The sequence below is a fragment of the Mus caroli genome, unplaced genomic scaffold, assembly GCF_978045245.1.
Source record: "Mus caroli unplaced genomic scaffold, Mus_caroli_1 scaffold_11, whole genome shotgun sequence".
NCBI classification, from domain to species: Eukaryota; Metazoa; Chordata; class Mammalia; order Rodentia; family Muridae; genus Mus; species Mus caroli.
In genome coordinates, this window is record NW_028227266.1 from 59,908,956 (window position 1) to 60,051,440 (window position 142,485).

At 49.9% G+C, this 142,485-nt stretch overlaps 1 protein-coding gene and 1 pseudogene across 14 annotated transcripts; one reads left to right on the forward strand and one right to left on the reverse strand.

The window, feature by feature from the left end:
- Positions 1 to 40,846: 40,846 nt before the first annotated feature.
- LOC147002045 (uncharacterized) lies at positions 40,847 to 42,031 on the reverse strand (annotated as a pseudogene).
- Positions 42,032 to 42,311: 280 nt separating this feature from the next.
- On the forward strand, positions 42,312 to 87,205 carry Tle3 (TLE family member 3, transcriptional corepressor). Of its 14 annotated transcripts, none has more exons than XM_021173332.2 (20): positions 42,312 to 43,334; positions 43,825 to 43,925; positions 44,384 to 44,447; positions 45,380 to 45,424; positions 62,962 to 63,024; positions 64,389 to 64,493; positions 71,688 to 71,892; positions 73,265 to 73,281; positions 77,072 to 77,191; positions 78,015 to 78,065; positions 78,502 to 78,654; positions 79,011 to 79,152; positions 79,686 to 79,885; positions 81,011 to 81,087; positions 81,997 to 82,246; positions 82,601 to 82,848; positions 83,685 to 83,832; positions 84,441 to 84,591; positions 85,478 to 85,554; positions 86,531 to 87,205. In XM_021173332.2, the coding sequence occupies exons 1-20, from the start codon at positions 43,311 to 43,313 to the stop codon at positions 86,636 to 86,638; spliced, it is 2,349 nt and encodes a 782-aa protein (XP_021028991.1). In that variant the 5' UTR covers positions 42,312 to 43,310; the 3' UTR covers positions 86,639 to 87,205. The 14 variants fall into 14 exon arrangements, with proteins under 14 accessions (XP_021028991.1, XP_021028994.1, XP_021028993.1 ...); XM_021173335.3 differs by having other exon boundaries at positions 79,686 to 79,870; XM_021173334.3 differs by having other exon boundaries at positions 79,011 to 79,143.
- Positions 87,206 to 142,485: the final 55,280 nt, after the last annotated feature.

The following is a 142,485-nucleotide window of genomic DNA, read 5'->3' on the forward strand; positions in this document are numbered from 1 at the left end:
GATTCTCCTACCTCCACAGCAGCGACACCATAGTGTCTGACTTCATTTGGAACTACGGAAATAGAAGACATGGGCATTACGCTTTCAACACATGACAGGAATATCATTTCCAACCAAAATTTGTACTTACCCTGATCGTAAGTCAAGCATGAATATGGAATAGGTGCCTTTAAGACCAGCAAGGAACCCCATGGACTTCTTCTTAGAAGTTACCATAGCATGTGCCTCAGACAAACAAGAGCATAAACAAAGAAATGGGAACCCGGTGGACCCAGGAGTGAGACCTCTAGGGCAGTTGGTAGCATTTCAGAAGACTGGGATGGAGCGGGCCCAAAGCACCGGACAATTAGGGATCTGTCTTGAGGCAGGCAAGCACCAGGGGTAGCTTGGCAACCTGTCATTCTGCTTGCACCGGGCTATGGCATCCCCTCCTCTAATACTGTGCCAGCAACTCAGCTCCTTCACCACCACACTACACAGACCACCCATTCCTTTCCAACACTGCTCCCAGCAACCTCAGAAACTCACCTATGTCAGTCTATGACCCTCTCTAACAACTATCAGCCTTGGACAGTTTCTGTTTCTCTGGCAAATCCTGGTCTAAGAGTAGGAGGACCAATCTAGCCTGAACTGGTTTAGGGTACACGTATGGTAAGGTTAAACTGTGTCCTCAAATGAACTTCTAAGAGAGAGTCTTATATTTGCCATCTTATGCTTGTATATAACTGGGTATGCAGAGGAATAAAATCTGATGCATGATGGGGAAACTTATATGATTGAATCAATCAATCAAAACATAACATTGTCCTCATCCCACCCCTAGTAGCCAACACCTTCTCTTCAGCTACAGAAAGGAGAAGCCCACACAAGTAATCCGAGAGCGTAAACACTTCCCTTCCATGTGGCTTGCAAAATATTCTGACCCATTCTATAGTTTTGCTTTGAGTCAAAGGTCCTTGCTATGTGGGCCTTCACTTCAACTCCTTGAGTAAAGGGCCGAGAACCTGAAAACCCCCGGCCCACACCCCATTACCAGTAACAGCCTTAGAAGTACAACCGAGGGATGAGGTGGGGAAGCTTGGAGGCAAAATTTGAATATTATCCAGGGTGTTGCTTTAGACGTTTAGAAAGCAATATTGGTAGACATTCCTTGCAGGTCTTAGAGCAGAGAAAACTGAGCAGATGACAGAGGAGAAGAGATGTCATTTCAAGGAAAACCAAACTGATGATGACTTCCCAGAGGGAACAGAATCTTAGTCGAGGGGTACCGGTGGTGTCACAGCCATGGTAACGTAAACACAGTCCAAGACTGTAACAGACAGCACCAGGTGGGAGCTTCTGAGCAGGTATAGTAGTGAAGTCCTCAGTGACCAAAGCAAGAGGTCAATAGGTCATGGGGGCAGCTTCACAGCAGGGCCTTTAGAAGCATAGAAACATGAATGGGAGACGGGAGCTGGGGTCAGACCCAGTCCTGCACTACACAATGCCTGCAACTGGGCAGCAGTGGCACACACCCTTGGTCCCAGCACTTGGACAGGCAGAGGCAGGCCAATCTGTGAGTTCCAGGCCAGCCTGATCTACAGAGGGAGTTTCAGGATAGCCAAGGCTACACAAATAAACCCTGTCCCAAAAAACAGGGAGGGGGTGGAGAGAAGAGAGGAGAAGAGAAGAGAAGAGAAGAGAAGAGAAGAGAAGAGAAGAGAAGAGAAGAGAAGAGAAGAGAAGAGAAGAGAAGAGAAGAGAAGAGAAGAGAAGAGAAGAGAATCTGGCCTATAGACAGGCTCAATAGGTAAAGGCACTTGCTGGCAAATCTGATGTCTGAGTTCCATCCCTGGGACCTACCCAAATGGTCCTCTAACCTCAACACAGTGTTGCACTGCATGTGCACATGCACGCGCGCGTGTGGGCGTGATCACACACACACACACACACACACACACACACACACTATATAAAAGGAAAGAAACGCAGAACAAAGAATTGGCTCTATGACTGAGGCAGCGGCTAAGGCCTGTGAAACTGCTTTCCTGGGAGAGTAGCGGAGGGGTGTGCACTCGGAAGCAGGGGCTGGCTAGTTTGCATCCCAAGCCATTTAGATTTATTTATATTACTTTGAGAATGGTAAGAATTAATTTCCAATTTTCTCCAGCTCCATTGTAAATGTCAGCTCCCTGTGTGGCTTGTGAAGCCAGGCTGACCTAGCTCCACATTTCAGCCCAGCATAACTGCTAAGGCTCGGTACATTACTGAGTTCGAGAAGAGGGCTGTGGCTTCCTGTTTGCCCCCAACCTGATTCTTTCACTTTCCTGTTCCTTGCTCTGATCCATATTTTTGGTCACTGACTTTCTGTGGTTTTAGAGACACTCTTGCTTTGAGTCAGCGTTTCAGTCTTGGTTTTCTCTCTCTCTTCTCTCCTGGGTTCCTATTGCCCAGGATCAGGGGTTCTCACCCAGCCCCAGGCTCCTTGGCTGCCATCTTTACACTGCCCCTGCCCGTCAGCCTACTGCTGGTTGGAGCGAAGGTGGGTGTCACACCCAAGCACAGCAACTGCAATCTTTGGGAAATGTGTAATTGAGTTTGAGAGTCAGACAGCCAAACAGGCTGTTTTCTCAGACCTGGGGAAATGTAAATGAAGGCACTGTGGGCTGGAAATGTTCCAGGTATATGGGCATGAAGGGCAGACAGTGAAACAGTCATCTGGAAAGACAGCTCAGAGGTGAGACTTAGACAATCAGCAGGGAAGCCGGCTGGAGAGGCAGGGTTAAGTAGACAGGCCAAGGGAGGAGGTGGTTACTAATGGCTCTTCATAGGGCCTTGAGTTCCATGAGTTTGTGTTTCACTGGGCCAAAGCTCCTTTCATGATAAAGTTAACTTGAACTAATTTCTGTTACTTATGACCCTAAGAATCTTAAGTGAGAAGCAACTCAACTCCTCTCCCTACCCTCGGCCTAGGTGAGGCAGTGTTAAGTAGACAGTGACATCTGAGTCTCTAGTCTCCCATTCCATTCCCCCAGTGCCACCAGGTCCTCTGAGCTGCTGTGAAGGCTGTGGCTCACTGGGGTGAGAGGAGAACAGGCTCCCTCCCTTCCACTGCCCTGCTAAGGCCAGGGATGAAGTACAGAACCAACAGACTCTTAAGCAAAGATGGGGAAGATGAGGGTGGACTCCCCCACCACCATAGCTGCTCAGGGGCCAGCACTTCTCCAGCTTCTTCCCTTCTTGTCTGGATTAGCCTAACTTCCTGTTGCATGACACCTACGAGCTCCAGGGTGAAGGAATCAAAGCAGACTGTATGTGTACGCCTTGCACGTAGCTCCAGCAGTTTTCACCGTCATACTTCATTTTTTGAGAACTGTGGGGACAATGACGTTCTCAGTAGTAGTAGTTGGAGAGTCCCACTAGGCTTGGCAGGCAATGGTCACTTTGGAAAGTCTCTAAATGACTGATGGCCACTGGACAGACACAGTACCAGAGAGGTGGAAAGAACTTGAAACACAGGGACCTGCAGATCTGTGGGACCTGAACTAGGGGCTGGCTTCTTGTGTGCTGTAGGAATGTGTTTCAGTGGTTGTCACTAGGCTACCCAGACTGGGAAGCAAGCTGGGACTCGGCTGCAAGAAGACTATGTAGTTTGTTTTTCTCCATTTTTGTCTAAGAATTCCATCTCCTCCTGTTTTCACACTGTCATCTCTGTAACAATGTCTGTGTCCTCTCATGCCCAGATTCCCTTCAGTCCCCTCTCTTAGATAACCACGTATCACAACTTCTTTTCTATTACAGTGATAAATACTCTGACCAAAGGTAACTTGGGAGCGAAAGGGTTTATTTGGCTTCCACTAACAGGTCCCAGTCCATCACTGAGGGGCCCGGGACTCAAGCAGAAACCATGGAGGGATTCTGCTCACTGGCTTGCTTGCGGACCTATCTATATTCAGCTACCTTCCTTAGATAGCCCACGTCACCTTGCCTAAGGATGGTGCCACCCAAAGTGGGCGAGGCTCTCCTACATCAATTGATGCTCGAGACGGCTCCTCACAGGCCAACCTGATCTTGGCAATTCCTCAACCCAGACTTTCATTTCAGATGATTCTAGTCTGTCTGTCTCAAGACAATACATAGTGCTAACTAGGCCACCGAGTTAACTTAGCATATACCCTTCTGTGGGTCCAGTCCTAAATAGACTTTAATAAGAAATGGAAAAACAGATCATAGTGTTATTCAAAATATGGATCATGCTACACACATTCTCCTGCATCTTGCTGTTCTCTGTCCACATTATTTCCCCATCCTCAGTGAACTGGTACTGATTCTTTTCAATGGGTTTATGCACTATCATGTATTCAACAGTCTCCTAACAAAGGTACCACTGTGCTCTGTGTGTGTGAGTGTGCGCGTGCGTGCACACACAGACACACACACACAAACACACACACACAGATACACACACACAGACACACACACACAGACACACACACACACAGACACACACACACAGACACACACACAAGCACCACTTAAATAATGCTGCAATAAACATCCCTGTCCTTATGTTTATACCTGGTGGGGTTTTTATTTCCCTGGGCTAGGTTCCCAGGAGTGACATTGAGAGGCTGAAGGGTGTACGCACTTTATTTTATTATTTTTATTTCGGGAGCTGTTGCCAGGGTGCTTCCGACAAACATTAGATCTCTTTTCATTTCCCCTGCACTGTGAGAGGGTACGCTTTCCCTCCATCCCCTAAGAGTAGCGGGGAATACTTAAAACATTAAGAGCAGTAGCCTTGGGATACGGTGACTGTGGAGGGCTTTCTCTCCTGTGTATCCTCTAATACTGTTTTTCAATGTTTCCCTATTTAATAACAGGAAAGCTGCAACGCGTCTGTTTTAACCATCCTTACCCTCACCCTCCTCTTCCATGCAGCACCCCTACCTGAGTCCCAGCAGCCCTCAGCTCCATCACGGCTTCATTAGCTCATTTTAGCATGTGACCGACCCCCCCCCCCAAAAAAAAAAAAACTTGAGGAGAATGCTGTCTTCCTGACGTTGGTTCACGGAGGTCACCTGTGTGTGTGGAAGGTGCGTGGCACTGCAGCAGGCAAACTTCTGGAGCTACTCTGCAGAGGAAATCCGTGCCTCTCCCAAGTCATGAACCTGGGAAATGAGCTCAGCCAGCACCGAGACTGTGCCCAGCACAAGGCTGTAAGGAGCTAAGTGCTTAATATTCAGAAATGCTTAGGAAATGCCTGGCTCGCGGCCAGATGACCTGATCTGTGACATTCATGTCACTCTCGGCTGTCCCCCTGAGGTGCTCTCCCGGGCATGCTGAGAATATACAACGGCCTGAGGTAGGCCTCCACTGCGCTGCACCGCACCGCACAATGACTCTCCCTGTTCTTTTGGGACCTTGCAGCTAGGGAAGGTGATATGTCTACTTTCTAGTGCTGGCCTGCTTGGCAGGCTGCTCTCAGCAGGTCCTGCATTTGGTGCTTGTGTTAACTCACTAGGTCACCATTTTGAAAGTCTTGAGCATGGACCCCATGTATCACTGGATCTGTCCTGTCCTACGAGGGACCCAAGGTCTCATGTATCCCATGCTGGCCTTGAACTGGCTGTGTAACCAAGGATGACCTCGAAGCCCTGATCCACTTATCTTCAGCTCCCATGTACTGGGAATACAGACATGCACTCTCACACCTGGTTTAGAAGTGCTGGCGGCTGAATAAAGGGCTTCATGCAGGCTAGGCAAGCACCGTCCCACCTGAGCTCTTTCTCCAGTCCTTTAAAGTGTGTGTTTAAACGGAGTCATCCAAACAGCCAGAGATGCTGTTCCACCTGCTAAGTGCTCAGGGCCTTAACAGGAAGAAAACTACAGAGACTGAAGTATATACCAATGACCATCCCTGGACTATGCTGCGGCCACTCTGGCCTTGACTAGAGTCAAACTCTGTGCTCGGTGTGCAGTGCTGAGCAAGTTGCCATAAACCAGAAGACAGCCAACTTCAGCAGTCTAGGAGTCGCTCTGAGATTTCCACTGTAGGCCTGGGGTTGAGATGAGAGTCATGGAGTCATCACCTGGCTTGGAGCTGAGCTTAGGCATGACAGCCTCCGCCTCTGTATTATGTGAAATGCCTGTTTTCCTGAATCCTGTGGACCCTCTAGCCCTGTTTTTAGTGTTCTCCAGTTGGCCTTACTGGGGTTGCACACCTAAGGACTCTCAAGTGGGTCCTCCTGTCTAATGAGGCTTTCCCTTAGCTGAGAGAAGGTATCCTTTCTAGACGCATGAGTCTGACTAGGGCAGGAAGGTCACAGAGCTTTGGAGTGATGACAGGCAGTATTAGCAAATCCAAGCTTCATAGAAGTCCCCTGCTGTGACATTCTGCCCATTTCTCCCTCTCTCCCATTCTGGGCCTACACTCAGCCCTTGCTTCTCAGCCTGGTCTTTTCTCTTTTCTCCACTATCCCCCCTCTGCCCTCTACTGTCTTCTCTCCAATATGGGATTGGGCCTGGGGCCTGGGGCATGGGAGGTGGGGGACTTGGCATTGGACTAGCAGCTGCCACTCTGCCTTGAGTTTGCAGAAAGAGTGGGGCTCCTGAGTGACTACCAACATTTCAAAAGCCCTGCTCAGAATCACACATGGGCCTAAACTTAGACTCTAGGGAAGGCATGCTGAACTCTGAGGGCTGAGATGTAGGTGAGACCCAAGTCACACAGTCAGTTCAATTTCTTTTACCAGGGTGCTCATGCTGGTTAAGAATAATGAAGGGGGCTGGGCTGTGTCTCGGTGGATGGAATATGAGGATGCCCCAGGTTCAATCCCTAGCACTGCATGAGACCAGGGCAAATGGTGCACACCTGTCATCTCAGTCCTTGGGAGGTAGGGCAGGAGTTCAAAGTCATCCTCAGCTACATAGGGAGTTCGAGGCCAGACTGGAATACAGGACACTCTCATTCTCAAAAGAGGGAGTGCCTCCGATAAACAGTTGGGACTAACTTAACCAGAGCAGTCTTGCTCAAAAATTCACATTCAATGGCCTGGAGTCCATCCTGACATCTGTCCTGCCTCTACTACTGCCCCACCCCGCCCTGCCCCACCCTGCCCCGTGCATTCCTCCAGGGTTGGTCTTCTGCCCTGAGTGAATTTAACCTAAAATTTACGTTTTGTAGAATGTTTCCTGTAAGTCCCTCCTAAAAGTTATCTGGGCTTTCCAGCGGCTGTCCCTCCCTACTCCTCCCCCAGGGTCGTCCTGAGGACAGGGGGTTTACCAACTAAGGGGGAGCAGGGATGTCACATCCCCAGTATCAATGAAATTTATGAGTCACAGGTACCGTCAGACCTGGCTTTCATTCGCCTTCACTCCCCACTTCCTTTCTCTGTATTAATTTCTCCCAACAGCCCAGTTATCTTCCCCCTTGGAGCCCTGCCCACCCTCACTCTCCCTCCCGACACAGCCCTATCTCTAACAGGCAAAAGCACTCAGCGCTGTGATTGCAAAGAGCTGGCTTGCTCCAGCACTCACAAGTAACATGCTGTGGCTAATCAAATGTCAAAACAACCTCCCAGGTGATTTAGAGGAGCCTGGTGACAGAAAGACATTGACCACCAACCCACCAAGAACAGACCGCATTTGGTTGGCAGAAAGCAGGGATGCCAGTTTCCATCAAGGTGGGCTCCCTACCCCACCCCACCCCCAGCGAGCGTGGCTGGTTGTTCTTGGAATTAACTGCTCCGCGGTTGGCTTGCGGGCCCTTTTTTTTTTTTTTTTTAATGTCCTCTTTTCCTTTGAAGGCAAGGAGATGCTCTGGGCCAAAGGTCAGTGGGGTAATGGTTGAATATTTTTTTTCCCCTCAGTGACAAAATGTTGCAAGGACTCTGATTCATAGCAGCAACCTCGTGGTGAGGGGGAGAGAAGACACTTCTGCCTTGGACTTGGGCAAGTCAAAGCCACTCTGAACTTGTTTCCTCTCCTGGAATACGAGTGAACTGGGTTAAATGGTGCCGAGGTCCTTGAAGCGGTAGGGGCAGAACACTTCTATGCTTGCTACTTCATTTGATGTTCATGGTAACCCCAGCGTGGAGCCAGGAGAGGGGTAATTATCTCTAGTTTATAGCACCGAAATGAACGGATCTGGGGCGCCTTCATCTCCACCCAGGAGCTCTGTTCCAGCCAGGAATTCATAGCCCTCCCTGTCTACCTCAAGGTCTGCTGAGAGGGAAGTAAAGGAGCCTCCTCCAGCTCATACCACAAAGCAGTCCACCCTCCTGGCTCACATAGAGAGGTTTCTCACTGTTCTGTTGTCATGGGTCCTGCAGGGGCAGGGCACAGAAAAAAGAGATTCTGGCGAGACTTGGGCACACTGGAGTTAGCATGTGCTACCGTCTGCCTTTTGCCTTGAGAAATGGTCACTGTGGTTCTCTGGGCTGCTGTGCACGATGGAGTCCTTCTAGTCCATGGGACTTAGCTCTCACAGCAGCCTAGGCTTTCCCAAAGTCCCTTGAGTTCCCCAGAGGTGCCACTCACTACTCCATCTAGCCTCAGGCCTGCGAGTAAGTGGTTCTCTGTCTGCAGCCTATACCCACCCTGGGGTCACAACAAACAGCTGGCAGGGCCTGCCTGGTACAAGGCTGCCATGTCCACTCCTTGCTTGGCACACGCTGAGTCTTCTAGGCACGGCTCTGCAGAAGCAAGTACTTCCATGCCCTACCCCAGGCCCCGGGATCCAACAGAGCCTTTGTATGCTCCCTCATGGTGACCAATGGGTTACAGAGCCATCTTCCCCTTGGCTCACAGCTCCTTCCTTGGAGGCAGAGGCTGCGTCCTATTTCTCTCTGCAGCTCCCAATGGACTCCAGCTTCCTGACCATAAAGAGAGAGGTGTAGGAAAGGAACAAGCTATAACCAGGAATGCCCGACCTTTCACACTATTAAACTAGGTTGCTATCTACAAAGTTCATGTCCCAGACCATGCACTTGAGCTACAAGCGGGGAAAATATCCTATTTAAGTTCATGAGTTTGTGTTGGACTTCATTCAAAACTATCCCTGCCAAGGTGCTGGTCCCAGGGTGGGCTGTGCTAAAATCCAGTTCTATCCCTTACTAAGCCTTCCTGAGCCTCAGTCTTCCCATCCAGTAAACAGGGACAACAGTATGACCGATTGATATTATTCTGATTAGAGAGAGCAGGCGTACAGCTCATCCCAGGCAGAGGTGGAGCTGAAGACATCACCGGTCTGGGGGGTGGGGGGTTGGGGTGGGGGGAAATTCCCTGGAGATTGCTGTGAGCACCAAGAAAGCCCAGAGGTATCCAGAGTTTGTAGTGGGCCCTGGGGGAGCTGGCAGCTCCTTCTCCCACTCCCTCTTCCAACCCCAGTTGGTCGGAAAACCCCTTTGTCAGGATGGCCAGACGGCTGGGCTGTTTTCTTTTCCCTTGTTGACACAGGGAAGACCTGGCTACCCGCAGAGCCTGGTTGGGCCTCCCTCTCTTTGAAGTGCAAACACTGAGCTGTGTGTTTTGGGCCCCTCTGAAGGGCCGTTCCTGGAGAAAGACCAGGTTTTGAAATACTTCACCCCTTGTTTGCTCTTGAAACCTTGTTGGTGCCCAGGTTTCCCAAGGCCCGTGTTCCAGTGTTCCAGGAGGCTCTGTGTGGGGGACACATTCAGGCCCCAGCTGGGACGTACCACCCTCTCCTCCCTGACTGGACGGACCTGTGAGAGCCATCCAGGGCCCTGTACCCAGAAGTCCAGGCCTAGCATGGAGAAACCATGAGCACAGGTATGAAGCAAACCAGAAGCAAGGTCAGCCAGCAAGCAGGGCCCCATGGGGTGGCAAATCTATTCCTCCACGGGAATTGGGGAGTTTGATCTGCTCCCCTAAGAGGGTGGGGCACAATTTAGATGTCATCTGCACCTGGAACTTTACAACCCCGCATATTCCAAGTCTCCTTAAGTAGGCTGGACCACAGCGAGGAAAGCTTGTTCGAAGCCTGCACCAGTGAGCAGCCTTAGATGAAGAGGCATTGAGGGAGAGCTTGCTGAGAGCTTGAAGGGGCTGAGTTTCCAGGGAGGCTGGGACAAAGGCATCAAAGTAAGACAGGTTCGGGGCCTGGTTCGGCCATATAGGAAGTGGGGAAGGACCTACGAGAGGACTATAGAAGGGACTCCAGCTGGCCTTGTATGTCACGGGAGCTCAGCCAGAAGTCACTTCTGAAAGAATAAATCCTGATGGTGTCCCAGTGCCAGGAACCCTCCCCGCCCCCCCCCCCCCAAAGGAGAGCTGAGAGATCTGCTTCAGACCTGATTCATGAATAGAGAGGCCTCGGGAGTACTGTGTGTTTTAGTTAGCTTTCTGTTGCTGTGATAAAACACCATGACCAAAAGCAACTTGAGGAGGAAAGGGTTTATTTCATCTTAAGGCTCGTAGTCCATCATCCAGGGAAGTCAGGCCAGGTGCTGATGCAGAGGCCATGGAGGAATACTGCTTACTGGCTTGCTTCCTAGGGCTGTGTTCTTACACAACTCAGGAAGGACCTCCTGCCCAGGTGTGGCACCACCCACAATGGGCTGGGCCCTCCCACATCAATCATTAATCAAGAAAATAGCCCACAGATTTGCCCACAGGCCAATCTTATGCAGGCATTTTCTCAGTTAAGAGTCCCTCTTCCAGGATATATCTAGGTTTGTGTCAAGTTGACAAAAACCCAACGAGCACACTGGGCGGAATTACCAACTTTTTAGAGCTTTTGCCCCAAGCTCAAGCACCTTCCTCCCAGAAAGGGTAGGAGGAAAGATGGAGCTGAAAGATGACTTGTTCAATAAAGTATGTGTCGTGTGAGCATTAGGACCTGAGTTCAATTTCCATACCTCACAATAATAATTAAATTAATAATAAACTTTTTAAAATTTGTAATCTGAGAGTTGGAGAAGAGGGGCAGGTGGAGCCCTGGAGTGCATTGGCCAGCTATCTAGCTGAAAACCCTGGACTCCCCAGCTCCAGGCAGACCAGAACCTCTGGTTCAGAACTGTGAGACATGCAGGGGGGGGGGGGAGGGTGGCTTGCTGAGTAAAAGGACCTGTTATCCCTAGCTTCCACCTAAAAAGCCAGTATGACCAACTGCATGGCTGGAACCCTCGCAGTAGGGAGTAGAAGAGACAGGGTGATTGCTGGGCTTGTGGGTTCATAGCCCAGCTCCATGTTCCACTAGAGACCCTGTTTCAGAGGGATAAGACTGGCCGAGGGTATGAGAGGACACCTGACATCTTGCCCTGGTCTGTACACATGCACATCGGCATGTGTATCCAGATTCCCAGACACCAGGATGGTGAGGTGGGGTAGAGGCAGGCACGTAGTCTGCAGGGGGAGATACTGCCAGGAACTGACTGGGAGGAAGGAAGCACAGATATCCAAAGCCAGGAGAGATCGTGACTCAGATGGAGCCGTTTGCTAGGGTTGTCAGACAGCAGAGCTTGCTGATGAAGACAGCTAAACAGCTCAGCTCAGCTGCTACCTAGCTAAGAGAATGGGCCAGCTCCTGCTATGCTGAGGGTCACTTCCCCCATCTAAAAATCAGTTCTAAGATTACCAAAAAATCACAGGGATTAAGGATACAGGACACCTGGGCCAATGAGCACTTGGATGCTGTGTTAGATGGTGTATGTGCCTGCATGTGTATACGTGTGTCTGTTCATGTATGTGCAGGTTCACATGCACATGTATGAATATATAAAAGACAGAGGACATTGCTGAGTTCAATCTACCTTGTTGCTTTCCTTTTTTCAGACAAGATTCCCCGTTGGCCTGGAGACTTCCCTCTAGGCTAGGCTAGGCTGGCCAGCAAGTGCCAGGAATCTGCTTGTCTCCACATCAGAGCTGAGATTGCAGGTGTGTGACACCACTCCTGGCTCTATGGAGGGAGGGCAGCGGAGAGCCAGCAGAGGCCAGATGGCAGAAAGTGCTTCACACCCTACCCCGCCACCAAGCTGGAGTTACAGGTGGTTGTGAGCCACTCACCATGGGAACTGGGAAAAGAACTCAAGTCCTTTGCAGAAACAGCAGGCACTGGGAGATCTCTCTAGCCCCTTATACCTTGGCTTTTTATATGAGTTCTACAGATCAGACTCAGGTCCTCATGCATCTGAGGTAGGTAAGTGCTGTGCAGACGAAGACACCAGCCCAGGCCCCTAGACCTTACTGGAAGAAAACACTACTCCTCAAATATGTCTGCAGGCTGGCATCACCAGGGGAATGGTGGTAAACCCTCGGGCCTTAGTCTGCCACCCAGAGACTTGGGCTTAAATGGCCTGAGGTTAGCATGGGCATCAGGAGCCTTCAGAGCTCTCAAGATGGTTTGAATGATGTGCAGCTTGGGCCGAGAACCATCCTTCTTGAAGCCATTGTAACTCAACCCAACCCAGAAACAGATGTGGAGGGTCCACCCCAAGTTGCTGAGAAGCTGCCAAACCGCTGTCTGGATGCCCAGGGTCTGGAGGCAGAGCTACATGCTTAGGAGAGCCTTCTGTCAACGTGGTTAATGTCTTTTAAGCTTTGGCTCTTGGGGGAATAAAGTTCAATTATCTGGAAAACTCACTAATGTGGAACCCCTCATTCCCTAATGACACCAGCTAAATGAGGCGTTACCTTCCTATAGATTCTCAAATTGGAGTCTTTGTGAGTCTATGCGGGTACACACACACACACACACACACACACGCCCATGCACACATGCTCACACATACATATCCAAAAGCTTGTATTTGAAGTACACCCCGTGGCGCCTCAGGCTGCTGGGGCCTGGTGCAAGCTTGCCTAAGGGCAAAACCCCTTGGTACAGTGGGAAGATTTTTACTTCCAATCAAAGTGACATATCCAGTCAGTGTTGCCTCAGCTCCATGGGGCCCTGTAGCTCATTTGCAATGAAACAGCAAGTACCCTTCTCTTCCACACTTAGTAAGCGTGCCCAGCGTGCCACCCTGGGGTAGTCTGCCTCATCTCTCATCCCGGAAACGTCACAGATCCTTGGAGCATCACATATTTTTAAAATATATAAAGAAGCAGCTCTGAGGTTAAGGTGTCTCTCGGGTGGAAGAGTGTTTGTTGTGTAGCATGTCTGAGTCCTGAGTTGGAATTACAGATGTTCACTGCACGGACTGACTACTGGTGCATGTCTGTAAGTCCACCACTAGGGAGGTGAAGACAGGACGCTCAGAAGTTCATCCTCCGGTATATAGTGAGTTCCAGGTCAACCTGAGCTATGTGAGGTCCTGTTTTGAAAGGAAAGGGAAAAGAGAAAAAGTAGAATAGAAAGATGTTTCATTTGCCATTTTTTTCCCTCGTTCGGTGTGGGGATAGAAGGAACAAGAGGTGCTTTATTTTCAAGTTTCATTTTGTTCTTAGGGACCCCAAATAGGCAAACCCAGAGATGGAACATTTTATCAGTGGATTTTCCTGACTTACATAAAGGAAGCGTGAAAAGAAGGGGTCTTGACCCAGGGTGTTGCCACTACCATTGCCAAACAGGCACTTGTCTGTTTACTTACAGCCTGGCTCCCCACTGGAAAGGAAGTCCCCAGAAGAGACAGTGTCCCATTTGTCTACTTCCCAGGACCACAAGCGAGTGTGCAGCCAGCAAACATGTGGGATGAAATTGATCTGGGAACTCTGGGAACTGTGGTCTGGGGCTGAGTCCTACGATGCACTCAACACCTGCCATTGTACTTTTTTCCTTAACATGGGACTGTCTGCTTCATCACCCACTCTGAAAAGAGTGTGAACTCTCTAGGCATCTGTGTGTGTGTGTGTGTGTGTGTAAAAGATTAACTTGGAGCTGATGCTATAGATGTTGGTATAGTATTGAACCTTGAGTACCAACCCTTGTACCATGTAAACTAGGCACAATAGTACATGCCTATCATTCCAACATCACGGGGTTTGTGGGTAAGGGCGTACGGAGATAGGAGAGTCCGGTGAGCATGTTGTGGGGGAGAGTATGTACATGTGTGTACTGGTGCTTTTGCATATGTTTCTGCACATGTATAGAGGCCAGATGTCAACATCAAGTCTTACTTGATCACTCACTCCCATATTTTTTAAACACGTTTTCAAATGTTTTGTGTATGTGTACACGTACATACGCACATATGTTCGATTTTACTTATTCTTTAAATTAAAAGTGTTTTAACTTAGCATTTAAGGTCTTAGATATCATGACATTTTTGACCAAATCATGTTTGTGTGATTCTTCCTCATTGACCTAACTCCTTCTACCCTTCCCCCATGTGAATCCTGCCTGCCCACTTCTCTGCTCCTCTTTCATGTCCCATATGCCATTTTTCTCCCCCTTGGATGTCTTTTGTCATCACTGGAAAGGATAGCATTAAACAGAGTGACCCAAATTCAGAAAGACAAAACACACACACACACAACACACACACACACACACACACACACACACAGACCACATTCTCTCTCATGTGGAACTTCACCTGTAAAGTCTTTATAAACAGGTACGAAGCCTACAGGAACTTGGGAGGAGCTCAAAGGAGGGTAGAAATGTACACTGGTTGACAGTTTTTGTTTGTTTTGTTTTTTGTTTTCCTTTAAACAGTACTTCTTAAACTTGACAGGCCCTCTGAGTCAGGTGGTATACTTCACAAACACCCAGATGCTGTGACTGGGGACCCTGATGTCACGTGACTGCGGTAAAGCCCGGGATCAACAGTTTCCAGAAGGTGTAGAGAGCAGAGTCAAGACTGAACTTGCTCCTCTGTGAAGCAGGTGCTGGGAAGGATCCAGGCTGCTCAGAGCTGACCTGTGGGTGGTATGACATGAGCCACATTGAGAGTGTCCTGAAAATCTGCAACACTCCTCAGGGTACAAATGTGCCTTCCTCTAGGCCAGCCATCTGTGAACTGAGACCAGCGTGCTGCTCAATTCAGCCTTGGCCTCCAGTTAGGCAGTCTGCAAGGCTGGGACAGGCCATGTGGAGGCCAGCTAGCTTCCCAGAGGGGAAAAAAAAAAAAGAGCCCAGCCTGGGGGCAAGAAATTGCCATCTAAGGTCAGTGTCTTAACATGCAAAGATTCCTTTCTGGGATAGGCTTTGGGGGCTTTGGATTTCTAGGTTGTAAATGTATCCCCCTGACTCTCCACCCCAGGTCTTTGTTCTCTTCCAGAATTGTCAGGTGGATGGACCAGGCACATACCACACATACACACACACACACGCACACACACACACACACACACACACACACACACACACGCACACACATTGACAGCCCTGAGGCTGGGGTGGTCTTTGTAAAGAGGTGGCATGGTATGGACAGGTAGAAAGATGTGACCACTTGCTCAGTAGCTAGTTCATAGTCCTCTCTTACAGAGAACACTGGGCTTTGTGTTAGATTGTTCCCCAGAGGTCTCTCCATGCCGGTTTGTGATACTTCTCCAGGTTTCTGTGTTTCCTGCTGAACCCCCTGAGACTTCGCTATTGCAGAGATTCAATCTCCATGAAGAGCATCTACGATTCCTGCCTAGTCCAGCCCAAGTGTCTACTCCTTCTGTCCTCCACCCCAAACCTCCAACTTTGCTTACCGACTGTTTTCTGTTGCTCTCTGGCGGGGCAGTAGAGGAGGAGTTGGTTGGTTAGTTTCAAGTCCTCCACAATACTTACTACCATGGAGGGGAATGAAAGCTGGCTTTGCTTTTAGGGGAGTGTGTGATACACTGCGGTGAATGGCAGTAATCAAGGCTTACCCCCAAAGCCAGCTGACAGCTAAAGCCTCAGGGACTAGGTCTCACTCAGTCTGCCAATACACTGATTCCCAAAGCTTCTGACTTTGGGCCTTGGCAGGGTCCCCACTTGAGCATGCAATTTGACTTCTGTGTAGCATTAGGGGAAATCTCTGCAGCTCGGAAAAGCAAGGGCCAGACTGTCCAAAGGCTGAACACTGGTCAGGGAAAGTAATCATGAACCCCTCACTCTTCTAGTACTAGGAGCTAATGAGGTTCAAGACCTCATGATGTGATCAGAGGCCGAGCACTTCCGTGGTAATTTGGTCCTCAGGATGGAACCCAGCCCTAAAGGTGGCACTTTATATATATTTACGCCCTTCCCTGATGTTGACATGCAAACATCCTTCCTCCTCCCCACTGGCTCTGAGATGTAAGATGTTTGTTTATAAAGCAACATGAGGTCTCAAAAGGCCACCATGAGACATAAAGGGCCACTCACATGGGACCCCACTCAGAGTCTGAGGCTAAGAGGGCTTATTAATGTGGGCCAACACTGAAAAGTCAAAGGGAGCACTGGGGAGATGGCTTCATGGGTAAGAGGGCTTGCTCTGCAGTCACAAGGACCCGAGTTCAAATCACCAACACACAAAAAAGCTGGGCATGGATGTCTATACCTCTAACCGCAGTATGGGGAATGGGGGAGAGTCAAACAGATCCTAAGAGCTCACTGGCTAGCTGAAATGACAAGCTTTCAGTTAAATGAGAGACCCTGTATCAAAGTAAAATATTAGACAGTGATAAAGACAAACACCTGCACATGCGCATGCCTATATACTCAAACATCTCTCTCTCTCTCTCTCTCTCTCTCTCTCTCTCTCTCTCTCACACACACACACACACACACACACACACACACACACACACTGGAAAGAGAAGCCTCCTAGGTATACTGTCAAAAAGCACCACACTGGAAAATGGTCTGCAGGCCTCAGGGCTAGTCCTGTGCAGGGGGCTGTCTTTGTCTTTAATATTGTGACCAAGTCATGAGGTCTCTCTTACCCAACCTTCCCTGGAGACAAAAATCGCCTGGCCTGGTGTGTGGGCGGGGTCAGCTGGCCTGGTGTGGGGGCAGGTGGGAAAGCAAGTCTTTTTAAAGATGTATGTGATCTCTCTCTCCTTCCTGGAATAGCATTTTACATTATTCATCACTATACCACAGCTGAGCAGACCTGGCAGACAGATAACACAGAGGGTGAACTCAGCCACCACGGAAAGAGCAGGACGGCAGACACTCTGGGCCTGAGGTAGCATCTCCTCCAGTGTTTGTTTTCAAGTCATTAAATACTTAACAGAGAGGGAGAGCCAGTGTTCCAAACCACTGCCGAGGAAGCGTCCATCCGAAGTGAAGAGAGAGCCAGCCTGAAATTGTAGCGTTCCTTTCTGGGGGCAAGCTCATGTCCACCGAAAGATAACTTTGAGGACTCTGCCTGACAGGAAGCTATGCAGACGAGGCATGCACTTAGATTGGAGACGCTTGGCAACCTGGCCCTCAGATAGGTATCACTCTTCTTGTCTTTCATGTAAGGAGCCCAGTGTGGGGTTGGCAAGAGGGCTCAGCAGGTAAAGGTGCTTGCTGCTGCCAAGGCTATTAAACCTAAGTTCAATTCCTGGAACCTACATGGTAAACGGAGAAAACTGACTCCCAGAGGTTGTACTCTGACCTACACACACACACACACACACACACACACACACACACACACACAGAGACAGACACACAGACACACACATACACACATTCTCTCTGAATGATGATGATGATGATGAAGATGATGAAGATGTTACCCAGTGAGTGTTCTCAGACCCCCTGAAGCACTTGCTCCTGAAAGCTAGGATTAGATTCCCAAAGGCAAAGGCATCATGGAAGAAGTGCCCCTGACTGCCCACCACTCCACACCTTGCTGATGGATCACCTTTTCGTTCTCTCCTTTCATAGCGTTCCCTGGCAGAGACCCAGTTCTCACTGGTGTGGTGGCAGTGGGCCCTGGGCCAGACAGTAGATTGCATGCTCACTGACTACTTCCTCTCTTCTGAGCCCTACTTCAGTTACGTCATGATCACCACAGTCCCCAGGTGACACCTGCATCTTCAGGAGCCTCACTGCACTGAAGAACATGAAGGCCGGGAACAGCCTGAGCCACCTGTCCACGTTACCTGAATAACAAGTGCTGGAGCTACCTGTGAGCACAGCCAGCTGGATTCCAGGGCCTTCAGGCTTGGCCTCAGGGTGGACGGCTGGGCCTTATTCCAAGTACAGATGGCACTTCAGCCATCTTGGGCTCCTGGACCCCACTCTAAAGACGAGAGGGGGGAAACCTGGTGTCAGCCTTTTCCAACTGGTTCCTGATTCTGGTGTTCCTGAAGTTAAGGCTTAACTGCCCCTTCAAAATGCAACAGAGGCCAGATTTGGGCCGGGTCTTCTGCAGAGTCACTTTGGCACTTAATTGCTTATTATTTAATTGCTTTATTGGGTAGTAAAAAATAAAGTGATCTACTGCAAACTTATTAGCAAGTTCCCGTTTTAAGGGAATAATTACTGAATTCTCCCTGTCTGGGTTGAGTAATTCCCTCCAAGATGCTCAGGGACACTAAACATCTTCACCAGGGCTGCTCACAGCTCTGTAATATGCAAATAAAGTAACTCTGTAATTACCAATAAAATGCTTACTGAAGTGACAAATTTTACTCAGTAGCGAATTGGGTGTGGGGGGTGGCGTCATTTGTTTTTAAGGCTCCTTTAACCTTGTTAGCTGGCACTTGTCTTCGAGCTGTTTCATGGTCATTTAAAAAGACAAGGAAGCCGGCGGGGGGTGGGGGGGGCAATAGGTATCGAGAAGTCCCTTCTGGGAGCCCCCTTCCCACCAGCCCTGCCCTGCTTTGTCCTGTGGGGCCACTGTGGATGTACAGGGCAGGATTGACAAAAGGTTTCTGCGTGGGCCAAGCACACGTTTCAGGGCTGATCCTTCCAGATGGACCAAAAGAGACCCATGCCTTGCATCTTCGAGGCAACGACACTGAGCCCAGTTGCTTGGGCCCTCTCACCTTTCAGTAAAAGTGTTTTATCAATGCTACCTTATTCCCAGAGCTATCCAGATCTTCCCAAGGCTTGGGTTTGGTTTTGGGGGTTTGGTTGCTATGATAAATACCCTGATGAAGGCAACTTACTGGAGAGAAGACTGACTAAGCTCAATCATGTGGAAGTTGAGGGTCCCAGCAGCCAGAGCTCAAGGTACCTCATGACGTTGTATTCACAGTCAAGAAGCAGTTATGGGATGCTTATGTTCCACTCCATCTCTCTTTTTTTCAGTCCAGGGGCCATCCAGCCCATGATATATGGTGTGGCCTACATTCAGGGTGGAACCTCCCATCTCAGTTTACCCACCTAAGGAAAAACCCTTACAGTCATGCCCAAAGGCCTTTCTGGTCTACACAATCTCTCACTGAGACTCCCTTCCCAGGTAATTCCAAATATTGTCACGGCAACGATCAACACTAACTATGCTTTGGTCATTATGGGCTGGATAAAACAAGTCCAGACCTCCGTGGTATAAGTCATCAAATTGGAATTCTTGTTCACTAGTATTCTATGTGTATCCTAGGTCGGGAGGCACTTGGCGAAAAGAAAGTTGGGGAAACAGCCACCTCTTCAAGCACTGCTGGTCTGTCACCATGCAGGAAGAAACAGGAAGCACTCGTCACCCTAGAATGATGGCCACTTCCTCTCACACATCATTGGCTGGAACTGTTCCCATGGCTCCACCTAAGCACATTGGGTCAAGAAGTGAAATTCCACCCAGTGCCCAGAAGGAGAAGCAGGAGTGTAGTGCAGTTGCTACCACAACATGGGCTTTAAAAGGAGAATGAAAACCCACAAGACAGCTCAGTGGGTGAAAGAGCTTGGCGGGGCCAGCCCGGTGACATCTGTTCAAGCTCTGGCACTCAAAAAAGGCGGTAGGAGAGAACCAACCCCATAAAGTTGTTTTCTGTCCTCCACACACTGTCCCTACACACACACACCTTTAAAGTTGAGTAGGAATGAAATCCTTTGCTGGGGTGTGGTGAGGGGACTGGGCATGTGCACATGCAGCAAGTTCCGCACAGCACCTGGTACTGGATGCTCAGTGCATGCTTAGCGACAAACATCCAGGTAACGCCAAATGCTCTCTCTGCCCCCTTTTTCTCTTTTCCTTCCACACTTACTCTCTGGCTCCCTACTAATTGTGGTGAGGAGAGAAGACCTTCATAGAATGGATGATGATCGGACCCCTATATATGAGAAGAGGTGACTCGAAAGGAGGGAAGGTGTGGACAAAGGCTGGGAAGACCATGTGCATAGTCAGCAATGCAGGGACAAATGTCACAGCAGAAGGTCATTCACAGATACTACCTACCTTCAGTAGAGGGCTATATCCTCAACACAGGAGAGAAGGAGCTTCATTCTGAAGTCAGTGCACCAATCAGGAAGATGCCTTGATATGCCTGCCCATAACCCTGAACTGGGAAAAATTTCCTTGGGAAATGAGTCAAAGTTGGGTGAACAGAAACTTAGTTCTGAGCACTGGGAGATGGCTTGGTGGATAAGAGTGTCTGCTGCTCATGCATGAGATCCTAAGTTCAAATCCCCAGGACCAATGTGGAAGCCAAGTGACCCTCTTGTAACTGCAGCACTGAGGAAAGTGGAAACCAGGGATTCCCAGCTAGCATAGCCCCCCAACAGGGAGCTCCAGCTTCAGTGAGACCCTGTCTCAAGGGGACAAGGCAGACAGTAGCAGGTCAGAGCACCTGATGTCCTCTCCCACTGACTAATTCATGTGAACAGCCATGTGCCACCACTACCCTCAGCCTTAAGACAAAGGTGAGAGAGACAGAAACCTTTATGTGAGACCTAGCTCTCTGCTGAGGCCTACACCTCCTGACTGAAGTCCCGAGTCCCCTCCAAAAGTCCCAGGACATTCTCCCCAAAGCACAGAGCCAAACCTTCTCTTTCTCCTTCTGTTGCCAGAGGCTGCATTTCTGGGTGACCACATTTGCCCCCGGGAAAAGTCTTTTCCCTTCTATTTGCATTAGTAACTGCTCAAAGTCCCACGAGGCCCTGGAGCCCAGCCAGTCACATCCTCTCACACTGGACCAATTGTTTGTGGCAAATGCCTTGCTTTTGAACTCTGGACCTCTGAGAGGAAACAGTTTCAATAGGAATAACTCGGAACTCTCCCAGGCCCTGCCATCTGGGCGTCTGGAATGGAGCTTCCAGGATATATGGCTCTTTTGAAGGAAGCCCATTCAATTGATGATTGTACTCTCATTTAATATGCCTGGGAGTGGTCTTGTATACTGGCCAGTGGAGGGGTTTTTTGTTTTTTGTTTTGTTTTTTTTTTTTCATTCAACAGACACTTTCTGATCTCCTACTGTGACTGAGATACTGAGATGGATATGGGGGGGGAACCTTATTTCCTTACTATTTACTTATTTGCTTGGTCGGTAGGTCATTTCACAAGCACCCAGGCTGGTCATGAACTCACTTGGTAGTCAAGGGTAAACCAGAACTTCTTTCCTCCTGTCTGCACCTCTGGAGTGCTGGGATTACAGATGTGTGCCCCACATTTTATTTAATTCCTGCTTTTGGTGGGTTTGGACAAAGAGCATGAAGAATTAAATTCTATTTCATGGGGTCATGGGGCTGAAGAGATAGCTCAGCAACTAAAGAACACTTATTCCCTTTGCAGAGAACCCAAGTTCAATTCCCAACACCCACATAGTGGTTCACAAACTTCTGTGACTCCAGTGCCAGGGGACCCAAAGCCCTCTTCTAACTTCCTCAGGAGCCAGTCACACACACATGGTGCACACACATCCATGCAGGTGAAATACCCATAAAATAAGATAAATAAATGTAAAAGTATTTTTAAAGTTATGGTTCTATAACTTCCTTGGTGCCCTGTGTAGGGCAAAAGATGAGTTTCTGGTTCTGAAATGTAGAAGGTTCCAGAATGTTAAAGAATGACTGTCAAGGATGGGAGAGATTTCTCAGGTCTCCTCTTTGGGCCCCATAGCAACCTATAACAGAGGCTGATAAAGCCCATTGCCTAAGCCCCTCCCCCATAGTGATCAAGGACCTGAGCACTCATCCCACGTCCCTTGACTCGGGTCACTGGACAGCGCCTGGCCTCTCAGGCCACCATGGATACCACACAAGGAACCTTGCTCAATCCTCCCAGTGCTGAGCTTCCCTCATTTGTCTCCGAGTGAGTGGTGTGTTGGAGATGGGGACCCATTTCTGGGAGACTCAAAAGCCACACCTGCCTGGGACCTCCATCTGCCTTGATTCTCTGGCTCAATAAAAGAGGCTGGGCAGACAGACGTGACCTCCCTTGGCAATGTGCAGAGAGATGATAGTTCATGTTGGCCTTGGGGTTAAGGATTTGGACAGTCGGGGAATCACAGGAGCCAATCTCTACTCTTGAACCCATTCCCACCCAACTGGTCTCTCTCAGTCATCAAGTTTCCTCCACCCCACCCCACCAATATTCACAGCCATCCTCCCTAAACCCCAAGAGGAGTGCCAGTCACCTCCTTGACCTTGGTCCAATCAGATCTTAGACATCATCCCCACTTTATAGAAGAAGCAGTAGGCTAAGCAGCAGGCCTATCCAAGCTGTGTCGAATAACCACACACATCACAGGATAGCTAAGAAGGTGACTCAAAACAAGGTCATGACATTGCTTAAAATATGAGGGTTTTTTTTTAAAGACACATTTTCTTTTATAAGTTGATTGCACTGCCATAAAGCCTGAACTTTGCAGATGCAACACCATTGCCGTGTCAAAGGACGGGGCATCTCGAGATTGGATTCTTCCTCAATCATCTTGGAATCTGACCTCCTGCCCCAAGCTATCTTACCCTCCTACTAGGAAAGAAGGAGCCCAGGGACTCAGGGTCCATAAAGAGAAGGTGCCAGAATCCAAGGCTCCAAGCCTTCCCCCTCTGACTTTTGCTCAGTCTTGTATCCTGAGGGGAAGTCCCTGGCCTCCCTTGGGTGCCCCTCCTAACCCAAGAGCACTTATCTCTATCAAGGAGCAGGCTGGGGGTGGGGTGGGGGTGGAGAGGCTAATGAACAGTCTGCCAAGGGCTTTGAAGATGAAAAGCAGCCTTCAAGTGTAGCCTATTATCCCTCAACATCACTGGAGATAATGAGATCCTGGCTCCTAGAATCAGGTAGAAAGGAGAAGGGTGAGGGCAGGGGAGAAGGTGGAGGGAGGGTGCTCTCTCCTTCACCTTCCCTGGCAGACCCAAGGCTGAAAGCACATGACCTGAGTGTGACCTGGGTCCCTGTTGCACTCACCGACCAGCAGCCTGAGTTTCTACAAGAAGGAGGCCCAGTGTCTACAGGGTCCTGAGGCAAGTGGAGGAGTGGGAAGGGGCAGTTGGGGTCTAGGCCTCTTTGACTCCACAATATCCCTAGCATTGAGCCCAGAGCCTGGCACCAATACAAGTGACCTAGGAGTGTCTGGAGACAGAGACAGAGAAGCTGCCTCTGGTCTGATTTTCTGGGGTTCTAGGACTTTGGCACAAATAGCAAGGATGATCCCTCTGGAACCTCAAGAGTTTCCAAAAACCATATCTCTATCTCTGTTTTACACACACACATACACACATACATATATACACATATATACACGTACATACATGTATACACACATACAAATATATAAACGAATACACACATATACACATTCACACACACACACACACACACACACACACAGAGGCATACATATTACACACATCCAAAGCCCTGCACAAGGTTGGGTAGGGCAGCTGGAGCTCTGACAGAAGTCCACCTCTTCTGTCCCACCCCCACTGGTACCTCCAGGATCAATCTCATTTGCCTCTGGACTTTCAGTGCCAGCCAGCCACTGGGGCAAAGTCATATTAGATGCAAACTCAACAGTCTTGAAATTAACTGGTAATGATATTAGATTTAGGGGACCTTGGCAAAGTCCTGTCAAAGCTTAACACAGAGGCTGGGCATCAAGTTCATTTGGCAGAATTCCTGGCTAGCATGCAGGAAGCTCTGGGTTCTGTCCACAGTACTGTATAAACTGGGTGTGGTATCACAGCACCCAGAAGGCAGAGGCAGGAGGATTAAAAGTTCAAGGTCACCCTCAGCTCCATAGTGAGCTCAGTGCCAGCCTGGGCTCATGAGATCTGGTCCAAAACAACAATCAGGCCTAATACTTGATTCCATCTTTGCTGCTGGGACAAGCTGGTTTCTCTGCCTGGTTTGTGGGTTGCAACTTCCAGGGGCTTTGCTAAGAACACAGAGCTGGGCTTGGAGGGCTGCTGACAGAGAGGAAGGATGTGTAGCGGCTGCAGCCCCTAAGAGACTGGCAAGGATTGGAAGCTGGCTAGGCTGAACATGGAAATCATTTGTCCCTGTGGGGAGGATGCAGGAAGAAGGTAGAGCCCCAAACAGCAGAGAGAAAGGGCTGGGAAAGAGTTTTTCAAGAGAGTGCTTCTCTCACCTTTCCTGCCATAGGCCCCTTCCTGCCTCTCTCTACACCCTTTCTCTCTCTCCCTCTCCCCCACTCCTGTGTGTGTGTGTGTGTGTGTGTGTGTGTGTGTGTGTGTGTGTGTGTGCTTGTACAAGCATGTGCACCCATCCAAGCAGGTGTGAGTGGAGGCCAGAGGTCATGGTTAGTTGTCTTCCTCTGTCATTCTCTGCTTTGTTTTTTGTTTTCTTTTGGCTTTTGTTTCCTTCCCTCCTTCTTCCTTTTTCTTTTTATTTTCTTCCCCTACCCCTGCCACCCCCAGACAGTTTCTCTGTGCAGCCCTGGCTGTCCTGGAACTCACTCTGTAGACCAGGCTGGCCTCCTTGAACTCAGAAATCTGCCTGCCTCTGCCTCCCCAGTGCTGGGATGAAAGGCTTGTGCCACCACTGCCCGACCTCCTCCTCCTCCTCCTCTTCCTCCTCCTCCTTCTTCTTCTTCTTCTCCTTCTCCTTCTTCTTCTCCTTCTTATTCTTCTTCTCCTCCTCCTCCTCCTCTTCCTTTCCTTTCCTTTCCTTTCCTTTCCTTTCCTTTCCTTTCCTTTCCTTTCCTTTCCTTTCCTTTCCTTTCCTTTCCTTTCCTTTCCTTTCCTTTCCTTTCCTTTCCTTTTCTTTTCTTCTTTTTTTTGAGACAGGATTTCTGTCTTGGTTAGGGTTTCTATTGCTGTGATAAACACCTTGACCTGAAGAAGCTTGGCGAGGAAGGAATTTCTTTCAATCACACTTCCAGATCACCCTGCATCCATTGCAAGGAAAATGGGGCAGGAACTCAAGGCAATGGAAATGATGGAAAGGAAATCATGCCTAGGCTACAGAGGAGCTGCTGGCTTCCTCCTCAGACTTGTTCAGCCTGCTTTCTTATACCATCTAGGACCAATAGCCCAATGGTGGCACCATATTCCACAGTGATCTGGGACCCCCCACATCAATCATTAATCAAGAAAATGCACCGCAGACTTGTCCCCAGGGCATAGCCTATTGGGACATTTTCTCAACCGAGAGTCCCTCTTCCCACATCCTGCATCATGTTGGCATAAAATGAGGCTGGAGAGATGATAGCTCAGAGGTTAAGAGCCCTGACTGCTCTTTCAGAGATCCTGAGTGTGATTCTCAGCAACCACATGGTAGCTTACAACCATCTGTAATGAGATCTGATGCCCTCTTCTGGTGTGTGTGAAGACAGCTATAGTGTACTCATATACATAAAAATAAGTAAATAGAGCTAAGAAACAAAAACAAGGAAGCCAACCAGGATAGTCTCTTACCAGAGCTCACCCTCTGAATCCCCAGGAACCTTCTAGCCCTGCCCCCCCCCCCCCCCACTGTTAAGATTAGCTCAAGCTGGGGCGTGGTGGTTCACGCCTTTAATCCCAGCACTTGGGAGGCAGAGGTAGGCAGATTTCTGAGTTCGAGGCCAGCCTGGTCTACAGAGTGAGTTCCAGGACAGCCAGGTCTATACAGAGAAACCCTGTCTCGAAAAAAACCAAACCAAACCAAAACAAAACAAAACAAAAGATTACTGCCTTAACCAGATTTCTAATGTAGATGTTGGGGATCTGAACTTAGGTCCTCATCAGCTCCCAAGTCGCCACCACAGACTCCATACTCCATTCAGCTCAGAAGTGTGGCATGCACTATCCATTCATGTTGGCCTGAAACAGGCAGGTGTGACCAGATCTGGGAGGTAGAGTGTGTCCCTAAGGAAGCCCCACTGGAGCTGAGGTGGAACTAAAGAGAAAACTGTGTTCCCAGCAGAAGACTACCTGCCTGTATGGAGGTCTACTGGAAAGCCACTTCCAGTGGACTCTGGATGGGTGAGTGGGTGGGGGCATCTGCCGGTGACTGTGGTGTGATGCCCTCTCCAGTCTATCACTTGGCTGTAGTAAGCACCACTGGGCAAACAGATGGACGAGTATTGGATTTGAGTCACAACACAGAACATCAGAGCTGCTGGCATGGGTGGGCCCTGTAAGTCTTTGGAGGCCATGAGCTTCTCAGTGAGCAAGTAGCACGTGTAGGTAGTGGCCTCAGGTCTCTGCTTCTTCCATAGCTGTCTTTAGTTTCTTCCCTGTTGCTGTGATAAAACCATGGACAAACACAAGTTAGAGGAGAAGTGATGGTGCTGGCTCACAGTTCTAGGTTACAGTCCACTGTAGAGGGTGTCAAGTCAGCAGGAACTTGAAGAGAACGAAGGCCCACACAATGCCCTTAGCCTGCTCTCTCTACTCTTAAACAGTTCAGAGCCCAGCCTGTGAAAGGCTGCTGCCCACACTCAGGGTGGACCATCCCACCTCATGGAATCATTAAGACAATCCCTCATAGACATGGCCACGGGCCAGCCTAATCTAGACAGCTCTTCATTAAGTCTCTCTTCCCAAGTGATTCTGGGCTGTGTCATGTTGGCAATTAAAGCTGATAGCCTGCTGCACTCAGAGCTTTGCAAAGTCACATCCCTGTCCAGAGTGCCTGGTGTTAAGTAACTGGGAAAGAATGGATGATGAGTTGGAGCCTCAATAGTACCGCTGGTGGCTTTTTTGTTTTGTTTTGTTTTGTTTTGTTTTTTGTTTTTGTTTTTTTGAGTCAGGGTTTCACTGTGTAGCCCTGGCTGTCCTGGAACTCACTCTGTAGACCAGGCTGGCCTCGAACTCAGAAATTAACCTGCCTCTGCCTCCCAAGTGCTGGGATTAAAGGTGTGTGCCACCACGCCCAGCTTTTTTTTTTTTTTTTTTTTGAGACATTATCTCATGTAGCCCAAGCTAGCCTCAAGCTCAGTACACTGCTGTGATACTCAGGGTTTACACCACCTCTCCATAGCTCAGTGCCATTGGAACTATAGAGGACCCAAGTAATACGTTTGCAAGATCCTTAATATCTAACACACTGAGATCCCCAGAAAGGTCTGCCTCAGTAGTGAAGAAGCCTGCAACAAATGTAACTGTAAGGGAATCAAGCTTGGAACAAGTATAGCTGCAAGAGAGACCTCCATAAAGGCCACGGCCACTGAGTGAAACAGGGACAATGAGGCCTTCACGATCTGCCCTCTTCCTGGATGTGCATCTGTGAAGTTTATCTATTCTGGCTTCCCCAGGTTGCTTCTTTCTATTAATTCTGTCTCAGAAACAAAAAGTTTAATAAATTTTAGTTTTTCACAGATCTCTTTAGGTTTGTAGAAAAACTGAGTTCCCTAAGGTGGTTCAGTGGGTATAGGCTCTTGCTGCACAAGCCTGGCAACTTGAGTTCAGGAGAAGAATAACTCCACAGGGCTGTCCTCTGATCTCTGAAATAGTGCTGTGGAATAAAACCCCCCTTTAGTAATACATTTAAAAAACTGTTTATCTTATGTGTGAGTTTTTTGCTTGTATCTCTGTATGTGCACCATATGCATGCTTGGTGCTTATAGAGGTTTGATCCTTTGAAACTGGAGTTAGGGATGGTTATGAGCCACCATGTTGGTGCTAGGTCTCAAAGCCAGGTCCTCTGTGAAAGCAACACATGGTCTACCCCTCTGAGCCAACTCTCCATCCCCTGTGTTTTAATTAAAAGCTAAATTGAGTAGAAGATTTGGAGGATACCCTGAGACTCCCCCACACCCCTTATCGTATTATCAACACTTCCTAGAGATGGCGTCCGTGCTTCAGTCCATCAGTTGACACTGACATGCCATTATCACCCGAGCCCATGATCTACACAGAAGTTATACATTCTCTGACTCCTTTTGGAAATACTTTTATGGGCTTGACAAATGTGTGGCACATCGTATTATTTGACAAGCATATGACATACATTGGTACCTTACTATATGGTAGAGACAGCTGTCACAAACTCACTCAGGGCAGGTTTATTACACTAACATATCCCCTGTGCTCTACCCCCCCTCTACTCTTCCTTTGCACTGGCAATCACCATTCACCATTTTGCCTTTTCCCATCACTGTGTGTGCCCTTTCAGTCTGGCGGCCACTTTCAGTAATTTGCATTTGGGTTTCTTGCCTGTCTTTTCAGGGCTGAGAGGTATATATCCTTTACATGCCTGAATAGTATTCCGTGAGGTGTATGTACCACAACATGGTCATTTGCATCTTGAAGGACATCTATCCTGTTTGTTTCCAAGGTTGGGAAGTTCTAAGTAAATGAAAAAGAAAGTCACTAGGCATATCTGGATATAGATTTCTAGGAGAACACAAGCGTTCAACTCCTTTGGGTGATTGCTGAGTATTATGCTGTTGCTTGGTTTTGTTTCTGTGATGGAGAGAATGGAGCCTGGGCCTCACATACACTAGGCAAGCCCTCGTTACTGAGCTACATCTCAGCCCTATCTGGCTGCTCTTTGTAGGATAACTCTCACCATCTCCCAGTCTCACCGAAGAGTTCTTGGGAGGCAAAGGCTGTGTCTTGCCCTTCTATATCTCCAAGATTTACATGCAATAGGTCCTTAATAAACATCTGCCAACATGGAAGATGCAAATAGATGCCAGAGTTTTCAAGGCACCTCAGATTTCCTGTCATTTTGTTCCTCACAGCAAAGGTGATTTAATACAAACATGGTCAGGTAAAGATTGAAAATGCTGAATAAAGCCTTCTGTGTTAAAACATGTCACTGACAGGCTGATTCAAAAGTGCCAGATGGGAGTCTGGCTATTCGGTTGCTGGGTGCCAAGCCTCTGTGACCTTAGTTGTTTCCATATGGGGCTCTGGTTCCCTCCTATACAATTAAGCACAGGGGTTGGACCAGCACACTTCCAAGTCCCGTAAAGGGGGAGATATCCTAGGATCTTGAGCCAATGAGCCTCCTCCACTGCCCTCTTGGGTAGACAGAGGCAGAGGAAGAAATTGGGTTAGTTGAAGGTTAGGATTCTGTTGGTTGAGGGCTCATTTGATGAATCAGTCCTGTCCCCAGCCCTGAACAGGAAGGAAGACTGTAGGAGCCCTCCCCCACCTTGTGGGGATGCTGTTTTTGTTCATGTTCCTTTCATGTTCCTAGCCCATCCATTTTAGCATATTAATCCTATAATATCCTTTGAACTTACTGAGGGCCAGGCTGGACTCTGTGTCCCTAATGGATTCACACCTACCGGCTCCCCCTCTCTCTTTCTCTGTGCTCCTGTGTGTGTGTGTGTGTGTGTGTTACACGCCCAGATATCTAGAGTATCATTACTTAGGGACCGTTCACCTTGTTTTTTGGACAGAATCTCTCACTAGGACTTGGGGCCTACTGATTAGAGTAGACTGTCTGGCCAATAAACTATAAAGACTCTCCTTTCTCTACTTCTCCAGTGTTAGGATTTCAGGTGTGTGTCACCTACACCTGGTGTTTAACATGTATGCAGCTATCACCAGTTTACATGGCATGCACTTTATTGACTGAGCTAACGCCTCAGTCCTGCGCTGATTTAGTTGCTACCTTGGCTTACATGTTTTACTGAGTACATCCCCCTGCACCCAGGGCTGCTTCAGAGCTCCAGTAGTGAACAAGGTAGAGGCTCTGGTCTTGTGGGGTTGACCCTCCAGGGCACAGGACAGACAGCTAATTGGAGGGAGCTCCAGGGTTCATCAGAAATGAAGTCACAGGGTGTTAGACTGAGTAAGAGTGGGGAGGGTCAGGTAAGGGAGACAGAGTGAGGCAGATTTCTGTCTTCAATGAGTGACCAGGGCAGGCCCTGCTCTGAGCTGAGGTGTCCATGGGAATGAGGTGGAAGTGGGAGGAAGTGAGGGTGTGTATGTTAGCTCAGTGTGGTTGTGGACAGAACCTTACAAATTGGGATGAACCAGTACAAAGTTCTGTAGGGAGACTATGTCCAGTAGGGATGAGCCAGTCACGGGGGCAGAGGACACCAAGACAGGTCCAAAGGGCCTGACGGACCACATAAGGACTTGAACTTTCTCCGATAGATTCGGGAAGCCAGTGCAGGGATTGGAGTAGCTCAGAGGCATGATGCCCACAACCTCTGTGAGTACCAGACTAAGAATGGAAGCTGGGAAGACACGGGGATGTTAGAGTCACCAGTTATCTCGTGGACCTGACACAGCTGCTCCTGGACACTCAACGTAATCTTGACCTGGAAGATACCTAAGCCCTATGGCCAGTGCAGCCCCAGGGGACACCAAGGAAGTGACCAGGAAGCAGACAGAGCTAAATGATGGCACTCAGCTTGCCTTCTCTTCTGTCCTCAGCCCAGGTCCGCAGCCATGGAATAGTGATGCCCTCAGTTAGCATGAGTCTCTTTTCTCAGGGTAACCAAGTCTAGAACGTGCCTCGCAGACATGGCCAGAGGTTTGTCTTCTTGATGATTCTGGATCCCCGTAAGTTGACAATCAGTATAAACGTTTACCCATGGTTACTTCCTAGAGGAGAGACCTACAGATGCCCAGCTGCGTGAGGGGTGAGGGTAGGACACCGCGAGTGAGGTCATCCCATGCCAACAAGGACACGTGGGTAGCACAGAAGAGAAGTGAGGACTGCACAGAAGAAAAGGGTCTTGACACAGAAGGGGAGAATGGTCTTCCCGCCGAGCAGGATCCAGGTGGAAGGCCAGAGATGTGAGAAGACCTGGCTGGTGGCTACAGGGAGCTGTAGAAGGGTTTCCAGCAGAAAAGTGGAAGTGCCTACTTTGCTCAGAGGTCACCCTGGCTGAGAGAGCAGTACCCAGAGGGATGGCTCGGCTGGAGACAGGCTGAGGCTTGAGCCTGCTGAACTCTGCAGATTCCAGTTCTCCCCCCCCCCCATCCACTTCTGCTCAGAGAAAGGCAGCTAGGAGTGGGAAGCTACTGAGGGTGGGAGCTTGGGCCGGGCTGAGCCAGCTGGCTGCCTACTCCCCTCCCCCAAGCTTACAGCCCCTGGGAGACCCCCAGACTTGTTTGTTTTCCCTATAAAGGTGGGAGGGAGTCCTGCCCTTTGTGGGATTTCTGCTTGGGATGGGGAGGAGATGTCTCCGTGGGCTGTGCCTGGATTTCCAGCTATTGACACAGACTCTGACAATGAAAGCAAAGGCCAAGAGAGGCAGAGACAAGGTGGCTGATTAAAATGTTCTTCCAGGGGGTTGCTCAGCCCTGCCTGGTAAGGCTGGCTGGAAAACCCGAGCTGGAGTTTTTTTTCCGGACCTGGGGGCGGGGCACGGAGACACAGGTGGTGCCTCAAACACTCTTGGGTAGTTTTGTATCCCACCCCACCCCCTGAAAGCCCTGCTTTCATTTTGCTCCTCCATAGAAACCAAGGTCACACACACAGAGAGACACAACTCTGAAGTGCAGTTTCGGTTTCTAAAATGGGGGTACCACTTGTTGGGGTTTTAGAGCAGGTCCCCCAGAAAAGACTTAAGGTAGAGCAGGGCTGCCAGGCAAACAAGATCACACAGTCAAATGAGAATGTTATAAATAAATGGGTGTGTTTGTTTCTTGGTTTAGTATGAATTTGTCTCAGGCAATATTTGAGATACTGTTGCGCTAAATAACTGCTAATCATTGTTTAAAGGAATTCTGATCAAACTAGAGGCCCTGTATTTTGATTTGCTAAACCTGGCCAAAGCCATGTATAGAAGGTTTCCTGTGCCATTTTGGAAAGCTGGATTGGTGAAGTCACACACAGGCAGGCCTCCCACTGGGAGCTCTAAAGGCTTTCTGAGTTGCTCTAACCAAGGAGAGGTCTATGTGCACCCTGACCTGGAGTCCCTGGGCGCTGGCTGGCTTTCCTGAGCCGAGGACAAGAGCTTGGATGAGGCAGCTGTCTTCTCTGAAAGCTGTCCCTGGGGTCTCTGGTCTTGAGGTGCTGCAAAGCAACATGCCTACAACCTTGGCCCTTACACCCTACGGTCTCCCATGGGTGGTTGTACAAATATGTCCAAGCCCAATCCTGACACCCTCCCAGTTGTTATTGTTTTTTAACTGTGTGAACAGGTGCCAAGTTGCTTAGCCAAGGTATATGCATCTGAGGGCTCTCAGCTCCTTTGGGGAGCCCTTTCTAATTGTGTATGTTGACATTTCATCTATGAGTTCAGAATTCCCAGTCTCCATGTGTTGATGAGCCCATGGGACAGTCCTCACCAGCCTGTAGCCCTGTGCTTCTGGCAATACTATCACGAGGTCTCTGAGACCTGTGTGTGTGTGTGTACATGTTTGTGCACAGATGTGCCCCTTTCAAGTGAATTAAATGTACTTTTTAGAATAGTTTTAAAAAATAGGGAAAGATGATATATTCTCAATGGCCCAAGCCAGGCTGAAGGCATCTTGGTAAAGAACATGCTAGAAGAAGCAAAACTGTATGAGGCCAGGTCAGGCACTGGGTCCAGAAACCAAGTCCATTCCTCTTGTTTGAAACAGACCATGCTAATAGAAGGCTAGAAGACAGGCGTGGTCTCCAGGAACTGATCTTAAAATGGCAGAGAACCCATCAGTCAAAGCAGGAGAAGGGTACCACTATTATTTTAACTGTAGTAAAAAATACGTAGGACATAAAATCTGCCCCTGTTAAATGTACAAAGAATAGTGTTAAGTACACACAATCACACAGCTAATTTTTAGACTTCTTCATCCTGCCAAGCTGAACCCTCTCCTGTGTCCCTCCACAGCATGGCAGCCAGCATCCCCCTTTTTCTGTCTCTGAGCCTATTCCTTTAGTAGCTCATTAAAGCCGATTCATAAAACATTTGTCTATGACTGCCTTCCCCTCTGTATCAGCCTCTCAAGATTCATCCACACTGTAGCGGGTGCCTGGATTTCCTGCGTTTTAACGGCTGGACGCTCTCTCCTTGTATATACGTGTCCCATCCTCTTCATCAGGTCGCTTTCTGGCTTATACTTAGGTTCTTCTCACCTCTTGCTCATGCTGAGCGATGCTGCAATAGCCCACGCAGTTGTGCAACTCTCTCTTTCACATTCGGTTTTTCAATTCTTTTGGGTATATACAAAAGAAGTGGGACGGCCCTGTCCCATGGCCACTCTATTTTTAACATCCTGAGGAACTGCCACATTGACCTCACGGCACTTACACAACCCCACAGTCCCACCGACAGCACACAAGGGTCTCTGCACAGCTGCAATGACACTTGCTGTTTTCTGTTAGACCTTAAAGTTTGTTTGTTTATTTATTTGTCTGTGTGTGTGTCTGTGTGTGTGTGTGTGTCTGTGTGTGTGTGTGTGTGTGTCTGTGTGTGTATGTCTGTGTGTGTATGTCTGTGTGTGTCTGTGTGTGTGTGTGTCTGTGTGTGTGTGTGTCTGTGTGTGTGTGTGTCTGTGTGTGTGTGTGTGTCTGTGTGTGTGTGTGTGTGTGTGTGTATGACAGAAGCAGCACACATTTGTAAGTCAAAGGGCAATGCTGCAGAATCAATTCCCTCCTGTTCCTGTGGCTTTCAGGAACCTAAGTCAGGTCTCAGGCATGTTACACCAATTACCTTTGCACTCTGAGCTATCTTGCTGGTCCCCTCTTTATTTTTGTTTATTACTTTAAAATATTTTTCCCCCCTGAGATACATACGGTTTAGATATATAGCCCTGGTTAGCCTGGAACTCATTGTTGATCAAATTAGATTCAAATTCACAGAGATCAGCTTGTCTCTGCCTCCCCACTGACGGAATTAAAGACATGTGCCACCAGCCCAGGCTTTCTCTGTTTTAATTGCATCCATTTATTGACTCGCTTGTATGTTGGTGTGGGTGCTCCATTATGGGGTTGGAATGGATAATGAAGCCAGGAGGTCAAGGGCATATGCTAGGGGATGTATCAGAAAGCCTTGCTTAGCAGAGCAGAACACTCTTTCACTAGAATCTTTTGTAAGGAGTAGAAGGCAGGATACTGCTGAGAGGGGTTGTGCAGTGGTAATGGGCACCTGTTCTGTAACTACACAGGCCAATGTGTAAACCCTGATCTCCCACAAAAGTCACTCCTGCCTAGGTCTTCCTTCAGCCTCCTCTGTCAAAGGGGAGAGAAAAGGCTGGCTCCTTTATGGAATCCATGGCTTAACCTCTGTAGGCTGCTGAGCCATTTCATACTGGACCCAAGCTTGGCCTGCCTTAGTGAATTTGGGAGGCAAAGATAGAAGAATTGGAAGTTCAAGGCCAGGCTTGGCTCTAAGAGACCCCATCTCAAAACAAAACAAAATCATGGGGCTGGAGAATGACTCAGTGGTTAAAAGTGTTCACTGTTCTTGCAGAGGACTGGAGTTCAGGTCCCAGCACTCACAGCAGGCAGCTCACAGCTACCTGTAACCCCACGTTCCATGGATCTGATGCCCTCGCCTGATCTTCAACAGACACCTGCACACAAGTGGCATACATACCTCGAATGTGCACACTCACAATGTAAGACTGGTGATAAGAACAAAGAACCCTGAACTTGAGCTATTTATTCTCCATAATAGTTCTGGAGGGAGCGGTACCCCCATTTCTCTGTCAATAGTTCCAGGAGTGAACTCTCAGGGAGCCCCCACCCCCATTGTTGGGCTGTTACACAGGAGTCGGTACTGCTGAATGCAAGCAAGCAGACTCTTTATGTGTGAAGAGAGCACAAGGGCTGGTGATGTGGAGCACCCAGGACACATCTCCACTCGTGGAACTACAGCCCTGCTCTCTGAATTCAGCAATCATACCGAGAACCTCTACACTGATGCTAGGAAGTTCAGAAACCCAAGCCCCAGGAATCCACCTGGCCCCCCAAAAGAACTTTAAGAGAAGTTAACCTACATGACAAGATAAAAATCAGAGCTATTCTGATAGAAGATGTGTGGGGGGGGGGTGGGGTGGGGGTGGAGAGGGTGTCTCTGAGGTTACAATCACTACTTCCCCATCTTCTCCCTGCACTATCATCTTTTGAAGGTCCCAGGATTTCCCCGGAGCTCTGTTTGGAAACCCTGACTGGTTTACGGAAAGAATCAGTTTCAATGCCAGAAGACCTGACTTTCACCACCATGGTCTCCCCACCATGAAGGACTTAGACCCTCGGAATAGCAGCCAAATATAAATCCCTCCCTCCTTATGTTGCTTTTTTCTTTATTTTGTCATGGCAACACAAAGTAGCTACTCTGGAATATGCAAGTTACCTAGCTTTAGCGCTGTTTAGGGGTAGGAGCCATGTGACTCCCTGCTGTGGTGGCTTTTCTTGGCACTGTAGTATACTCAGAAGCCTTCACTCTGACTACCTGAGTTCCATTCCTAGGACCCACAGGGTGGAAGGAGAGAACTGACTCCCAGAAGGTGACCTCTGACCTCCACATACACACTAACAAAGAAATGGTGAGAGAAATTAAACAAATTATTATTATTAATCACAACCAGATAACAGTGCACCCCTATTCTTGAGTTATGACAACAAAAAAAGTCTCTGGATATTGCCTAATGCCCCCTAGAGGGCAAAATGACCCTCAGTTGAGAACCAGTAGGCACCACGCAAACTTGATATGCAATCAAACTGTCACTGTGTATGCATGACAAACATATTTGTAAATCCACTTATAAAAGGACAGAAAGAGGGTAGAACTGGAACGGGACGGGGGGGGGGTAAGCTGTCAGGCAAATATCCTCTCTCCTCCAACTGCAGCTCAGTCCCACCATCACAGAGCATGCACACGGGGCCACAGTTCTGTACCAGCCTTTACCCAGGCTTCATGCTTCCCTGAAGCACCCCGTCCCCAGACTGCCCCACGCCACTGGCATGGGTAATTCTTCTCCACCCTTGCTAAGATGGATGCGTTAATACCAGCAAACTATTTCTTAATCTCCTAAGCCTCAGCTTTGAATCTTTAAAAAGGAAAGAGAAACGGCACAAATCTCTTAATTAGGACGCCCAATCACTTCGATAAATATTTACCCGGTTCCAGCATGAGGCATGGAAACCCGGCGCCATTAGTCAATAGAGGTCAGCAAAGTGCACCTTGGGAACAGCAGGATGCAATTCAGCCTAGCTTGGGAGGAGGTGTCGGGAGAATGTTTCCAGTCTCGGGCTCCTGCTAAAGACAGGTGAACAAACACATTCCATGCCTACTGCTGCACACCTGCCCCCCACCAAGTCCCAGGTGGACATGGCAGCCTATTTGTAAATCATCACCTGGTCGTCTGGTTGCCTTCGCTTTGTGGACAGAGGTAGTGAAGCTACCGAGCAGATCCAGTATTCTGGGACTGTCCAGAGAGTCCTAGCTGTGCTGCTTTGGATTGTCTGGAACACCACTCTCAGTCAAACAAGGTCACAGCACTTCGCAAGCAGCTACCCTCATCGTCAACTCCGACTCTTCTGCCCAGTATTTCCTGCGTCGAGTTCTAACACCGCGCCTCTACGCATAACCTAGCCTTGTCTATCCAAAGGCAAGGTCTTCTCTTCCATTCTGGTAAGCTCTTGGTTGGACTAACACCCAGACACCATTCTTCCCATTTTACAGCTGTAGAAACAGAGACTGAAGAAGTGGACTCTTCACTCCTGATCTAAATAGCCTTTGGGGACAGCCTCCACTGGATGAGAAGTCTAAGATAGGTGTGGGATGAGGACGAGGGTTATTTTGTTTTTAGAGAAGCCAGGTTCTTCCTTCCTCAGGACCAAGTTGCAGCCTGCTAGGCCTAAGAGAACGAACGGCTCTAAAGAAGGAAGACTACCTTGGAAGGCTGCAGGAGAGAGAAGGCTTCTCTTGGTCTCCTCCGCCTACTAGAGAGCTTTTGTCTACACTCCTGGGCTGAGCTCGAACCCAATCTTTCCAAAAGGTCCCCCGAGAATCCCTTCTCACTACTCAAATTTCCCCCTGAATCAGACTACTTTATACTTTTGATGAACTCGCTTGCAGTTTTTCTCAGAAAACAGTGCTGTGGTGGTTCTCAGATTTCTCTCTGCCTCTACCCACCCCTAGCCTCTCAAAGGTTAGCTTTGAATTATCTCCCCCTCCCATTCTTTCCTGCCCGTCCTCACCCAAGCTTTCCCAGTCGGATTCAGCAGGTGGTAGGTTATCCAAGGTCACCAAGGATTATGGAAAAGAATGGAAATTCCAGAGCCAGGAGATAGGTGTGCAAGCTCTGGGGATTTTCCTGGAGGCTCAGAGGGAGCTGGGTGCCCCTGGTGATCTAGGGTCAGAACTATGCTCAACTTTGCCGTCCTCTGGCTGGAGCCCCCCTAACCCCCTCCCCCCCCCCACACACACACGCAGAGGAAATGGGCCAGATGCTGTATTGCTCCAGCTGTTAATACTTCATCAGGGCTACCATAGCTAACTGTTATTGATCACTTAATGTGCCAGGGCTATACCAAGTAGTACTTGAACAATCTCCATTGATCTGGGAAGCAATAGTCCAAGGTGGGCAGGGCCATTATTCTCTTCACTCAACAGAAGAGGAAATAGAGGCTTAGAAAGAGTTCACAAGTGCCCCAAAGTCACAAAGCTTGACCCAGCTAGAGAGTTGGAAGAGGGTTTAAGAGACTGTGGGAAGTTCCTTCACCACCAGAAGCCTCAGCCCTCTTTGCTGAAGTGAGCTAGGCTCCTCTTACTGCCCTGACTGGCAGGGCAAGTGTCGTTAAGTTGTGGACTCTGGAGCTGAGTTGCCTGGACTCAAGTCCATCAACCCCCACAGTGACCTTGAGGAAGTCATTGTACCTTGGAGTAGTATCAATCGCCCATCTGCTCGGTGGGGGAATGACATCAGTGGCTCTACCCCCATTCTTTGGGTGAGGATTAAGCTTGTTAATGTTTGCCCAGCGCTTAGACTGGAATCTGGTGCCGAGTGAGCACTAGGTTTAAGTTTGTTAAACAAATAACAAATTCCCCTTCTGGCCCCATAGTGAGGCGCTAGCCTGTAGCGGAAGATCTGGGATTAGTGATGGATGGGGTTGGAGGTGGGGGGAGGTTGTGTGTGTGTGTGGGATGAACTTTCCTTAGCAATGAACAGGTCAGAAGAAGGGAACCACGGAATCAACCAAAGAGAGGTGGCTGGCCTTGAGGGAGAAGACTCTCTTTTTTTGGCCAGCTCCAACAAGAGGCTTCCCAAATATCTGGGCCAGAGGCTGGTGGGGGTTGGGAATGACAGGAGGGGAGATTTACAACCCCACCCTAGGCCTTGAGATCAGTTCCTCAAAGGACAGGCCACAGTCTGGTGGCTAGCCAGAAGCCGTTTAATTCTGGAAAAAAAAAATATAACACTTGTCTAACGTGTTTTGGATTTATTTTTAAGGAACCGGAGAAGCATCTCTGTCCCCACCTCAAGTTCCCACAATCATCTTACATCCCAAATGAGGAGCTGGGGGCCCTCCGCTGCTGCAGATCCATCCCGGACTTTCCAGCTCACCGCGTGACTTTTTTTTTTTTTTAATGTGCCAGGAATTCCTCTCCCACGTGGGGTGGACTCCGAGGTACTCAATTAAGCAGCCAATGAAAAGTCAGCTCTCCGGTAGCAAATGACCCTGACACTTCTTGTAACATAAACAGTTGAAACGCTTCCAATTAGAACTGGAGACAGAGCTGTTTGAAGTCTTTTTCTTCAGTCCCCTCCTTCTTTAAAATAATTGTCAAGCGCTTCGGACAGTGTGTTGTGTGCATCTTTCTCTAGCATAAAATAAGCTCATTTCCATTTCTTACAAAATTTGTGAGGTGGCATGGGGGTGGGGGTTCTGAGCAGTAGTGAGCTTTGAGCTTAAGGGACCTGAACCTAGTTACCGAGGGCCCTGCTCCCTTTCAGGCTCTGGGTTCTGGTAACAGAAGAAGGCAGAAGAAGGAAAAAAAAAAAAAAAAAAAAAGCCGAGGTGACACGGTGAACTGGGAGCCAGAGGCTCCTCAACCAGACCTTCAGAGAGGGCTAGAATGAATGAATGAGTGAATGAATGACTTTCAGTAAATGTTCATATAGATTCGGCTTGCACAAACAAAGGAGTTTGGCCGTGGATCTGGCTGTCCTGGATTCCAATTCTCTCTGCCTAGCTCGCGGCCTATTACTAAGCTTTGTTTGTGTATCAGCCTCTCTTCTACTCTATAAGACGGGCCGTCAGCCAGGCCTTGGGAGTGAAGTGAGGACGTACTGGGTAACCATGGCCGCTTTGTACCTATTAAACGCTCAAGGGCTGTCCTTCCACACAGTGGGGAGCGCTGCTGCAAGCAGTTCGGCTCTGCCGTGGGGGCGGCGCTCGGCAAAACCGCATCCATCACGCTCATCATCCGTGTGGCAGGCCGGGTGCTGGCGCCTGGGTTCACAGGAGAACTCAATGTGAAGTCTGCCTTGCACTAGCTCATGCTGACTAGTGGGGTCCTTGGGAGCATCACTGCCCTGGCAGGAGACACGGAGACCAGAGACAGAGCTGCGGCGCTTTTCTGTACACAGTCCGCATAGACTCGACCTGAAAGCCCAAGGCGTCGGCGGCCGCCAGGAGGAGGGCGCCGTCCGACCCAGGCCGGAGGGAGACGGAGAGAGAGGCCGAGTAAGGCGCCTTGGCTTGGGCATCTTGAAGGCATTGTGTTTAATAAATCTGGGCGACAAGCACACCCGCTCTCCCCCCCCCCCTTCTCGGCTCCCAAATCAAGACCTGCTGTAGGATCCCCAGTTTAAGGGGTCTTAAAACCCCTGCACTTTGATTAGCAGCTTCAAAGAGATCCCTTTAAAGTTCTCCTTTTTCCCCAACCTCACCTCTCCTCGACACCCATCCCCCCAGCACTCCGAAGACCAGAACAACAACAACAAAACTAAATGCAAGTTTAAAGGGGGGCGGTGGAGATGGAAAATCTCAGACTTCCTCCTGAACGCGGCCCATAGAAATTACCTATTTCAGACGTGCGCAGGAGTAGGAACACCGTGGAGTTTGGGTTTTGATTTTCTTTCTTTTTTCTTTCTTTCTTTCCTTTTTCTTCTTCTTTTTTTTTTTCTTCTTCAGGGTTTGTGTGTGTTTTTACCTTTTATTATTTAAATTGATACGTTTCATTACTAGGGAGAAAAATAAAATATTCCTTTGATACACAAAATCAAATTGATATTTAGCCTCTGCTTACTTTTTTATGCATGGCTCCTTTATACCACATGGTAGTGACAGATTGTTTGAGCTGGAAGGAAAAGCCATTCAAAGCTAATTAAGCAGCCATTCCAAGCACTATTTGCAAGCGGGAGGCTCAGAAGCCTCGGCATTTGTCAGCGCTCCCCCACCCCTCGTGGTTTTGACTGACAGCTCCGGCTAAGGACTGACAGCTCTCGGAATCTCCACCAATTACTAATCGAGAGTCTCTTTACTGGTCTGTGATTGGGTTTTAGACTTGCTCGGGGGCGTGGCCGGCGCGCCCCACGTGGGGGCTGAAGCGAGAAAGGGGCGGGCCGGGTAGGAAGCGGGTGCGCCCACCCGTGACGTAAGGGGGAGGGCAGAGAAGGGGGAGGGGAGAGGGAAGCTCCAAAGAGGAGCCATTTTGAGACTAATGGATGCTTTGGCCAGATGCTCGCATCTGTCGAGCTAGGCTTCTCCCTGCCCCCTCCCCCTTTTCGGTGCGCATCGTACACGATTTATGTTTTTATTTAGGAGAATAAATAAATGAAGAGGGGAGCGCGGTCGAGGCCGGAGCGGGCGCTGAGAGGCTCCATCTCGGGGCGGCCGCTCACGTGGAGGTCCCCGCGCGCTCCCAGCTACTCATTAAGATGCAAACGCGAAACTCAGGCTCCTAATGAGGGGAAAATATAGATTCCGGGGGCGCGCGACCGGCTCGCGCGCGCCCGCAGCGGGCCAGGAGCTTGTGCTTGCGTGCAAGCTTGGTGGGAAAGCGGGGAGGGACCCGAGGACACCTGGGCGGCCCACTTGGCGTTGGTTCTCCGAGGCCCGCGGACCTAGGGTGGGCAATGTGCCCTGACGTGACCCTTGTCTGCGAGCAGATGGGCCCCAGAGTCGAATATCTACGCCCCCTTGGGTGTCGATGCTGGTGACCAAGGACTCTCCAGGCTCGCAGTCGCTCTTCCACGGGTGGCTGCCGATGCATGTGCCGGGGCAGGCTATCAGGCCAAGAAACGGGGTCGGAACTCCGGGTTGTAGCCAGGAGGGCCCCAACTCCGTGCTTTCCCTTCTTCACCATCTCGGGCCCGGAGCACTGCTGAGGAACCCGCCTTGGCAAGGCTGCGGCCAGGACGTAGCTGTCCTCAAAGGGCAAGAGCCCCAAATGGGGCTAGCCGCACTACTGAGCCTGTTGTCCGCAGACTGCCAGGCCCTTCCATCTGCGCGGCCCGCCAAGCCAGAGTTCTCAGACTTCCCCCTCGCCGGCAGCCGCCGTGCATCAGAGGCGCTGTTTATTTGGCTTTCTGAAAAGAAGGGCGAATGAACAAAGGAGAAAAGCGGGGCGCCCAAGGGTGGGAGAGGGGGCAGAAACGGATAAAAGAAAGAGAAACTCAGTTTGGAGAACAGTCTTAGAGGTCGGAGGTAACTTTGGGAGCCAGCATTTTATCGGTCCTAAATCTTTTGAAGTGAAAACATTAAACTGACAAAGTGATTCTGTTTGTTTTATAGTATCTAATTGGGCTGCTTTGCAACCCTAATGAGATTAGAGGGGGGCAATCGTTCGCCGCCTCTGCAGAATCAACTGATCCATTACTACCAGCCACAGGTTTTAAGGATTGTACAGCTTGTCCTTTTTCCCCCCCTTTTGTTATTCTTTTTCTCCTTCTCCCCTCCCGCCAAATAATTATTTGCTAGTAGATCGTGGGAAAAAAAAAGAAGAAAAAACCTAGCAGCCCAGGACTATAATATATATCTATTTATTATATGTCTTTCGGTTAATTCCTGATGTGAGGAGCGCTGTTTTTCACTCCCAAGCGAAAGTCACCAGCGGGTAGGGCCTGATTGCTACTTTTCATGCATAGTTTTAGACACAAGAGGGCATTGTGACGTCGCGCCCGGCGGCGCCCAGTCGCAGTCCGAGTCCCGTGGCCCCACGTGGGAGCCTCGCACTCCCATTGGCCAACGCTAGGCGAAGCCGCCACATTATTTTGTTACTTTTCAGTCCCTATTTGGAACTGCTCTCGCGGCAGTTCAGACCTCGTGCTCGGCCCCCTTCGCCTGTCTGTGTGTGGTATCCGCAGGTCCGAGGCACTTTTTTTTTTTTTTTTGAGTGCGTGTACGTGTGTGTGTTGAGTGCGTGTGTTTGTGTGTTTTGGGGGTTTGTCGGGGCGCGGAGAGGAGAGCCAGGCTGGGAGGAAGGAAAGAAGCCGCAGAGCTCCCGGGCTCGGGCTACGTCTCCCCCTCCGGTGCTCTCCAGCCTGCGCGCTCCTAGGCGGCAGGGACTCAGACCGCTCCTCGCCAGAGACGCGGCCGATCCACTTGAAAGCAGAGGACCCCTTCGCCGAGGCTTCCTATGCCGGCTGGAGTTAGGATGCCAGGGCTCATTATTTGCACCGACTGAGCCCGGAGTTCCTCCTCGGCCCTGGGAAGGGCTGGCGGCGGCGGCAGGAGCAGACGGAACGAGCAGGCTCTTCTCTCCGAGGCGGGGGGCGTCGAAGCGTCCTCGCTGGGCTCTAGCCCTCACTCACGGACCTCAAGCCGTCACCTCGGTGGCCTGCTTCCTTTCTCTTCTCGCCGCGAGCTCCGGGCCCGACCGCCTCTGGGATCTGACCCGCGCGCCCCGGATGCTCCGGGCTGCCCAGACGCGCCCCCCTCCAGCCTCATCGTCCTGATTGACCCGTGAGGGGACAGGAGAACCCCCCTCCCCGCAAACCCCCGGCCTCGGGATCCCGCACTGGAGCCGCCAGGGAGCCGATGATGTCCACGCAGACCCGGCTTCTGACACTGTCCACGCAGCCGGGGGAAGGCGGCCGGCCGCAGCCGGCCGAGCCCTAGGCGCACAAAGCGCGAGCCCGCCGACGACTTTGCCGCTCGCTCCGCCGCTCTTTGTCTGCACTTGGGGCGCACGCCCGACTCTGGGATTTCGCTGCGAGAGCGGGCTGGGGGGGCCGGGGGCGAGCTCTCGGTTCCCCGGCCGCCCCCCGCTCGGGCTCGCCTCCCCCCTCCCCCGCACGTCCCCGGCTCGGGCTCTCAGCGCTTCCAAGCTCTCGGAATCGCGACCCCTCCCTGCCATGTATCCGCAAGGCAGACATCCGGTGAGTAATTGCAACTAGGCTTATTTAAGCATCTATCATGGCAGGGTAAACGAGGCAGTTTATCTAGCACCTCCATTTTGCTTGTTGCTACCTTTATGGTGCGCGCGCGTGTGTGCGCTCACACAAAGGGGCTGGGTGGGTGGGGGCGCCGTAGAGAGCCCAGGGTAATTGCGCTCGAGTGGCCCGGGCGGCCTGCGTTGGAGGGGGACGCTGGCTTCCGCCCCGGCCCCTCTCCTAAGTCTTCCAACTCGCTCTCTCGGCACTTGGCCGCCAGAGCCCTTCTGGCTTTGGGGGTGGTCGGGATGCCCGCTTCCGGGCCCCGTCGGGAGAGCGTTGAAAAACTTGCTGGGAAGGTTCTGGGCTGTGGGGTGGTGGCCTTGCCGGTGGCTCCCGGCGGGGAGGGGCCAGGGACCCAGAGGAGGCACGGGGCCGCGTGGAGCCCTTCTGATGTGCCCACTCCTCTCCCCTATGTTGTCCTTGTGGGCTCCAGGCACCCCATCAACCCGGGCAGCCGGGATTTAAATTCACTGTGGCCGAGTCCTGTGACAGGATCAAAGACGAATTCCAGTTCCTGCAAGCTCAGTATCACAGGTAAGGCGGGTGGGGGGTGGCCCCGGGCTGGCGAGGAGGGCGGCCTTGCGCGCTCCTGCTACCCCCCCGCGGGGCCGAGGGGGACGTCGACCCCCGGCTGCGGGGCGGCTGGGCCTCCGCCTTTTGTTTCCCCTCACCGAGCGCGCAGCCTTAACCCTTTGCGTTCTGCGGTCGCTCAGCTCCCAAAGCCCGCCCTGTCGAGGGTCGGGGTCTTGCGCCTTCGTCCGGGCCCGCCCCCGCGTGGCCGAGACGAGTCCCCTCGCTAGATTAAGGGAAGTTTGGAGTTGGTACTGCCAGGCTCCGGGTGGTGGGCAGCCATCCTCACTGCCCGGAGGATGCTAGAGAATGGGTTACTCAGGGTGCCGGGCAAGTGAAGTGGTCCTCCGAGGCCCTAGGGTCCGGGTCTCGAAGGAGGTCGTGTAAGCGCCAGGCCTGAGAGTCTCCTCCTGCCCTCACAGCCTCAAAGTGGAGTACGACAAGCTGGCTAACGAGAAGACGGAGATGCAGCGCCATTATGTGATGGTGAGAGGCAGCCGGCAGCAGGGCGGAGGGAGGGAGGGAGGGCAGGGCAGGGCAGGGCACCCAGACTTTGGGACCAGAGCTAGGCCCAGCTTCAGGACAGCCCCCTGGAGGGCTCCCTTCTTCAGCTTCCTCTTCCCTGCCACTTGGAGGCCAAAAGAGAAACACATTCCTGGCCACCTTTGTAAGGAGCATTTCAGTTGTGTTTTGAAGGTTTCCCAGAGGGCTGGTTGCCTTAAACTGGTTAGAAACATAAGAGTCAGATGAGCCGGTGTCAGGGTTGTATAAAAATCCCTCTTGGAGCCCTCCTGGGAGTGTTTGGAAACTTTTGTTTGGCAGAGGGGATCTAGGCAGAATGGGATAGAAGTGCCTACCTTTCTTCCCCAGAGTTTTTCCAGATTGGAGGAGCCTTTTAAAGCCCTCTGCCTCCCGTGTCCCCTCCTCAAGATTTCCTCAGTTGAGTCTGGTCCTCCTCCTCCAGCTAGATAGCTTTTAACCCTGAGTTCAAGTTGACAGCTTTCGTTTGGGAGTGGGTATGGGAGCCACTTAAGGGCAGGCCAGCAGCAGGCTTTCCACATAAGAGACCTTCCACCCAGTGCTAACCAACTCCCAGAGGACAAGAGGAGGCGGGTATACAGCGTTCCCTGTAGAGCCTGCACCTTGTATAAACAGCACATAGGGTACATGGGGTGCCTGTGGGAGGGGGGCACATATATTTTTGTGTAATAGTGTTCTGAGTGGAGAGGAACGCTTAGCCACTTCCCCTATCAGCGTTGACACCTTTGTGGGTGGGTGGACTTTAGTGGCTTTGGACCCAATGAATGGTTTGGTTAAAGCCTTGGAGGGGGGGTGGTGGTAAAATGAGAAGTGTCCCGGTGTTGCCTGTTAATGACCCTTTTTCTTTTCTTTTCTTTTTTTTTTTTTAAATTTTGTAGTACTATGAGATGTCCTATGGCTTGAATATTGAAATGCACAAGCAGGTAAGTACTTTCCTTTTTTATATAAATAATATATATTTAAATGGTAAGATGTGTGATTTCTTTGGAGGTCTATCCTCCCATTTGAAAGTGAGCCTGGTTCTTTTTGTATTCCCACTTGGCCTTGAAGGGTAAATGTTCAGTGAGTGGTCTGAATGAAGGCCTGGTGCCTGTCTGGGCTTTGCTGGGTTATGTTGGGCTTTTAGCATTTATGAACTTAGGCCTGGTCTGGGATCTGGGTAGATGAAGAACCAAAGACCTAAGGGAAAGTTGTCCAGTTGTCTCCCGGGAGCTGTGTGACGCCCGCCAGGAGGGAGAGAGTTGGCTATCTGCTTTTATCTGTTTTAATGTAAAATTTTCAAAAAGGAAATATAGGCAGAGTTCCTTGCCTCCCTTCTTTCTTTTCCTTGCAGAGAGAGAGAGAGAGAGAGAGAGAGAGAGAGAGAGAGAGAGACTGCCTTGATAAGATTACACTTCAAGGGCCTTAAAAGCCAGGTTGAGCTGTTGAAATGTAAGGGAATGAAGCCACTAACGGCCTAGAAAACTTAAAGCCAGAGTGAAATGCAATCCTGTGCCTTGCGTTTAGGAGGAGTTTCTCAACACTCTTTATTTGAAGGCAGCTGTGTCCCATTTCACAGGAGGAAGCTGAAGCCCAGAGGTGAAGTAACTGGCCCAGGGGCCAGCCTCACCAGGCCTTTTGAGCCGGCTGGCAGTTGAGCTCAGCTTTGTAATCCTGAAGTCAAACCAGTTTAGCTAGTGTGGTATCCTTTGATGGATATGTAAACTACCTCACATTGTCACCCTCTAATAACAGTATACCTCAAACCCAGCAAATACAAACACTCTTTATCTCGAGCATATCAGTAGCTAGTCCTGAGCTAGGCCAGGCTGTGGGAGAGGCCTGTTTGTCTATTTGTGTTCCAAGGAGAGGCTGCCTATAATTTGGCTTGGCGGACGATTAGCTTCGACTTGGCACGTATAAATGGCGCAGGCCCGGTTGTTCTTTTTAACAATTGGTGTTCTTGAAATCTCAGAAGGCTGTTGACTCATTCTAGCCTTTGGTGACTGTGACTTGAATGGATTTTCTGCTCTAAATTAACAGTCATTTACAAGGTTTAAATCTTGCTCTTTAAAGGGGGCAGGGCCCAGGGCAGGTGAGAAGGGCAGGTGACCCTGGAGGGGGGGGGGGGGGGGAGAGGTGTGCAGATTCCTGTCCCGCACCAGTGGCTTCTTTTGAATCTAGTTTCTTTTCCCTTCCTGTAGGGAGCCCCACCATTGGGTGAAGGGTAGCCAGAGAGGGGCCAGCATTTAGTGAGTGATGTGGGAAGCCGGCTGTGGTTTCCTGAGGAATTGGTTTCCTAGGCGTGCACACATGGAGGCTACCACATTTGGAGTTCTTGGCCCACAGAAATAATAAACAAACACTGCTTTATATGTGAAGAAGGTTCTGGGGAAGATAGGCAGAAATGGCTTCTGCCTTCTAGGTAGAATTGGTCCCGGGTCTCGGGTGTTTTAAGGACTTTGGGGGGCGGGTATTTATGCACAGTGCACGGTACTGCCATTTCCTCCCTTTCTCCAGTCCTCTCCCTCCTTGGTGAATAGTATCTTGGGCGTGTTTTAAAGAGGGTAATTGCACCCAGGTTCAAAATTTATAGCGTAGTTGTTGTTATAAGAGCTTCTAATTAAGGTGTAATATGTCCTTGCATGTCGAGGGCTGCATGGGTGGTGTTGCCCGCGTCTGAATACATGGTTGTTTGGCACAAAGAAGTCACCTTGGCCGGCAGAGCAAAGCTATTCTGAGCCCCGGGGATGCTGTGAACTCAGAAGAGCTAAGCATCTCAATGCTCTCTTGGTGGTGGGACTTCTGTGCAGAGAGCGGCTGTGTTCATCTGGGATATCTGGTCATTCCTCACATAGGGTTCTCAGATGAGAAAATGCCCGAGATCTGGCCACATTGTCGTTCATCCTCTCAGCCAGGGGTGGGATAGAGGGACCCTTACCCTCTTTTTTTATAGGTGGGGAGACCAAGGTATCCAGGAAGCCTTCATGGCAAGACCTAGGGGCTTATTTCAGAGCCTCAGGGTTCTGCAGCTGAGCGCCGTGCTCCAGGTGCCTTCCAGCCCCTTCCCGGCATGAACACAGGCTGAACACTCTCTGGGTTGGGTGAACTCACCCTGTGGCTGTGGAGGAACAAAGAGGCAGAGAGGTGGAGAAACCCTGACTGGGAAACAGGGCAGTACACCCCTGACCTAATGGCGTGCTAGCCACTCCCTAGGCTTGCAAGGTTTTGTAGAAGAAAACCCTGCCACTAATTGTAGTGTGGGTCTTGGGTGCATTTGGCGGATGGTGGTTAGGCCTGAGCAAACAAGTTTATCAGCTGACCTGTTTAGCGGTTGACTGGTGTTTTATCTGCACACACAATCAAGTGACTGGAGTGCTTGAATTATTCATGCAGTGTCCTGCCCTCTAGACTTGACTGTGTGATTACATCTGCCTGGAACAAACAGGCTGGATTCTTCATCTTTAAGCGAGTAGGGGTGGGGGTGGGGACTGGATGTACTTTTATATAATAGATGGTCTACAGAGCTAGCACCTTGGGAAAAGTGTGTCTAGTCATCCTCAACCTACACACACACACAGACACACACACTTCACCACCACCACATATTTTTTCAAAAGCTCTTCTTCACTGGCTCCATGGGAAATACCAATTAGCTGAGAACCTTTCGTTCTGCCAGATGGTCCCTGGTATTGACAGAGGGCAGCTGATGAGGTACGTCCAGCCCGTTTTTATTTTACTGAGAGGTTAAACTCACTGTGGCTGGCTCTGTCCCTGGCTGTTTTTCTCTCCCACCCCAACCCCCCCAGTCTCTCTTCCAAGCTGTCAAATCTCAGAGAGTAATAAATGGGTCCTCCTACTCTTCTGCCTCCCTCCCTAATTATGGTAAAGCAAAGATTACAGAATCACAGGCCTGGCCTGTGACTTGAAGAGGTCACCACCTCCCCCAGGCTCCTGCTTCCAGGCAGAGTGTCAAGGATGATTCAGCGAGGGCCAGGGAGGCGATGATGGCTGACCGACCGGCCCATCAGTTTCCGTCTTGTTCCCGTAGTGCCTTTCCAGTGTCAGCAGCAGATGACAAAGCCAGCTTAGAAACAGACTCCAGAGCAACTGTCATGCAGTGGCTTTGAGGCGTGGTGTTGGGGGAAGCCAGCCGGCAGGCTGGCCTTTCACCCTCTGTTGGTGAGCGCTGATGTTTGGCAAGCCAACTTGAGGCATTTTGATTTGGGGGCAGCATCATGCCAATACTAGACAGTCACTATTTTCAGTAACCCAAGCAAGTCCCAGAGCCCCAGAGCTGGAAGAACGAGCGCTTTGGCTTCTCACCCAAACCTTTGAAGTCATGGATGAGGAAGTAGGCTCAGAGAGACTGGAGCTGGCATCCCCAGACTGCCACAGTCACAGGTGGTGGGATCGAATGCTGTACTGCAGACTTGCCCTCCCTACCCCAGGTCTCCTCTGGAGCCAGCCCCTTTTGGTAACTCTGTAGCATGCTGTGTCTTTAATTACCTCTGCTTGTCCCATGCTATTATCCAGCCAGGCTCAGGCTGCAAACTTGGCTCCACCAAAGTCCAAAGTACCCCATTTGGGGTTGTATAACCGTGTCAGCTGAATGCTCTGTGTCCACAGACCTGTCCCCATTTGCCAGCTATTTGCACAACTAATGATTGTGTGTTTGGTAATAAGACAGAGGGTAGGTTCACAGATGAGGTGAAGGTGGTAAAAAAAATAAAAAATAAAAAAGCAAACGCTGACCGTTTTACCCGGCCACAAGGTGGCCATCTGCACAGGGCTGAGGACTGACGGCCGACCATAGGCAACAGTTTTCTGGAAAAACCATGCCAAAGAGTTGACAGGCTTTGGTGGCAGAAGGATGGGGATGCAGGCCCTGGTACTAGGGCAGTGTCTGTTTGTGTGGCATCTGGGTTGAGCGGTGAAATTGACTTCTTTGCTGGGAGCTCCTTCATTCACCCACACCATGGGTTCTTTGACTTTAGCTGTCTTGTTGCTCCACCTTGGAATCATGGAGGTTGTGTGATCTCCCCAGCAGGGCACCATCTTTGCTGTACCTTGGGAATTCCTGAGCCTGAAGCTCTTTTTAACTTTGTCTCATTCAGCTAGAGGGTGACCTAACCCTCTCATCTCAGGCTTCAGTGGATCCCTTCCTTGTCTGTGGTAGATGATAGAAGTGTACAGAGCAAAGCTTTCTGTACTCCCCCGAGTCTTTCCCTTCTTGTACACCTGACCATTGAGATGACCTTAGGACTAGATAAAGAGAGAAAAGCCTGCTGGGAAACCCTACTCCCAATTCAACCATTCCATAAGCTCTTCTGCAGCAGGGTTGTGTGTTTACCAGGAGTTCCTTTTCTCCCCCCTCTTTAGAACCCTCCCTCCACCCAGGAAGGATCTAATTTACTTAGGGACTCTTTTACTTTTTGGTCCTCAGTTCCACATTATTGAAGGGGGAGAGAGTTGGCCAAGGAATATAAGAATATAGGTCTTTCCATATAGGAAAATGTTTTTCTGTATCACTGTATAAAATCCAGGAACACTAGGAGCCAGGAGGAGATAAACAGCTCTCCGCAGGGCTCGCCCATGATCTGGCCTCGTGGATCTGAGACGAACCACTTCATCTCAGAGCTGTGGAGGATGCCCCTTTGCCAAGTACACAGTGTGTAATAGGTGCTCAGTAAACACGTGGGGTTTCCTTCTTTGGGTTGTGGGCGGGTGGGTGGCCCTACACTGCACAGAGCCCTGGGAAGGAAGTGGGGGGTTGTCATTGTGGGCTGCCTGCTGGTCTGCAGCCTCTCTCTGTGGTTCAGCATACAGTCTCCTCATCAGCAAAACGAGAGTGTTGGATCCATTCCCAAAACGGTTATTAGGGGTCTGAGATGTGCTGGGTGTGGGCCCAGGCTTGGTTACACAGCCGAATAAGACACCATTCCCTCCACTGGGGCATCAGGCCTCTAAATAAGTAATTGCGATGCGGTGAGGTAAGCGCTAATGTGGCCGCAGCGACACTTGCTTCACTCTTCCTGGGAAAGCGGAGATGGGGCAGAGAGGATGTCCCTGTAGAAGGACTGTTACTTGAGTGGGGCCTTGCAGGGAGGGTGGGAGGGGAGTTGTTAAAGGCAGACGCCAGCAGCCAGAGCTCCTCCCAGGTGACAACAGCTCCTGGGGACGGCAGTGAAGTACATTCAGGAAGCCACAGTCAGGAAGAGTGGATTGGGGGAGGGCAGGGGCCGCACTTGAGAACTGAGAAGGTGGTGATATTGTACAGCACAGCATTATCCAAAGGCCTCTCCACCCTCACATTCACGACTCAGTGGCTCCCTCTGTCTCCATATGGCTCTCCAGGGCTGGCTCCAGTCCATCTGGCAGGGGGTGGGGGAGGGGGAGGCTCCCTGCGAATGTGTGGCCTCCCCTGTCTGCTTCCCCACCATCCTGCTCTGATTTGAACTCTATTCCCCAAAGTGGCATTGTCTCCTTTCTCATACTGGTAATTCTGTAATGACTGGGTATGACCTGCCCCTCCCCCATATTTAATTCTCATCAGCCCGGCTCTCCACTTTGCTATTAATGATAGCAGCCAGCAAAATAGCTTTCAACATGCCATTGACAGTCTGGCTTAAGAGCGCACTTGAGGCAGTGCTAGACAGCTGAAAGCACCCATAATTGTGTACCAGAGTGAGAACTGCGTGCTCAAGGGTCTTGTTTTTATATGCTTAAAGGGACAATATCTTGTTTTCAACAAATGCTCTCTGAGACACATCCAAGATGCTTTCTTCCTTCCTCTTGTACTCCTCCTCTTGGTTCTTTCTCTCTCTCTGGTCTTTCAGAATAAAGGTTCCCCCCTACCCCCCCACCTCCACCCCCAACCCCACCCCACGGCTTGCGGCTGAAAGAACTTGCAGAAGAGGAGTGATCTACTCCGAGAGCAGTGGCAGAAATCCATGGGGCTCGCCCAAGGCATCATCCACTCCCGACCCAAAGGCCGGTTGTCCTTTCCCTACTGACACCAGCACCAGAGCAGAGACTCGTGTTGGCTGGCATAGAGTTTTCAAGTCCTTTTGTTGGCTGGACATGGTGCATGTCAGCCAGAGACTAGGGGATTTGGGCTACTGAGCTGTGGCTGAGTGCAGAGGCTGCCATGATAGGGCATGGAGAATAGGTAAGCCTTGGAGCTAGACTGAATGCCAAGTCTCCCTGTCTGGTCAGATAACAGGAGGATCACCCTTCTGCAGAGCCCTTGGGTCTAAGGAGCCTGTCTGGAAAACCAGGAGGGCAGGTGGTATGGAACTGGTTTTCTTAACTTGAAAGATTGTATCACTCTTGAGGGGAGCCAGAGGAGGTCGCTGATAACTCCAGAGATTTTACTGGACAAGAGGTCCCCTTTTTCTTCACTTCACCCACCATTGGTGGCAAAGTACATACCCAAGTGCCTAGCTATGGGAAGGGAAGGAGTGAGGTCTGAGAGCCAGAGAAACCCTGTCAGCACTTGGAGTGTGGCTGTAAATGGTCCTTATTTTTCTCCATAGCCAAATTTCTCTTGGGGAAAAAAAAATGGAGCCTGGGTCCCTTCCCTTTACCCACGCACTCCTCGAGTGACAGTCTGAAGTTCTGATATCGCCATTACTACATCCTTGCATATGAACACACACACACAAAAAAAAACGGGTGATCGTGCAAATGTCAGAGACAAGAGTAACACGCCCGCTTGAGATTCCTGTAGCATTTGATTGCCAAGCAGGTGAGGCATTTTTCTCCGGAAATACCGGGGCGTTTGCTTCCAGAACCCGAGGATCAGACACCAGAAGAGCTGGGTGTGGGTGGAGGTGACCTGTGTGTGCCTGGAGGGGGCTTGCCTGTCGCTTCGGGTGTGGTGGGGTGGGGGTGTGGAGCCTGGGACTGAGGAACAGGAGTGTTCTGTGCTGACTGAGCCTTGCTGTCTGCCTGGCAGTGAGGTGACAACACTTCATCCTGTAGGAGACTCAGTCGGATGCTGTGGTCTAGGCTTCTCTTCCTGATTGCCCGCTGACCAAGGTTGTGGTTGTAAAAGGGATGGTCAGTGTACCTTGATTTGGAGAGTCTTTTCTGTTTGTTTTCCTTGTTATCTCATATCAAGTCAAAGGGGGAAGATGGGGGAAGATGCAGAAGAAGGGGTGATAAAGCTGAGGTGTGGAGGCAGGAATGAGGAAGTGCCAGGGAACACCACCCTGTCTGGGTTGCTTGAGGCTTGCTTGCCTTACCTTGGCGTTTGGTGGTGGGGTTCCTAGGGCTTGGCTTTTGTTTATCTTGGCTTGACAACCTCTTCCAGGTTTGGGTTGGTTGCTGGTAATTCTGGGAACGACTCTGACCCTCTTTAAACTTGTTTATACTGGAAGGGACCATCTTCCCTCAGATGGAGACACAAAGTCAGCCAGGGGTTCTTTCCCATCCCATGGTCCTGTCTCGGGGACTGTGCAGTCCAGCCTGGGTCAGGCAGGGAACCCATCCTGTAGCCATGTGAGTGAAAGAGAGAGAGAAGAGGGGCCAAGGTCACTTCCACTGCCCAAGACCCTAAGGTCTTTCTTGACTCCAGGTTTGACACTGAGGACATTGGTCAGACAGGCAGCACACATGTTGCTTCAGGAGCCAGGGAAGAGGAGGGCAGTTTAGCTTAGACCAGTGTCTTGGGGCCTTACCATTGTTTTTCCTAGCAGAGCCCCTTCTTCTGCTTTCTGTCTAGGAGGAGACCGCAGCCCAATTTAGCTTTGCCTCAGAGTAGAAGTCCTGGGGGCCAGCCTGGAGGAATTGAGCTCTTAACAGTGCCTGCCTCTGCCTGTCAGTCTTAGGGGTCTCAACATGTCACCAGCAGCTGCTGCTCTCTGCTGCCAGGGTCCTCCTGTGTGGGTTTGACACTACCTTTTATGTCATAGCCTAATGGGGGCGGGGTGTCCTGTAGCCTTTAGCTTTCCTCCACCCCATTCTTTCACTTGAATCTCACCCCGCTTCTCAAGAGACCCCTTCTTTGCAGACACCTTAAACTCTTATGTCAAAAACCCAGGGCCATACAGGATTAGGGAGGGTTTCTGACAGACCTGTTTTCACGTGGGTGAGAATGGAGGTGTCAGCAGATTTGGAGTTTCTCACAGAGAATCCAGGTTCTCTAGAGGGAGAGAACCAGGAGCTTGGGGTGGGGGGGAATTGAATTCTCTGGAAGGCTAGAGTGGTGTTTTAGAGTCTTAAAAATATGGGTGTCTGTACCTTCTGTTCCCGCCAGTGTGACCCTGGACAGCTTCTTGTCCTTTGTAAGGTTTTGTGAGTGGTAGGGTGGGTAGCCAGAGTTTTCTAGGATTTTTCACAGCCGTGGAAGTACAGTGTATTTGCATTGCCCAACGTGGTCGACATTAGCTACATGGAGTGTTGAACAATTGAAACGTGTGGCCCTGTGGTGGCTGAAGAACTGAGCTTTAGAATGGATGTAAATCCAGTTGCACTAGGTCCTGTGTGGCCCCTGGCTTTCTAGACATTGGGGGTTTAGGAAGTGCGATGGGATTATGGGTGGGAGTGGATGCCCAGGAAGTTAGCACACAGACGGCCTCACATTGGGACAGATAAGAGCCTCAAAATTTCCAAGGCCTCAGAGAGGGAGAAGGGAATTAAGAGGAGAGGAAGGGGACGGGCTGCTTAGCCTCTGAACCCATCTCATTGTTAAGTAGCTACTCCGTTTTAGCCCTGCAGTGTCTCTGACTGGCCCAGTACCTTGAAGCAGGTGCCCTGCTGTTGGAAGGGGTTGAATGACATGTGTGGTTGAAAGGTGGCCCATTGGTAGGGTCAGATCAGGACCACATCTGTTTGACCTGGGCTGTATCACGATCATGAGCCACTTTGGGCTTTGGTTCCAGTGCCCACAAGTCTTTATATAAAATCTTTTTAAGAACTCATTTTTCTTTTAAGTGCATGCATTGGGTCAGAATCAGCCTGCCCTGGCCTCTTACCCACTGGTTGGTTGTCAGCAGCACTGTTGTGGTCCTGACAAATGTTTGCAGACATTGCAAACATTTGCAATGTCCTGTCCTCCAAGAACCAGAATTTGCTAGCAGTGGCTGAGGAGACCTTTGGTATAAGGGAAGACTCAGGCTCTAGACCTGGGAGATGTGGTTACCTTCGTCTTGATCTGTGGAGAGCGATCCCTCGCCCTCTCTATACCTCATCTTTGGCTTCCGAGAGGTGGGAGGTTTCCTGTCTGTCTGAGAAGTCGGTTTGCGAGTGAGGAGATGGTGAGACAAGTGCCTGAACTTGATTTCCATGGCCTGTGAAATGTCTCCACGTACTTGAGGAAAGGAGACCCGCTGACCCTCTGAATTTTAATGTAAGCAGGGGACGTGCTCCGTGCTTGTGAGAGCAAATAGAATAGGGCTCTGTTTCTCCCTACTCGGTCTGCTGTGTGCTACCTTGGTTTCTCAGTGAGCCCCTGTCCTCAAAATGTCAAAGCAGTTGGTTTCATTTGTAACCCTGACCTGGTGAGGAGACCCCCAAAATTTAATGAGCTGCCTCAGCAAGGGTAATGTGACTTTTACAGCCTGTTGAGGGGCAAGGGGAAGATTTGCATAACGCTCTAAGGGGGGGATTAGGTGGCTGGGGGTTGCCATGGCAACCCTACAGGGATGAATTGAGAATTTTTCCTCCTCACAGGAGTTGGCCAGTGGAGTCTGGGAAGGTGGGGGAGGGGACCGGGGGTTATCCAAGGGGAGGACTGAGGAGAGGGGAGGGGGATCCCTTGGATGAGTGGGCAGCTTGGGGGAAGGTGTAATCTGAAAAGCCCCCTCTGTTCTGTCCATACAAGCAGGCTCTTTGAAAGCCGTCTCCCTTCGTAGGGGTTGGGAGGCAAGCAGTTTAATGTGTTTGGGAACCAAGAAATTAAAGTGAACAAATATTTAAAGATTATTGGATCTTGTTAACAGGAAGCTGGATGGGTGGAAAGTGAGAGTTAGGGAAATGAAAGTCTTAAGGAGTCTTAGAGCCCGGGAAGAGATGGGGGGAGGGGTTGTCATCGGATTCGGTTCCGTCTTACCAAGTAGGGTGCTTCCATCCCCCTGCCCTCTGCCACCCCTCCCCCCCAATTTCTAAGAGCCCTCAGGGTGCAGTACCCCTCCTCCACACCTCCTCGGTGCTGCGGAAAGGCCCAGTGGGAGGACTGCCCCAGGACGGCTGCAGGCTCCTGATGGGGGTTGCAGTTTCTTCCTCCTCAACCCCTCCCACTCTCGCTTTGCCTGGTGCTGCGTAGACTTCTTACCAGAACAAGGAAGGCCCATTGCTTTCAGGAAAGTGCCTAGAAGGGTCATGTCACCACTCAGGAACCCCAGGCTCTCTTGCTGGGGTGGCCTCGTGACTTCCTTCCTCTCTGCCCTCCTCTCTGTTCCTCCCTCTCATGGGAAGGGCACAGGGCTTGATGCAGGAGGTGTCTGTTGTTCCCAGGCCAGCTTTGCCATTCTTGCCCTGTAAGACAGAGATCTTCCGGGTCATGCGGAGACACAGGCGCTTCTGTACTCAGTCTTCCTAGCATAAAGACTCCAGCAGGCTTCCTCAGAGGGCGTAAATATTTAATGGTGTTGTAGTTATATATAATTTGATCAATATGTCAGTGTTAAGAGGTCCTTTAAGGAGGCCCATCCTATCACTAAGCAATCTGTGATGTAAGCCAGCACCCCCTCCCTTCCCTCTGCCCCCACAAGCAGCAAGCATCATCTCCCAGGCTGCTAAATGGGTCATTTATCCCTTTCTTAGTCCTCAGCGGGGTTTGTAGAGTAGAGGGAATGGGGCCTGGGAACACCACCCTGGCTTTTGTTCCCTTCCTTGTTGTTCCCCCTCCCCTGATTTTCTTTCCTTTGTTGATAAATACCACCTGTCTCAACCCAAGGAGAAACTGCCTGGCCAAGGGTGCCATCTTATTCAGTAATTGAGGGGCTATCAATTTAGAATTGCCCAGGAAATTACAAGGGATATGTCAAGTCAAGATTGCCCAGACATTCTGGAATCTTCTAATACTTGCTTGCTGGGTTGTTATGGAGCCCTGGTTCTGGGAAGGTAAAGGCCAGAGCCACTTCCGTCTACACATAGCTACTGGCCCCAAACTCTTCTCTTTTTAATTCACGATGAAGCAGGTTTGCTTTAGTTACTCCAAGAACTAAGTAAGTAAAACCTGATTGAAATTGGGGGGGGGGTGGCTGTGATCCCACAGCTGATTTGATATCTCACCTCGAATACAGGAGTCTAGAGAATTAGCTGGATATCAAGAGACAGGAGTCTGACACTCCTGAGATCACAGTGGTAGGCTAGACTGAGCTGGGTTGGACGGCATTGGTTCTGTGTGGCTTTGATGTGTACCTCACACTGCAGGTAGGCAGCTGTCTGTTCCTTGTCTTTTCTCACATCTATCTGGAAATGGGTCTCTAGACTCATTTGATGACTGTCCGCGACACTGCCCTGATCCTCATGGATGAAACCCTTAGTTTAGAGCTGTAACCTGGAGCTTGGGAGTGCTGGGCAGGCAGACCTGCTGCTGCTGCTGCTGCTGCTGCTGCTGCTGCTGCTAGTTTAGGTGAAGGAATGTTTCTCCGTGCACTGAGAGATCTGTACATACAGTAGGTACTTTGAGATACATCGTTACTGCTTGTATCAGCTGATGTCCTGTTGGCTGTGACAAAACACCTGGCCAAAGCAACTTAGGGGGGGTCTGGAAGATGTTTCAGTTGGTAAGATGCCTGCACTGCCAACATGAGGACCTGAATTTGGATTCTAGTCTGCTGAAATGCATCTGGACTCTCGTTAGCAGAGATGGACAGAGGCAGGCTGACCAACCGCCTGCTGTTCACTGGCCGGCCAGCCCAGCCAAATTGATGAGTTCAGAGTTCAGTGAGAGACCCTGTCTCAAAAAAAAAACGGTATGAATGATCAAGGAAAGACACCTCTGAGTTGACCTCTGGCCTACATGTGCACACGGCACATGGACACATGCCTACACACAAACCTGCATATCCCATAGACACTTACATAAAGCATTTTCTACTTTTCACGTGTAGGTTAGGGCCCAGCTCATGGGATAGCATGTCTACATATGGTAACTCAGTCTTTCTACCACCTCAGCCCCACCCAGAGAGTCTTACTGGCATGCCCTGAGGTTTGCTCCTGTCAGGTTGATAATACTGGCCACCATGTTTCTCTTGCTTGAGGCTCTAGGACAGTTGTATGCAGTTTAGGTATTGGGCAGATTGAATGGCTTGTGGGAAGATTGGACTTCAGGACCCAGCCCCTAGGGAGCACCACAGGCTTGCCCACTGTCCCATTGCTCATCCAGCTGTCAGGGTGTGTCTTGGTACCCACGTAGGCATGTCTGTGGCTCTCTGTTTTGCAGAGCTGGGTGAGGAAGTGGGGAATTGGAGGTCACATAGCAAGTCAGGCCGTTCAGACGTATGTGACCGACTAAAGTCTGAATTTGGCCCCTGAGACCTAAATGAGCTGCCCGGTATGCCCCTTCCCTTTTCCAGGGAAAATGGGAAAGAAAGCCTGGAGACAAGAAGTGGCTTGCTTAAAGTGGCTTGCTTAAACTCGATGGAGACGTCTGGGAGAAGGAGCTGGCTGGCTCATTTCTTCCAGCTTTAGAGCTTCGAGTGCTCTTTAACGGGGCTGGTTTCTTCCCCGCCTCCCTTTTGGTCTAGCTGAGGTTAAAATGAAATGCACTCTCTCATCGTCCCCAGGCACAGGCGACCAGGCAGTTTAAAGCTAACTAGCGATGAGATGGTCTAGTGGAGTGACTGTCAGAGACACTGTGTACTGTGTCAAGCATGGTCAGCTAACGGAGGCAGATAGGCCAAAGACTGACTGGATGCTGAAGGGCCTGCAGCAGCCACTGGTTGCTGGGGGTGAGGGCTAAGGCTTGACGCCATCCTCTCCCTTAACCTCAGGGTCAGGGATAGTCTGAAGCTGGAGCAGATACAGGTAGCAAGCAGATCGCTTGTACAGACGGATGCGCCATTTCAGGGCATTCACAAACCCTCAGCCTTTGGCCTGATGTTGGGAGATCTTGCTTTAATGAGGAGAGGGACGTGGGACCGGAGCCCCGACAGCACAGGGAACAGAGTGCTCTTTGGGAAATGACCCCCCTCCCCCATTTTGTTCTCTGTCGTTTATTTGCCTAACAATCTCAGCAGACGTTCCTCCCAACACCCAGTTGGTATCACAGATACTGAATGTGTCAGGACTCCAGCCCTTCCCAGAAATCAGTAGCCTGGAACAGCAGTGTCTTTCTACCAGCAACACTGCCACCCTTGAACTGTACTTAAAAAGCACTTTGAAAGGCCAAAGCAGCCTCCCCAGACACCTTTCCCCAGGATGTTCAAAGGAAGCCATCCTCCCCTCCCACCACCTCTCAGGTAGATCTGAAGACCAGGCTTACCTGCAGAGAACTGCGCTTTGTGTCCTCAGGAGGCAGGGAGGATGGGGGCCAGGCTTGGCTGCCACACTGGCAATGCATCCATCGTGCCTGAGCGCCTGGAGTTTCCTAGTGCACACATTAGCTCTAGTGTGGTGTGTGACCTGTCTTAATTGTTGAAATCACGCATCTAGATTCTTGTTCCCCCTTCCCCTCTCCCTTTTTTTTGGAGCGGGTGCTGAGAGGTTGTTTGAGTTGGATCAAATGCTGTTTGGACAGCTGTTGCAATCAGAAATGCTGTCAATCATTAGCCTTGACGGTCGATTTTCTTTCAAAATCATTTCTCTGTGCCGTCTCAACCTACTGAAGTTTGGCTTCCTGGCCGGAAGTTATTTAGTGGAGTCGCTTCGTGGGTGGGTGTCAGTTTCCCTGTGTGGAAGATAGACTGTTCGTAGGCACCTTCCTGCTGGCTGTGAGGGCTAACTCACAGAGCGCTGGTGGCAGTGGGCAAGGTGGATGTTTTCCTGTTACTCTTTAAAAGCCTTTATGTTTGGGTAGCTGGTTCCCCTTCCTCATTTAACACAGTGGTTCTCAACCTTCCTAACGCTGCTACCCTTTAATACAGTTCCTCATATTGTGGTGAGCCCCAACCATAATTTTCATTGCTACTTTATAACTGGAATTTATTACTGTTAAGAATTGTAATATAAGCCAGGCTGTGGTGGCGCATGCCTTTAACACCAGTAACCCTGCTTGAGAGGCAGAGGCAGGCAGATCTCTGTGAGTTCAAGGACAGCCAGGGCTACATAGAGAAACCCTGTCTTGAAAAACAGAAAAACCAAAACCAACCAAACGAACAAACATAGTGAAAATATCTGCTATGCTCCCCCAAAGGGGTAGCAACCTACAGAGTGAGAACCACTGTTCTAATACAACCCCCAAGAAATTGTCTGGTTAGTCATTTTCCCATTCATCTTTGGACTCAGTAGAGTACACAGCAGCCTATGCACAAAGATGGGAACGGCTCAGTCTGTGCTGTGTAGACAGGAGAGTAAGAGAGATGTAGTTACAACTCATGCCAGGAGAGAGGGCAGGTAACAGAAGCAAAGGCCAGCCCAAGCCCTGAGACAGTGGAGTCCGCTGGTTATAAAAGTTCTCTGCCTCCCAAGTGCCCTTGGTGACCTGTCAGAATCCTTTCTGCCAGGTAGGCCTCTCTGTCATGCTTGAGCCCAGATGCCAATACCATGGACTTCTAGAATGTTCTTCCTGAGAGTTGTTCTGACAGTTCCTGTGCTCAGTTGCTGTTTGTGGTGCTGGAGGGCGGATTAAGTAGGGAGTGACAGCTTCTCCGGGGTACCAGGCCTTGACCTGAACATGGCTGCAAAATCACAGAGAATCCCTTTTCTTAGTGATAGAGGATGCTGGGCTCCAGTAAGGTGGGAGAAGTTTCCTGTAGGAAACCAGTAGTCACAAGCTTCCTATAGGTCGGTGAAGTAGAACACAATGCCTTTTAATTTTCTCTAACCACCAAGACCCTAACCCTTGACCTGATTAGTAGAGGATGTAGGCTCTGTCTGAAACCCTTGAGAGCTGTAGTAGGTCAAATGGCTGGCAGGGATCAGAGTCTGCCTCCTCCTTCCTGACTGTATGTGTGGGGAATTGATAGGGCAAGGAGAGATCCAGTGAGCTGGCTTGTGCTTGCCCTATCTTGGCATAGACATTCACCCTGTTTAAAGGGCTTAAGCCATTGCCCATCCCCACCTCCCTTTCCAGCTGACTGTCAACACTTTCCCAGCACAGCCCCTTCCACAGATGTTATCCACATAGGGAATCGTGGCCATAGACATACTGCAACATGGAGTCTACATATACATGCACACACAGTGGAGCCAAGGAGATGGATCAGTCACTAACACCCTTGCTGTGCAAGCATGGGGACCTGAGTCTAGAATTCCAGTGCCTATGCAAAAGCCTGGCGTGTCTATGGGAACCTACGACCCAGGACTGGGGCTCGCAGAGTCAGGAGGATCCTAGGAGCTCATTGGCTTCTCAGTCTGGATGAACCAGTGAGCTCCAGATTTACTAGCAGACTCTGTCTCTGTATATAAGATGGAAGGTAAAAGAGGAAGGCACCAGATGTCAGCCTCTGGTCTCCACCTACACATGCACATATATGTGCGTACAGGCAGCATACGGGCACCACACAGGCAAGAGAAAGAATGAGTACAAGTATTGTTATTCTTTGGCTAGATATTTACTGAGCTTGTAGTGTTTTCCAGTCATTGCTACTCTGATCGTTTGAGGCAAGAGAAGCCTGGGCCAGGGGTACTTCCTCAGCACCTGGGCTGATGATCCAACGTAGATATTTTGCCCTTTATAGGTCCTGTTCTTTATTCGTTCTCTGCCAGTTCCTAGTGAGATGCAGGCAGGCTCGGTGATTTCAGAGATCTGGTGGAGTACAGCTCTCATCCCTGTGTTCCCCCTTCTTTATTCATTGCTTGAACAAGTGAGAAGGGCCCTGTTTTGGGGGGTACACTTACTTCTTCCTGTTTACCTAGGCTAACTTAGACCATACCAAGTGATCCTCTAAGAGCCCTTACTTAGAGCAAGAATGGCCGACATCCCTGAAAAAGGCCAAAGTCGCTGTGGTTAAGAGTCTTGCAATATATAGAACAGCCCAACGGAACAAACAATTTGTGACCAGTGAGGTTGAGAAATCTTGATGTGTGTCATCTTTGTTGTTGTCTGCCAACATTGTGCAAATGTGGGCCCCACCAGCTCTTAGCTGGAATGTTACCTGCCCTGCTCTCAGTGAGCTTTGAGATTGGGGACCATACTGATGGCAGATGGTCTGGAGTCTGAGGAGCAGTCCCTCACAGTAAAGAATTGTTTTGCTACGAAAGCCTGGAGAGGTGCCTGCTGGGTAACACTGGGCCTGTTTCTGAGGAGACCCAGCTGTTCCCTCATGACCCTGACCCACCCAAGAATTTACTCCGTACTGGGCAGGTTCTCTGGGTTGTATCATCTGGCCCCACAGGATACAGGGCTGCTTAAGCCCATCAGGCTCCCGTCAGGGCCTGTTCTCTCCATAAAACCGGAGACATTCTCTTTAATGCCCAGTGGCCTCCAGACTCTTACACTGGCCCCAGGAATTCCCCAAGGCCAGAGTGTGCTGGTGAGCCTTCAAAGGGCATTGTTTTTATCTGAGGCACACTAGATTTCGCATGCAGAGTCATCTGACATGCAGATGATCACAGGTTTTAAAAAGGCTGTTGTCATGGTTTTGTCAGAAAGATTGCCTAGCTGATGAAAGCTTTGAAGGCTGCTCTGAGACCTTCGTCCTGGCTGCTCAGGGTTCAGACAAGATAAGAAAGCCAATTCCAAGAGTTGTCTGTCTGCGTCCCAGTCCTTCCTGCTGGGCTCAGTTAACCATTTAGCAGCACTCTTGATCTGCGATCTGAGTCACGCGTGGTCCCACTGGAAATTCTTGGTATTTTAAACATGGGCTTTACTGGGAAGCTGGAACGGGCAGAGAAGCCGTCTGATGCTTTGTGACCGCTTGTATGAGGGTGCAGGAAGGGGCTGGAGAGATGGCTCAGTGGTTAAGAGGGTGTAGGAAACCTTTGGGTTCCATTCTTAGACTAGACCCTAAGGATCGAAGACTCACCATACTGCAGGGGTTAGAAGCAGCCGTCAAAGTAGAGGACGAGGGGGCCACATGCCACTGCATAATGAGGCTGGCCCTGGGAGAGCCCTTCCTTCTTGGTGCCCTGGGCTCTCTTGCCTTTGACCTCTAGTTTGGAGCATTGGTGGGCAGCGCAGTTCTCTCAGCACTGGATTTGTTTGCCACGGGTTTTCTGGACTATGGAGAGGTCTTTGTTTTGATATATTGACCTGAGTCTCACATAGACCACATCCCCTGTGAAATGGGAGCTTTCTAACACATGATCACTGGAGCCCATGTGTAAGGGGCTGCAGTGTGTGTGTGTGTGTGTGTGTCTGTCTGTCTGTCTGTCTGCCTGTCTCAGTGTTTCAGTGACTTGACTTGTGGTCTCTTTTCCTTTGCAGACAGAGATTGCGAAGAGACTGAACACGATCCTAGCCCAGATCATGCCTTTTTTGTCACAGGAGGTAAGGCCTTCGTCTCTTTCCTCTTCTGCCTAGGGCAGCCCAGTGTGGCTGTTTCCTGAGGCCCAAGCCCCGCCCTAGCTACTGTACTGATCTAGCTGGTAGGATTCGCAGGCCTTCTCCGCTGACCTTGGGGCAGGGATCACATCACCGGGTCCACGTGCTCCTTTTCCAGTAGGAGAATGGTTCTCTGCCACACCTGAGGAGGGAGGGTCTCATCATCTGCAACAGTGCTGAGCTCTGTGACCAGTGTCCTTCATACACTTCACCACGGGCCTCAGCTTTCCAGGGTGCACTCCTATACCTAGTTCAAGTAAGGCTGGTTGGTTGGTGCCAAAGGCCAGACCCTGTGTGGGGTGCTGTTCCCCAGGTGCTAAGTACCCTCGAAACTCTCACCACTTTCTAAGTACCCCTTGGGAGACAGCCCCCTTACCCTCCACGTGGAGGCAAGGGCTGGACTCAGGAGCATTTTGAGGAAGGTATCTCCAAAGAGGTGCCAGAGGCGATGTGGAGACCTCTGGCCCCCATTTCTATCCTGTCTGATCCCACTCCAGCAGGGCCAGGGCCTACCCTACGTTTATTCGCCAAGGTGGCTCAGACCATATCAGCTCCCTGCTGGAGTTCTGGATCTGAGATAGCAACCCAGGACTGACTTAAATACATCTGAGAATTAGATATGGCTCATGCTACTTCTTAGCTTCTGGGAGTGTATAAAACTTAACTTTTAATAATAGACATTAGTTTTTCAAGGGCAATTTTAGGTTTGTTAGGCAAGCTTGAGTGGGAAGTACAAAGTTTCCCCCGCTGGCCTCTCCACGCCGGGCCGGAGTGACTGTTAACCAACGCATCATTGCGTTCGGAAGACTGAGGCTGTGTTAGGATTTCTTTGGTCGCTCTCACTTTCTAGTTAGACACTTAGCTCTCTCTTCTGGTAGCCATAGATGCATGTTTCTGCTCAGCCCTTTAAATCTAAAGCCCACTTGTTCTGTTTAATTCACACTAGCCACCGTAGCTTCCTGTCCTGAAACATGGTGTCCTATGTGATTACCATAATTCTCAGAAAAGAACCACTCCAGTATGTAATGCCCGATTAGGTTCTTAGTGCACAGAGCTAAGGTTTTCCTGAATGTGGGGTTGAGGAGGTCACGGGGCAGTCTTGGGAACTCATCTCTGCTTTCCTTAGAAAGTAGTACTTGCTCATTTAAAGACCGATAGAGAATGTGGCATCACTAAACACCCACATCCCTAAGTCATGGGCCTGTTGAGCGGGCCTCTTTCTATCTTCTTTGGGGAAGGGTCCTGAGAGACTCCTGGTGCCCCGTGATGGACAGTATTGAGGACCTTGATCATGCTTCATTTCCCAACAGCATCAGCAGCAAGTGGCGCAGGCCGTGGAACGCGCCAAGCAGGTCACCATGACGGAGTTGAACGCCATCATCGGGGTACGTGGACTCCCCAATCTGCCTCTCACCGTGTGTATAGCCCTTTTATTCCTCTCATTTACCATGTCCAGAGATGAACTCTGACCTTAGGCGCTCTCAAAGAATGGCAGCCCTGGGGCCCATGGCATCCCTAGGCAACCAAGGGCTTAAATTCATCACATTGTCTTCTGGTCCCCAAACTAAAGAAATACCAGACACACCTTGAGTCCACCTGTAACTTTATTAGCTTCCATATCCCCAGCATAAGGTACTGACCAGTTCCTGGCTGCTGCCCCCTCTCCTCCCTCTCCCATTCAGGCTGCCCTTCTTTGGCCTCCTGGGGTCAGAACCATCTCTGCTGTTTATTGATGTGCACCGTGCTGTGACAGTTTTGGGGGTTGGGGTCTTGCTGCTCCATGTGCTGGGCTGCATGGCTGAGCACCCACACACATCCTTCAGAGTTTCAGCTGTGTACCTGGATGGAACCTTCTAGAAGCCCCACCTCATCCCCCAACAAGGGAGTGCTCATCCTGCAGTGCTCTGTAGGGCCCTCAGTGAAGAGAAAGGAGAGGGTGGGCCAGTTCATCTTTCTAAGCCTTCCGGCTGTGGGCGTGGTAAAGGGATGCATGAGACCCCTCAGGATTGTCATCAGAGTGTGTGGTTACTGAGTTCTTCAGTAAAGGCAGTTCAGAGGGTTCCTTCTAGTGTTAGTATCTGTGGGAGCTCCTGGAGACTGGAGGGCTTAAGCCTCCATTGATTCTTGGTGTTGAGGGTAGAGTAAACCCAGCCTGTGTGGGGGATGGGCAAGAAGCTTGATGCTGGGAGGCAGCACCCTGGGGAGAGAAACCCTGATATTCTAAAGCTTGAAGTATCTCCTGTGATCATCCAGCTCAGGGTTCTCTTTAGGAAATACTTTTTTTTTTTAATTTGCTTTCTGAAAATTTTGTCGTACATACAGTGTAGATTGATCCTATTCACCCCTGCACCCACTACCCCCTTCTGAAAGAGTATTGCTTTACATTTTTTTATTGAACTCATGTGTGGTCATACGTGCCACAGAGCACACGTATGTGCTGGAAAAGGATGATATATATGAGCCGGTTCTCTCCTCCCACCACGCCGGACCCCATAATCAAACTCAAGATGCCAAGCTTGGCGGGAAGTATTTTCACGCCCTGACCCACCTCAGTGCCCTCCCCGCCCCTTTGTCCACTTTTATTCTTTGCTTCTTCTGGGTCCCTTCTTCCCCCAAGTCCCCCTTTCATTGAGTTTATTTAGGGTTTCTTGAGAACGGGGATGAGGCATGTGTGGGGCATTTACTGGAACAAAGAGCCTGACACTGTTAAAACTTGGGGCCAGATAGTTCTTTGTTGCCATGTACAGTTTTGTATATTCAGCAGCAGCCTTGCTCTGTACCTAGTGGGTGTGACAGCACCCTCCCCCATACACACACACACCCTGCGCACACACACACACACACACACACACACACACACACACACACACACACTATCTGTGCACTCCAAATGTCTCCAGATGTTGCCTGTATCTGCATGGGCACAGGGCTCTCCAGTTGAGAACACTGGTTTAGTCTGATACCAGTATTTTGCAGAGATGAGCAGTCAGGCCGGCCTGAGAGCATCCCTGAGCATAGCCCGTGTCCTACAGTGGTGGTGTAGGGAGTTAGAAGGGGGCCTGAGCCCCAGGTTGTCTTCAGAAGTCTTTCATCCGCTTCTTGTCTTCAGGGCAAGTTCTTCCACCAAGCTGCAGGGGCTACGGCCTGGTCCCATCTCTTACTCTTTGGAATTAAAATCCACATATGAAAATACTTTTTTTCTTTTTCTTTTTGAAGGAAAAAGTAAAATCGGGCAGCAGCGCAGCTGGATTGGCTCCAGCTCCTTTAAGTAGCGTTTAGGAAGCTACAAGTTAGGTCAAGGCGGCCCTAGGCAGATATTGGAATTCAATTAAAGCCCACGAGTGGGGCCTGTGACCCCCATTTTCAAGGTAATTGCTTCTCAGGCTCTGAGTGAATGCGGCCGTCGCCCTGTCATTAGGCAGGCAGCCGTCTAATCGCTGCGCGCCTGACGGAGCCTCACAAGGCAGGAATTGCCGACAGCTGGGGCACCCAGACTGGGGAGCTGTGCTTGACTGCCCTCCAGCGAGGGGCCTTGTTCCTTTTCTTCTGGAGGCGAGAGGGGAGCCACCCTGCTGAGATAAGGGCACAGGCAGGGGCAGTGCTCCAGTCTTGATTTCCTCAGATAGAAAGGTTTCTAGTGGCACATCTGCTCCAGTTGGCTGGTCGTGGCCTCCTGACACGGGACTGGAGTCTGGGGTCTCCATGTAGCTGGGCTGCTAGCAATATGAGGAGTGTGGATGTAACCAGAAGCATATCACAGGGTTGAAATCTTGAGGGAGAACAGAAGGACAGGTGAAGGGACCTGGGCTGCTGGCCATCTCTGTCCCCTAGTTCCCACTTGGTCCTTAGGGAACTCATGTCCCTTTGGGTAAGATAGGCCTAGCGATGGTGTTCCTTTTTAGAACTTAGCTTTGTACATACAGGGTTGTGTGGTGGCCTGGGAGCTGGTGGACTCTTGGCTCCGTGGTCTGGGTTGCCTGGAGAATTATTTAGTGGGTGGTATGTGCAGTGTTGACTTGGTGGTTTTCTTAAGAGGGGAGAAGAGACGGGAGGAGGGAGGTTGGAGTTGGAATTTGTCCCAAACTGTGCAGAGATCTGTGAAGCGCTCTCAGGGCTTCCTGTCTTCTGCTGGGTGGTGGCTGAGCAGGATGGCTGGCTGGACAGGAGTTGGGCGGTAGAATTTTAGAAGGGATAGAAGGGCGGAGGGCTCTGCCTTAGTGCCTGTTTCCTTAGCCCAGAGACTGAGGGGGAAGTAGGGGATTGCTGAGTTGGGATCCTGGCTCAGGTTTCTGTTGTTTGGTGTAGTTACTTGGCCCCTGGGGCCATTCCGTCTCTGACGTAGGGATAGCAAAGATCATGGTGACCTCTAAAAACTGCTGCCAAACCCAGAGGCCAATGCTGCAAAGGGAGCCTTGGGTATACCTACTGGGCTGTGTGAAAGACTGGGAGGTCGAGTTATCCTGACTTCCCAGGACCCTGTCTACTCCCTCTCACGCAGCTAGCTGTTGGCCTGTTTGACTCTAGAATTGAAGCAGTTAGACAACTCCCCTAAGTTTGACCCAAATTACGAACCTAAGAACCGAAGCATCTAATCAGCCAGCAGAGGCATGAAGCGTGAGGTGTGTAATCCCGTTACACACGCTCCTCCAGCAAGCTCTCCCATCAGCCTCTGCTGTGGGCCATTCCTGCCAGTCCCAGACCGTGCGTACTGGGCACTCAGGGATGGAGGGCCCAGGAAACCCCACGGGGGCATGATGTGTTTGTGTTTGGTTATGAAATGGCCAAGGATGGAGAAATGATGTTCAGGAGTGTGCTTGGTTCTGGGTTTCTCAGGCCTGCCCGCTGGGGGTTAAGGCCAAGAGGGAGAATCACTGAACTCCTCTTCTTGTCACACATGGAGAAGAGCCAGTGTTAGGAGAGACAGTAAAAGGTGGAGGCAGGTCGCCTCAGACTGTGGTATTGTGACATTTCTCTGCCATTGAGAAAGCTTTCCAGTTGAGAGCAGTGTGACCCTCCCACTCGCGGACTAAACGGTTTGAGTACCTTGCTCTCTGAAGCCACCAGAGGACAGAAACACGACCCGAGTGTGACTGCATCCGGCTTGCCTGCTGAAGGAGGTGACACAGGCCATGCTCCTTCCTACCTACCTATGAATCACTTCATTGCCAGCTGCTCCTGGCCCCATCAGGGAGAGCATTTGGCTTCGCTCCGAATTGTCGCCAAGACCATCGCTAGCAGAACCTCCATCCAGAGGGCAGTGGCATCCAGATGCATCCGTTCTCACCTTTTGAAGAATTTACAGCTTAGGTCTTCCATCAGTCTGTCTGCAGTCTTCCGGGCTGGCCCCCCTGGTACCCTCAGACCACCCCAAGGAGACGAAGGCAGTGAGTGTTTTCTGGCAGTGCAGAGCCAGGTGCTCTGCTTGAAGATCAGAAACGTCCATTTTGCATGGAAGCTTCCTTGCCTCTTGCAGAGGATACAGACCCTGAGGAGCACAGTGATAGTGTTGGAAACCAGTCATGTTGTGTCGCTGCCGCCGCTGCCCTTGTCACAAGTTTCTGCTGTGGATTTACTAGTGAATATTTGGGGAAAACAGGACACCTGTCTACACCATTGACCCTGCTGCTCCAACTGCCTCTAACTAACTGGGCCTCCAGGGCTGTGTCGCCACCTTTGGATCAAGCTCTCTGCTCCTCATTTCTCCACTTATCTGCTGCTAACCTTCTCCAGCGTTTCACTTACTCACTAAGTGTGGGTACAGGGATGAGCCCGGACTTGTTGGAGATGCTGGATGGGTAACGCAATGGCTCTGTCTTCCTGCAACTCAGCAGTTGCTCAACGACAATGGTGATGGTGATGCCCATTTGCTGAGGTGGCTTGCACTCGGACTTTGCTTTTACATGGAATAATGTGAGTTTTGCACAGCCCAAGGGTGAGCCTCATTTTGATGTCCAGTTTTGCAGATAAGGATACGGGCCCAGAGAGGTCAGGTGACTTGTCCAGAGTCTCAGTGCTGATAAAGGAGGAAGCTGAACGTCCCCATGTCCAGCAGCTTTGCCTGCATCCAGAGTCTGGGTTCTTGAAACTGGGAAAGGAAATTTCCTTCTGATCAGAAGAGTGGAAAGGGAATCTGAACTGGACAGAGTGGGCAGGGTGGGAGAGGAGACCCACACACAGTCTCACACATCTGCAGCCAGCAACACCCTCCACGCACTCTTTTGTCTCCTTAAAGCATCTTGTCTTACCAGTTCCTCTGTCCCATACAGTGCAGATTAAGTACCCAGGTCCTTACTTTCTGGGCTTTTATTAAGTAATTATCACCAGCAGACTTGAAAGGGCTTCCCAGCAAGGAGTTTAAAACCAACAGAGCCCAGTGGAGATTCTTTGTAACATAATGTCTAGATAAAGCTGTGGGGTCCAACCATGCCATGGAATACTAAATACTCATTCAAAAGGGAAGTGTTTTTTCTCCCTTCAGAACACCTTTTAAACCGGGTCATATAACAACAGTGTGGACAACAAGAGCTCATTTGTGGAAAACTGCATGGAAAAACTGTAGATCTGAAAATCTAGATTCTAGATGGCCTGACAGCCGGCGGCGTCCTGCGAGGTGGAATGAATGGGCGAACTTAAAAAGAACAAAATTTAAAACTTAAAAAAACAATTCTTACAGTGAGCCTGTGTTATTTTTGTAATAAGATGTTAAAAATTCATTTTCTTTAAAAGGGAAAGTGGGGGAGCTGTGTTTATCTCCCATCGGAGAAGAGCCCAGTCTTAGCTGAGAGGACTGGAGGGCCTGTGGTTCTGCTCTGAAAGGTCCCTTAGCTTAGGTGTGCTGTGACACAGGCAGAACCACAGTCACATCGCTAAGACCTGTGGCCACCAAAAGCTTGCACAGGTGCCTAGAAGGGGGTGGGTTGGGGTGTCATTTCAGGTCCTCTGTGGTCCAGGACAATGGCCGTGGGTGCCAACTTTACAGATAGAGCTAAGAGTCGGAGCCTCGGGAGCCAGAGGTGTAAGACTGCCAGAACACCTTAACTTGGAGGGAGAGCTAGCTAGGTCAGCAGTCTGCAGCTCCGTTCGTTGAGGGGAATGTGGGCAGCTTTTTAATCCTTGGCCAGATCTCTGTAGGCATTCCCCAGGTGCCGTTGACCTTGGGAGCTGCTTGCTCGTTCCCAGTGATGGGCACAAGCTCTGTCAGCCCATGGCCATCCTTTCTTGGCTTATTACATCTTTGCACTCACCTTTTCCCTCTTGCTTTGAGCATTCTGTAGATGATGCTAGTGGTTGACAGATAAAAGTCCAGATCCCATTTAGAGTAATGGAGCTTGGGCTCCCCGTTCCAGTGCCTCTCTATCAGTTGGCTGTCTGTAAAATGGGCACACTCACTGTTGCCTGTTAGAGTTACGGGTTTTATTTGGATAGTGTCCAGGAGTTTATATGCACATACAGGTGGTATGGGTCTCATTCTCTTGGGGGGCTAGTCTGGAAGAAAACTGTGTGCACAAATGGGGACAAGCATACCCAGTGCCCCAGCCAGTCCCAAGAAATACTTCATCCCCGAGAAATAGTTGATACCATATAGCCTGCCCTACAATGCCAATGGTTGTTGGCAATCTTATGAATAACAGGGCATTCTGTCTGGGCTGCTGGGGAAGCATGGAGGCCTCTGAGCTAGGAACTCGGGCACGGGAGCAGATGGTGGGGAGCCTTGACGTTAGCAATGGGAAGAGGTGCCAGGCAGCAGGGTCCTGGGTTGGCTTGGGGAGGAACAGAAGAATGGATGTTACTCTGTGCCTGGGAGTACTGAGGTCGTTAGAACAGTGGGAGATCCCTGTGAGAGCCCTGCAGAAATGCCAGTGACTGCCACGAAGCCCACTGAGCGGTGGCTGTGTGCCCAAGCCCACATTACCTTACTGTAGTCACCTGCCGTGGGTGCTGCCTCTCCCCTTATGCAGATGAGGAAATTTGAGGCTTAGAGGGTTTGGAAGTCCCTGTCCCAGGCATACAGAGTCAGACTAGAATCCTGCCCCCTGGTTTCGGAGGTTCAGTCTTCCCAGTTCTGTGCTCTCTCTACTCTGAGGGCCAAGGGCATCAGCTTTGATTCCACCAGTCCTGGGACTTCTCTGCTCTGGCCTTCCCTGTCCCGACTCTACAAGCCAGGCTTCGTTCTGCTTCTTTAGAAGCCCAGTCAGGGAGGCTTTCCCCAGGTTCCAGCTTCGGGTGGGAGGCTCTGGCTGCTGATGTTAAAGGCATGTACGCATGAGCGATGAACTTAAAAATGGATTCCTCTCTATTGAAAGGAAGCCCTAGTGACCGTGTGGGTTTTAAATGCATGCATTATTTATCTTGGGATTGGAAACAGGCATGGGAAACTCTGCCCTGACGCTGGGGGGTGGGGGGAGGGTTGACGTTTGAAGACATCAGTCCACCACACTGCAGTCCATTAACAGATTTTGTTGAGCAAGATGAGCATGTGGCCGAGGGGGAAGGTTGGGGGGGCGGTGTTTTCCCTGTCGCTTCCTGATGGAGGAGCAAGGGGAGGGGCAGAGGTGACCCACCCTCTGCCCTTCCCGGCCTATCTTGGCTTACCACCAACTTCATTGCAGCAGCAGCAACTCCAGGCCCAGCACCTCTCCCATGCCACGCATGGTCCCCCGGTCCAGCTGCCACCCCACCCGTCAGGCCTCCAGCCTCCTGGGATTCCCCCAGTGACAGGAAGCAGCTCTGGGTTGCTGGCACTTGGTGCCCTGGGAAGTCAAGCCCACTTGGCGGTGAAGGATGAGAAGAACCACCATGAACTGGATCACAGAGGTGTGGCTCTGGCTGGGCTGGGCTGGGCTGGGCTGGGCGGGGCGGGACGTGACAAGTACTGTCACCTGAAGCCTGGTGTTAGCTAAGACTTGGAGCCGTCTGTTGAGTCCAGTGCATGGACATACTGCAGTTCCTGATGTAGACCCCGGTGACAGTCTGTTTATCTACAGTAGCCCTCCATATTCCCAATAGCACCCTGCCTAGTCTTTAGGGCCAGCCCGGCATGCCCTTCAGGGTGCTTTCGTGATTGCACTGGGCGCTTTTCTTAAAAGAGCTTGAGTTGGGGCCTCATTGTAGCCTTTTGTTGCTATCTTTCTGGATCTCTGTGTCTCCTCACTGGGAAACCTTCCAAGCGGCAGCACTGCTGGGGGTGTTGCTCAGTTGGTAAGAATATTTGCCAAGCATGCCCGAACCCTGAGTTCATCCCTTGGCACCAAATCAAACGGGTGGTAGTGCTTGCCGGTAAGTCCAGCACTGGGAGATAGAGGCAAAAGGGGAGACAGTTAATGGTAATTCTCATCTGTGTAGTGAGTTCAAGGCTGGCCCAGGGTATTTGAGACCCTGACACAGACTAGTGGACCATCTGTAAGTGTAGGGTCTCAGGAATACTCCAATTGAGAAGTGACTAGAGAGATGAGGAATGGGAACTCTTGCCCCAGCCCCCTGAATAGCACCACTGGGGCTCAGGAGGACATCAGAGGGAACAGGGACCTCGCCTCATGCAGCCTCTTTGTAACGCTGCCAGCTTGTCCTTTCGGTTGGCTTTTAGGTATTTACTGGGCCACATAGTCAACATCTTCCAAGCTCCCAGGGGCTTTCGGGGAGGAGTCGCCATCCAAGCCTTAGTCCGTGCTGTATCCTAGGAGCTAGTGACCAACTGTTTTGTTCCTTCTTGACAGAGGAGAGGACAATGAGAGCTGCTGATTAGCTGGACTGGTGTGACCAGAGGCCTATGCTTCTGGGGGGCTTTTTGGCAAAGGAACAGCGAATGGTGTTAAGAAAGCAAACCAGTAGAAGTCAGTTCCAAATTGCAAATTTTTAAAAAAAAGCAATAACCGTCCCAGCTCTCACGTATGATTCTAGAAAGTACAGCAAAAAGCAAACCAAGATTCTTTTGACACACTAGGAAGAAGGCTAATGGCCTGGATTCTAGGCCATGCTGGGCACTGGTGGGAGGGGGGCACCATTAGGATGCCATATACAGGACGTGCCTTCACTGCACTAAGGGAACTAGAGTCAGGTTAACCAGTGAGAGGTGGCTTTAATAAATCACAAAGGTCAACTGAGCATAGAGTGACCTTGTTTCTTTTTCCCCTTTGTTTTTCCTTGTGGGTCCTGACCCTCCTCCTTTCCTGGCCTTCCTGCCTCTCAGAGAGAGAGTCCAGCACGGTAAGTCAGGGTGCTTTTGGTGTAGGGGTGGGGTGGGTACGGGAGAAGGATGGGCTTGCCTAGAGGCCTGTTCCTAGAACTACAGGCCTGGCAAGTAGCCTGTGCTACCCACAGCTAACCCCAGTTTCCCGTTCTGCTCTGTGGGTGGAAGCTGGGGTTTTTAATTTATCATTTGTTTATGTGTGCCCACAGCTAAAAGACCTGGCTTCAGGACTGGTATGTGGGTGACAGTGTCTCTGTCCATATTCAGTACTAGGGGTAGTTACTGTCTATCATAATATAGGAGTTGCTGTTCTCTGTTGAGTGACCTTTAATTAGGGAAGCTGTTTAACTCTAGGCACTTGCCTGAGTGACCTCCAAAGTCCCCCTTACAAAGAGACATGGTCAACTGAAGCCATTAGCCCACCAACCTACATCTTCCAAGGGGCTCTTGGATGCCTGCTTCCGGCATAATCCCCGTAGGCTGGATGCCTGCTTCCGGCATAATCCCGAGCCCTCCTTTCTCCAGATGCCCCAGGTTTCTCCCCGCTCTGCACTTTGACTCTGTTGAAAAAGTGCTAGCTAGCAGGTATTAAGGCCAGGCCGCCTGCGTGTCTGCCAGCTCAGAGATTTGCTGTAAATCTTTCTGATCACACCGAGGCTCCAAGGTTCTGTTTCAAGTGAATAAGCCCTCTGAATAAGCACACTGGAGTCTGGATAAAAAAAAAAAAAAAGGAAAAAAATCCTCCAGCGATTAGCAGAGCTATTTTATTCTTCATCGCAGAGCTTGTATCCGGGACCATCTTAATCTGCTAGGATGGCTCTCCTTATTACCTCATGTTAAGTAGGACTTGGAATGTCAGGCCTTTAACTAGCCGTCCAGGCAGCAGCCTCCTCGGGAAGCTCCCTCTGTCTGACCTGCCTTCCTTTCCAAACCCTCCCTCTATCCAGACTGTTCTCATACCTCCCTCCCATTCGCTGTCTCTTCTTGCCCTGCCTGCCTGCTCAGAAATCCAGGCCCCGCCCGCCCCCTTGGGCTCAGGAATGGCTAGGCACAGAAGAAAGGATTGATTAAAGCTGAAGTCCATTTTGATTGCTTTGGTGTTGATCCTTAAACAGTGGCATTCCTTTGGAGAGGCAGTTTCCCTACATAGAAGTAGAGCTGGAATAGGGATGTCCACCTGCGTTGTCTCCCAACCCCACCCCCAACCTCCACCCCTCCCCAGCTTCAATCCAGTCTCAGCCTCATGAGGTCTTGTGTTTTGACCTTGGAGCCCCAGTCTCCTGCATATCATGGGGATTACCCTACCAGACGGCCTCTCAGCTTTGGATAGGCAGACCCCCTGTAACAGGGCTCATTACTTGGTTAGCAGGAGGCCTTCCCCAGGAAGTGGGTATTGAAGCCCAGTACCTACTTCTTCATGCCCTTGCTGAAAACTTTCTGCCAGAAACCTAGAGGGACCCCCAAGTGCGCAGCCCCCTCTCCCCCCAATAATGCTCCTGGCATCCAAGCTAGGCTGACTCAACCCCAGGGGCTGGAGAATGAACAGGGATGAATCCCATGACATCCTAGGGCTGGGCAGCTCAGAGAGGGTACCAGTGGGGGATGGGGAGTACTCTGGGGGCTGCATCCTCAGGGCCATGGTGTTGGATGGTGGAGATTGAAATAATCAGCCTTAGGAAAACAGCTTGTCAACAGTCAAGGCAGGAAGGACAAGGCTGTGTCAGAGAGGGGAGGGGGCCGGGTGGACAGGCTGGAAGCTGTCCCAGAGGGGTTAGTCTGGAGTCCAATTAGAGGTAGCTTCATTCATATTTCCTTGCCTAGCTGAAGCAATAAAAAATACTTAGTTTTTTGGCCGCCTGCCAACCAGAGGCGGGCTGGATCGATGCCGCTAAATGCCTGACATGACTCTCCGGTAGCGGCGAGGGTTTTCAGCCTGACTGCATGAGAAGAAAGAGTTCCCTGTTCTCGCACTGGGTCGCAAGGAGAAACACGAGCAGCCACCCCGTCCCCTCCCTCCTCTCCATCACCCGCCTGCGCAGGGGCAGCCAGCCTGAGGGGCTGGAAGCATTTCTGCTTAGCACGGGGTGGCCGCCACCATCGGAGGAAATGAAATGAAATGACGGTGATTTTTTTTTTTCTGCCTGTGCTTGCAGCAACTAATTGAATTGCGGCTGTGAGCGCATCGCCGCCGCTCGCCCGGCTGCGGGGAAGGTTGAGCTGCAGTTCCATTATAACCTCCATTTTTTTTCTTCAAGGCTTGATAACTCTGCCATTTTAATTTGCTTCAGGCAGAAACTTGGCAGGGAAGGGCTGCCCAGAAAACCGGCTTAGGAAAGGAAATTAAGTTCTGTGGCTGGCTCCCTCCCACACCATTCCCCCAAACCCATCCACCTGCTGGCCACCCCGCCTCGTTCCTTGCCAGTGAACCCCATCCCTGGGCCAGCATTGGCCTCTAGTAAAATGGGGAAAGGAGACCAGAAGGATTACCGTACCTGCCTTTAGTATCCCTCTTTGTAAACACATCGTCTTGCTCTGGAGTCCCACACGACTCCAGCATGCATCTTTAGCATGTGTGGACTTGTGGCCACTCTTACCCCTATAGAGGGTTCTCTGACTCATTCTATCACTCCTGACATTAATGTCAGTCTGAACATGGGTAGGTTTATCAGTACTTTTCTTATCACTATGATAAGATAACTGGATTGAGGAAGGATTATTTGGCTCATGGTTTGAGGGTGTACAGTCCGTTATGGTTACATTGTGACTTGGAGGAAGCAGGAGTGTGAGGTGACTGGTTACATCCTAGCCACAGTTAGGAAGAAGCTGGCCTGTATCAGAACTCCCCTATAATCCTCTGTGGCCCTGTGTCTGCCAGTCAGAACCCATGTCCAGAAGGTTCCAAGGACACCCCCCCCCCAATCAGCTGGGACCCCTTAGCCTGTGGAGCACTTCACATTCAAACAGTGGTAGGGTGGCGCTTGAGGTAGCCATTGAGTTCACTGTATCCTGAGGGGGCGCTAGGCCTTCAAGGTTTGCAGATTAGCCCTTGCTAGAGGTTCCCCCTCCCTGTGCACAGCCAGCCACAGGACACCCTGCTTCCAGCCTTCCCTGCTGCTCACCTGCCTCAGATCTCTTGTCATCCCTTGGGATTCCTCTCCCTCCCACTGGAGCAGAGGAAGAACTGAGAGAACTCCCAGTGCTCTCTCCCCAGCATGAAACCTACAGTGCTCTGCTGGAGACCTTCGCTTGCTCTCTCGGGACACTTGTCCCCACCCTAAGGGAGGTCCTATCATTTCAAGGGAAAGGCTTAGTGGCCTTTTAGGCTTTTTTGTGACACTGGCTTCTCTTCCGTTTGTGGGAGGCTTGGCAGTGGAGGAGCCCGGGCTCAGGGTTGCTCATCTCTGCTTAGGGCTTTATCTGCAGCTCAGCACCTTTTCTCCCTCACTGCTCAACTTAAAATGGAAGTTTTTCATGTATGCCCGTCTGTGGCTCAGGTCTGACTTGAAAAGACACATCTTTCCTTGGAGTAAATAGAGTGACGGGTGCCCCTCACCCTCTTGGGACCTTGCCTCAGGCCAGGAGACAGAATTAGCAGTACCTTGCTTCTAAAAGTTGTATCTTGGGTAAATTCCCAGGGACCCAAGGTGTCCTGGGAACGTCATGGGTGAACCACATCTGCAGACACAGGGTATCTGCCCATCTCCGTCTTCTGGCCCTCTGTCATCCGCTTACTCGAATGTAATATTGCCTGTGTGCAGTATTATACAATCAGCATGGAGGTTTGACCCCAGGGTCCTCCTCTTCCAGAACAATTCTGTGTCACCCTCTGAAAGCCTCCGGGCCAGTGAAAAGCACCGGGGCTCTGCAGACTACAGCATGGAAGCCAAGAAACGGAAGGCGGAAGAGAAAGACAGCCTGAGCAGATACGTACGTAGGGGTCGGCGAGTGGCTTCGCCGGGTAGGGTTGTGTACTCGCTTTGGCCTCGACTCTGGCAGTTGAGTTCTGAGTCTGAGAGACTGGTAGTTGTGTCAGGGCCCAGAGGGAGGGAGAGGTTCATACATACTCTGTGGTTAGGTGAGCCATTGGGAGAGAAATGGACAGGACATTACCCCAGCCTACATGCAGTCTGGGGAGAGCTGAAGGTCCTAGACACTTCTCTGCTGCACCCCACGCTCCAAGGGAGTGTCCTGGGGTACTCCAATTGTGAGCCCCACCGTCTACACAGTTCACCCCAGGCATCCAGCCACGGAGACACAGTTTGTAACAACCTGATGGCATGACCTTAACCTGTGAGATCCCAGTGGGATCACGGTTACATGTCCTCCATTGCCAGACTGAACAGAGGTGAGATTTGAGTCTAGAGGAGGGGCTACTACCAAGCCATCTTTGTCCCATCTGGCTCCCTGTGGCTCTGAACATGTTACACAAAGCTCAGCTGTGCTACAGAGTGAAGCCAGTCACCTGCCCCAGAGTGATGGGGGTGTAAAGATAGGACAGCCGGGAAAAGATGCTGGCTTTCGAAGGCTCAGGACTATTGTAATGAGGCTGCTTAGACAGGTCAGAGCCCCAGAGGCTGCACTACAAAGAACTGGGAAGAAGGAATTCCAAGGCTGCTCATAGAGGGCAGGGGTCCCAGCAGCCGAGAAGCCTGAGCTTCGGGGTTTGGTTGGGGCAGTTGTTGGAGTGCAGGGTTAGGCTTGGGCAGATCAGGGGTCCACATGATCTTACTGGCTTCTCTCTTGCTTATAGGATAGCGATGGGGACAAGAGTGATGACCTGGTGGTGGATGTCTCTAATGAGGTAAGGGCAGGCCCCAGTTGTAGGTGGGTTGGTTTGGGACAGATCCTCTGTAGTAAGGTCTCTTCTGCCTGCTGCTGGAGCTGGGCATTGGCGCATCAGGAAAGCAGGGAGACAAGTAGCTTCATGTGTGGGAACTGAAAGGAAGCAGCAGTCTTCGTGCTCCATAGTTGTCTAGGGTGGCACTGTCTTCCCTCTCCAGGGCTGGGGGAGTATGCTTTCCTGGAGAGAATTTCCTATAAGGCCCTGTGCAACCTTGCTGGTTAGCATTCTGGACTTGTATGTGACCTGGGGAAGGTCACCCCACCTGTGATGTAGAGGGCTCAGGGTCTAGGTTGTTTAGAGCTAATCCCCTCCCATCCGTGCCCATTACCTTCCTGTTGCTAGGGCGGGGATACCTGCTTTCAGCTTAAAAGCTCTGTTACACTTGTCCTTTCAGGACCCAGCAACACCCCGGGTGAGCCCAGCACACTCCCCTCCTGAAAATGGGCTGGACAAAGCCCGTGGTCTGAAGAAAGATGCCCCTACCAGCCCAGCCTCCGTGGCTTCCTCCAGCAGCACACCTTCCTCCAAGACCAAAGACCTTGGTCATGTATGTGGGGGTCTGTCCTGGCACCTTACAGAGCTGGGGGAGGGGAGAGACAGGAGGCATGCTTGCAGAGGCTAGAGCTCCAGTCCCGCTGCCTGCAGGGTGGGAATTGGGTGTGGAAAGAACGTGGCTATTGGGATTGGCTGTGTTTGAATCATTAACCCACACTAGTGAATGTTTCAGAGCCTTGGTTTCTGCATCTTTAAATTAGAACCTTCACCAAGGTCCCTGCCAGCTAGGGACTTCTGTTTAACCCATGCTTGGCTTCATGTGGGACCAGAGCTAGGCATTTTGCCCAACTCTTGGGAGAAAGGAATCCTCATGGCGTCTTGTGGTCTCTGTGTGTCTTCCCTTCTCAGAATGACAAATCTTCCACACCTGGGCTCAAGTCCAATACACCAACGCCAAGAAATGATGCCCCAACTCCAGGCACCAGCACCACCCCGGGGCTCCGGTCAATGCCGGGCAAACCTCCAGGCATGGACCCGATAGGTATAATGGGTAGGCACAATGGGACCCGGGTCAATCTGATGGGGGAGGGGAGGTTGGTCCCTGGCTAGGTAGAGCCAAAGAGATGGCCAGCAACGTAGGGTGTCCAAGCTGGGGCTTCACAGATCTGCCTGGTGGTCTTTCTTGTCAGGTTTAAGAATATTGAAGCCTGCACCTTTGACATTGATATATCAGGGTTTTTGAGGGTCTTTAGCATTGCTATGTTTGCTATGTCAGTGTCTACGAGGCCTCTGCTGGGCTAAGTGTGTGGAAAGAGCATCTAACAGGTTGTTACCTTAGACCTGTGCCTCACTGTCTGTTAATGGTTTTGTGAGCTCCTGAGCAGGCCCCTCTTCTCTGGACCGTGGGCTGCCCTTGGAAAAGAAATGACTCCAATCTTGGCCTCAGAAGTCAGGGGTCCAGTTAGCTAGATGCTTCAGAATGTAGGAGGGCTTTGGCCTCAGCTTTGTGTATCAGAAGGGTGAGCCTACTCTCACGGATGCCTCCTCCCCACTCATCCCACTTCCTCGTTCACATCCTCACAGCCTCGGCCCTGCGAACACCCATCACCCTCACCAGCTCCTATCCAGCACCCTTTGCCATGATGAGCCACCACGAGATGAATGGCTCCCTCACCAGCCCAAGCGCCTATGCTGGCCTACACAACATCCCATCCCAGATGAGTGCCGCCGCAGCCGCTGCAGCCGCCGCCTATGGCCGATCGCCAATGGTGAGCTTTGGAGCTGTACGTAGACCTTTTGGCTCCTTTTGGTGGGGGCGGGGATTGGGTAGGGAGTGGGAGCTGGCAGGGTTAGTATAGTACATATCCCTGCATGCTGAAGGGATCCTTGGTTGTTGTCTTAAGGTGTCTATTGCTGTGATGAAGCACCATGACCAAAAGCAAGTTGGAGAGGAAAAGGTTTATCTCACTCAGTTCCATAGAACAGTTCATCCCCAAAGCAGTGAGGGCAGGAATTCAGGCAGGGCAGGCACTTGAAGGCAGGAGCTGATGCAGAGGCCACGGAGGAGTGCTGCTTACTGGATTGCTCTCATGGCTTTGCTCAGCTTGCTTCCTTATGGAACTCAGGACCATCAGCCCAAGGATGCTACCACCCATAATAGGCTGAGCCCTCCCCTACCCATCACTAATTAAGAAAATGCCCTACAATTGGATCTTCTGGAGACATTTTCTCAATTGAGGTTCCCTCCTTTCTGATGACTCTAGCTTGTGTCTGGTTGACATAAAACTAGCCAGGATATCTGTGGACATCTGACAGCTGCTCTGGGAAGAGCACCTGTTTAGAGAGAGTTTCCTTATGGAGTGTCAGACCTTCCTGTCTCTCAGGTGACTTAAGGTAAATCTTAGACTGCCCTCTCTCATCTGAGACCTCTGGATAATACCCTGAAAGGGGATAAGGGTCCCAATAAGAGCTTAGTGACATCTGGTCAGGTAGCAGGGTTTTGGGAGGTGGGCCTGGTGGTGACAAACAGGATTAAGGCTGTCAGAGGGGACTCATTTTTCAGGACAGTTTTTCTCTACTCTTCTGTACTTGGGGTGGCCCCACTCCACAGGCTTACAGCACACTCAGGAAGGAGAGAGATGGGGCAGAGCCTACTCTGTCTGGCAGTGCTGAGGGGACACAGGCTGAGATGGGGTTTACCATTGCCATCCTGTCTGTTACTGTCCTGACAGGACACTTGGCCATCCTGGCATCTGCCTTCTTTGACACAGGCTCCACTCAGCAGTGCTGTCTGTCACTTAGTTCTGAAGAAGTCACAGGGTGCAGCAGGCCTAGATGACAGTGGCCATGGGGAACAGGGTGAGGCTATGTGATGACAGATTGACTGAGCCACTCTCCTTTCTTTATAGGTTGGTTTTGACCCTCACCCCCCAATGAGGGCCACAGGCCTGCCCTCCAGTCTCGCCTCCATTCCTGGAGGGAAACCGTAAGTACTTGGCTATTATTTTTGCATGCTTCACAGAGTAGGCAGGTAAAACACTCCTGTCCATCCCTGAGCATAGGGTCTTGTTGTATACAATGTCCCTCCTGAGACACAAAAGCATGGTCACCATCCAAGGAAGTCAGTCCCAGAAACCCCCTCCATCAGGGGAACTTAGGGACTCTGAGGTTCAAGTTGATGGCTCTGGGAGGGTCAGAATGCTTGTAAGCAGAGTACAGAGAACAATGTGGGCCCTGCAGATTCCTTCAGGTTCCACCTGCTGCAAAGGCAGCAGCTCCTACCCTGCCTCTAGTTCCCCTGCTCTTCTATGGAGCACAGTATTGCCCTGATCTTTGTCTGCATGGCTTATTGGGAAATTAAAGTTTGAACTATGTGTACCACATAGAAACCTTCTCTGTACTGTAATAGATCTCATGTCACCATGGCCACGGAGAAGGGCACTCACAGTAATGTGGACAGACCAAGCTGAGTCCCTGTGGCTCAGAACCCCTTGTCGTTTTTGCCTTTAGAGGGGCAGGAAGGTGCTCCATCCCTAGTATCACTGACTTCAGATGCAGGTCGTGGCATTTAGTAGGGTCCTTTCCCAGACTGGCATGTCTGGAGACTTTATAGTCTCAAGTGTGTGTGGATGGGGTGGTATTGGGGGGGATGCATTCCACAACATTCCATGGAGCACCTAAGCTGATTTGGAGCCAAGGATGTATGGTTGGACTATTAAGTAGGTTCCAACATGATGGAGCCATCCCAGTACCAAGGGGCTCCTGGACTTAAGGGACTTGGAGGAGAGGGGCTTGGAGTCAGGGCAGTAAGTCACGGTGTGTATACATTGATTTGGATGGGGCCTGTGGGACATGTTAGGTGTGGACAGCGGAGTGACCCACCTCCTTCTTGCAGGGCATACTCCTTCCATGTGAGTGCTGATGGGCAGATGCAACCTGTGCCCTTCCCCCATGATGCGCTAGCAGGCCCTGGCATTCCCAGGCATGCCCGGCAGATCAACACGCTCAGCCATGGGGAGGTGGTATGTGCTGTGACCATCAGCAACCCCACACGACACGTCTACACAGGTGGCAAGGGCTGTGTGAAGATATGGGACATCAGCCAGCCGGGCAGCAAGAGTCCCATCTCCCAGCTGGACTGCCTGGTAAGAAGCTAGGGCCACACAGACTTAGCGTGTAGGAGGTAGAGGAAAACAGGACAGACACACCCAGGGCAGGAAGGGCCAGGGGCACTAGGCCCAGGGCCAGGCTCAGCACTGAGCAGCTCTAGGTATGTTGACTAACCTCTCTGGTCCTAGTTGGGGCATCTGCGAATGGAGATGACTCTTAGGCTCCAGACTCTAGAGAAAAGCATGAGAAATTGGATGGGTGTAGAATTGAGGGTGGAGAAGTCTCCAGGAGCGTAGACACTTTATAAGGATGTTAAGTTACCGAAAGTGGCTTTCTTGATCCATGACAAAGCAAGTGGATAGCACTTAACTCTGCTCTTCTCCTTCCAGAACAGAGACAACTACATCCGCTCGTGCAAGCTTCTCCCCGATGGGCGCACGCTCATTGTGGGTGGTGAGGCCAGCACGCTCACCATCTGGGACCTGGCTTCACCCACACCCCGCATCAAGGCTGAGCTGACGTCCTCAGCTCCGGCCTGTTATGCCCTGGCCATCAGTCCTGATGCCAAAGTCTGTTTTTCCTGCTGCAGCGACGGGAACATTGCGGTTTGGGATCTGCACAACCAGACCCTGGTCAGGTGAGTGACGTTGGCAAGGGAGCAGCTAGGCTGTTCATACTCACCCAGCCAATGATGTTGGTCCTTTTGGAGAAGTAAAGGGTGGTCAGGTACAGAGGCAAAGGGCAGCTCATGGAGGGCCCCTTCAGCCTAGGAGCTTGGGGGAAGATGTTGGCGGAAGGCAGAGCTTTGAACAGTTCTGGGAAAGCAGCTTGAGGAGTGGAGATAGCAGAGAGTGGAGAAATGCGGCATCGCTTAATGGTGAGGCCCGGGTGGAGCAGAGCAGCTGAGCTGTGTGTGTCCTGTCTCTGAGATATCCTGTGTAGCTTGATTGGGTTCTGTGTGACCTAGGTGGTGTGGTGTCTCCCTCGGAGTCACACTACCTGTGTGACGGTAGACGGCAGTTCCTGCCCGCAGTTGTATCCTAGTGTTACCATGACACCCTTGGGCATGTTTTGGGCCATAGCCTTATAGACGAGTTAACTTAAATAGGGACAGCTAAGACTGGGTTGAGGAGTGTGTCCCAAAGGCAGGTCCTAAACATGATAGAAAATCCCTTAGAATCTTTCCTGCCTTCCTCTCCATTACCTTCTTTAGAGCAGAGTGGGCTCCCAGGGGTCCCACCTAGATACATTGAATCAGAGGTCTTTTCTCAGGGAAACTGTCCTTGGTAGCACCCCTGAGTGGAATAGCAGAGGCCTGGTCTAGCTCGGCTTCCTGTTGGCTAAGGTTTTGAGGCACGTGATCCAGTCTTTTGTACCTCTAGTTTCCTTCTAGCTTGGCTGCGTAGCTGGCCCAATCCTTGGGATGATTGCAGTCTCTGGGGCTCACCCTTCTTCCTTACTTGGCCTTCATAGGCAGTTCCAGGGCCACACAGATGGGGCCAGCTGTATAGACATCTCTCATGATGGCACTAAGCTGTGGACCGGGGGCCTGGACAACACCGTGCGCTCCTGGGACCTACGTGAAGGACGGCAGCTACAGCAACACGATTTCACCTCCCAGGTGTGTAACCCAAGCACTGTGTGCTTCCTCTTGGGCCCCAGCACCTGTCGGGACAGAGTAACCACACAGGGTCATAATTGACTGCCAAGGGAGCAGCTCGAGCCATCCGGGATGGTTGCTTGTAAGCAACAGCAGTGGTGTAGAGTGGGCATGCATGCCCTCAGAGATGGGCACACACCCAACTCATTCTAAGCCCACAGCTTGCTCCCTGTGTTCTGCAGTTTGGGCATAGCTCCCTCCGGGCACCTGACTCAAGCCTCCTGTGAACCTCGCCCATGAGCCTTGATAATTTCTTGCTTGTTAGACTTGCTTCATCATTTTAACAGTCAGTGACATAATGTGGAGTATAGTTGTTGCCAGTTTCTTAGGGAGTGATCTGAGCGCAGCTTGCAGGGCCTGGGAGTTGCAGCCCCTCCTGCTCTACCTCCAAAGCCAGCTTCCTCAATGGGATACAAATGACATCCTGGGGTAGCGGGGAGGGGCAACAGACAGCTGGTTATCGGATTTGTTCGTAAGTGGTGAGGGTGGAGGGAGGAGGATCTAAACCTACCCAAGGGGCTGCTCCAGCCCTGCCGGTAGAGGGGACACTGAACTGTCTGTCCTTGCAGATCTTCTCCCTGGGTTACTGCCCTACTGGGGAGTGGCTGGCCGTGGGCATGGAGAGCAGCAATGTGGAGGTCCTGCACCACACCAAGCCCGACAAATACCAGCTGCACCTGCACGAGAGCTGCGTGCTGTCCCTCAAGTTCGCCTACTGTGGTAAGCCCTGAAGCCCTAGCCAGGCATGAGAGCCAGCGTGGGGAGCCTGGTCCAGTAGACGATGGGGAAATAGGGGACCCACAGTCTTGAGTCAGCCAAGCCCATGCTCCTTTAGTGTCCTGGAGGAAAAAAGTACCTTCCTTCTCCTCCATCCTTGTCTTAGATACGGATGTCACTCCAGGACACTAAAGTCTCAGGACAGTAGGCCAAAGGCTTTCCATGTTGACCTGGATCTTCTCTGAAGGTTACACATGGTGCCAACTCTTGGCCTCAGAGAAACTGTCTGGGAAGAGTATGTGGCTTTGGGGGATGATAGGAGCCACAGCTAGGAGCACTCTTGGAGGAATGTCCTCTCTGACTATTGGTCTTTGGCTGTTTCTGGTGCTCTCTCCACCTTCCGGTCATAGACTGGGAAGGACTAGCTGACTTTAGTGGCTTTGGCAAGGATCTTTTTGGGAAACATGCTCAACACAGTTAATTGCATTTTGTTCTATTCTGGCTCTCCCTCTGGGCAGCAGGGAAAGGCATCCTCAAGGTATCTGTGTGCCATGCTTGTAACTGTTCTTCAGGAGTGGAGAACAGCAAACACTAAACCCTGGTCAAGCCGGGCGTGGTGGCGCACGCCTTTAATCCCAGCACTCGGGAGGCAGAGGCAGGCGGATTTCTGAGTTCGAGGCCAGCCTGGTCTACAAAGTGAGTTCCAGGACAGCCAGAGCTATACAGAGAAACCCTGTCTCGAAAAACCAAAAACAAACAAACAAACAAACAAAAAACCCTGGTCAAGCATGTCTGAGGATGTTTCCATGCGGGGCAGACACAGCTGGGTTGGCTCCTGCTGCACAAGGCAGCGAGCCACAGTCTGAGGGCTCCTTTGCTTGACTTGCAGGCAAGTGGTTTGTGAGCACTGGGAAAGACAACCTTCTCAATGCCTGGAGGACGCCTTATGGAGCCAGCATCTTCCAGGTACGCTCCTCATTTTCCTCCCCACTCCTCCCGAGTCGGGATGCGGCCACAGCAGTGGGGCTGAGGGTAGCCGGAGGCAGGACAGGAGGAGTCTGGTGCTTGGAGCAGACCTGCTAACCCCTACCCCCACTAGCCCTTACTAGATGGCGGACCCCAGAGTGAAGGATGTGAGGACCAGATAGACACACCCTCTGTTAAAGGCTTGTGAATCCTTGAGGGTAAGAGCGTCTAGGAAGGGACTCACTCATGTGGCACCTGGTGCGTAAAATAGTGAGCTTGGCTGGCTCTGGGCAGCTGGGCCCGTGGAGTAGCCATTTCACCCACTGACACCCATTCAGGTCAGGATGGCCACCCTAAGCCATCAGTGTGATGAGGGGGCTAGAATGGACATGCGTTTCTACAGATTTAAAGATCTAGAGCCTCTCCATCTCAGACACACACAATCCTCCCCGGTGAAACTTATAATCACTTTTTTCTTACAACCACTCTTGCTCTTACACACACACACACACACATACACACACACAAACACACACACTTCAGCTTCCTGTGCCACATGTGTCCCTTGGAAAGTCTCTAGTTTTGTTGAGGGCCTGCAAACCCAGGACCAGTCTTTCCAGCTGGCCCGGCTGAATGAAGGGTCTGTCTCTTGCTGCTGTGGCTCTGACGCGCTCCTTCCCATCAGTAAACTTAGCAGAGATGCTTATGCTAAGTGTCCTGTTCTTATCCTTAAACCTGGGGAAGATTGTACTACAGCCAGCTCAGGAGGTGTTTCAGATGAAGAGGCAGATGGAAGGGACTCCAAGCCCCAGAGAAAGCGGGCCTCTTTCTACCAGCACCTGCTCAGCCTGAGCCGGAGAGTAGGATGCAATTTTGTTCAGAGCCTTGAAGTGCCAGGGAGAACCCAGAGTGAATTCCTGTCTGTTTTCTCCCCACACTAAATGTCTTCCTGTTTCTCCATGTCTTCCTCCCCCAGTCAAAAGAATCCTCATCTGTCTTGAGCTGTGACATTTCAGCGGATGACAAATATATTGTAACAGGCTCTGGTGACAAGAAGGCCACAGTTTACGAGGTCATCTACTGAACAAGGACTCTAACAGGCCTGTCAAACTCTGGGAGAGACACCCACGCGGCCCTGACAGGGAGATGCTGGCCAGGCCCCGAGGACGGCAGAAGGAGGGAGCAGCATTGTGGGGCTGCCCTCCAGAAGGTGGAGAGGACGCACGCCCCTTCGTGGATTGATGTGTCTGACAGACTTGAAGGACTTTCTCCTCTCCCCCTAACCAGTGCTGGCAGATGCTTCAATTAGATTTCTCTGGAGGCTTCTGCTTCCGTTTCTCCCACAGACATCCTCATAAGTCTCTGTCTCTTCCTCCCCTTTCTGACCTGTCCCCTCCCCACTCTGGGATGGGGGGGAGATGCGGGAGTAGACATTGTTGTTTCTGGGGAGGGGCGCCTCATTCTGATTGTGCAGTGCACAAGGTTTGTGAACAATGTAAATAAGAGACTGGCTGCTGACTGGCCAGTGAGGGAGGAGCCCCGTCCCACCATTGCTCGCCGTGGATTTTGCCTGCTGTATTTGTAACCCACTCATGGTGGTGGCTTTTCTTTCTTTTCTCTTTTTTTTTCCTTTCTTAATTTTTTTTTTTTACCAGCTGTTCTGTGGGGAAAGGAAGCAGAGATAGCGAGTTGGGGAGCCGAGTGAGGAGCTTCCTGGGGATGGGCAAGCCATCCTGGCGCACTGGGACTGAAGTATATCTCCACACGGGTTTTAGCGCCATGTTTAGATAGAATGATAGGCAGATGGACAGACAAGATGATGGACAGTACTGGGATGGGCCAGCCTGGGCTATTACCCACAGGAACAGCGAGGATTTCCTGTGGGTTGCTCTGCCCCATCTGTCTCTTGCCTTGCCCACACACCTGACTTCCATCTCTTTCTGTCCCCTGCCTTCCCCGCCCCCCATCTTTCTCTTTGGTGCACACTCAGTCATTGTGATGAGGAATGGAAGTTCAAGGGAACCCCCTCTCTGACTCTCCTCCAGCGCAGCCTAGAAAGGATTCCATGTGGGGGTGGGGGTGGGGGGCAGATGAAGCGACTCAGCTCAGGGAGCTACCAGAGAAAAACAGCAACTGGTGTGGGTGCTTTTTTTTTTAATTTGAATAAAAATAATTAGAAGTGATCTCCTTTGATAAGATACCGTCTCCCCTTTCCTGCTCTCAGTCCTTTCTGCTCCCTGAAGCGGGGAAATGGTGACACACACCCCCACCAGGGTCATAAGTCGGAGAAGATGGGCGGGACAGCGGGCTGGGGGCTGGGGCAGTCATCTGCAGATATCACCCCCTAGAGTACCAATGTTTGTGGTATTAGGTTTGCCTTGTTTTGTTTTGGTCTTTTGTTGTTTTATTAAAGAAAAGCTAAAGACCGTGTGAGCCCTGCTGGTGGGCTCTCCATGGATGTAGCATATGGAAGAGAGTTTTTATATTGCATTTTTATGGATTATTTTATAATGTGGGACTCCGTCTGGGAAGGAAGATGAGGGTGTCTAAAACCTTCCCATCTCCAGAGCTCCAGCTGAGCGGCTGCCCGGAACAGGATGTATGTTGGGACATGGAAAGGCCGTGGCACCCTGCACCTTCCTGAGAGGCATGTCGTCGTGCCTGTCTAGAGTCTGTCCATCTGTCTCTGGGTTTCAGGTGGTCACTGGCCACCACTTGCTAAGGCTCTAGCCAGAAGGGAGGGTTAGGGTGGAAGAGAGTTACTTCTGAAGAAAAAAGAAAAATTGAAAAGTCATTGTAATGAAGCTTTTTATATTTTTAAAAGTTACTATTTAAAAAGGTTGGTTTGATTGTTGTGTTTTAATTGCCTTTTTCCCTCCAGTGTCTCAGTCATGCCTGGGGAAAAGTGGGGTCCATGGTTGGTCCAGTTGCATTCTGGAACCTGGGAAGCATCTCACCAGAAAGCCCTCCTCCCTCCTCCCACCCCATCAAAAGTCTATACAGGGCTGTTGGGCTTTTTCTAGTCCAGAGCATACTACACCACTGCCTTTGGTCTATGCACCAGGCAGAAGTAGGCTGGGAACCCCTGGCTAAGATGGGTCTCATGGGCAGCACCATGCTTGTATATGGCTGTCCACAGAAGCTATTTGAGCAAAATTAGGAAATTTCAAGTGAATATCATGTAAGTAGTTCAAAGTAAGCGTCATGGTCCTTGGGACCCAGAAAGTCTGCATTTTTTTGTAAGCTTCTTTGATGTAGATGTGACAGGAGATGTTAAGTCTGGATCACAGAAGTGTACTTTTAAACGCTGAGCAAGGCAGACCACGGGCAAGGCCAGGTGAATGATCCCAAGAAGGCTGGAAAAGCAGGAAAGTAGTTTCCTGGCCTTCGTATACCTACCCATCGCTGAAATAAGCCTCTCAGAGGACCAGGATTTTAATGGTGCTCCACTTGTTAATGTGTCAAGGTCACTGTCCGTCACACTGGTTACCTGCTGTCCCTTCATGGAAGGAGAGTGCCAGCAAACAAGGGAGGGTCCCAGAATGAAGCAGTCTAGGCCTGGATAGAACTGCTGTCCACCTGGATCTTGACAGAAGGGCTGCAGGAAGGAGCCAGCCTGAGGCTGTGCACTGTGACACCTCCACCCTGACCAGCATGCCCTCCAGACCACTCTCTTCTCCACCCAGGATAGAGCGAGGAGCCAGCGTCAACTTGGAGCTGGTTGGAGTTGGTCCTTGTGGGTGGGAGAGGGGACAGAAGGCCACTGGTAACTCCCAGTAGTTTCTGACAGCTCAAATACCTGGAGCTATCTTGTCAGGGCTCCAGAGAGAAGGCGACTCTCCAGCCGCCATATTTGCTCCCCAGATACCCCCATCTCCAGATGATTGTTTACAAGGGCTCAAAAGTATGGCAGGGTTAAAGGGTCTCTTCACAAGGTGTTATAAAATAACCACTATCCCCAAATGATGGGAATATAGAATAGGAACTTGGAAAACATTTTTTAGTACTAACAATATAAAATATTCTACACGCTCCCAAAAACAACAACAAAAAACAACCAGGAAGAGGTTCAGGTATGATGGCATATACCTTAAATTGCAGCACTTAGAATGGAGTGGTAAGTGGATCTCTGAGTTCAAGACCAGCCTGGTCTACTGAGTGAGCATATTCTATACTTAGGAACCATTTAAAACTATTGCACCAGCTGGCATACTGTCTCATTTCTGGAGTCCCAGTACCTTGGAAGCTGAGGCAAGATGATCGCTTTCAGTTTGAAGCTAGCCTGGGCTATCTAGTAAGTTTCAGGTCAGCTTGGTCTACAAAGAAAGACCTTGTCTCATCCTCTCCCTACTGCATCCCCAGCCGCCAACTCTGAAAAAATACAAAATGATCTTTGGTGTGTGAAAGGACAGTCTATACTGAGTCTTTGATATATTTTTTTAATTTAACACCCAAGCCTAAGCCATTTCAACCTATCACAGGTCATTGTCTCAGGAAGGGTAGAGGACCACTGGGTAGGACTCAACAGCTTGATTGGAAGGAAGACTCTAATGTAGGGAGTAAGGCTACCTGGGCCTTCTCCATTGCTACTGGTGGAAAGATTGCTTATGGAGGGCAGATAGCCCAAAGCAGTCATGGGGCTATTCTAGAACTCACCTGTTAGTCTTGCTCATCTATCCATCATCAACAGCCCATCTATTACCTACTCACATCCATCTACTCTTCACTCATCTAGCATCATTTATTCCATCCATCCATCTATCCATCCAATGTGATAGACTCTCATAAGTTCTCAGGCCTGGTTCTAGTGGCTAATATGTAAGGATCAATATGACAATCCTTTCACAGAGCTCTCTGTCATTGAGAGACAATGACAGAAACCAGCTACTATGGGTACATGGTTAGCTAGATCATAAATAGATGGACAAATTGATTAGGAATTTGGATACATGGTTATATAGTAGATTGTCTGCTTCATGGGGGCATGCTCAGAGTCTCATAAAGAACTGATCTCTTAGTGGGAAGAGATGAGAAATCTTGGGGTGACAAGTAAGGGAAGAAAGCCCAGAGACACAGAGAAGTTCCTCTGGTGAGCTCAGAGTCTTCCAATGTTAGACCCTCTACTCCATGCTCTCCCTGGCTCAGAGCATGCCTCCTGTGATGACAGAGGGGAAGACCTACTGAATATGACACCATCTCAAAGGTAGAATGAAAGAGGAAAGGGCCACACAGCATAGGCCATCTCTCTGCTTCCCAGCAGAGCACATTGTTCTCTATTCTATCATGACGTTCTCATCCACAGTCCAGAAATGACAGCTGGCAACTATCAGCTGAGAACTCTAAGACAGTGAGCCCAAATAAACAACCTCCGCTAGGCTGGCTTGGGCGTTATGTCATAGTTATGGAAGGGTTAGCACACCTTCCAGGCAGCTCAGAGCAGAACTGATGGCTCACAAGTGAGACTTTGGGGAGTTGGTGACTACATGAAGCCAGGTGACTGGGGATATATACCCTGTGTCTCCTGGGATTCAAGTGGAAGAAACCCTAACTAATACACCAGCACACATGTAAAAAGTTTGGCGTGAGGAGGGTGAGCATCTAACTCCTACCCTGGGAATCTGAGATGGGTAGATCCTGGGATGCTTGCTGGCTAGCTAGTGTAACAGTGAGCTTCAGGTTCAAGGAGAGACCCTGCTTCAAAGAGTGAGGTGGAGAAACAGTTAAGAAAGCTATCCAGATGATGATGTCTTTTCTACATGAGCCACACAAGGCAGATCACCCCCATACTTATTTAGTACACACATGCAAAACGGAGGGAGATTAACATGCTGGACTAAATCTATTTTACTAGTATATCTGGTAGAAGGAGAGCCCTTAGATAAATAGAAACTCAGAAGGCAGAATGAGGAGTCCCCAAGCTTAGACTAACACACCCAAAACTACATGAAGCAGTTGGCAGTCATTTTGTTATGACCTAAGCATAATAAATGGAGGTTTTAAAAAGGCTTAAGGGGAACTGGTAGACCGTATGGAGAAGAGTGGACAAGGGTAAAAAGGGTTTGAATGACAGACATAACTGATAAAGGGTTATGACACAGAACCATACAACCAACCTTTGGAAAACAAACAAGGTTTGGAAAACACCAGATGACTCAGGCTTATCAATAAAACTAAACAGATAAAAGAGCATACAAAGGTCAACACTCACTCATGACTTTTTTAACTTTAATTTTTGGTATATATTAAGATTTTATTTCTATTTTATATGAATGGGTGTTTGCCTGAAGATATGTTTACACATTACATATGTGCATTGCCCATGGAAGGGTAAGAGTATGTTAGATCCTCTGAAACTAGAGTTATAGATGGTTGGGGGCCTTCATGGGGATGTTGGGAATCAAACCCTGGTCCTCTGAAAGAGCAGGTAATGTTCTTAACAGCTGAGCCATCTCTGCCAGTTCCTGTGACTTTTCTTCGCATATCAAAGTAGAAAGCATAGTGTGTGGCTATACTAAGCCCATAGCCAAGTATTAAAGTCCGATTAAAAAAGTATTATTTTAGCAGGAATAAAACCAAGAATTTTTTTATGATTTAAAATTTTTATTAGCATATATCAGTCATACAAAGTAATAGATTTCATTATGGCACTGTCAGTGTCTGTGCTTTTATGATATTTACCCCTCAAATTAACCAACATAATAAGGCAAAATGAAGTAATAAACACAGATCCAATGATTGAAATGAAACAAGGCTGTAATTATTTGCAGACATCTTGTCTGCATATAGAGAGAATATACAACAATGAAAACAAATAAGAGAGTTAAGTGACAGGATCCAAGATCAATATTCATTAATCAGTAGCACTCGATTCATAAGCAGAAACCAATGGGAAACCCAATGTAAAGGAAAATGCACTTAAAACAATAAAAACTACCCATGGATTTATCTACATAGATATTTATGGAGGAAAAACCACACCACCCTATCAGAGATTTTAAAAATACTATAGATCACAAGCTAAACTAAGTCAGTGATTAAAAAAAATCAATCTCATTTAAAAGGATGACTTTTTGAGTGGTCTATAAATGTAGTATTATGCAAAGTCTGAGCAGGTTGTTCTTTGTGTAATCTGACACTAGAATATATATGAAGAGTAAGGGGCCACAATATCACATATGACTTTGAAGACAAACAGGGAATGGACAGAGGAGGGTCCGATGATAACATAGAGCAATGAAAAGCATGCTATCAGTATGGTGTAGACAGATCAACAGAACCCACTCTTATGAGACCCATAAATGGACCATATATAGGGGGAAGTGAGTACAAAACACAGATGGTGGCTGCAGTGGAGAAAAGCATCCTTTGGTAAATATTTCCTGGACAGTGGGCTACCTTTCCCCATACCCACAGTGCAAGGGTCAAACCTAGGACTTTGCATGCATTGGGTCACCAAGCTGCCTTGCCAGCCAATCGGCCACATTTACATTGCCAACATGACTCTCTATGTCACAGAACACACAAAGATCAATCCAGGGGTCTGGGGCTGTGGTTAACAGCTGTTTTAGCTTTTAGCATAAGAGAGCTGATAATGTGTTAGCTGGCTTTTGCACCTGTGTAACAAACAAACAAGCTAACAAAAAAAGCCACCACCAACAACAAAACAAAAGCCACCACCAACAACAACAACACCACCACCAACACCAAAACAAAAACCACCACCAACAACAACAAAACAAAAACAACCACCACCAACAACAACAACAACAAAACCCCCTAACAACTTCCAGAGGAAGATTTCTCTTCGCTCACATTTTTAGAAGAGTTGGTTCAAAGTCCTTGGATCTGTTGACCCTGGACCGTGGAGGAACAAAACACGTAGGCAGCAGGAACCTATGGCAGAGGCTACTCACCTCATGGTGGACAGGAAGCCCATGCTGCAGTAACAAGAAGGGGGAGGATACGATCCCAGCAATCTACTTCCTCCATTAGGAGCCAGCTCCCACAGTTGCTCCACCTCTCCATAGTCTACTCAGAGCTTGAGTTCATCAGTAGATTCAGCCACTCATGAAGGCCAAGCTGGCAGGGTCCGGTCACTTTCCATGGCTGGCAGCCAAGACCCCATGCATGACTCTGTGGTCTTGTAATCACCCCATGACCCTGAGGAGAGAAAGGACCATTGAACAGAACCTAGGAAACAAAGCTATCATGAGAGATAGATTAGATAGATAGATAGATAGATAGATAGATAGATAGATAGATAGATTGATAGATAGATGAATTTGATGTTAAAATTCAAAATGCCTTTACAATAAGAAATGCCCAACAAGAAATAAGAAAACAGTAATAAAATAAGGAATGCAATACTTACCATCAGCAAGGGCACCTGGGTTGTATGACAAGTTCAGATTCTTCCGAATCAGCACGTGAATTCGAAAAGCTAGAGGAGGAGGTAGAAGACAGTGGCGGGGACCCACGGGAAAGGGAGCCAGATAGGCTGGGAAAGGTTCAGAAAGTCTTCATCTTGCTAGTTCTGAGGGAAATGCAAATAACTAATCACAGAGGGGACAATCACAGAGGGGACAATCACAGAGGGGACAATCACAGAGGGGACGATCACAGAGGGGACAATCACAGAGGGGACAATCACAGAGGGGACAATCACAGAGGGAACAATCACAGAGGGGACAATCACAGAGGGAACAATCACAGAGGGGAAATCACAGAGGGAACAATCACAGAGGGGACAATCACAGAGGGAACAATCACAGAGGGGACAATCACAGAGGGGACAATCACAGAGGGGACAATCACAGAGGGGACAATCACAGAGGGGACAAACACAGAGGGGACAATCACAGAGGGAACAATCACAGAGGGAACAATCTCCTCCCATTGGATTGGCAAGCGTGTGGGTTTGACAGGAGGAGGGTGGGGATAGATTCGTCTTGTCAAATACTCTGGGAGAGTGTACACAGGTTCAGCTGCTCTGCAGAACAAAGTGGCGACCTGCAAGTGGGAGACGCCTCCCCTCTCTAAGACCTGACAACTCCATGCCCAAGAATAAACCCTATGGAAACTCTTCCTCAAGTCTACAAAGAATGTGGGCGGGCCTGAGTTGCTTTCCTCATTGGAGCAAAATACCCTGATCTTAATGAGGAAAGAATTCTTTTAAACGTATGCTAGTTCTTATATGATAGGATCATCTACAGGTATTAAAATATATGAGCCAGAACTTTATGTATCACTAGGGTAAGTTTCAAAACACAATGCTGTTTGAAAAGAGCAAGTCTCGCCAGACAGTGGCGGTACACGCCTTTAATCCTAGCACTTGGGAGGCAGAAGCAGGTGGATCTCTGAGTTTGAGGCCTGCCTGGTCTACAGAGTGAGTTTCAGGACAGCCAGGAATATACAGAGAAATTCTGTCTCGAAAAAAGAAAGAGAGAGAGAGAGAGAGAGAGAGAGAGAGAGAGAGAGAGAGAGAGAGAGAAAGAGAGCAAGTCTCAGAGATATTGTTCTGTTTATGTAAGACACAAATCTACACAAAATAACTATTTGAACATAGACATTTAGATAGGTGATAAATAAATGATAGATAATAAATGATAAGGGAGAAGATGAACAATAGATTATAGATAGGTACAGATGATGTAGACACGGACATATAATGACCTGAGCTGAGAGAACGCTCCAGCACACCAGGATAGGGAAAGAAGAGAAACAAGAGCAGGGGGCGTCCACATCCACCTATCATACCTCAAAATGTAAGTGTGGGATTGTGGCTCAGTGGTAGAGAATCCCACTTATGTGGCCCTGAGTTTGAGTTTGATCCCTAACAGTGGGGGGTGGGGGTGGGGAAGAGGGGAGAGAGAGAGAGAGAGAGAGAGAGAGAGAGAACCTTAAGAAAACATTAAAATGTAGTTTAGAAATTTGTGTAGTTGATCTGGTATGTCTTTTCCCCTATACTTATATACTCTACAGTTAAAGATTTAAGGGAATAGGAGATCTGGGAAGATCAAACTTCGTGAGGAATTGCCGCCACAATGGTTTCTGATGACTGACAGGGTCTCTGGTGGCATGGCTTTCCCAGGAGTAAAGAACACAGCTCCTGTAGCTCACTGTGTCACCTGGGAAACACTTGATCTCTCTAGTCCCCAGCCCAGCACCTTACCATCCCCACCAACACATTCTGGGAGCCTACGAGAGCCATCTCTGACTGTCTTGTGCTAATGATTCTGTTAGCAGGCGAGAGCAGCTGTCTCATGCAGAAATGATGTGGGTGAGGTTTGTTTAGCTTTTTGATTGTGAACTACAAGCATAGACAGTTGAGGGGGACAGTGTAATGACTCCATGAAGCTGTCACTCGCCCTCAGGAAATCGCACCTGAGCACCCCAGCTCATCCACTCACCATGCAGTCGCTTCCACTGAATGCTTATCTGGGAAGCCGCAGACATTTCATCACTGAAAGAGTAAAAATCTTTTACCAAGTCCAAAAGGTAGGATCTAGTTGTAAAATATACCCTGACTACCACCGTTTAGCGTAAGTACCACTGTTCTGTTTGGCTGTGACATGCTCTTCCCGGGCTCATGTGCTTGAACACATGGTGCCCAGCTGGCATTGCTGCTTTGGGGGTGTGTGGAAGCTTAGAGACTTGTGGTATTTCTAGCAGAAGTGGGTCATTGGGGGAAGGCTTTGATATCCCGTTTGATAAGTGACATCACCTCCGGTTCCTGTCAGAGCACCCTCCTTCCTGACCTATTATAAAGATGTGAAGACTAGCTGCCCAACTTTCCCACTTCCTGGCCACAAGTCACTCCAGCCCACTGCCACGCCCACCACCACCACCATGATGGCCTGAAACTTTGTACCAGAACAATGTCCTCCAGCTTCTGTCAGGCGCTTGTCACAGAGATGAGAACAGTGATAAGTACAACAGTAAAATGCATTTATTGTTCTCACTCAGGCTTCATAATTTCCAGTATTTCTTTCTGTGATTTATAACCCAAATATAGTCTATATCTTTCAAGATCTCTTTCTCCCTCTCTCACCAAACTATTTATCTTTTAGAGTTTCAATACAGTTTGAATTTTTTCTGATTGCTAATCTGCAGTTAGATTCTAGGGCTTGCTTAGATTCAGGCAGGGTTTGGGGAGTCCTTTGGGAGCACCTGGGTATGTCTCTTTCTGTCTGTTGGCCCTCACTTATTATGTAAATCCATCAGATAGTGAATGTAGATGGAATCCTCTGCCAGAAGTGCTGGTCTGGTATACCATTATGTAGTTAAGTCCAGCTTCTCACCCCAGAAATCAAAAAGTAATAGTGGAATGGTCTACAGTGCCTTTTAGGTTTGCGTCATACGTTTTAGCTCATGTTCCTAGTGTCAGACGAAATAATTCCTACTGTAAAACAATGAGAGAGAGAAAGAGAGAGAGAACCCCACAATGAACCATTCGAGGCTTTTGCATCCAGTGCTAACTCAGGCTGTGCTCACATAACCCGCCATCTTCTCCTTGGCTGGACCAGCTCTCTCCCGGGGCTGTCCTCACAGTACAGACTTATGGACTCTATGTTAGACAAAGCCCAAGAGAGATTTCCCAACATCCTGGCTCCTTAAGTTACCGTGTATCTCTGCCCGACATTTGGTACAGCTGTTCCTGCATAATTTCAAATTTCCTTGTCAAAAACAAATGGCTGGATTCCAGAATCTCAGAGTTTAAACAAACAAAAGAAAAACCAAACCAAACCAAATCAAACCAAATCAAACCACCACCACCACCACCACCACCAGCAACAAAAACCTCCAAAAATCCAGAGGCCCAGTGTGCACTGTAGGAAAAGATGGAGGGCTCTTCCTGTGAGTCCACCTACTTACTTCTTGGCTTCATGAGTAGCGGTAGAAAGACTCCCCAAGCTGAGATTAGGAGAGGTCCCAAGAACAAAACAAATCACAGCAATTGTGTGGGACCAATCAGTCTCCCATCTTCATCAGAGACTGAGCCATTGTGATTGGCTAATGCCCAAAAGGCATTGTTTCTCCTAGCTGGATCATCAAGGTTTATCTCTGCAATTTTAGTTCAAAAGCTCCAGTTCTGAGAGTCGCATTAGGCTGGGATGCCATGCCAATATGCCAATCAAAGAGAAGAGAAGACTCTTTGATGGGTGGGAGCTCATTAGGAAAAACAGACAGAGCTGCAGTAAACCCACACCTGTCTTCAAGGGCTGAAGGGATGCTGAGATTTTATAGGGAAGGAAAATAGTGGGAGGTATTGGGGAGCTAGGGGTGGGGTTTGTGTAGCTGGAAGCACAGGTGACTAGCCAGGCCAGTGATGTGACTGAGCAGTTATTGTGGTTGCTCTGTGAGGGAAGCAATCTAGTTCCCTTGCGATGATTGCTCCTGCTCTGAGATGCACCCTCAGAGTCCAACAGGGGTAATTTTGTCACCTTTGGGGGTGATCTCATCAGGGGCCATCTGTCCTGCAGTACTTGTTTCGGGGATATTGATCTATCTTGTCATTTCAGAAACCCAAGGTAATTGCAGAGGAGAGTGTCTTGGGAGGAGGAAAACGGGTACAGAGGCAAAAGAGAGCTAGCGGGAGACAGAATGGAGTTAGGGGAGGCCATGAGCCCAGTGTGCTTTTGTAGGAGCTACTAGGAGTAAAAAGAAACTGCCTCTCCCTTCAACCATTTTGCCACCGTGAAGCAGAATGCATAGAAAGCATGCCATAAATGCTTGATGTACTTGTATATTCCAGGTTTTTAAAATAGTAAGTTAATACCTTAGTGACAAAGGCAACATAAGAACAGTATAGGGGGCTAATGAGATGCTAGTAATTCTAGAATCCTCAAATGTTGGCCATTTGGTCTGGGGAGATGGCTCAGTGGGCAAAGCACTTGTGGAGTATGGATTCTCAGAACTGGAGTCAAGCCATGGGTTCGAGGGCAGTAACACTTATCTGTAATCCCGAGTGCTCCCACAGTGACGTGGGAGGTGGAGAAAGGCCAGCTAGCCTGCTGTACAGAGCAATGAGCAAGATACCCTCTTTCAAACAAGGTGGGCAGTGAGGGCCAACCCTGACCTCCACATGAACTTGTGGGCACATGAACAAATGTGCACAAAGATGTCTATACAAATTGACCTCTGAAGATTTCTCTTTGAAAACATTACTGTGGTAAGATGGATTTAAATAATCTGGTGCGTTTCAGTCAAGAGGCATTATGCTTACCACTCACCAGGTTGTCCCCACTGACACCTGAGAGCTCATAAGGGCTTCCCAGCATTGTTGCTGGCTACTGAAGGGTCTGCTTTAAATATGAAGGCAGCCCTTCCCCCAACAAAGCTGAGTCCTTTCAGTGAGAAGTGGAATTAGACACCATAGCCTGCATGCCGAGGTGCATGCTGGATGCTAATAGGATGACTACTGTTTGAGGGCCTTTCCAGAAGACGGGGTGGTGGGTTTTGTGCATGCATGAATCTGTGTCTGTTTGTGTATGCATGTGTGTTTGTGTGTGCATATGTGTATTTATGTGGTTTTTGTGGGCATGTGTATGCATGTGTGTCTTTATACACACCTGCGGGTTTGTGTGTGTATTTGTGTGTTTTGTGTGCATATGTGCATGTGTATGTGTATACACATGCTTAAGTGTGTATATTAATGTCCAAGGACTTCTGATATCTGGCCCACAGAGAGTTACAGGATCTTATTTGGCCATGATGGTGCATCTGATTCTTCTTTTCAAAGCAGATTCAGCTGTGAGTGGTTCAACCCCTAAGGGAAGGTGAAGGTCAAATCCATCCTTTGCCTCTACTCTCACTTGTCTAACACTCACCTGTGACTTTCTGCAGGACTGAGATCTGGCTTTGCTCACTGCTCTGTGCGTGTGCATGTGTGTGTGTGTGCGCATGTGTGGCACCCAGCAGAGTGTCTGCCATGCACAGACGCCCGGTCAGCAGTTACCAAATGCCTGGAACACCATGCTTTCAACAAACAGTTTCCTTTCCTTAAATAGAGAAGTCGAAAGAATAGAATCTGGAAACTGTCTCAGACCCTGAAGTCAAACCTCTCCCCGTACCCAGTCATGCATTCATTCAACAACACAGGCAAAGCGGACCTGTGCTGGAGGCTAGGGGCACAGGAGCAGGGCCACACCCTCCTAAAATGCCCCTGCTGATAGGGAAAGTGAGCCCCACCAATTACAAAGCATTGCTATGAGCATGCAGTGGGCTTGAACAGGGTGCTGTGGAGCTCCTCAGCAGGGGCAGTGGGTAGCTCTTAGAAGGCAAAGAAGGGGAAATATCCCTGAAGGCCTTCTAGAGGACATGATTTTTGAACTGGATGGATGAGGGAAGACCTAATTTAGAAACATTGGTCTCTGAGCTGATTGACTCACCATAAGCTGAGTGGTTTATTCCTGAGATGGAGCCCCTGGGGAGCTACTCTTTAGAGAACTCCTAGTGTCCTCTAAAATGGGCAGAGCCCCCTAGACCCAAACATCCAAGAGTCACAGCCATCAGTCATAGTCCCTTAGTGATACTTTCTCTTTCTAGTCCAGTACTCACCACCCGACAAATGGCTGGCTTATCTTTAAATGGCTTTTGAAAGCAGATGTTTATCTAAAGAGTAACTTGGTATGGTAACCCTAAATGAAAACTCAGCCTCACAGGAGCCAGTCATGAACAATGTGCCAGAGTAGCTAGCCCGGCCTGTAGTAGCTCTTCTGGCTCCATCTGAATGAACAGAGTTGAGCTGGTGTCTTAGAGGAGCATGGGTCTCACCACTCACACCCCAGCTTGTTCCAGGACCACCTTTCACTGATGGCTAATCATCAACTTGGCAGGTTCTAGAATCACTTAGGTGACAGGCCTTTGGGCGTGCCTGAAAGGTATTATTTAGATTGAGTTAACTGAGGTGGGAAGACCCAGCTTAACGATGGGTGATTCTATTCTATGTCAGACCAGGCAAAATGGAGAAAGCCAACTGAACACCAGCCTTCGGCTCTGTCTGCTTCCTGACCATGGATGCAATGCTCCAGCTGCCTCAAGCTCTGTGACATCCTCAGCCTTACCATGATGAACTGCACCTTTGAACTGTGAGCCAAAGTACTCTCACCTCTTTCCTTACATTGCCTTTGCCTGGGCATTTTACCAGAACAACAGGGAAAGCAACTATTGTGCCTGTTCTGTGGGCTGGTGGCAATCAGGGCCCTCTGAACTTACAGGTTGATGCAATCCTAATCTGGTCTGACCTCTTTGTTACAGACGGAGAAACTGAGGCCCAGAGAACACAGAGAATGAACTAGAAGTTGCGTAGAAGCAGACTTGGTGTCCCCAGTGCCCAATGCAATTGCAGAACAGAGGAACCAGTTGCTCAAGCTAGGTACCCAGAGCCAGGTGCCTGGATTTTGCATGGCAGCCCTCCCCACCCTCCCCAGCTCCACCGCCCCATTCAGCTTCCTCTTTCAGTTCTTGTTGGGGAATTCCAGGGACTGTGCCCTCCAGGGGAGCAATGTTCTCCTCTCTGGGTCTCATACTTTCTATTGTGCCTCCAAGTTTCTCAGTCTCTAGGTGTCCTGACCAGCTGAGTACTGGGGACAGAAGCTATAGCTTCTCCCACTCCACTCCTCAAGGGCTCAATAGACCACAGCTCCAAGACCCAGCCTGGGCCATCATCTGCCCTATCCACCTGCCTGGCAGCCAGAGGTGGAAGATACTATGGGGTGGGATGGGCATAGGAGTAGATGCTTGAATGAGATGGGGGAGGGTAGCCATCCATGATCTTCTGTTCCCCCACACCGGTCCTCCTCCTTGTGGGCAGCACCTGTCTGCTCTCCCCTCCCTGCTTCAGCATCTTTGCAGCCATGACAGGGGGCAAAGGCAGAAGGATCAGAAGTTCACGGTCATCCTGGGATACCTATGAATACAAGGCATATATGAGCTACATGAGAACCTGGGTTCAAATAACCCAAACAACAACAAAGGAAAACCACAGTAGTACCCAACCAACATCCGCCTTCAAGCTGTTATTAGGGGTTCAAGACAGCTAGTGATCCTGTCCCCAAGATGACCCTAATATTCCCTGATCAGGATTCCCATGACACTAGCACAAGGACCTAGGACCCCATAGAAAGCGTCTCCTGAGTTTTGGAGTCAGGATAGCTTCATGGAAGAGGTGAGGTCTGAGCTGGACTCTGCAGGACTAATGGATGAAGAAGGAGAGCTCCCAGGGAGGGTAAACTTTGGTTTGCACAACTGCAGCCTGTGCAAAGACTGCCCCACAGATAGCAGGGAGAGGGGTCCCCTGAGAACCTGGGTGGAGTCAGACACGTCCTCCGGAAGCCAAGGGCATGCTTGTCTGGGGTGGGATTTGAGGTTAGTTAGCCACCAGGGCAAGGAAGGGCCGAGGTGTCTGGCAGTGGGCAGCTGGCAGGTAGGCTCAACCATGGTGAGTGTGGTTTAGGCCATGTAAGAATCATGAGCTTGGCCGGGCGTGGTGGCGCACGCCTTTAATCCCAGCACTCGGGAGGCAGAGGCAGGCGGATTTCTGAGTTCGGGGCCAGCTTGGTCTACAAAGTGAGCGCCAGGACAGCCAGAGCTATAAAGAGAAACCCTGTCTTGAAAAACCAAAAAAAAAAAAAAAAAGAATCATGAGCTTGAAAGAGTGACCTATAGCAACCAGAGCATGGGGTGGAGTTCTGTTGGTAGTGTGTTTGCTTAGCAAGCACAAAAGCCCTGGGTTGGAGTTCCAACATCCCATAGAACTAGGTGTTGTGACATCGTCTATACTTCTTCTCTTGGGAGTTGGAAGCAGGAGGATCATACATTTAAAGCCAGCCTGGGTTACTTAGCAAGAAGACAACAAGGGCTGCTTGAGACCCTGTCTTTAAATAAATAAATAAATAAATAAAATCATAGAAAAAAAGTATTCTGAAACAAGCAAAGGAAGAAGGGCCCTCCTCCCTTTACCTGCTATGTCACACGATGCATCATGCATGGGTCCATGGAGCTCAGCAAAGGCCCTTAGGGACCAGTCTAGCTGCTGGGCCAGTGCACAGGAATTCTGTTGCCCCCAAACTCAGAGCTGCAGGTCCCAAGTCTTCGGTGGCCTAGGTCACTGTCACCCTACATTAAGAGAAGCAGTTCTGTTCTTCACCCATTTCAGATTCATGGCGCAGACCTCACCTCTGACCTTTGCCTCCCTTTGCCCTCCCAGTCCCGCCTGGTAGCCATGACCTGAGTCTCCTCATGTCTGGGCTTAGCGCCCCTGCATCACCCCACAGGCCCCTCTACTATTATCATAGACTTATTCCGGGTCCCATGGTGAATGACTTGATCTTGGCTCCACCTCTCTGAAGCTAATTATGGCCTAACTTTCCACACCGCTCAGCCTCCATGTAAACAAGAGGAGGTGATGGGGAGGGTCTGAGCTACGACCCTGTCCCAGATGACTGTCTTAATTGATTTGTCCTTTGTGTATTTGTGCCTCAGTTTCCTCTCCTAGAACATGGAGGGGAAACCAGATCTCAGAAAGCCAACCTGTGCCACCATAGACAAAAACCCCAGAACAGCCTTAGTTCTGCTCTACCACAACCCCATTCTGCATGCTGGATGTCAGAGCCAGCTGTGTGGAGGGGCCCAGGACCCCATTTGCCTTACACCCACGGGCACCCCACTCAAGTCCTAGCCCAGCCCCAAGGCGGCTCATCTCAGCACTCTAGGCCACCGTGAGCACAGCGGCTGCTCTTGCCCCTCAGGCGGCCAGGCTGAGCAGATGGCAGGGGAGGCAGCGGGCTGTCAGCTGCTGTTATCTCTTGCTGATGACACGGAGTGTAAATTTTGTTGGCAACACTCCCTCCTGCCTCTGCATGCCACCAGCTTTAATCACTGTAATTGAGTTATAATGAATGATTGTGCATTCACATTGTCTGAGCCAGGCACAGCCGGAACAAGCCAGTGAGCTGGGCGGTCCAGGCAGGGATCTGCACTACTCATAGAGGGGGCATTGCCTCCCTCCCGGCCTCAGGCTTGAGCCCCCGGCTTTGCCCGCCCTCAGTTTTCTTCCCCAGTATGGTGGCTATCCCACAGTGTGTGCGTACCTTGTGCTTCACTGTATTATCAATTTGAAATGACAATGAATTCAGACTGTGGAGAATTGGGGAGATATAGATAAACAAGAAGAAAAAGAGTGACAGTGATAGAGGCCACTGTGTCCCAGACACAGGGTTATAGTCACCCTGCTGTCCTCTTCATTTTGGTATTCTTTCAGAGTTCATGGCTTTAAAGAAAAATTAAATTAAAAAAAATAGAATCTCTAGCCCAGGCTGTCCTTGAACTCACTATGTAGCCAAGGATGACTCTAACATCTCTGTTCCTCTACCTTCCAAGTGCCAAGATCATAGGCATGTACACTAGTACATGGTACAAGGTACAGTGGTACCTTGGATTTATGCCATGCTGGGGGTGCAGGGGGATGCTAGGCACATATACTCTGAGCTACAGAGTCAGCCTTTAGATGTCTGTTCTGTTCTGCTTTGCTTTGCTTTGCTTTGCTTTGCTTTGCTTTGCTTTGCTTTGCTTTGCTTTGCTTTGCTTTGCTTTGCTTTGTTTTGTTTGTTTTGTTTTGTTTTTGAGACAGGGTTTCTCCGTGCAGCCCTGGCTATCCTGGAACTTGCTCTGTAGACCAGGGGAATCTGCCTGCCTTTGCCTCTCAAGTACTGGGACTAAAGACATGCTCAGACTGCCCAGCTTTTCAGACTAAAAAACATGAGAGGAGTTACAGTTGCTGCTCTCCCCCATACTGCTGTAGCGAAGTCTGAGTGAGTCCTCATCACAAGACCTATTGCAACAACTCTGCTGTGGGAGGGGCACTCTCCAGAGCTGTCAGCCTAGGCTCAGAGGCTGTGTGTCCCGCCCCCTCCTACTTCACACAGCTGGAAGGCTGGCTGCCCAGCTGCAACCTCTTGCTGAGCCTGCTTAGGGTAGGGCACTCAGCATGCAAATGACAAAAGACTCTGCTCTGAGACATTAGGCATTTCTCCCTCTGCACTTTCTCCAGACCCCCTCTACACAGAGAAGCAAGAGCTTAAGGTTTATCTCTTCCAGGAAACCAGGGGTAATGAGCACCCCCGAGTTCTGCTGCCTCTGGCTGAGTTGGAGCTGCAGCTGTGATGCTTAATCTCAGTTGACAACTTGACAGAATCTAGAATCACCTGGGATGGGCCTCTGGGCATGACTAAGGGGAATTCTGTTGATTAGGCTAATTGAGATGGAAAATCCTGCCCACTGTGGGTGGTACCATTCCATGAGCTAGGATCCCGGACTCTATAAAAAGAAGAAGGTGAGCTAAGCCCCAGCCTCCATTGCTTCCTGACTGCAGATACAGTGTGACTAGCATCCATTGCTCTCTGCTTCCTGACTGTAGATACAGTGTGACCAGCTGCCACTCCGGCTTCTTCATGTCTCTTTTGTCATCATGAACTATAACCTGAAACTGTAAGCTGAAATAAAGCCCTTTTTCCATAAGTTGCTTTTTTCAGAGTTTCTATTTTTTAATCAAAGTCACAGGAAAAGAAACTAAGACAGGGAGGGCCCTACATAGTTTGCTGTTCCATCTGTTGGGGAGGGTGAGAGGATCTTTTTAAGTTGTCCTGTCAACTCTGACACTATGCCAATAGCTGATGCCACTCCATTATATCCAAGGACTCAGTGATGACAAGGGGCAGAGCAGTCACCTGAGACCTGTAGGGATTACCCCCAGGGGACAATGGAGGAAAGAAAGGATATGAATCTCTGTACCGGGCCATGGTCCTGTGGGGCAGATCCTGGTAACCCTAACATGAGAAGCAGTGGGCTGGAGGCCAGCAGACAGGATCACATGCAAGCTCCACATGGCTCCTTTCCATATATGCCCAGGGCCTGGGAGCTCTGCTCTACAGTGATGAGCTCAGAAGTCAGAGGTCACCTGATGCGTCTTCCACTCTTCCCTGTAGCAGGGTTTACCCTTCCCTCCCTGGCCCACCCCACTTTAACTGTTTTTTGTTTGTTTAGTTTTGTTTTTGAGACGGTCTCCTGCAATCCATGTAGGCCTTGAATGCACTCTCTGAGTGCTGACCATTAACTCCTGATCCATCAGGACCACACAGCTACATCCTAGCACAGCTTTTACTCTCTATCAAGTGATGAGAATTTTATATAAAAATGTAGTATTTACATTTTATAGGGATATTTACAAATAAATAAGATTTACAATACTTAAATAATACTTCTTCTTAGAGGTGTACCCACTGAGCCCTGTAGTGTAGGCACTGTGTGTGGGCTATGTCCCTCTTTTTTTTCCTGCTTTTCTTCTGCACCCACAGACTAGACTAGTTCATACTAGATGTTCAGCTTCATGAAACCTGTGCTTTGAAAGCTAGGAACCAGCAGAGGTGCTGGCCAGTTCCTAGCCCCTGGCCCCTTCATCCCTCATCATTTTCACCAAGTGGAGCTTGTGAGTCTGGTTGCCTGCTGCAAGCCGCCCTCTCAGCAAGCCATGATGCTTGTTCTTGGAGTGCCTCTCTGGAAGGCATGTCAAGTGCCCTTTGGAGACCGGCTTTCTCAGCAAACAATGATTACTTTGGCGAAGTGTTCTTTGTGAGCACATAGCCCAGGTTTTAGGGTTTTCTAGGCCTTGAACCTTCTCTTTGGATGAAGCACCCATGTCTAGGATGAAAAACTCCTTTTGTTGTTGTCTGGGGAAGCTGAAGCAGTTACCAGCCTTCATGTTCTGTGGGCACAAGGAGTACCAACAAGGCATACATGTCCTGTGTTTCCCAGTCCTTCTTTCCTCAAATCCAGAACCAGAAAAGTCCCACAAGTACATAAAGATACAGCGACACACATCCTGTGTGCTGGGCTTGGCACTGGGACACCTAGTTCATGTTTGTTCCCAAACAGACACATTTCGTTTCTCGATGGACTTCAGGGCTTCATCTGACAGCTGGTGCTTCTTTGTGCATTGCTTTTGTGAATACATACACATGGGTGCATGCAGGCATGCAAGCACGCACATGAGCATTCACAACCCTGATCGTCGTGGTTCGGTGCCCTTCTCCACTCTGCTGTCTGATGCTGGACTTTCTATCTGAGCTCCACTGGTAGGGCTTGTGAGCAGAAAGGAGAGCACCTTCTCCTCTCAGGAGATACCATATGGACCCCCAGAGTATCCTGGAGCTGAGCTCACCATCCCTCTCACAAATGTGTGACACAGTGGCTGTCCCAGAATGACTGGACTGCTCTGAAGACACCTCTAACATTGCCCCTACAGACCTCTGAGGCCAGACTGCTTCAACAGCTTCCTCCTTTCTCCTGGTGTGGAACTAAGGCTCTGTTGCTTTCTCCAGACCTGGGGTAGCTCTGCTTGGCAGAGGCACAATCTGCCTTTCCTACCCAAATGAAGCCTACTGGTCCGCACCATCAGAAGGGGACTCCCACCAAAGGCCAGGGCCATTGGAAGGAAGAAGGAGATGACTGTTTCCAGAAGCCTGGGATAGGGGGACCTCAGACACTGAAGGTCTTTTTCTTTTCAGGAAAGTACCTTTTGTTCCTGGTGCCTCACCCGACCTTGCCTTGAGCTCACAGATCTGTCACCTGCCTGGACTTCCTGGAGGAACATGCAACAGGGTGGTGCTTAGAGTCAAGGCAACCACTGCCTCTTTCTATAGGACCTGACATCTTCTCAGAGATCCAGGCTGTGTCCTGGATCTGGACAACTCTGAACAATATATATATATATATATATATTATATCATGGAAGGCAACTGATGGCCCAGAACTACTGGGCTTCCTCAAAGGTCACAGTGTCCCAGGAGGTGGGCTCTAGCCATGCTTCTTGGCCGGTCTGGGTGAGCCTGTGATAGACAGAGCTCTGGATTCACCACTTGCATGTGTTCACACCATGGGGGAGGCACAGGGACAGAGTCTGTCTGGAGCCCAGTCTCTTGCCCTGTCTCCCAAGGTTACAGGCTGGAGAAGAAAATTGTTTAAAAAAAAAAAAAAAAGTCTTGTAGGGACTGAGGGTGCGGCTCAGATGGTCGAGTTCATATACCAAAACCTGGATTTGGTCTCCAGCACTGCATGAACTTAGTATAGTAGCTCACACCTGTAGCCCCAGCACTCAGGAGGTAGGGGGTGTGAGGATCAGAATTTCAAGGTTATAGTGGACTACATAGTGAATTTGCCAGCGTGGGCTACGTAGACTCTGTCCCCTGTCCCCCAGCCCCACTCCCTGAAGTGTGTCTTGTGGACAGTCAGGTGCATGAAGGAGGGATGAGGGACTCTGACTGACCTTGGATTATGACCATCACAAGTCTAACTTCCCTGAGCTGGACCTCAGCTACTCCTGGGTCTTCAGCTTTGGGTCTCCTGTATATACACGCTCTCCAAGGAGGTGCCTGCATGAGAAGTTCTCAGCTCTTGGGGATGCTCAGTAGGGACGCTTTTACTCTGGCCTGGAAGGGATTTGGAGTCAAGTGTGAGGTTGCTTTTGAAGGGTGTCTCAAATGATAAGTGGTAAGGGACCTCTGACCTGTAGGTGCTCAAGGGACACAGCATTTGTGCCATAGACTGATACAGACCCCTCCTGCTTCTTAGAATCACTGCTGCTGCTGGAGTGCAAAAGAAACCCTGGGAGCCTGCCACCTTCTGTCAATCACTAAGGGTTTAATCCTCATGGCCTCCAGATTGCCATACCATGTCCCCACATCACGGGGGTAAAGCTAGGGCAGAGACGGATGGTCAAGGGGTGGAATGTGAGCCCAGTGAGGGCCTTCCCATTGTCTGTTCCTACCTGCTGCCTCTAGAGCATGCTGGGTAACAGCTTTTGTCTATCTGCCAGGATGCCCTTGGCTAGCGAGTTCTCAGCTAAGTCTATTGTTCCACTCTAGGTCAGCCTGACCCAGGCCTAGCTGTATGGGATGAGACTCAGGAGGCAGCTGCGACAGCTGCTGCCATGTGTCATGGCTCTGTACCCACGGATTTGGTGCCATGGCAGCCATTCTTGGCAGGGAGTAGACAGTGCTCCATGGTTCCTCCTAACTGTGGCCATTTAGGAGAAACTGGGGGCGGTGGGAGGGGCTGGGAGAAATAGCAATGAGCTGTAGAGGAGAGGTGACCAAGAGAACCCTGTTTTCCTCCGAAGAGGAAGGCCACCTTCCCCATTCCAGGGCAGACTAATTCATAACAGCTACAGTAGTGCATACCAGCCTGATCCACAGCCATAGCTTGAACAAGGGTCCTAAAAATGGTCTTCTTGGCTCAGGGCTGGTGAATTGGCAGGGATTGCTCACATCTGACCAGGAGGATTAGGGGACAGGAAAGCCTCCGGAAGCAGGGTATACATAGGTGAGAAAGGCAGGCAGAGACAAAGGGCCTTCTCAGGGGACAAGAAGTACAGGATAAAGATGCTTCTGCCTGGGTTTTGTGTAGAATTCCTACGGTGTTGCCCCTTGCTGGAGTTCTGGGAGACCCAAAAGAACTATGGTGTGCAAGACACTTAGCAGGCTGTGTGGGTGGGGCACAGGTGCGTGATAAATGAGGACAGAGCACACTCACCAGGGTGCTGGGAGTCAAACCATAGTAGGTCCTCTCTCCTGCAGGGAGATCGACTGTGCAGTCATCTAGGGATTTCATAGCAGCCTTCTGATTTCTTCAGCAGCTCACGAAGGTGGGGTTTGCATCCAGACAAGGCACTGGATTGAGCTGTTTAAAGCTGCTCTGCCTGACCCAGGGCCTGTCTTCTCCTTGCTGTAGCCAGCATTGCCCCACCCAAAAAAGGGCTAGTGGAGCAGCTGGGGAAGAAGACAGCCCAGAAGCTAGGGTGGGGCTTCCCCCAGGGCAAGGGGCTAAATGGTGTAGGTGGAATTCTTGTGGGGCACTCCAGCCTGGGGAGCTCTTCACCTACTGCCTTAGCTTTCTGTTGCTGAGACCAAAAGCAACTGGGGAGAAAGGGTTTCTGATCCCAGTCTATAATTGAGGAAAGCCAGGGCAGGAACTCCCGGCAGGAATCTGAAGCAGAGATGACAGAGGGTACTGTTTACTGGCTTGCTCCTCGTGGTTTCTTCAGCCTGCTTTTTTATACAAGCTAGGATCGCCTGCCCAGGGTTGGCACCACAATGGGTTGGGCTTTTCTATATCAATCACTAATTAAGAAAATGCCCCACAGGCTTGCAGGCAGTCTCATGGAGCCATTTTTTCAGATGAAGTTCCTTCTTTCCAGATGAACCTGACTTGTGTCAAGGTGACAACAACAACAACAACAACAAAAACAAAAACCTGTCACTGTACCGTCTTCCAGAACTCATCTTCTGAATCGGAGGCCCGCCTACCTTCCACCCTCTCAGCTAGCGAGCCCTCTGGAGAGACCATCCCCGCTCTCCAGCTCAGTCACTAGCAAAAGTGGCTTTTTATTTTTGTCTTTGGGGAAGTAATATACTCAGTCTTCAGAGTCCACTGTTATCCACGCTCGTTAGTTCATCAGCCTTTCCCTCAAAGACGCACGCCCTTGGGATCAGCACACACGATAATTTTTCAGCATCAACGGGCTTAGAAAACTAATGTGAGCTTGCTTGAGCAGTTATACCAGGAGGGTGTTTGAGCATGGGGTTTGGGATCACCATCAGCATGCGCCTGCTGCCTCCTTCCCTGATGCAAGAGGCTCTCAGCAGGTGGGGGTTGCTAGTCCCTTGTAAAGGTTTGGGGGTGCCTCAAGTGGCCCGTAAATGTAACCCTAGGTGTGGATCTGGTGTGCCTATGTGTGCCCTGTCTCCATGTGTCTCTGTGCAGGGCTCTCTTTGATGCCTGTGTTTTTAAAGGTCAACAAAACCAAACACACACTTTGTGAACCACCCCTGTCCTGCCTTAGAGCACTTTGACCAAGAACATTTTGGAAAGCCTTGGGAGGCAGGTCTTTCCCGCCTCAAAGGTAAATTCCATGAGGATGAAGGCTGTGGAGGATGCAGGGAGACAGCTGGCTGTTGGCCAACTCGCCTTGTAAAAAAGATCCCTGGTGCCTGTGGAGCCAAGATGAAACAATTCTTTGGAATTAACCAAGCTAATTTTGACGAGCAAACATTTTGCTACAATGAAAGTTTTTATTGTAGCATATAAAAGTCAAAACAACACCCAGTCCCCTTGGGGGAGACAGGCAGAAGGAAGAAGAAAAACAGGCGAGCGCTCAGGCTCTAACTAATCATTGTGAAATCAAAAGTGCTCAGCACCACCAAATTAAATGCACCTAAAAATACCCAGAGAGGAGCCTGAAGGGAGCCCCCGGAAGCTGAAAGAATCCCACACTGCAGGCTCTTTAACACAGCCATGTGTTCCAGGAAAGAGGAGGGCCAGAAAGAAGGCTTCTGGAACATTCCTTAAGAACGGTTGCCTGGCTATCATCAGAACCTAGACTACGAGTTGTTAAGGGTTCCAACCTGGAAGCTTCCAGACATGCAAAATATCTCTGCAACACTAAGCACTTCTTAAGCCAGCATCAAAGGCCCAACCCCATAAGGAATACATCACAGCATCACAGCAAACATCTGGAAAAAGGGTGGAGTCCCAGCATCATTGCAGGACAGAGCTGCAGAAGGGGAGTCCCAGCCACCGCAGGACAGAGTACAGAAGGGTGGTGCCCCAGCACCATTTTGGAGAGAGCTGAGGATGGGGGCTGAGTCCTACTTTGGATTCAGGCTTGCCGTGGGATCCAGAGGATCTCTTGGCATCTCTGGTCTTGGTGCCCTCCTCTAAGGAGTAGTGTGTACTCTGCAGAGGCCATGGAGTCAGTGAAGACCTGTCAGCTTGAGGGGTCATTTAGAAGGCAGGCTGAAGGCACTGTGGAGGTGATTTCATCTGAGGATGTTGGCCTGGGCTTCCCAGCAGTCACCCTTGATTGTGCTTGGGCCCTGTCCCTGTGGAGCAGCAGCCACCTACACTCAGATTAAAAGCTCAGTATTTCTCAAGCCAGCAGACCCTTGGTCATGCTGCTGAGGCTCTCTGAGTCTCAGGTTTCTCATGTATAGAAGAAGGGACCACTTTAAGATCATAGGAGAGAGCGTCCCTCACAGGAAGCTTGTGAACACGATTAAGGATGTATCTCATGGGTAGAGCACTTGCCTAGCATGTATGATCTTTTCCATTGGGAAGAAGGGAAAGGAAAGCGATGGGATGGGAAGTAAAGTGAAGGGGAGGGCAGGGAAGGGGTGGAGAAAGTCAAAGAACAGAGGCAGGCATAATGACATGTGCCTGTAATCTCAGAACTCAGGAAATGGAGGCATGAGGGTCAGGAATTCAAAGTCATCTTTGCCTGTATAGTGAGATTGAAGTCAACCTCCCTTGAGAATAAAAATGAGGAAGAAAAAGGAGGAGGAAGAAAGAAAGAAAGAAAGAAAGAAAGAAAGAAAGAAAGAAAGAAAGAAAGAAAGAAAGAAAGAAAAAAGAAAGAAAGACAGGTAAATATAAATGGATCTACCTCAAGCCAAGGTACGGTGATACACAGCTATAGGCATTACAGTGGAGGCAGGAGGATTACTGCTGCAAATTCAATGTGGTGTGGACTACATGGTGAGCTAAGGCTAGCTTGAGCTAATGAGTTTTATCCTGTCTCAAAAGAGGAGGGGAGGGGGGAGGAGGGGAGGAAGATGTCAAGGAGGAAGGGGAGAAGAGGGAGGAAGGGGTATAGGAGGAGGGAGGAAGGAAAGAAAGAAGGATGCTTTTGAAGCCTTCAGGGACCCTTACACAGGTTCTGCCCCCCCCCCCTCAGTAAGTGCTGGGCAAGTAAGTGTGAGCTGGTAATATTTCCAATCCTCTCCCACGCCCCATTCCCCATGGTCCTCCAGCCAGTGAGAGGGAGAGTTAGAGCCTAAGTCTGCTGACTCTGCCCCTCCTCTCTCCTGGAGAGAGCCTGGAGAATGAACAACACAGGGGGATGCTGGGAGAGAGTGAGCTTGTGGGAGGGCCTCGGCGAAGCTGTAAATAATAATAACAGCTGTTTGGCTTTAACATTTGTGATTTTAATCCTTAAATGACTCCACAAGGCAACTGTTCTTATCTCCAGCTTCCATGTGTCACCGTCATTGTGTTCAGGAGGGTGAGGAGATGTGTAAGATTCACTGCATGGAGTCAGATGTGTCGGGCTCCAGGGCTTGACTCCTTCTGAAAGGCCAGGATGTAGTGAGTCAAATTGTCCTTGGGCTCACAGCCCTATCTTGCTCCTGAGCTGGTCATTTCTAGGTTCCCATAGTCACTCAAGTCCTGTGGCCCAGGAGGCCTCAGGGCAGCCAGCTGCACCCTGCCTCTGCAGTTTTCCGTGTCTGTTTCCGCATGGCCTCTTCCTCCTAGCTCATTCCTCTTCCTCCAGCTGGGTGACTACAGGTCACGTTGCAAGGATGAATCGAGTGGTCCGGGGCAAGGCCTAGAGTGTCATGAAAACCAAGGTGATGGGTCACGGAATATCATCTGACTTAGAAGACCAGATAGCATAGAGAGCACAAGGCCTAGCAGGCTAGTATAGGGGGTGTACTGGGCTATCCCTCGGCTCATGCAAGGTGGGGTTTATGTGCCATTTCTGGGTATAAATACTCCATTCCAGCTTCTCTGGGGAGGAGGTTGGGCGATAGTACCTGCCACTCATCCTGTGGGGAAGCCAGGGCTGATCTGCACCCAGGATCTCAAGGCTATCAAGAGCTCTTGGAAGGGAGTTCTACCTGGTCTCTCTTCACCCAGGTGCATCCTCCATGCATGGTGTAGCTGGGAAGGAAGACCTGGCAGGGCTCCGTGACTGGGAAGCAGCTGAGTTCCTTCCTGTTTCTGCTGCAAACCAGGGCAAACCCAGCTGAACCTAGCCTTTTGCAGCAGGTAAGGAGACAAAGCAAGAGCTCATGTCAACTGCACAAGACTCAGAGTCCCACATGCCAGTCTCTGTGTCCCCTTTCAGTCTTAGATTTTTGAGGCATAGACAGAGCTGGCGAGGCTGGGACTGGCATTGGACCTTGGAATGTAACATAAGTCATTTACTCTCTCAGTCCTCTGTCTAAAGTGAGGAGACTGGGCAGGCAAGATTGCTCAGTGTTTACGTAATGGTACTTGCCACTAAAAGACTGATGATCTGGGACCCATAGAGTGAAATGAGAAACCAACTCCTACAAATTGTCCTCTCTGACCTTGGCATGCATGCCCTGGGTTGTGCATGCTCTCGATCAATCAACCAATCAATCAATCAATACAACCAAAAGATAAAGTATCCGCAGCCTTTCTTAGCCCAGCAGCATGCCACGCAGAGACAGCACGTCCTGCATCACACCTGCTTCAAAAGTTATCATAAGTTGGACACCCCAGAACTGACCTCAGTGTTCGCCAAACATCGGAGCTTCTGGGAGCTTTAAATGTCCCCTATGCTTGGCCACACCCCAGAGCCATCATCTTGTAGGCTGACTCCAGCCATCGGTATTGGTGAAAGCCTCTGGAAGAGTCAAGCTGGCAGTGAAGTTCAATGCTCCCACTTCTCCACCCACCAAGGAGCCCTAACAGTGAGTTCCAGAGTCACTGTCAGCAGCAGCAGAAGCAGCAGCAGCAGAACCTAGGAGACCAACTGTACTGGCCTCTCTCCAGCTTGTCCAGTAACCATAGTCCCTTGGCCTCAGTTGCCCTTATAAGGATCAGGGTTGTGCCACCATGAGTCAAAACACCTCTGTCACTTTCGAGAAAGCTGAGCAATGTTTACCCCCTCCATTCAGACACTGGGCAAGGGGAAATGTCTCAGGCCCTCAGAGGAAAGCTATTTAGAGGACTATGTGTGAAATCTCCTGGTGTACATACAGTGGGCTAGCCTGGAAGTTGGACAACCAGGTAGAGCCTCAGGTCTGGCCTTGAGTTGGTGTGACCTCGCCTGTGACCTCTCTGCTCACCTAGTTTTCCTGTGTGAAACATGCATGGTTGGTCTGGGGCGAAGTTCCACAGAGGTTAGCTAAGGCATGGTCTGAGAGGATAACTTCATGGCTCATCTCATTTCTGTGCATGCTGTTAGTATTTTCCTGGTCCTCCGTGGCCCTCCTTGGTATTGGATATCTGAGCTGTCAGGAGGTACAGCATGCAGGGACAGCCTCCTGTGTGCTCCCTGGGGGTGGGCAGGGCCAACAGCAGGGAGTGTACTTCATTGAACCCCTCCATGCAGTGATCTGCCCATCTATTAGGCTGACACAGTGACTAAAGTCTCCACCCCCACCCCCATCATCACAGGAATGCCCTTTGAGCCTGGACTTCAGTGAGTCACAGAGAGAGGTGAGGGAGATGAAGAGGAAGCAGGATGGTTTTAAGCCCTTGCTGTACACCAAGAAGTTCCTTGAGCATCCATTTCTCACACATTACTGCATCGAGCCCCAGACTCAGGATCATCTCTGCAAGCTAAGAGAACAGAATGTCCACAGGAGAAAATGAGGTCTGTCCCTGGCACTAGGCAATCGCTGTAAGCTGGGTGGGAGCTAGAAGTTTGGGCTCTTCAGCTCAAGTCCCCTATGACAACCCTCCTCCCCACGTGACCCAGCAATCCATGTTACTGGCAGCCTCTGGCTCAGCCCAGTAGGAGCTAGTTATGTGGTCTCTAGGGTACCAGCCAGCCTCCTGGCCTGCTGTTCCCTGCCCCTTCCAGCTGCCTGGGGTGTATGAGAACATCTGAAGTCAATAGGCTGCTTCAACAAGATGGTTCAAAGGGAGATAGAGATCAAAGACAGAGGGGTGGGGGTGGGGGTCAAAGGAGCCACAGTTAGATCACCCTGGGATTAAAGTGGGGGAGCTGCTCTCCCTTTGGCAGAAGCCTCCAGGAGGCCTGCCTGGTGCTCCCTGGAGCAGCTCTGGCTTGGAGTCCCAACCTCTGACAGCTATTGTTGGGACAAAGGGAGAGACTGACACTCACAAAGGAACAGGGTCGGGGTGGGCTGTGCTAAGGGAGGGGTGGGTAAGGAACAGAAAAACACTAGGCCTGCCACCAGGAAAAAAACCCAAACAGACCAAGAAAGAGCCACAGACAGTAAATGTGGCAGTGTTTCATAGAAAAGAGTAACAGAGAGGAGGAAGAGAAAGAAGAGGAGGAGGAAGAGGGAGGAGGAGGAAGAGGGGGAGGGAACACAGGAGTACCAGGGTTAGCCACAGAGGTCTCAAGCTGGTGACCAGGGTACCATCCCTTCCCTTCCATGGAAGCTGCCAGGCAGAGATTGATAACCCACCCCCAACAGGCTGGGGGAGTTCTGAGAAGGTGGGGTTTTCATTCCTCAAACCTCTTAGTGATTCACTCCCCATCCCTTCCCCAGAGCTCAGGAAGAACAGTCCCATGTCAGCCTACAGTGGCTGGGGCTTCATGCTCTAGAGTTGCCTCCTCCTGGCCTGCTATCTCCCTCGGCCTATGTGCCTGTAAAACCTGTCCCAGGCTCTCCTTTTTTTCTCCCTGAAGCCCACAGGGGTCCCATCACCCTGCTGTCACTAACAGTGACTTAGATTTTTGTGCCCTAAAATTTAAGCGAGTAAGCACCCTGTTCCTCTCCCCTCATAGCCCAGGCCGTCTGGCGTGTTCATGGGAGGCTCTCATAAGGTTCTGAAACGTGCTGCTTAGATTCCAGTAAGGTATATTACCTTGGTGTCAGCCCACCGTCGTCCTTAATTAGGCCAACTTGGCTTTCAGTCTGGAAAGCAATGAACAGAGCAAGAAAGGGACAGGCAAGCTGCTCAGGCCTGACCTGAATCAGCCCCGTCCCTACCCCAACCCTTATTCTGAAGTCTCCCCAGGATCCCAGCAGAGCAGCTGGGTGCACATTGCACCTTACTGACCTGCCTGGGATCTGAGAACCCCTAACCTGGCCCCATCTGTTTTCTCACTTCTCCTTCTCAGTGGCTGGGCATCTGCTAAGCACCCCACATCCTTGTCCTTACCTCAGCCAGACACACCCTCTTCCTTTCCCCAGAGACTTCCTGCTGGACTGATCTTCTGAGACAAAGTGTGACCCTTGGTCTCTTCCAATGGATGATGGAATGCCATCCCATCCTCTGTCCAGAGGATCAAAGACTGCCCCAAAAGTCCCATACTGGATCCATGTGTTGCACCCTAGGCTGGAGCAGATAAATTGGGTCAGGAAGGAACAGTAGCTCTGCCAGCTCCCAGCCATAATGCTGTCCCCAATGGCTTTAGTGACAGACGCAGCAGTGGGGGGATGACAGGTGAGTAGGTGTCTAAGCATGGCACCAACAGAGTCTAGGCTAACAGAATGGCTCAGGTGACCCAAAGGTACCAGACATGGGGCCCGAGACTTGCTGGGATCACATAGCCGGTGCGTGGTGAAGAGTCACAGTCACATCTCCTGAGTACTCTGTTAGGCAAGGCAGGGTGCTGGTAGTTGTCCCATGTGGCCTCGGGTGAATGCCGTCATGTCCCCGAGAACGAAATGAGGACTTGGACTCCTTGGCTTCTTCACCTCGCTTTTGTAACCATCCTTGCAGGAATGTAGATTCTGAAGAAACACATGTGCTCCCTCCCTTTGACTGTCAGACTGTTAAACAATGGAACTCAAGACACTGGAATTTCCCTGGGACTCTCATGCTGGGAGAAGGAAAAGAACATTGGGTCCCTGGTGCCAGAAAGGCACAGCTTGTTTCCCAGAAAGTGATCTCACAGAATTCTAATAATTTGTCAGACCACCCTGCAAGAGAGAGGAGGACCGTACAAGGACGGGACCATACTTTGGTCTATGAGCTATGCACAGCCCCTGCCCTTTATTTAAACCTGAGCCCTCTCTCAAGACCCTTAAGATAGTCATGGTGCTGGTAGAAGGTCACCATGCCCTCTTGTTCTTCTTAAGTGAATCGATCCCCATTTCTGCTTCTGACCATTCCTTGCCCATTTGGATTATTGTAGAGCCTACCTTCGTAGGGCTGCCAGAACCCAGGCTGTCACCCTAATAGATCTGCCAACATTGACTCTACTAGAAATTCCATGGGAAGAACCTCATCATCCCATGTGGGGGCCTCATATGGATAATGAATCAAGTACTAACTGGAGACAGGATTCTATCTACTGCTGCCCCAGTGTGCCTTCTAGCACTGTGACACACACCAAAAGCAACTCGCCTACATCGGACTGGTCACAGTCTGTTGAGGAAAGCCAGGGTAGGAGCTTGAGGCAGGAACCTGGAGTAAGAGCTGATGCAGACACCACTTACTGGCTTGCTCCCCATGGCTTACTCAGCCTGATTTCTTATAATACCCCAAGACCATCTTCCCAGGGGCAGCTCCAGCCATAGTGGTCTGGACTCCCCCACATCAAACATTAATGATAAAATGTCCCACAGATTTGCCTACAGGCCAATCTGAAGGAGACAATTCCTCAATGGAAGTTCCATCTCCAAACTAGATATATCTAGTTTGGGGCCAGGTTAATGAAAACCACCCAGCACAGGCATGGCTCTTATAGGGCAGTGGGCATGAGAAGCAGGCTACTTGAGATTCAAATGCCAGAGCCCAAGGGACTGGTCTTGGCCAAAATCTGTTGAGCAAGCTGAGGTGAGTGGGGGCATTTGGCTTCAGAAATTGACCAGGAGGGCAGGAGGATTGGATGGGGGAGTAAGAGAGTTTGAAGCATGGTTGGCAGCCTGCAAAGACACTGGCCACCAGGAGCAGAGAAAGCAATGACTTTCTAGCAATTTCCTTTTCAAGCCCTCTCTTCTAAGTGAGCTTCTTTTAATTTATTAGGGGAGAGATTTTAAATCATCCTCTCTCTCCCAGCCCACCTCTGTCCTCCACTGCTGAGATTTCCCGGGACTATAAATTTTGTTTTAATGACAGTTTAGAAAATGAGCAAATCTTTGCTGACACTTTTATCACCTCCAGAATACTTTTAATAAGAGGTTTCAGTAGATTGCGTTCCTGGAGGGGGAAGGGAGAAGCCATTCTGAAGATCTAGCAACCTAGGAAGACTGCTCTCCCGGGCCAGTCCCAGCTCAGCCACCCAACGCCACCCACTCATGTCCTCCTCACCCCCAGAGGAATCCCCACTAAGCACCCAGATCCCCCAGTGCCAGCTTCAGCCTGTCCACCCACTCATCTGGCAGCCTTAGGCAGATTCACCCCTCCCCATGCCCTTCTACCTCATCTGTAAAAATCTTGCCTATGTGCAAGAGATAATTAGTGCAGACCTATTAATAATGGTTAAGCATAATTAGCCACTGACATCCAGTACCACACCTAGTTCTCAGACCGGCAAATCAGGCCCTTGAACATTTCTCAACCTGAGAACAGAGCCAGCCACACTGGGTTGGAAAGCACGGAGCCAGCCACCCTATCGATGAAGGCCTGGCAGAGCAAGCCACAGATGGCTTGGTGTGCTCCCTGGTCAGGTGTGGTGGGGGCAGGGGTGGGGTGGCAGGGCTCTGCAGTGCCTGCAGCAAGGTGCTACCTTTTAGAGTTCTCAGCAGAACTAGGGAAGTGAAACATAGCAGCCCCAGGGAGGCCAGGAGGAAAAGCCTCAGAGTGGATGGGCTGCAACAGCGGGTGTGTGTGTGTGTGTGTGTGTGTGTGTGTGTGTGTGTGTTTGCTGAGCAGCAACTGAGGCTGGGACAGGAGACTGATTGGAAAGAGTCGTGGGACTTGTCACAGTGTCACAGAGATGTAGCTCAGTGGCGCAGTGGCTAACACCCACAATGCCTGGGGTTCAGTCCATCCCAGCACTGTGAAAAGGATCAGATACATTGTTGAAGGTAGACTTGTTTTTCCTTTCCATATATTATTCTCACTTTATATCCCAATCACAGTCCCTCCTCCATCCTCTCCTCCCAGTCCCACCCTTACAGATCAATTCACTTCTTCCATTTGTTCTCAGAGAAAGGGAAGCCCCTTCTGGGTAGCACACCACCCTGACATCTAGTCCCAGCAGGACTAGGCGCATCCTCTCCCACCGAGGCCCAACCAGGCAATCCAGGTACGGGAAAGGGATCCGAAGGAAAGACAGAGTCAGAGTCAGCCACTGCTCTGATTGTTAGGAGACCCACATGAAGACCAAGCTGCATATCTGCTACAAACTTGTAGGGGGTCTAGATCCAGCCTCTACATGCTCTTTGGTTCGTGGTTCAGTCTCTGTGAGCCCCCATGGGCCCAGGCTAGTTGACTCTGTTGGTCTTCTTGTGGTGTCCTTGACCCCTCTGGCTCAGTCAATTCTATTCTCCACTCTTCCACAAGAGCCCCTCAAGCTCCTGATGTTTATCTGTGGGTTTGTGCATCTGCCTTCATCTGCTGCTGGATGAAGCTTGTCAGGAGACGTTATGCTAGGTTCTGTCTGCAAGCATAGCAGAGTATCATTAATTGTGTCAGGTGTTGGCTCTCTCACATAAGATGGGTCTCAAGTTGGGCCAGTTATTGGTTGGCCATTCTCTCAGTCCCTGCTCCATCTTGTATGCAGGGCACATTTTGGGTTGAAGGTTTTGTGGGTGGGTTGATGTCCCCCCGCGCTCCCCTGGGAATCCTGCCTGGCTACAGGAGGTGGCAACTTCAGTCTCTATATCCCTCTCTGATAAGAATCTCAGCTAGGGTCACCCCAAAGCCTCCCCTATTTCAGGTAGTTCCAGAGATGCCCCCCACCGATTTCCATTCCCACTCCCAGGAGGCAGACTTTTTATTTGGAACCTGTAGTCCCCCACTGGCTGACCCACACCTCCTGGGGTTGACGTTCTGTGGTAGCCACCAAAGTAAGAGGCAATTTCTGTGTTCAGAGATTCTGATATTTACTGAACACCTACTGTGTGCCACTCAGCGTGTTTGACACCTTTTGGCATTGGTGCATTTAGAGAGTTCAGTGTCTCCGTGTGGGGTTTAGCTCGCCTTTTATCTTTTTTTGTTGGAGAAATCCTTAAAGCCATGGCTGAGAGTGAGCACCAGCTGTGGTGGAGCATGTGTGTAATCCCAGCACTGGGGAGGTGCAGACAGGGACAACCTTGGGGCTTGTTGCAGACAGGGACAACCTTGGGGCTTGTTGCTCAACCAGCCTATCCTTCTTAGTGAGAGATAATTTAAAAAAAAAAAACAAAAAAAGACACCTGAGAAATGACAGCTGATCTTGCCCTTTGACCTCCACATGCATGTGCACAAACATGCATATGTAACTCCTCTATATGCTCATGTGCACACACATGAATATGCATGCACACAGGTCGAGGCATAGAAGCTGAGGAGCCTAGAACCACACTGAGGTAGACTCAGCTCAAGGTTTGAACCTGGTAACGTTGCTCCAGGTCTCACAAACTCCAGTCCTCAGAGGGGCTGAGTCTTTTCTCTCTCTGACCCAAGAGGGGAAGGAGTTTAAGGTGACCCTGGCCGGAAGCAGAGCCAATATCAGGACACAGGGTTAAAGGGCCAGACTCTATTTCATTTGAGAGGCTGCTTGTCTTTACATTCCCCTCAGTATGTTTGGAAAGGTAGGATTGAGGCAGGCTTGTGTTGCCACACTGTGTCTGTGAGTCATGAGTAAGCCACTGCCCTCCTAAAGCCTACCTCCTGGCTGCCAGTGTCACTGAGTGTTCCAATCTCAGGAGTCCAGAGCTTCCCACACTTAGTTCCTGGCCCAGATTCAGCCTTCCATATTCTGTAATTGGTAGCTATTATTGTTATTATGGCTATAACTATAGATCATTAATTTACAGTTTAAAAATGCTTCACCTATTTCATTTTGTACTGTTATTTTATTGGAGAATTAAATTTTTATGGGAAATTCTCCTAATTGTCTGGATTTGGTGTCATCTCTGCTCCTTGCAGGCTGGCTGCACCTATAAGCAGTGTCACCCAGGGCTTCTCTCTGACAATGCCCTCCAAGGCCTCTTGTCTTTGTCTCTCTCTTACTATCATGAAATGATGACTCTGGGCTAGTCTCATGGACTCTGCAGATGTCACCTCCCATTCTGACGACACCATGGGCAGTAAGATTAGAGGGCCTGTCTGAAGTCACCATGCTGGCATTCAGAACTGAGTTTGCCCGTCTCTAAGGTCCATGGCTCCTAGAGAGTAGACGCAGAGTGCAGGGGATAATCTGCACGGAGCTGGCCTCGTGACAACACAAAGAGTAACCAGTTAATGACTGCCCTCAGAATAATAGAGGCTTTCCAGTGATGCTTCATCTCTAAGATGAGTTATTAGTGAACCTGGAAGGAGCATCAGTCAGTGGGATGGCACCTGTGCCCTTCAAATGTCCTCCCCACCATGCCATGGGAGGCTAGCTCCTCCTTTGGAGTTTCCATACAGTTGTCTCCATGGTTCCTATTGCTGGTTTTCTCCGCTGTGCCCTGCTAAGGGACCAGATGTACAGCAGAGAAGGGAGCCACAGTAGCGCCTTGCTCCTGTCCAGGCTCTAGGATTTGCATAGCCTTTTCCCATTCACCTTGGCCTCAGAGTGAATGAGGGGCAGCATTGCCCTGTACTGGGACACATGCTTGAGACACTTGGGGTCAAGTGTCTGTAGACCTCAGACAAGTCACCTGACCTCTCCGAAACTGCTTTCCTCAGCTGAGAATGGGGAGAATGCCTTCTACACAAATGTTGCATAAGGGTGTCCTGGTACCGGGCATCTGTACACACATTTGGTTATAGGCAATACTAAAACCAGTTAACTCTCGTGAAACCCATGAAGGACTAGCAGATGCTGACACATAGCTGTGCTTTAACAAATCAGTGTTAAGCATGTCCACACCTAAGGTGGCTAATAGTATCTCTTATTATTAAGCCAAGCCCTTTACATTGTATTTGGTTTTATTGGGTACTTGAGCTTGGATTGGCCCAGTGTAGCTTCAGCAAAGGCCCAGTCTGTCTGCTCAGCACTTTGCCCAAAGCACATGAACGAATGCACTGTCAATGCATCTTTGTTGTTAAATCAATGGTCTTGTTTGATGTTCAAGCCTCACCCCAGCCCTTTGAAGTAAACGCCATTATCATCCCTACCTACAGACAAGGAACAGAAGAGTTGAAAAGAAGAGGTGAACAGGACCACGGGGCTAATGCTTGATGTGACCAGAGTTCAGACTTGGGCTCCTGGTTTACCACCCCGCTGTGAGTCTGACATGTCCTTCAGCAACCCATCTCTCCTTGGACAGATGGCCAGGAGCCACATCTTATGTTTGGAGCTCCCAGTGCACCCTGTCCTGTGAGCAAATTGAAGATGGTAGTCTGAGGTCTCTGGGGAGCATGCATGAATAGGACTATTACACTAGCAGGTAGATGACCACTGACCACAGAAAGGACTGTGCCCAGCACAGCTGTGTCTCTAGGTGGCAAGAGCAGACAGCAGATGAGGAACCGTATGCAATTTCTGTGTCCCTACAGGTAGGAGCCCAGCTAAACTGCGGGTGGGTGGATGACCCTCTGTCCTTAAAAGGAAATTAGCAGTGGCTGGAATAAGTGTGGGGAGGGCATGAGCACTTTGGCTAGCTGGGACAGAGAGGTGTGCTCAAGGCTCTACAGAGACAAGCCCAGTAGCAGCTTTCAAGGCCTACAGTTAACTCTCATGAAACCAAGCTTTCTTGGGCATACAGATTTCTTCACAAAGTGATGGGGTGGTGATGGTGATGGTGGTGGTGGTGGTGGTGGTGGTGGTGGTGGTGGTAATAATGGTGATGGTGGTGGTGGTGATGGTAATGGTGATGGGGTGGTGAGGTGGTGGTGATGGTGGTGGTGATGGTGGTGGTGGTGGTGATGGTATGATGGTGATGATGGTGATGGTGTGTTTTCTTTAGGAATCCAGCAAGTCTCTTGGGGACAGAGGCCATCATCTCAGCTCTAGCTTCCCTGAGCACCCAGAAGGCCTACATTGACTTATCTATTCACACCCAGGTCCGGAATGCTGAAGTTCCCAAATAACATGGCGTGCGCCGCATCTGCTCACACTGACACCCTCCTATACTTTAAACTGTCTCTCTGTGGCGCCCATTAGAATTCAATATAAATGTCCCCAGATCAAAGTGGTACAGTATATTTTGAGGAGCAACGGCAAGAAAAATGTCTGTATGTGTTCGATACGGAGGCAATTTCTTCTCCTGCCTGTTTCCATCCTACAGTCAGCTAATCGAAATTCATTGACCCAGGATGCTGATGGGACCCGAGATTCCTTTCAGGCCACAGCGGGCTAAAAACTCCTGTGGAAAAGTATCTGCCTTATGAGAAAAGGATCTCAAGTCTGCACTGGGATGACTCTGAGTCCAGTGCTGGGGAATTTGCCTTCACCTGTCTGAACCTCATCAGGAGGAAGCCATGCAATTGACTTCTGTACAGCAACAGGCCCTACTGGATACTGCCCGAGAAGGCCTGTTGATTCCTAGTGAGAAATCAAGAGTAGGCTGAAGTTCTCTGAACAGGGGCATCACAGCGGGGCTAAGGATTATTTTCTGTCCTTGGCTCTGGGCCACTGTGTCTTCACTTCTTGTAAGTGCCAGGGAGTCAGACACTGGTGGGACCCTACATACGCATATGTTCAAAGCTCAGTGGGTGAGTTTGGGAGTATGTCTCTGGCTCCAGCTGTGTGTAAGCAGATCTTGAAAATAATTTGTGTCTTTGTTCCAGGTCACATGAAGAGGAGCAGCAAGGTGCTCCAGAAGCCCCATCAGCATCCCCACCTCCTTCCTCAGTGTCTAGGCTGAGGGTGAAACCTGACTTCCCAGGGCCAATCTCTGCCTATGAACCTCTGTGCACGTAAGAGCTGTGAATTACCCTTTCTGGTCTCAGAGCCTCTCCCCAAGGCAATGATTACCACAGACCCCAATTTCGCAAACACTTTTGAATCCACAAGACTTCAGCACTCCGCAGCTGTGGTTATTATTCTCCAAGGCCCTGATCTGCTGTCCCAAATTCCCCAGCACTAGGCACAGACGGCTCTGATAAAACTGCCGAACAGCTGTGGTATGTCTTTGCACTGTGGTTTGCGTCTGCAGAGATGTATGAGTTTATCACAAGGCGCTGTTCTAGAACAAGTTCCTTCTCTCCATTTCTGGAATCCTGAGAGATTTGAGACCTCAAACTCTTCCTGTCCAAGGAATTTGGCTAAGGCGCTATGGTCCTAAGCTCTTTCTTTCAAGTGCTTTTTCAAGTGCTGACACAAACATGGCCCTCATTGTCCAGATAGAGAGACTTGGGGCTAAAGGGCTCACCCTGGGTGCCACAGCTGGGAAATATAAGGTTAGAGTCCCACTCAGCCTCTGCAGATCAGATGTTGCTCCCACTGTAGCCTTCCTCATGTCAGAGCCCTGAGACCAGAAAGCATGTCTGGTCCCCCACACCAAGCACCAAGTCTGTGACCAAGCCTTTGACTGTTTAAGACTGTGAGTGAATGAAAGCATGCACAGGCAGGGGAAAGGGGTAATCTCTGCTTGAGTTGCCAGGCAACCACCTAAAGAGAATCAAAGAAAGAAGAAGTCTAAGGATGCCACCCTAATGAGCCTCCCATCCCACCATCTGTACCCCAGGTCCAATCTGGCTGTTGCAGGTCTGTTTCTGTCCGCTTGAGTTCATCACCAAAGGCCTGAGTGGTCTGGGTAGTCTGACGAGGGACCTACCTTACACAGCCCTTTGCTTGGGGCTGGGAGCAGGTTTTGTGAGGCCATGCACATCTTGATGGGGACTCAGGGCAGTTGGGGGCTATCAGAGCCAAACTGCCTGTTTCTATTCCAAGAAACCCTTCTTCCAGAGGGCCCTGGGGAAATGGACTCCCCTGCCTCCAATTTCACGACAACATCTGGGTGCCCAGGAGAGACCTTCAAAAGTCATTTCCAGGGCTGGTCTCCAGAGCACATCACTCTGCCCCAGCTCCAGGGAGAATGCTCCCCCGCCCCCCAGACCCATCCACAGCTCACTGCCGACTCATTTGCCCTCCTCCATAGAGAAGATACCCTAGCATGACAGGCCTTTCTTCTATGGAGGAAGCAGCCCTAGGAGGGGGCCTCCCCTAGGGACACAGAAAGTGTGTACTATACCCAGCCTGCCTACCATCTGGGGACATGGAGGTGGTGGGAACAAGGTGACATTTCAGAGGTTTCTGGTTCAGCAAAGGAAAGCCAGTGCTGTTATTAGTTGAGCCCATGGTTCCTGCACCTCACTGCTCCCTGAGCCTGCTTTTGTTCCCTGATGTCCCCTGTCGTCACCAGCCCCAAACTCATCCTCAAGATGATCCAGTGGCTGACACCTACCCTCCCTGTTGCATTACTAGGATACAGTATTCATCATGGCCATTTGCTTAATTAGCCCCACCTTCTCTCTCTGGCTGATTACCTACCATATGGTTGGGGCGCTGCAGACTCTTGACCACCCCTGAGAGCAGCCTCTCCACGGACCCTGCTCTAGAATAGGCCAGTCTTTCCCTCTTTTGATACCTACCCAATGCCCCCTCCCTTTCCTTCAGAATGAAAAAAAACGACCCTGTGATTCTGTTAAGGTCTCTGGCAATGGAAAACATTCTGGGGAAATTGATTGTGACTCCCTTAATGACTGCTGGGTCAGGTGTTTATGTAGCAGAGGACAGTATAAACTGCCCTGTTTGCAGACTCCCGGAGGGCAGAGGAGTACAGATGCAAAGTGGTGAAGCACACACTTGAGGAGGTTCCTGCAGTCCCCAAGGGTGAAGTGTGTTAGTACAGTAACCTTGAACGTTCCTTTGGGAATGAAGCCTCCACCTCCCAGTAGAGTTTGCAAGGACTGTGACCATTCTCTGCTGTCCTCTGAAGTCTTACTACTGGTTGGCAAGCTTACTGCCTCTGCCTCACTCTATCACCAGCGGACAGAGCAGGATGTTCAATGACAGCTCAATGAATGCTCTCTGTGGCCATGTGTCCTGGGAGCAGATTTTAACCTCCATGGCATATTTCCTGTCTCTCATGGAAGCTATGGGCAGGCGCCTTATGCTTTCATCCATGCATGCCCAGGACTGTCCTCTCTGGGTTTTTTTGTTTTTGTTTTTGTTTTATTCCAGAAGACTTCAGGAGGAGAGCAGTGGGTACAAGGCAGTGTGAGCCTCTACTCAGCACAGGCAGGAACCGGTGCTTGATCCAAACCAGCAGAGATGGAAACGGACATGTCATGTGATACACTCATCCTCCAAGGTAACAAAATAAAACGAATCAAACAAACAACCTGCTGAAGTTTCTGGGAAAATGTGTCTCAACAAGAAGGGACTCCTGCTTGTGGCCCTCAGCAGTACTGGGTGAGTGTGTGTGATGCCTGGAGCTACATTAGCCGTCTTCCAAGTGTGAAGGTTGCTTTGCTGAGGACGAAAGTCAGCCTCCTGAGGATGGCAGAGAAGAGCAACTGAAGGTCACCGATAGTGTCTTGCAGCAACTGAACCAGCTGAGGTGAGAGCCACTGTCCCATTCTTCCTCTGACCCGGCCTGATCTGGATAATGACTAGTAGACTTGGCAGTGTCCCTGTGATTCTGTGCAGTGAGAGGATTTCTGGAAGGGAGAACATTCCAACCAGATGTGAGAGATGGAGTGCTACTTCTAAGGGGTCCTCCTTTGAGCCTTTGTGACAGCTCACCATTAGAGTCTAGGTCAGCCATTTTTAACCTTACTAATGCTGGGACCCTTTAATACAGTTGTGATCCCCCAACCACAAAGTTATTTTCATCACTAGTTAATGACTGTAATTTTGTTTCTGTTATGAATTGTAGTGTAAATATCTTTCTGATGGTCTTAGGCAACCCGTGTGAAGGGTTCTTTGACCCCCAAAGGGGTTGTGACCCACAGGTTGAAAACAACTGGTCTTGAGGGACCAGTAACAGGATGGCAGGGAAAACAGTGTGAGCAAAACAGGGACTGCGGAGTCTCCAGAGGGTAAGAGGTGAACCATACCACTAGCCTTGCCTAGTGAATGGTTGTTAGCTTTCAAAGCAAATGGGCTTTCTCAAACCCACCCCAAGTTCCCTTCAAATTTGAACTTGAACTCTTTGTTTGTTTGTTTGTTTGTTTTCAAGACAGGGTTTCTCTGTATAGCCCTGGCTGTCCTGGAACTCACTCTATAGACCAGGCTGGCCTCGAACTCAGAAATCTGGCTGCCTCTACCTCCCAAGTGCTGGGATTAAAGGCATGCGCCACCACTGCCTGGTGAACTTGAACCCTTGATCCTCCTGTTTCCACTTCCAAAATGCTTGGATTACAGGCATGACCATCTAGTTTTCTGGAGTGCTGGAGATGAAGCCTGGTAAACAGGAAGGCCTGATCCCTGGGGCTCTGCCTTGAAGTCTCCTTTAGGGCAGTCCTTGTCTTCCAGCACGAACAACTCACTGATGGGTGCCCCATCTGCCCAAAGGCCTTGCTCAAGGCAGCAGAAGGCTCTGAAGATGCTCCTGAGCTTCCAGAGAGAAAGCTGGCCGCTCAGGTCATCTCAGTGGGGCTGAACTCAAGAGTGGGTGAAGTACACATTGCAGGAACTGGAGAGATTGTCGTGGTACCCAGAAGGGCTTGCTCTTGAATGTGAGATAGCCCCGCTGATGCTCAGAAACACTTGGGGGCCCTCCTCCAGGCCTGTGGCTATCCCTAACCAGAGAGAGCAAGACCGAATCATTCCTGAGGAGCCTAGAGGACTTGACCTAGAGGCTGCTCCAGAGGGGACACCTGTGCTCCTCCAGGTCGCCTCCCTCCACTTCTTCCCAACTTCAGGGTGGCAAGGAAGGAGTGTTTGTTCTCTAAGATGAAGTTGCCAAGAAGGACCAGGGGGAGACTGACCATCTGGGAACTCTCCACAGAACTGAATTTTATGCAAGGATTAGGAACGGTCGTGATATTTTTTCTTAATTGATTCTTCTAATTGCAAATCAATATAGCTAATTTGCCCTGTGGTTGGGCTTGCTTTGCTGTGAAACAATTGGAGACCCTGCAGGAGTGTGTGAGCAGGTGGACTTGAAAAACTCCCTTGAGGGAGGAGCTGGACTGCAGGCGGAGGTGGCTGATCCCTCTTCTTTCTCTATCACCTGCCACTTGAGAAAGTCAGGTGAACAGAGAAAATGGCTACAAAGGAAAAACTTAGAGGTTGGGAAGCACACGCTTGGTCTCCAGCTGTCCCTGGGATGCAGGGCTCCTAGGACACGCATGTCACACTATGTCCTACCCATGGTCCAGAACTATTTCTCACCTAGCACATCACTAATGTTTTCTGTGTACCTACTGTGGCAAAACTCCAGGAAGCCCTTGAGATTCAACAGTGACAAGCAGTCTGTTGTCAGAAAGCCCCTGGGAGACAGTGGTGTTCAATGACGGAATCAAATTGGAGTTGGTTGCCAATAGAAAATTCTGCTTGGACAGGGGTTCTTCATGAAGCACTCGTGGCTGTTAGAGTTGCTAGGTGATTTGGAGGAGGGGGGACTATACATCAGATGCAGCAGTTGCTGGGGGAGGGGCAGCCTTGATGCCTGTTGCTTGGCAGTTAAGCAGGAGCCTTCAGGTTGCCTTTCCCTGTTCTCAGCCCAGTTCTGAATTCAAGTTTCGTGTTAGGTCAGTGTTCACAGAATCTGACAGGAGCGCCAGATACACGGGAGCCTGTGCCTGCTCCAAATGTCATCTATCAGGGGGCATCAGAGGAGAAAACCGGAACTTGGAGATTGGCAGAATCTTAGATTCCAACACAGCTGCTGTTGGTGCCATTTGCTGAGATGGTTTCCCATAAGAAGAGCCTCCCAGAAAATGTGGAAGGGATTGAGAGACCAAGAGGGGACTTTCGACTGCCAGAGTGGGTGGTGAGCCCCTCACGCTGATGCTAACGGCCTCCAGGCTCTAAAATACCACCCCACATCCACTATATCTGTTGTGCCCCTTCCCTTCCTGGCTCCTTCCTCTTGCAAGTGAGCCAGCTCTGTGACTCAGCCAGCACACCCAAGGGACGTCCTGCAGCCTTCCATCTAGCTTCAAGCCTCACATCCAATAAATGCTCACGTGTGTCCTCATAAAGAAGGATAAACACATTCTATGTCAGTGAAGTCGATTCACCAGCCCTGTGCCAATAGGTCCAGCTCACCATCAGTCCCAAGCTCACGGAGGGAGATGTGCGCTGCTCAGCGAACCACCTATCCATCCTCGTGGCCGGTCTTCCCTGCTTTACTTCAGTAGCCTGAGCAGACGAAGAGACTAAGCCACTTCTGTGAAGTGATGCGTGTGAGAACGGACTGGAGGGATGAGGAGAAAGGACCAAGGACAGACACAGAGGAGAAGCACTCCAGACAAGCACCAGTGCAAAGACCATGGGGCAGGGGTTTGCCTGGAATGTCTGGGAGCAGTGTGACTGGAAGTCTGAGGAGGGGAGCAGCTGGGGGGTGTGGTAGAGCAGCACTAGGGGCCAGATCCATAAAGTAGCTGCCTTGTTTATCTGGGCTCACGGAGTCTCAGGCAGGAGGCTAAGGCCAAATGGCTAACAACAAGGTCCACAGTGGTGGCTGGTTAAACCCACCCACGGACATAGCTATCGTTCATCTTGAAGTCATGGCAAGCTGATGCCTGGAGAATGGATGTATTTGAAAGGAGGCATGTGCCCTGACTGGTGCATCTCAAAGAACAGAAGGCCAATAGGGTGGAGATCTGGGAGGCAGCAAGGAGAGCTGTACTTGTGTTTATCCATCACTTGAGGCCATGGCCATGAGTGTGGACCATGCTGGAGGCTACAGGATAGCTTCAGGATAGCTATAATTCTGTCCTATGACCACAGGTAGCGTGTCAGAGTATTTGAGACAGAGGTGAGCAGACCCGCTGTGGGTTGCTGGGCACAGCGGGTGGCTTTGGTATGACACTACATGGTGACCTTGGCGTCTCTGTTGTTATGAGCTGCCTCACCTTGAGCAGTCCTCACAACCTCTCTCTGCAGACCTCTGCTTCTCTCATCTGCAACAGAGTGATAATAAAACCTCTTTCATCTGAGGATTAGATCAGATTATATGCAACAACATCCATGAAGGACTTAACACTAGGCTTGACCCTCAGCAGGCACAGTAGCGGCTTGTTGACTGAGCAAACAGACACACTGTTAGGAGGAGAGGTGTCTGACAGTACAGGAGACAAAGAAACCTTTCATGCTGTGTGTCCTCTTAAAGTTAGGGAGGTCTCCAAAACTGAGAGAGAGAGAGAGAGAGAGAGAGAGAGAGGAGAGGAAGAGGGGAGGGAGGGGGAGAGAGAGGAAGAGGAGAGGGAAAGGGCGAGGGAGAGAGGGAGAGGGAGAGGAAGGAGGGAGAGAGGGAGAGAGGGGAGAGGGAAGAGGGAGAGGAAGGAGGGAGAGAGGGAGAGAGGGAAGAGGGAGAGGGAGGGAGGGAGGGAGGGAGGAAGAAGAAGAAGAAGAAGAAGAAGAAGAAGAAGAAGAAGAAGAAGAAGAAGAAGAAGAAGAAGAAGAAGAAGAAGAAGAAAAAGAAGAAGAAGAAGAAGAAGAAGAAAGAGGATGAGAAGAAGTGGGGGAAGAAGAGAGGTGGCAGAGAAAGGGAGAGAGAGGGGAGAGAGAGGAGAGATGGGGCAGAGAGAGGGGAGAGAGTGGAGGAGAAGGGGATAGAGAGAGCAGAAAGGGAGGGGGCAGACAGAGGGAGAGGGGTTGGGGGAAGGGGAAGGGAGGGGAGGGGAGGGGAGGGGAGGGGAGAGGGAGAGAGGGGGAGAGGAAGAGAGGGAGAGAGAGAGGGAGAAAGAGGGAGGGGGAGGGGAGAGGGAGGGGATGGGGAGAGGGAGGGGGAGAGAGGGAGAGGGGGATGGGGAGAGAGAGGGAGAGGGAGAGAGAGAGGGGGAGGGAGGGAAGGAGGGAGGGAGGGAGGGAGAGAGAGAGAGAGAGAGAGAGAGAGAGAGAGAGAGAGAGAGAGAGAGAGAGAGAGAGAGAGAGCGCACCAGAAGGAAGAAACAAAAGCAATGGAGCTTTTTGGGAGCTGTGGGCACTAGATTATTGCTTTATTGCTAGGAACTTCCATTACTGCTGTCCCTAGATGGGAAGGAAACACAGGTTGAAATGAGCCTGGCACTGATGACAGGAGGCAGGCCAGCTAACCGTTGGCTCTCATAGTATTTCTGGGTGAGCTGCCATGCAGTGCAGCATTTAATCTAAAGCAAGCATTTAGTGGGCTGATAAGCAGAAGCATGCCCCTCCTGCTCTCTCACACCCCAAGCCCCCAAAGAGCAATGATTCTGGTGAGAAGAAGAACGGACCATACAGTCGTGAACCCATAACCCTAGAACATGGAGTGAGCCGGTGGCACCTGCTTTCTTGGGATGAGCTTCAGGCTCAGACTGAGACCTTGGACATCTCAGCAGGTCACAAAGGTTGGCTGAACCTCTGCAATGGGCTCCTCCATACCAGTGGTGGAGATGGGAGTTGAGAATATTTTAACCCTTTACTAACCATTAGTCCTAAGGCTCCACTGGTGTGTGTGTGTGTGTGTGTGTGTGCACACGCGTGCGCGCGCGCGTGCGTGTGTGTTTGTTTTTGCAAGTGCACATGAACATGCCTCAGCACATGTGTAAAGGCCAGAGGACAGCTTGCAGGAATTCATTTTCTCCTACTGTGTGGGTCCCAGGGATTGAATTTAAACAGTCAGGCATGGCAGCAAGTGCCTTTGCCCACGGAGCCATCTCATCAGCTCCTACCTCGGTGCTTGAATCAGGGTCTCTCGCTGGCCTAGAGTCAGCTAGGCTGTCTGGTCAGCAGACCCAAGGATCCTGCTTGCCTCAATCTCCTCAATGCCTCCATGTCCAGATTGTTTTCTGTACATGAGCTCTGAGTATCAAAGTTAGGTCTTTACACTTGCAGGGCAGGCAGTATAGCCTCAGAGTCCTCTCTCCAGCCCCTCTTTGCTTATTTCTTTGCAGTCCTCCCAAGGACTGATACAGAGTGAGCATGTGGCTTCTGTCAAGATTCCCAGACTCGGGGGGGGGGGGAGGGGAGGGGAGGGGGGATGACAGTGGGTCTAGATTGTGAGGTGTGGCTTATGGCTCTCCATTTCAAGCCAGTCAAGAGAGGAATTCAGCCACCTGCAGGGCTGAGTTACAGGAGAGAAAGAGGCTGTGGACTTGGATAAGCCCTGCTACCAGATGCTCAGTGTCTTCTGTATCATGTCCCGCTAACCTCTTCGTCAAGAGGTTGAGCCTGGTGACCGTTTACAGCTCCCATCCATGGCTTCCAGCCTTGCTGTCAGATGTGGAAAGACCTCCTCCTTCCTCATCTGGATAGAGAGTCCCAGGAAAGGGGTCTGAGTCACACAGCCATGGCCAAGTGAGGAGTATCTTTATAGCCTCCAAGATAGTTACACAGTGGAGGACAGCTCCTCAAAGTGAGTGTGTAAATATAGGGCACATTGAGTCAATATTACAACAGTCCTCAGAGGCCTAGGGAGTAGAAGCAGGGCTTCAATTATTAATTATTGTGTGTTTGTTAGCATATGCCATGTAGGTGCAGACTAGAGGCTCAGTTCCTCTGGAGCTGGAGTTGCAGATGGTTGTGAGCTGCCCTACATGGCTGCTGGGAACTAAACTTGGTTCCTGTAGAAGAACAGGAAGCACAAGCACTCATAACCTTTGATCAATCTCTCTAGCTCCAAAGTACAGTTTCTTGAATTATTTCTACTTGTTTCCTAAAATGGAACACTTTTGACTTTTTTTTTTTTTTTGAGACAAGGTCATAGCTTGCTATATAGATCAGGCTGGTCTTGAACTCACAGAGATCTATCTACCTGGAGTGCTGGAATTAAAGGTAGGCACTATCACTCCTGGTTGATGGAATACTTTTATACGCAGGCCATTCACAGCAACAGACATGCAGTAAGCCTCAGTCCTGTACGCAGGTCCTCTAAAGTCCATTTGATTACATTGATGGGAAAAAATGATATTTTCTACATTTGAATTCAGTGGGTGTTTATTTTGGACTCATTGGGGATAAAGCTTCTTGGGACATTGAATACTGGTAACTTGTATACACAGGAATCACCATGACTCAGAAATTAGGAGGAACCACTGAGAGAACAGTGCCTATGGACTCTCTCTCTCTCTCTCTCTCTCTCTCTCTCTCTCTCTCTCTCTCTCTCTCTCTCTCATATATGAATATGAATGATGTGTTTATGCAATGATAACCCTTTGCTAGGGCAATGGTGGGAGGGTCACATTTGCAGAACCTTCCATTATAAAGGCTCAGGAGTTTCCAAGCTCTGGGTCCTAACCCTGGAACCCAACCTCCTTGGTATAACAGGATCTACTTGATTGCTCCTGGTCCCATGGGATGAGAGGGCAAGAAAAACTACTGCAAACTGGCATGGCCTTGAACTTCATGCTGCCTGTGTACCAAGAGTGGGAAGGTCTGTGCTTCTGACACAGGAGTCTCCTATCTTCTGCTGACATCATGAATCTGTGTCAGGCTAACTCAAGTCAAATTCCTGATTTTCTTTTCATACCTCTTTATGGTATAAAGGGTGACTTCTAAAAGTAAGTTAGTAACCTCAGGCTAATCTTATAGCTAAATATGGCTGCTGAAGGACCAGTCAGCACATCTGCATTGCATTCCAGACTGCAGAAATGAGGAACAAGAGAAAGCCAAAGTCACTGCCTTTCAACCTTCTTGACATTCCACAAAACACTCTTTTACACACACACACACACACACACACACACACACACACACTTAGTTACTTTGTCTTACTAGCTGCAAGGGAGGCTGGGTGTGTTGGTTTAAATATGAATGCTTCCCATAGGTTCATATATTGAAATACTTAAGTCATCAGGGAGTAGCACTATTTGAAAGCATTAGGAGGTGCGTCTTTGTTGGAGGAGGTGTGTCATTGGGGATGGGATTTGAGATTTCAAAAGCCCATGAAGTCTGATGTCTCTCTCTTTCTGCCTTTGTATTGGATGTAGCTCTTAGCTATTGCTCCAGTACCATGGTTTGTCACCATGACCCTGCTGTAATTATAATGGATTAAATCTCTGTAACTATAAGCAAACCCCTAATTACATGCTTTCCTTTGTAAGAGTTGCCTTGGCCATGGTGTCTCTTCAAAGCAATAAAACAGTGACTATGACAGAAGTTGGTATCAGGAGTGGGGTATTGCTATGACTGGGCTGACCATGCAATTTGTTGGAGGAATATGGAAGATTTTGGGACTTTGGACTAGAAACGTGGTTGGATGCTTTAAGCAGGGGTTAATGGATCATGCAAGGAGCATAGAAGACAGTACTGAGGGTGATTAGAACTCTGGGGGGAGGGGTGCAATTTCAAGAATTTTCAGAGAGAAAAATATTAATAAGTGACCTAGAAACCATTTTTGTGTTACTTTGGCAAAGAGTGTGGCTGATTTTTGCCCTTGTGCTAAAAATCTACCTTAGGTTAAATTGAAGAGTTTTGGATCAATGACATTGGTAGAGGAGATTTCAAGATAGCCTTGTACTGACTGTGTCATGCCCTTATTACTCTTATGCAGATCTATAATGAAAATAAGCAAGCCACTAAACAACACTCCTCCACAGCCCCTGCATCATGTCCTATCTCTAGGTTCTTACCCTGTTTGAGTCCCTGTGCTGACTTCCTTCAGTTTTGAACTATGGATGTGGAACTGTTAGCCAAATAAACCCTCTCCTCCTTAACATGCTTTTGGTCATGGTGTTTTAACATAGCAATAGTAACTCAAACTAAGACAGAGGTTGGTACCAGGAATGGGGTATGAATTCATGCAGACACATAGCTCTAAATTACATAGTTTTCTTTATGAGTTGTCATGGTCATGGTGTCTCATCACAGCGTTAGAATAGTGACTATGATGATGGAAAATGTGATCTCTAAGCTGCACACAAAGCTGCCCCAGGCAGGACTCTGTCAGCCACAAAGAAGGGATCATAAAGATGTTGGGTGGCAGTTCCCAGGCACTGTTTAAGTTCTGGTCTGCCATCTACCACCCTCATCTTGGATTAAGGGCAGAAAAGAGTTCCTGAGACTGAAGATGTGCTCCACAGAGTACAGAATTCCTGAAAGTGAAAAAGAAGAGAGAGGAAGGCTCATGAGAGCAGGTTTGGGGAAGGAAATATTCTATGTTTTACCTAACCCCAGTTCCCTATCAACCATCTCAGGGTCTCAGAAACCAGAGAGAAGAGTGGACATGCAGGCCACACATGGTGGAACAGTAAGCAGGGGCTGTAGACCCTGAAAGTCATGATGGAAGCACCAGCAAGAAAGCTACATCAACCGAAGATCAGAGACAGCTTTTTGGGGGATGGTTATACTTCACCTGAGCCTAGAAGGGTGAGTAGAAGCCTGCCAAGCTCACGGGCTGGGGCTAAAGCTGGAAGACTGACTTTTCTTAAAACAGCCCTGCCTATGTTGAAGATTGTGCATTCAATGAACAGAACTTCTGTCAGTATAAAGGGTTGGAATGTTGCAGATCAAATCCCAAATTATCTCGGGCTATGTTAGTAGTCATTTGTTACCACCAGCCTCCTGATCTGACCTAGCTTTTTTGGCGACCACTGGGTAAACCTTCTGGGATGTATTAACCAAGCACACCACAATCTTCCACCAATCTAACAGCTAAGAATCCTTTCAGATAACGTTTGAAATCTGTAGCAAAGTTTTCCTCCAGGTTTGTTATAACTTGGTGTCTCTACCTTGATGGTAAGTGTATTGATTTGTCAGTTTATTCTGTCCTGTGACTAGAAAAGCTCACACAATATCTTCTACGGTGGAGCATGTCATTGTGAATATCCTGGCTCCATGTTCCCAAGCCAGTCAACTCAGAATAAACAACCAGTTCTCTCTGGAGGAAGAGCTGTGTTCTGAGCAGACAACTACCTGATCACATGTGACGTGGCTTGGTTAAATGTCAAATTTATTTATTTACTAGTTTTTGTGAGATAGAGTCCTACTATGTAGCCCTGGCTGGCCTGGAACTTACTTGTGTAGACCAGGCTGGACTTGCACTCCTGGGTGATCTTCCTGCTTCTGCCTTCTAAATTCTGGGATTACAAGCATGAGCCACCATGTCTATTTTAAGTATTAGTACTTTACCATGTCTATTTTAAGTATTAGTACTTTAGTACACATACGATTTTCACAATATTGAGAAGCACTTTTACTAACTTTGGTGTCACTGTGGGTGTGAAGGAGCTGACTGAGAGAAAGGCGTGATAAGGAGACCACATGTGTGAGAGGGAGGCCAGGAATGGAGGCAGTCAACACCAGTAAGACCTGCCTACCATTACTCAATGCTAATGGCATTGTCAAGTGCCTAGAGCTGTCCATCACTTCAGCCTTGACTCATTCCACTTGACCCGGTCCTTGGGAGGGAGGTTCTGTACTGTTCCCATTTTACAGATGAAATTAAGCAATAGTCTTGGCATGGGTGCAGCTGTACCTAACTGGAAATTTCCGTGGCATTTGCAGTGTGGCATCTCCCTCACTCCATCTTCCTGATACCCCATAAGGTGGGGCAGGGTTGACAACTGCATAATTGCCCTAACAGGGGACAAAGTGGGTGGGGCCGGGTGCTTGAGGTCCATGGAAGCAGGCTCAGGATCCAACTTCTGGAGTTTTCCTTGGTGCCCTCAGGGAAGGAAGGTATAGATTTTTGGGACAGTCTGTTAAGATAGAGATAGAAACCCATGCAGATCTCTCCCTAGAGCTCCTTCCTGAGCTGTAGGCAGTGAGTTCTACAGCTTTGGAGCAAGGACAATAGAGACATGCCACCATCCTAAACTAATCCCACTGCATCAACTCATCTGGGCACCATAAGGACCACCCCTCCCACTCTCACAACCTCTGCTTCTGGGTACCCATCTTGTGCATCCTGCAGATGACTGCTTCTATAGTCTGGCATCTCCATGGAGCAAAGGCAGACAGCTCAAAGATGTTGTGAGGCAAGGACCCCTCAGAAGGCCTGCCAATGCCCACCAGGCAGAGAGCTGGCCTTTGATAGATTGTAACCCCTTGGACACAGCAACCCTGTTCTGAGCATAGCTCTTCTGTCTGGGCACATTCTACTTGGGTACCACCCATTGCTCTCTTGTGCTGCCCTGACCCTTCCAAGCGATGGTCCTCAGGGCCTGGACTTTGGCCTAGCCGTGGCAGCTAAGACCCAAGGGCTTATAGATCTCTGTTGGCAGGATGGCTGTGCCAGGGACTTAGGGCTTTATCCCAGCCCCCTTCTCATGCCACTCTGTCCCTGTCCCCTCCCACATCGCCAGGCTAGGCTTGGGCGGCCCATTGTTGTCCTCAGAATGTTTAGGAATCAGCCATTTAATGAGAACAAAAGGAATTAATTGGTGGTTTAGGCCTAATGAGACCGCTGTGCAAATTAACAGCCCTCATCAGCAGAAACAAACAGAGCCTTTAAATGAATTGCCGACGAGCATTAAACTGAATAAGCTTTTGCCTGATGATAAATAGCAGGTCAGGGGAGACCATCTGGCCCCTTCCTGTAGCTTCCATCCAGAGAAGAGGGAGGGGCAGCAGCGGAGGGAGGAGGAGCCAAAAGCAGCCTGGCTAGGGCAGAAGCTAGCACTGAGACAGGACTTCTCTCTCTCTCTCTCTCTCTCTCTCTCTCTCTCTCTCTCTCTCTCTCTCTCTCTCACACACACACACACACACACACACACACACATTCACTCTGAGTCACACATGTCCTACCCATCCCGTGTATTCCACTCAGTCGATGCTCGAATTCATTAACATACATTTACATGCTGTCACAGACATCTATTCACACATGTTCACTCATGTTCATAGACACAGAAATGCATTCAAGCTCACACATTGTTCCTGCATGCTCACATACACACATGTGCCACACTGCCAACAGCCAGGTTGGTAGTCTAGGTTTATGTTTATCTCTAAGAGGTTGGAATGCAAAGTCAGGTCCCTCCAACAGATGCAGCAGAGGGGGTCCCTACAGAGAGAGCAGGGCACTGGGTGGGAGGAATACTCAGTGGCTCCTCCCAGACAGCAGCCTCTGTTCTTGGTGAGGGGGGCACCACACTGCCCTGACCCTGTCCTTCCTAGAGAGCTCTTGGCCTGACCAGGGCACAACCTGAGTGTGCAGCAGTGACCAGAAGGGCCACAAGGCCCCTAGCTACCCATGATGTATGATGAATAGGTTTCTTTCCAGGATGGAAAGTTCTAGACAGTAGGCTCCTCTTTTCTCTCTGTCTCTGCCTCTGTCTGTCTCCCCCTTTCTCCTTTCTCTCTCTCTCTCTCTCTTTCTTTCTTTCTCATTTCTTTCTTCTTTCTTCTTTCTCTGTCTCTGTCTTCCTTCCTTCCTTCCTTCCTTCCTTCCTTCCTTCCTTCCTTCCTTCCTTCCTTCCTTTCAAATGTGCCTGTGTCCTGTTCAGCATATTTGGTCCAAGCACAGTGTCTGGCACATTGTCAAAGCTTAGCCAATCTTTGTTGAGTGAATAAATCCACATTATTTCCACTGAGCCTAATTACAGACTAGGATATGGGGTCTACTGAAGTTTCAAAGTTTTATGACCCATCCCCAGGCTACCATTTATGCACAGAGCGACCCTTCTAATGCCACCTTTGAGCAAGAGGTCCTCTGCTGGGTATCTCGAATGTTTCACAAGGGAACTGTGCTCTGGCCCCACACCTGACCATTCTAATTACCTACAATGCACAGGCCAAAGGTACCTCACCAATGCCCAGAGTAGTTGTGACTCAATCTATGCCTGCCCAGTTCTAACACATGACATTATTCATAGATTTTAATTTACACATCCACTCATTCACTCATAAAAGTATTTTGTTTTTACCTTGGTAGATGTTTAATTTTTTTTCAGTTTTTTTAATTTCTTTTTTTATTTCATACAGGGTTACTTGAGTCCAAGATTGCTAAGTATATCATGTGCTCGAAATATGGTTTTGAGGTTTGGGCTTGTTTTTTTTGTGTCACATGACACAGCAATGATTTGACTTGTCCAAGTTTCTTCTGTCAGAGGAGTTCCAGGCAGGCTTAGGGGATTTTTCTTTATGGACGGTCCCCTTGCTTTTTAATGCAGGGTTTCTTGCTGAACCTATAGCCCACTGACTCAGCTGAGCTGGCTGACCACTGAGCTTCACGGTTCTTCCTGTCTTGGCCTCTCAAACCCTGGGATTGGGAACCCCGACGCCTGGCTTTTACACAGGTGCTGGGGTCTGAACTCAGGTCTTCATGCCTGCTGTGCGGGCCTCAGAATGAACCATGCCCAGCTTTCAGGTTTCATCACTTTGATTTAGAGCTGCCTTGGCATGTTGATGCGTAGACATCAAGGTGGATCATATTTATTTTTCCCCTCTTGATTTTAAAAGGAATTAAAATACTTGCTGAACCTTGGGCCTAACTAACCCAGCCTATTGGATAATCAGCATTGCTGAGAAGAGCCCATCCCCCATCCTAGCTGACCACCCAGGGGGGCCTGCAAGCAAGCGGCTTAGGCCTTGCACCAAACTTTCTCTGTGCAGGGTAGGGGTGTGGGGTGAATTCGTGGAACTCAGCTTCCGCAGACTAGTCTCCTTTTGGGGACCGATGCCCCTGGGGAGCCAAGGTCCCCACTGTGTGGTTGAGCTGGGGAGGTCAGCTGGGTGATGTCCTCCATGCTGCTGACACCAGGACAAGAGATTGTTTTTCCTGGAAGCAGAGCTTAAATTCACTCGAGTGATAAACGGTTTGGCCTCCAAGATGAAGGCTACCACCATAACTCACAGCTCCAAGAGGCCCTGGAAGCATTCATTGGGCATTCTTTGTTTTTCTCAAGGCAGGTGAGGGCTACACTTTTTAAAATGGAGGGTAAAAAATGGCCTGGCTGTGCCTGGGGAGTGAGGCCAACTGTTAGAAGAACTCTCTTGCCTCAAGTCCATATGGCTTCAAGAAGGCAGCTCTGCATTACAAAGCCCTTCCCTTTGTCTAGAGAGGGAAAGCCACAAGCTGCCAGTTGTATCCAGGGCCACCCAGGATCAGACTTTGATTTAATGGTTTGTATTTGTCTTTTCTGTCATCCTTAAAGCCTGTCCTGTGTCCCCATCTCATTTGGCCCTGCATATTTCCTCTCTCTCTCCTACTATGCCCTTCCTCCTCCAGGAAGCCCTCCAGGAAGTTGTCATAGGGCTATCTCTTCTCTTCACTGTCTCCCATGGACCATGCAGCCTGCCTGCCTTCTGTCACCTATGTATGTCTCTTCTGCTCCTAGAGGGAGAATCCCTGCAGGATGAGGTCTTTAATCTTGTTCTCCATGTTGCTCTCTCAGGTTTGTTATGTTATTTTGCACATGCAGGTGATGCCCACCAAATGATGTGAGGTGGACTGGCTCTCCAGTGGGAAACCACCTTGCTCTGCTTAGACAGTCCGGGGACCTGCAGCTCTATTCGAACTCCAGACCTTTGCCTCGAGGCCTACCCAGCATCCTTGTTTCTAATTAGACAGAGCCCTGACCTTGAGTCCTCTGCCTCTTTGGCCAGGGAGAAACTCAGGACACTGGGCCTGGCAAATGCATGGGTCCAGGAATCCATAAATATTGATTGGTTGTTTGCAGAGTAATTTAAATGTCAGTTATAAGCCTGGGGTAGATAAAGATCTGTATCAACAATAAAGCTGGATGCAAGCCATCAAGCCCTGGGGAAGGAGCTTTGCGTTAAGACAGAAATGGAATGCACAGGCTGTGGGGAGGGAGTGTCGGGTGGGCTGTGGATCAATGACTGTGAGACTTGCCTGCCATACAGCATTAGCTGGGGTGTGCTTGCTCATTATCAAGTCTGCTGTTTGTGGATAGAGGCAGTCTCCTATCCATCCGTCCATCCATCCATCCATTCATCCATCCATCCATTCATCCACCCATCCATCCATCCATCCTTCCATTCGTCCATCTACCAGCTCAGGGCAGAACTCTGACCCTCTGTTGTTCAGAGAGCTGCAGACACAGATACGTATTCACATACAGGGCTGAAAGACACTCCTGCCTGCAGAGGAATGGTGGTAAAGAGACATGGGGAGACAGAAATGAAGTTGAGGGGAAGGGGAGACAAACCTGTGCTCCGTGGTGGTACGGTGGGGGGCTTGGCTGTGGTCTGAAGCAAGCAGTTTGGGTTCAGTCTCCTGGTGTGTGCTGCTGAGCTGTAGTTAAGACCCATTGCTTAAGAATGAGGTGACAACTTATTCATCATCGTCGTCATCTTCTTCTTCATCTTCGTCTTCTTCTTCCTCCTCTTCCTCATCCTCTTCATCCTCCTCATCATCTTCCTCTTCCTTCTTTTTCTTGCTCTTTTCAGCCTTGACCACCCCCTTTTTCGCTGCATCAGGTTTTCCTTTAGCTCTGTAGGCAGCAATATCCTTCTCGTACTTCTCCTTCAGCTTGGCAGCCTTCTTCTCATAGGGTTGCTTGTCATCTGCTGCAGTGTTGTTCCACATCTCTCCTAGTTTCTTTGCAACATCACCAATGGATAAGCCAGGATGCTCACCTTTGATTTTGGGGCGGTACTCAGAACAGAACAAGAAGGCTGAAGGAGGCCTCTTAGGTGCCTTGGGGTTCTTGAACTTCTTTTTGGTCTCCCCTTTGGGACAATTCACTCCTTTTAAAGAAAAAAAATTGAAATGTAAGGCTGTGTAAGTTTTTTTTTAAACTGTACAGTGTCTTTTTTTGTATAGTTAACACACTACCGAATGTGTCTTTAGATAGCCCTGTCCTGGTGGTATTTTCAATAGCCACTAACCTTGCCTGGTACAGTCTGGGGGTTGTAAATTGGCATGGAAATTTAAAGCAGGTTCTTGTTGGTGCACAGCACAAATTAGTTATATATGGGGACAGTAGTTTGATTTTTTTTGTTTTATTTTTGGGTTTTATTTTTTTCATCTTTAGTTGTCTCTGATGTAGCTTATATGAAGATAATTGTTGTTCTGTTAACTGAATACCACTCTGTAATTGAAAAAAAAATGCGGCTGTTTTGTTGACATTCTGAATGCT

What these genes read in the sequence shown, in the direction of transcription:
- Tle3 (XM_021173332.2), top strand. Translation starts at nt 43,311, where the DNA reads ATGTATCCGCAAGGCAGACATCCG. An exon ending in TCCCCAATCTGCCTCTCACC is followed by an intron (nt 64,494 to 71,687) that starts GTGTGTATAGCC and finishes ACTTCATTGCAG; the next exon opens with CAGCAGCAACTCCAGGCCCA. An exon ending in TCCATTCCTGGAGGGAAACC is followed by an intron (nt 81,088 to 81,996) that starts GTAAGTACTTGG and finishes TCCTTCTTGCAG; the next exon opens with GGCATACTCCTTCCATGTGA.